This window comes from Rosa rugosa, chromosome 7 (assembly GCF_958449725.1).
Source record: "Rosa rugosa chromosome 7, drRosRugo1.1, whole genome shotgun sequence".
NCBI classification, from domain to species: domain Eukaryota; kingdom Viridiplantae; phylum Streptophyta; class Magnoliopsida; order Rosales; family Rosaceae; genus Rosa; species Rosa rugosa.
Window position 1 is genome coordinate 696,153 of NC_084826.1, and position 133,687 is coordinate 829,839.

Genomic DNA, 133,687 nt, shown 5'->3' on the forward strand with positions numbered 1-133,687 from the left:
ACAATGAGAGTAGTTCGATTGACCATAATTCGGTCCAATGCCTCTTGTACAATTAGCTCAGTTTCTGCATCCAGTGCACTTGTAGCTTCATCTAGAAGTAATATTCGTGGGTCTTTAAGAACTGCGCGAGCTATGGCAACCCTCTGCTTCTGTCCACCAGACAGCTGAGTTCCATGCTCCCCAACCATGGTGTCCAGTCCCTGAAGTCAAAGTTCAAAATTCCAAATCAAATCAATAGTGATCATGAAAATTATTATCATCTTGAAGTCTAATCATATGGGAATAAAAAACACACCAAAAGGAAAGGGTTGCTCTAAAAGTACTAATAGAATGCACTAAGTAGGTCTCTCATTAGTACCAACCAATTGCACTAAAAAAATAACATTGAGCTGCAAAGTTAGCATCATAAATGTACTCACTACTCAACAGAGTAGAAAAATGAAATGAAATCCAACAAATTAACACATCTGAGGCTGTAATCAATAGAACAAGAAATTATCCAAAAGAAATGAGACTAAGAGTCCAAGGTTTAGAACCTGAGGCAATTTGTCAATAAACTTAGCAGCATTTGCAAGTACTAATGCTGCTCTTATCTCTTCAGAAGTTGCACCATCCTTTCCATATAAAATATTGTCCCGGATGCTCGATGCAAACAACACTGGTTCCTGGCTGACTAGACCAATTTTTCCTCTGATCCATTTAAGCTGAAAGTCTTTGAGGTTGATACCATCTACGAGAACCTCACCAGCCCATGGATCATAGAATCTCTCTATCAGGCAGATCACTGTCGACTTTCCGCTTCCACTTTGCCCAACCAAAGCTGTAGTTGTGCCACTAGGGATACTCAGAGCCAATCCTTGGAATATTTGTTCGTTCGGTCTGGTTGGATAACAGAAGTAAATATCCCTCAGCTCTATGTCACCATGAATGTCATCCAATACCATTCCTTTTGTATCACAAGCATCTATCTCTGGTTTCCTCTTTATAGTCTCAAACATCTTAAAGGCTGCAGCCTGACCAGCAGCAAATGCACTCATACAGGGAGATACCTGGCCTAGAGACCTGAGACAGTCATACAACACCAGAAAAAAAAAAAAATTCATTGTGCATTTGGGACAAAATCAGTTCAAGTTTTAATGAAAAGCCAAGATGAAAGCTTACATGGAACCAGCCAGCACAGCAACAATCACATTGACCACAGCTCCTCCTTTATATCCTCGTTCCAATACCATTTTTGCACCAAACCATGTAGCCAAACCATAACTGGATAACATAACCAACATAAACATGCCAAAACCCAATCCGGCTGCCAAGCCTTCATGAACACCAGACTTGTAAGCATCTACAAGGTATTTCTTATAGTTGGTTATAGCTTGTGTCTCTCCGGTAAATGATGCAACCTGAGCAGGAAGAAGTTAAGAGGTGTTATTTTCCCAATATTTATATATGCTTCCACTATTTCACAAGCATGTATTCAACTTGTGACTGCATGACATACAGTTCTGATTGAGCTGATTGTTTGTTCAACTACAATTGCAGCTTTCGCATAGGCATTTTGTCCTCGGGAAGCCATTTTGACTATGATAATGGACATTATTGCTCCGGCTGCCACAAGAAATGGAATAGTGGACATCAGGACGAGGGTTAGAAGCCACCCTCTGATGAATGCTATGACAATGCCTCCAATGAATGTCGATATTAGTTGTAAAAACTTTCCAACCTGCACAAATTAACCTTTTCAAATCCAGCATTATGTGAACCAAGATGACAAGTACTCCAATTCTTGTGCAGCAGTTCAGTACCTTCTCGCCCATTGCATCTTGTATCAAGACAGTATCACCAGACATCCTCCCAACAACCTCTCCAGTGTTTGTTTCCATATCGAAGAAAGCTACTTCTTGCCTCAATATGGTTTTCAGGTACAAACTCCTTATGCGTGCAGCCTGTCGCTCCCCTGTGGCCATCCAGCAAGCTACCTCTGACAGACAAACACACATGCACATCAGTATGTTTAATTGCTTACGTAGTCTTTAGTAATCTTGAGTACATGATATACTTACGGAGGAATGCTGCAACACCAGCCCCCAAAGCCAGGTAGACATATCTTAGAGAGACCTAAAATCGATCATACCAAAAAATAATGAATCAATCTTCAAAGAACAATTTAAGATGGCAAAATAAATATACAAGTCAGGTACCTTGGAAACAACATGAACTATGTCTTTGCTATTGTAGTTATATCCAAAAGAATCAGTCAATTGGCCAAAGAGTATAGTCATAATGGGCATACACAAACCATTCCCAATGGCACCAACTGTGCCGATGGTCATCAATAAGATATCAGTTGAATCTGCAAATGAAAACAGCTTGAGAAATGGAACGGTCTCATTTCCTTTGGTCTTCTTCTTTGAGTCTTCCTTTATCTCAGTGATGCTACAGCTTCTGTTTGTTTTTTCCGCTTTGCTTTCTGATGGTGGTGCTTCATCTTCATCCATATGTGTATTGCCACCCAAGCCATGTTTCTCTGCCATATTACAAACTCCAAGATATCAACAAATGTTGAGATACTTCAACTAGTTACCAGAATATGAAGAAAAGTTGTACTAGGACCTGCTCTCAATTTATAAGCAAATTAACCTGGAGAGGTTGAAACAGTGGACATTGGTAAACTGCTAGCCTTATAGACCACAAATAAACAAATTTATATTTAATCGTGAATATTGGAGGCATTCTAAGTCCATGAGCAGAACCCAGAGAAAATGATCATTTAAGAATTAAGATTAGCCTAGCTTAGGCACTAAGCTAACAAAGGAAAACGAAAGAAAATTCAAGCAGTTCTGCGTGCATAATCTATGAAATTATTCATGCATATGAAGTTATGAACAATCAGAAACCATGTTTAATACATCCACAAGTTGAGCATCCTTCAAACTTTCAAAGAATACATCATGTAATATATCATATATGTATATGTAAAACAGAGGCAGAGCCGGGTGTTTCAAATTTAAAAGGAGTCCTCAATCTAATTACAAGAAAGTCAACTGATAAAAATATCAACACTATAAGACGTAAAAACAAAGGGCCTCAAGCCATCAGAGAAAGTAGAAACATTGTTCTCCTTCATCTAAAGTCTAAACTAATTTAGAATTAGAGACTATTGGCTACAAATAAGGGAAGTAGAACATCGTCTTTTCTTTCTTATTTTTTTGGTGGAGTGTTCTTCTTTTAAGAAGACATGATTGGCTGGTGGTATGGTGATGGGGCTGTTGTTTTTGGCGGAGGCCGTAGTAGTTCGGCCGCGTGGGCTAACTATACAGGTGGCCTGGGTTTTTTTAGGATCATGGGCTGGAGTTATATACATTTGCAACTTTGATTGGGCTTCGGCTATAATTTTTATATAAAATATATATTTTTTTGAAATGTATCTTATTTTTATTTTGTGAGAATTCATTCTCTTTGGGAAGGAGTTCATAGTTTCTTAAGTTTGAAATATGTCGCCAAGGGTACCCCCACTTTATGTGCCATTTGATTTTCCCATGGGTTGTGTAAGGTAGTTTTGGATGTGCTTCATTATCTTTAAAAATGTTGAATTGCTCAGGTAATGGCTTTCCTGACAGCCCTACTGGGGTGGATCGTTATGCGTAATTTCGTAGATCAATAAAAGAGTTGACATTTTTCAAAAAAAAAAAAAACTTTGATATTCAAACTTGGAACTTCTCTAATATTGATAATCGAAATCCTACTAAATCAATGACTAACTAGTTACATATATCCTTACTCCATGATCATCTCATTGATAAGAAAACCATGAAATGAAAATGATACTCACATATTTGGCAAGAGGAGTGTAACAAATATTGAATTGGTGAGCTGCTTATGATTAAAGAGGTTCTGTTCAGTTGGTCGTGGATTTTCTCTTTGCTTGGACTAATTTATTATGTAAAGAAGTTTTATATCCATTGATCTGAACTGCTTCATCAGTATGCATCTTGTCTAATAATTGTGTTTACGATATGTTTGAGATTGATAGACCTAAAAGACTAATGGACACATATGATTAGGTCTTATCAATAATTTGCTAGTATTTTGTTTGGTTCGAACTCAATCGGAATTTAGTTTACGTTATCATTACCTAGATAATTTTTTGTCATCAAATTGGCAAATACCATGACTATCAATCAAATAAATATACACTGTCATAAAAAAAAAAAAAAAAAACGCGAAAACGAGAAATGTGAAAGTGTTGTTGTGTTCTTTAGGTCCACATATATGTAGCTGAATAATTGGACACAGTTGGGAACTTGGGATACAATTAACATGATGGGTATCAGATCTGTATAGGTTTACTTCAAATGCACCAAGAGCATGTTCACCGGAGTTCAAAGTGCCATGGCTCCAGGCTCCAGCAAGGATCTGACCCAGATCTGACAAGAACATGCAAAATCCAATTTCACTCCAAACCAACCAGTCATGGGAATACAATCTCCACATGAGTGCCAATTGGACTAACCAACCAGTTTTGTCTTTTGAGCACTTCCATTTTATCTATACAGTAATTAAACTAATTATGTTAGAGAAAAGAAGTCTACACATGCAAGAGTACCAATTAAAACAAACAAAAAAATCATTATCTCAACACTAAGTAGAGAATGAAAATCCACATTAGCAATACACAAGAGCTACAAGGAGTACGAGAAAACTTATTTCTTATAAAGTGCACAAGTCAACGTATATAAAACAACTAAAAGCGACCTATTAAATCAAAAGTATCTTAGGTTTTTTTTTTGTTTCAAGATCGACCATGTCTTTGCAATAGATGATCCTTATTCACATACTCTATCATCATTCAAAAACACGGCACCACTACGTCTGTCCTAAACCTCTCATTTCCATATATTGTAGATCCCAACTACATCATTTAGAGTGGTGAATAGAAATTAATCAAATTATAGAATCAGATGTCCACTAGCTCATTTTTTATATTTTCAGAGTAAACAACTAAACAATCAGGATGGAACTATGGAAGGGTGGCGCATATAGAAGAGCTCCTTTATCACCCTTTATAGAACCACATTGGACATGAAAGTCTTATAAAGTCAGTTTTGCATTGAAGCATGGCAAACAGAAAAATTCCAATCAAGGTCGATCAATTTTAAGGACTTTTTACTACTGCTACTAATTAAACCGGGAATCCGGGCAGTTATAATCATTTATAGGGGAACCCATGCATTGCCGATTAATGCACCAACTCTCTTGAGATTAGGATGATAAGGATAATTAGATTACAAGTTTTGGCAACTACAAAGACTAAATTAAATTAGTCCCACCAATAGTTTCATACCAAAATAGAAACAAAGAAAAAAATGTAAAACAAGAGATCGAGGACCGGCAATTTCTTTTCTCTATCTCTCGATCCATTGATTGAAACAGCCATGCCAGAGAAGATGGTCAATCGATCAATGCACAAATTCTAAAACTGCATAGTAGGCGATCAACACCGGAAGGGACACCATCATTCCAAATATTACTCTGCACGTACGCCATCAATAAGCAAAAGTGAGTACTACAATTAACTTGGAAAAATAAAACAGAATGAAAAAAGTTGATGAAACTTAAATAGATTCCAATTAATTTCAGATCGAGATCACATACGCGGTGCTCAAAACTTCTGCATGGAGTCCATATTCTTTGGCATATATGAAGGAGGTAATCGATTGTGGCAATGCTGCCTGAAAAATAAATTAATCAGCAAACTATATAAAAGTGATGTACGTACGTAACATAAGTACATAACATGTATAGTAGCTTATCAACTTGGGAAGACTAATGTGCATTTCATCATGTATAACATTAGTGATTAAGCACGAAAGTTTAGTGGGGTTGATTTCAATTAATTTTGTTGTTGTTTGGCCAACAAGAAAGTTACCACCATTTTAAAAACTCTGTGCTGCATGTTGAGAGCTAGTCAGATCCGACCACTATGTATCCAATTAAGAATTTCCCTAAATTGAAAACCACAATGGGTTACTAATAAATTAGCTTAATTTTCTATAGTGTCTAATCTGTTCTCGAAATATTCCAGGCTAAGCATGTATCCACTGTTCACAAAATGACGATGATATGATATTAGGGATCGAATATATGTTGGTGGTATTAGTGGAGAAGGAAATATTTACTATATACTACCATATATATAGCTCAGCTTAGCCACCTAATTTGCTTGGCAGCTCACGGAATGGAATGGAACCACCACCACCTTTTTTAGGTCATGGAACGGAATGGAATGACATATATTCCATGAAAAGTGATGAGATATATGTTGTTATACCTACATACTACGATTCTATGAGGATTGAAAGATATATGAAGTCATCTGATCGATTTCGTTAATTACCTGAATGATAGCAACACGTAAAACATCACCATGCAAGCCAACAGCGATAGAGCCGATAGCCATGGCTGCCGGTCCGGCAATGAACCTCAAAATCATCCCTATTATCGTTAGGCTCGTCCCACAAGCTACGAATTTCTCTTGCAGTGCCATGAAGATACCTACACCCACGATCACACATAAATTATAAGAACATATTAATTGTAATTTGTAAGCAAAAAGTTTATCATGCACTATTTTGTTAATGCTTTAGATAATAAAATATTGACTTCGAAGTGCAAAGTGACTCCATAGAGATCAAAAATCATTTCTGAAAATGTGAATAACTGCTACGTACATATGAAATTAAATGTTCTCTCATGTGATTGAGTTTAGTATTTAGTACTCACCCATGCTAAACATGGCAGTTCCGGTACCAGCCTTCGACATGATTAAAACAGATCCCTCCATAATGCTTGGCAACTCAATATGCCACCTGCAAATATTCACCAGTCAGTTTGTAATCTATTATCTATTAAAACGAAAACCCTAACATTAGCCAAGTAGTATTAGTCCCCTAGTAATCTATTATCTATGATCAGTGCATGTATATTTTTACCTGTTTGCTATAAAAGCCCAAGCAATTCCAATGAAAACTGCATAAGAGTTGGGATTCATCCCAAGTTTGAGCCACACACCCTTCATCAAAGACCAGTAATAATAAGAAGGTGAAGCCAGAGTGCTCTCGTTCATGCCCTCTAAATCTTTCCCACCTTGCTCAACTGATTGAACCCGGGTATCATTACTCGACCCCGAAGAGATGTCTAGCCCCGTCCGTCGAAATTCCAAGACGAACAGAAGCACCGTGAGCCATACGATAGCTTGCACCACGGAAGACTGAACTACCAGATCAACAGCCATCGGGCCGTACATAGCTTTCATTAGGGGCACTCCAACGACAAGTGAATTAGTTAAAGTGCAGAGAGAGAAGCTTGTTATTGACCAACTATAGCTTCCCTTGCTACTACACTTTGCCCAAAACGCGAGCACAACCACGATTATGAGCTTGGAAATGGCATCGGCCGCGATGAAGCGGTAGTTCCACTCGAAAGGATCGACGTGAGCAGTGAATTCGAACGTGAAGAGTGGGAGGGTGAAGAAGCAAACAAAGCGGTTTATGGCGCCGCACTGCTCAGGAGTGAAGATGTGCCACCACCTGACGGAGCCAAACCCTAAAATGAGTGCAAAGTAGAGTGGTGCCATGGCTACCACCACCTTGTAAACATCTTCCCATCCTATCATGATTTTCTTAATAGCTTCAAAGCACTAGCAAGGTATAGCTACTAGTACTGCGAAAGAATTAAACAAGAGCACTATAGCTAATTGACAATGTACATGATCGAAGTTGGGTATTTATATATGTGTGCGTGCTGTACATGCAGGGACAAAGCAAACTTTGTTATTTTCTCTGGTTTATTCTTTTTTTCTTTTAGGAGGGATCGATGTTATTGGAAAGATGATGTAACGTGCAGTATAAGTGATCGAACGAGAAACGTCAAAAAAACATAAATTATTAGTTTTTAACTCAGTCTCTACTTGCATACGGAGGAGGGCCATCGAACTATAAACTTTAGATTTGATTTATTATGTAAACGTGATAGATTACAGCTGCACCGAAATTAAGCGTGCAAAATTTAAATCTCCATTAATTTTTGTAGTCCATAAAGTCGAATTCGAGGGTTAATTATGCAAAAAGAGTTATCATAAAAGGGTCATATTATGTGCTTGAAAACTGTTACAGTGTTACTAGAAAAAAATAAATCTTGCTAGTTAAGTAATGCTTAAAACTATCAAAACCTAGTTGAGATCCAGCTAGCCCCAAAAAAACTTCCATGAATCTTGAAATTTTGGTGACGTCCGTCAAAACCTTTTCTTGAAACAGTTATTGAATTACTTTTTATTAAATATATGTAGATATATATAATTCGGTCAGAAGTTACTCCAGAATTCAAACACATAGGTTATGAGATTAGTGCTCCACTAATTATGTGGATTGCAGCAAGAGATAGAGATTAGAGAGCTGCAGGTAATAGAGGTGGGTGTATATGGTATTCGATATATGCCGTGGATTCTTGACATGCATTTAGTTTTGCAGCTGTGATCGAGTGCTTCAGATTGTAAAGTTGCTTTCACAGAATGAGCTTGTGTTATAAATGGTCGGCATATATTGATCTTTTTATTTATAGAATATAAGGAACGGTCGAGGTCCAGCATTTATTCCACCCACCTTTGCAAATTGGTTTATTTTTTTCTTATTGCCAAATTGGTCACTTATATCTAGTTTTCTGTCTCTTAGAATTCAGAAGCGGATTTATTCAGACATTAAATTAATAAATTGTTTTCAGGTGATGCTGCAATAATGTGACAATTTGCTGCATAATATAAAGCTCAATACTTAGATACCAATTATGTGGTAATATTGGCAAGCACATATCAATTACAATTTCATCATCCAGAACATATATACGCTCTAATGCCAAAAAGAACATATATACGCTCTCCATCGATGAGCATATGGAATATGTTCCACTTATTTTTCCCCAGATAATAAGCCTTGCTTAAATTCAAATCTTTGTTTTTTATGAACTCAATTTGAATCACTCACCCCACAATCTGTATGTGCTCTCCATTGATGGGATGTGAGATATGCTTTTTGTGGCACGCATTGATTTCTCATGATGGAGAAAGTTGGGTAATTAAGTTGTTGGTGTTTCCTCCTTTGGCAATTAATTGGATGGTTTAGGTTTTAGGATGTTTGCTATATTCTCTAGCTAGTCCTTTAATGTAAATAACGTTCCATTTGAATGACCCATTTATATATATGTACTTGAGGCCTCAATGCCACTAAATTAAGTTGAGTGACAACTAGCTAGCTAGACTTGGTGTGTTGCAATATGTGAACCAGATGTGATCCATCATATAGCTAAGGAATAAGGTTTATTTCTGTTTATACGTACGCATATTCACTTTCATGTTCATATAGCTAGCTCGACAATTTTGGTCCGCATATATATGTTGATTAAGCAAAAGGGTTTTTGTCTTCTGTGATCAATTTGCTTTATATTCGATGCATGGTTCTTTAATTCAAGATGGCTCAGTCTAAAAGAACGCCTCAGTTTCTGATTGCCATGCAACACGTACATATATATATGACTAAACATGTATGTTTACCAATTAATAAATCAAAGCGAAACTTAGTTAGATCGAATGAGTGCTAATGAACTGTTATTTTTATATATAATAAAGTTTGATGCTGTGTCTACCTGCCTGCATATAAGTTAGTCGAGTGACATAAGCCATCTTTCGAAAGAAGATGATGTGTATGTGTGTGTCTATATATATATATATATGTGTGTGTGTGTGAGGGTCCTTGGAGATCAAGGCCTGATTTTGGTTGAAGCAGTAAATATAAGACTGCAAGGTGACTGGTATGTACGTACGAGGGTGACTTTTCGATATATATCATTGTTAATTGATTAGTTAGACTCGAATCCTACCTAGCAAACCCTAGCCTGCATACAGATTACAGCTAGCATATATAAATGATGTGAGTTGGTGAAATCTTCAGCTTCTGGCTGAAGCCCTAAACCAAGAGCAAAAAGAGCTGTCTGGCTAAAAGTGGTAATTAACCTTTTCCAGGTACGTAAGACCTACTTACCATGCATTCGAAAATAGAGCTAGAGACCAGTATTCATTTTCTGCACTGTACATGCTTAGCATGAAATCAATTAATAGCCATATTAAAAAGCCTGGGATATTAGCTAGATTTCTGATATTCGTTCTATAGTCTCCAATAAACCCAGCTTCATAGCTAGCTGTATGTATCCACGTACTAATTAATATGCATTTCTGTTTGTTTAATGTGATGGATGAATTGGTTCCCACTACTCTCCGCAACACGAAGATTGTTGGTTCTGTATTATATATATACATGTTTGTATATGTCTGACCGATCATGCATATTAATTTGTTCTAGTTCCCTCCATCTTTATAGGCGTGCTTAATATTAATTTCCATCCATTATCTAATAGCGATCGAGGACAAGATGAATGAAGTGCATGCAATATGGCCAGGAACCACCACCAAATATATTGTTTGCTTGCTAGTCCAAAGAACAAATTCCGGAAATGTGTGTGGTTGCTAACATCACAAATGTCATATGTCTTGGTGACTGAGATGGAAACACTTTTGGACACTACCTATCAAAACATTGGTATTATTCTATATTTCTATTCGAATCCATACATATAATGGTATAAATATTTTATACGGGGAGTCTGTAATTAAAGAGTACTCTCCCCAAATTTGGGGACTAACCCTGATGTTTTAATTTCATAGTGTAATTCGAAATTAGAAATCAATCCTTCCCTGGCTTCCTATGCACGAATGCCTCAAGCAAACAGTTAAATTGGAAATCTTAGTTGATTCTCATTTAGAAATGTATTGACCCTTATTCTCATGAATTGGTACGTAGAAGACGAATAATTCGAATACTAACTAGCTAGAGTTGTTCATGCCACATTGACAAGCATATATATTGAAGCAAAACGTGAGTAGCGAGCCTAGCTAGCTTTGTATTGAAAGGTGGAGATAGAAGATAGCTATACTAAACATGGGTTTGATTTGACAAAGTAATATAAGAATAGATGGATGTTGCTGGTAGAGGAGAGAGATTGGCGGATGCATCAGGAACTGTAGCAATCCGAAGAACCACCTGATGATGAACCAAGTGCGGTAATTGATCGATCGATCTTCATGGCATATATATCTATCGAAATAGGCATCTGATGATGATTTAATATTATTCGATCCATCAAAGAATTTTTGACCATCGATCATCAGCATTTTAATTCACCAACACACCAAGCATATATTATGATATTATCTATCTGAATCTCCCTCCTGATTGGTATATAATAATATGCCACAAAGCATCAACTGGAAGCTCAGAAGCTCAGAAACTCAATGCTTAATTTATGTCCATGCATTTTATGCAACAGTCTAGCTAGCTAGCTCATTAAGCCAGTGGTTCAGTTTTTTAGAGTCGGCATCTTCATTTTGGGTCGTTGAATTTAAGCCCGATATCTTTGGGTTCATGTCTAGATAGGTTCTCTAGGCCCAATGTGAGTTTGGATCAACGTTCCAAATTAGCAAAGTGGGGTTTATGTAACTCATCCTGTGACCAAAAAAAGAAAAGAAAAAGGACACATCTTTTTTTTTTTTTGGTTCAAAACGGGGTTTGGAGTCCAGTCATGCTGGGAGGCTCAGCCCCACACCCATATTATTATATAAGTTAGTTTGCTGCATCCGGGGGGGGGGGGGGGGGGGACGTAATACCTGAACCCTGAGCAAGCATAGCTGCATTACAAATATCCACATATAGAACATCCTGCAAGAAAGTAGGAGTCTCATCTAAACAAATATCTACTACATGACATGATCGAGACTAGCAAAGTGAGCCAACCTATGCGCTACACTATTTACTTCACGAAAAATATGTCGAATTGTAATCCAATCAAAGGATCGTAGGTAATCTTTACAATCATCCACAATTCGACTAACCTCAGAGTTATCTTGTGTCTGTTGAGTGAGGGCTGTCACTAAAATTGCGCAGTCACTTTCGAGGGCGAGCTCCTTCCAACCTTGATGTATTGCGATAAGTAACCCTGCTTTGCAGGCTTCCACTTTAGCATGAAATGTCGAGCTCAGATAAGGAATCTTTCTAGACCACGCACCGCGAAAGTTTCCCGTTATTCCGTATCATCTCGAACAATTACCCCAACTCCACCGCTTCCATTTGAACCGTAGACACCATCTATATTCATCTTGAGTCTGCCACAAGGTGGAAACTGCCATTTCGCCACACACCTATTATTTAAATATTAATATTAATATGGATGAATTCTTGCATCTAGTGTTAAGGCCGGATTTGAGATGAGGGCCTAGTTGGCTAGTTCATAATAATGAGGTCCAAGCTGCATTAGACCCTCATTTTTATGAGTCTCGAAATTCAAGCTGCATTAGGCCTTTGATTTTTTTTTAATGTATTAAAGAGTGTCTCTTTAACCTGTGAAAAGTGGTGGGCGTCCATCCCCGAGTGGCAGTCAAACAGAAGGCATGAATGCAAAATGCTAGCGAAATAATTAGCCAGATGAGTCAACTGAAAAAGAACGAGAACTAAGTCGAGCATAATTATTACTTTTATAAATGAGAGCCGAGAGGTCACAGCAATGTATTAAACTTTTTTTTTTTTAGCAAAGAGCAGTGTATTAAACTTAAACATATCATTCTTAGCAATGCCCTTTTTTTGGTTATATACTCTTACCATTTGTCTAAGAGATAAACTTGATCCAGCAACCTCTGCAGTCCATCAAAAACTGTTTCTTATATAAATATACATATACTTCTTTTAAGTGAATATAGATAGTCTAGCTACAGTAATGGGTCGTGTCGGGTTGGGTTCGTGTTAGGTCAAAGTATTTATCGTGTCACAAGAGACAAACTCAAACCCAACCCATTTAATAATCGTGTCGAAAATTTAAACCTAAACCCAAACCCAACCTATTTATTAAACGGGTTACCCGTTTCCAACCCGCTTAACTAATTTAATAAATAGGTCGTGTCGTGTTGGATCAAATGACTCATTTAAGGATTAACATTGCGACCAATAAACTAAAAAAAAATGCATAAATTGATTAAATTCACTAAAAAATCCACAAGATGAAGAATATAAATTGTTATATATAATTCATAAATAATTAAATCAAATAATGATGAATAAAATATTTCAAATTGTCCAATCGACCTACAAATACTCTCAACGTCCAAAATTTCAAGAAGAAGTATAGCATAATCAGGTTATATGGGTTCACTTCGTGTTGTTGGGTTGACCCGCGGCCAACCCGTTTATTAAATAGGTCATGGCGGGTTGACCTGCGGCCGACCCGCTTTTTAATCGTGCGGGTTCAACCCGCTTTATTTCATGCTGGTTTCGAGTCGTGTCGGAATTGACAGTCCTAAACGGTCATATCCTCCTAACTGCCATACTTTAAATTTAATTTTCATAAAGTCAAAATTCAAAAGAAGGAATAATTGTTTCAGTTTAATAGAATATAATGAATGCTAAGTAGTAATTGATGTTAGAGCTTGAAAGTTCACGCTTTTGCCATTGTTGTTCTGATTCCTTTTGAGCTTCTACATGCACATAAATGTGAATCCCTACACGATATTAAATCCCAAATTCCGATTATACTCTTGTGCTCCATTCCTCCAAAAAAAAAAAAAAAGATTATTAGGAGTCGACCAATCACCGTTACAATCGACTCTTGACCCATAAAAAGTCGACCCATTAAAACCAGAAGCGATCAAGAACTTAACAATGGCTGAATGAAACATACCAAGTCTCCAAAGTCAACACCTTTCATGTTTCAATACCTCTCTGTACACCCAAGAAAGGCATCACCACTGAAGAAGAAGAAGAACCCACATCACATCCCCACCCACCTAATCCAAATAGCCGCCACAACAGTTAAACAACACGTTTCCATTGCGACATTTCAATCCCTTTCATTTCTTCCCTATTGAGCTTTTGGCCAATTCATTCCAAATTCACGTTCATTGCTTCAATAGGCTTGCAAACTGATCTGGGTCTGCTTCAATTTCACAACTTTCCAATACCCAGAACCAGAATTTGCTTATTCAGGACTGGTCTTTGGGCTATTACCTGATCCGGGTCTGGTTCAAGATCACAAATTTCCAATCCCAGCGTGGTTTTGAGCCAAAAATCTTGTTGGGTTTGCTTCAGGAAGCCCAATTGCTATGGGAAGAAGCATGGTTTCTCTGTCGAATTCAGTGTTGTTTCCTGTGACTACATCCAATGGCATTTCTCGGCCGGCTAGGTTTCCAAAGACGATCAATTTGTGTAGTTATAAGCAGAAGAGAGAGCCCAGAAACATTGTTTGTGCTTGTATGGCGCCTCCCCAGAACTATGAATCCTATGCAGCAAAATTCGAGGTTAGCAACATTTTTCCTCTAGTTATTTATTTGATGTTAAAGAAGTCTGCTTTTTCGTACTCTTTGTTTATATATGAGCAACCATTTTCTATTCTTATATGGTATTCATCAACAGTTAAACTTAAATGTGGTTACTGGTGTTTGTCGGTTTGTTTGAATTGGTGTGTTAAACTGGTACTGTGATTGAATCACCTGTTCTTTGTTGCTAGACTTACAATACTGTTATAGTGTTATTCACATTAGCCCATATGTGGGGAATTGTAGTTATAGTTTATGTCCTCTGCAATCAAAAGGTTATGTTATGAGTTAAAATACCAAAAGGTTAATTGTTATTGCATGTAGTTTAACACATTTCTATTCATGTATCTTTTTTTATACCGACTTGTTTGCTAAAGGGGTTTGTGCCTGGTTTGCATTGGTCATGTTAGATGTGCCTGTTTCGATAATTGTAGTAGCAGATAACAATTGGTCATATGATAGCTGTGGCTGACAAGGTTTGTCTCAGCAGGATTCATTGAAATCAGAGGATTTATCCACAGTAAGAGAACCCGAGGATGACTCTGATGTTCTGATTGAGTGCAGAGACGTCCATAAGTCATTTGGTGAGAAGGATATATTGAGAGGTGTGAGCTTCAAGGTGAATCTAATATCAAAATATACTATGTTTATTTGATTATGGCTTTTGAGTTGTTTCAAGAATTTACATGCATTGATTTAGTGTGAATGTGGGATAGGTTTGAACTTTGGCATGTGAAAGGGGTGTTTTTCCCTGGTGATTAAAGTCTTTTAGCTTGGACTTTTTGCTCATAAAAAAATGTCAGTGATGATTTGCTTTGGAGGAGTCAATGAATTGTTTGTTTATGAATGTGATAGGCCTATGTTATGTAGTATATTGTCATGCTTTTGAAGGTAGTTTGGTTTTTGCCTCAATATTTTTACTTTTTCTTTTAGCATAGATCTTCGAGGTTTAAGGAAGATTGGGTGGGGTAAACTTTTATGACAATAATTCTGTGAGAGCTTCAGAATGGGGTTTTATATACAGTAGAACTCTGGAAGAGAAAGAATAAGAGTTTAAACTACTTTGAGGAGAAAGATGTTCTTACGTCATTGACTGCTCCTGAATTAATCTGTTTTTGAGGTAGTAGGGATCTATCAGAAGTTCTTTTTATTAAAGGATGCGAAGAGTGTCAATTAGGTTGATTTTTTTGTATGGTTCTCTTTAGTCTTTTTCAGTAGCACACGATGAACTACTGGTCATCCTTTTGTTACTTTGTGCTTTTCTATAATTTCAACAAAATTCGTGTTCAATTAATGGTCAATCTTTTGGTTCGTGGCCATTCCATTTTGCATCTTGTAAAGGACTAATTTTGGATCCATTTTTAGATTAGACATGGCGAAGCAGTTGGAATAATTGGTCCTTCTGGCACGGGGAAATCTACAGTTTTAAAGATTATGGCAGGTCTTCTTGCGCCTGACAAGGTAAATAGTTAATCTGCCTCTAATAGTATGCTCACCTTTGTTTAATTAATTAATTTTTACACTTTGTTGAGTTTTAATGAGTTATTCAATACTTACTTACATGTTGGGCTCTCTTATATACTGTGTTCCTTGTTGCCATGAGCAGGGAGAGGTATACATTCGAGGTCGAAAGAGGGATGGTTTGATCAGCGATGAGGAGTTATCTGGTCTTCGAATTGGATTGGTAAACTTTTTTATTCACTTGTATGCTATAAATTTTCTGCTGCTAGTCTTTCTGGTGTATTTCTTATACAGAAAAGGTCATTTTTATGCATCTATCTCCTATCTAACAGGTGTTTCAGAGTGCTGCACTTTTTGATTCGTTGACTGTTCGTGAAAATGTTGGTTTCCTTCTGTAAGAAGCTTTAGATTCTTTCAATTTTGGCTTTCTTCTGTGTTGTATTCCACTTAGGCCATAGTTCAGGTATTAATCAATATGCTGCAATAGAACTCATATTGTTATTTGATTAGGTATGAAAATTCAAGCATGCCCGAGGAACAAATTTCAAAGCTCGTGACTGATAGCTTGGCTGCTGTTGGGTTAAAGGTATGCAATATGTCAATTATCAGTCTGCAGGCAAACTACCTTCCCAAACTCAACTGATTTTATCTAGATTCTGTCCATCTATCCACTCTCCACATGAACGCTATCTATTGATCTTGTTAGTAACATGTGAGACTTCATATGCATAATGGCACTGCTCCTTGACCAAAAAAGAAAAAAAAACTGAAGTTTGAATTCTAGATTTATTTGGATCATATTATGTTGTTTTCTTAGGGAGTTGAGGATCGATTACCATCGGAGCTGTCTGGTGGAATGAAGAAAAGAGTTGCATTGGCTCGATCTATAATTTGTGATACCACAAAGGAAGCCATAGAGCCAGAGGTATATTGAATACCTAAAAGCTTGTGTTCTTCTTCTCTTGTTTGATTAGATAATGCTTGCATAACTGTTTTAGTAGACAGTTGACACTATGGCCTTCTAGTAATTGCATTCTGTTTATGTCATAGTCAGAAGTATCATCATCTTAGTTGAGGATGTAGTAATACTGTGTTCACATAGTCAGACTGATGGAGAAAGTAGTACTGCATATGTAATTGTTCTCCATCATATGCTGCTATGAAGGCTGGTAGATAACCTTACTATCAAGGTAAAAGAAAATAGCCTTTTCTTTTCCTGTAAGCCGAAGGGAACTAGGAATACTGTCATCATCTTAGATGAGGATGTAGTAATAGTGTAATACTGTGTTCACATAGTCAGACTGATGGAGAAAGTACACTGCATATGTAATTGTTCTTCATCATATGCTGCTAATGAAGGTTGGTAGATAACCTTACTATCAAGTGAAAAAAAAAAAGCCTTTTCTTTTCCTATAAGCCGAAGGGAACTAGATTTTCCAGGAGGTAAGCCGCTATAAGAGTATTCATAGAATCATGATAATGCCGCTAGAGTTGCCATCTATTATAGGGGATGCAGGGCATGAATTTCTCCCAAATATTTCCCTCTGATTCTCCCCATTGAGGTGTCATATGCTGGGAGAGGGTGGGGTCATGAAAATTAGGTAATAAGTGGAAGTAAGCTTGGTGTAAACATGTATACGCCCACTTGGGATTGTTAGTTCAATTTGCAAGTGTACAGTTTTGGTGGGTAATGCACAACTGAGTTGGCCTGTTTTGTGAGTCCTGACATTCTTCCTATGCACTTCAACAGGTGCTCTTATATGATGAACCAACAGCTGGACTTGATCCGATTGCATCTACTGTTGTAGAAGACCTCATCCGCTCTGTCCATACAGAAGGGCAGGCAGTGTCAGAGAAGTCTGGGCAGATTGCATCTTACGTTGTTGTAACTCACCAACATAGCACCATCAGACGAGCTGTTGACAGGTTGTGTGCTTAGTCAAAGCTGTTGTGCTGATACTGAATACTTTTGTTGATTGTGTCAGATGATAATAGGAATTTATTCAATGTGTAGGTTATTGTTTCTGTATGAGGGCAAGATAGTCTGGCAAGGAATGACTGATGAATTCACAACCTCAACAAATCCAATCGTTCAACAGGTAATCCTAAATTCAGTTCTTTAATGACTTGACCAAAGTGTTTTCACAACCTTCTACAGGGGTTTGATGACTTGATCTGACTCCTTGGAAATGAAGACATATATTTGTTTCTCTTGTCAGATCAATCCCTCTTTCTCAATGAACGGAATGATTATTATTATTATTCTGCAAGTGGAATGCTTTAGCTTTGTGATGATCCTATTTTGTAGTCTCAGCGTTAACTGTTCTTTTCTTCTTCCTTTTTGGGGGTTATTTTCAGTTTGCATCTGGGAGCTTGGATGGCCCAATTAAATATTAGACCTTGATGTTCTATGGTATGGTTGGTGGTATACATTAAACAACACATGATGATTTGCTTGCTGCGTGCCAGTGAAGAGGACATGAATACATGCTAGAATTGGGTCAGCTGGTGCCTGCACATTCAGGCTCTCTCTGCCTCGTATCTTATATATTCCAGCATGGCGGTGCATCAGAGCTGCTATATATATACAAATTTTAATCACTATCAAAAATCGTGCTCATGCATCCTTAGTTGCATCCTCTGAGTTTTTAGAGGGCCATCATCTTCTAAATTAGATGCGAGTTGAGGTCACAATTAACTTCTTTTTACTACTATTAAATTAAGTGTTTCTAGTTTTAGTGTCTAATTTTTGAGATTGGTCCACCTCCCTTGAGAGTTTAGCCCCATTGTTAAAGAATGCAATCAGAACAATATTGCTCAATCTTGTGTTTATGTGAGAAATTAATTCTTCATTCCTTCTAGCATAACTGAAACATTTGACAACCATTGAAATGCAATTTGCTTGTTCAGAGTTCTTTCATTCCACTTGGATAATCCTCTACTTCAGAAAAGTATGATAGAAAGAGAAAGGGTAAAGAAGTATGGGAAGTCTAGGATCTGTAATTCGGGTGCGCTTCATGGCCCTACGCCCCAAATCATTATGTTGGTGAGTTGGTCACCTTTTGTGGATGTGGGATTTAGTTTAGCCGTGTCCTCCATGCTTTACAAAACTAGAAGTCATCGTGAGACAAAGGGACCATTATCTTTTACTTTTTGAAAAGTGGGATCCTTTTGCTGGAGATTATTGGTACAGGTTACGCCGCAGAGTTTATGATCAGGTTACCTGCATGGGATATTCCCCTTCCTCAGAACTCCTTGTATATATGCGTTCAGATTGTTTGCAGTCTGCAGAGGATTTTGTAAACCATCTGAGTTTTCAGTGATAAATTCTGTCATTGCTCTGAAACATGCATGCCCTTAATTTATTAAATTTCTTTGTCTGCAAGTAAATGCTTCTGGAGCAAATCTAAGAAAACCAACCTATGCAAGAACCAACATAGCATTCCATCTTAATTCTCGTGTTGAATGGAAAAATTTCTCCTAACATCTGAGAATGCTAAAGCTTATGCTATGGCATTTGTTGCATTTCGCCATTTCCCATTCCACACTCGGAACATCTAGGTTGTATGATAGCAATGGAATACAAAACATCCATTAGTAAGGGTCAACATGGACCAAACAAGAAATTGAGAATTCAAAATATACAGCCTGTAGTTTTCATCCTCATTCACATGTACGTTGCACTAAGCTTTTGTATGCAGAATGTATTTCCGAGCTCGAGGGGAGCAAAAGAGGGCCAAGCCCCCAAAGTAGAAACTGAGGAATGCACTTACACAAAAGACCCAAACAGAAATACGCCCCTCAACCTCTTCTTCCCCTTCAAATGCCTTCCCGGGCACCACCGGAAGGCTTGCCGGATCACACCCTCCATCAGGGGACTCTAAACACAAATTTGGATTTCCAGCAAATGCTCCCGGAAACCTGTTATATCCTTGCTTCTTGGTCACAAACCCAGAAAAAGAGTTATATGACAAATCCAAACGAGTCAGGTCCGGAAGGCTGGAAATGTTTCCTGGAATGTGACCTGATAAAGCATTATGGGACAAATCTAAGGCCTTTAAACTCCACATCTTTTCTAAATCCGGAACCCCACCATGAAGAAAATTGTGCGAAAGATTCAAGTATTCCAAGCCATGTAATCCAAACAGCCCCACTGGAACCTCCCCAATGAGTACATTGTTAGAGAAATCGATTCCAACCATTGAAGATAGTATATAACTGAAGCTTAATTCAATACTACCAGTGACAACAATCAACACTTTTGTATCCACATTCTGCATTGAAACAAATGGATCTCTCTGCATTCTATCAACCTCTCCATTGTTAAAATTTATGCTCATGTTAAAATTACCCTCTGGTATGAAGCCAGAAAATTTGTTTCCTGAGAAATCCATCATTCTGATCACTTCAAAAGTAAAGAGCCAACTAGGCAGATTTCCAGTAAATTCATTATGAGCAAGGGACAGATACCTGAGGTTTGACCATTTGGTTATTGCATCACTCAAAGTTCCAGAGAGATTGTTGGAGCTGAAATCTACAATCTCGAGTGATTTACAGCCAGCCAAAGTAAGTGGGATTTCCCCAGATATCTTGTTGTTGCTAATATCCAGTATCTTCAAGCTATCCAATGCATCAAGTTCAGGTTGAATTTCACCAGAAAGATTGTTGTTATTGAGTATCAATGCAAGCAGCTGAAAACAACCAACGATGTTTAATGGAATTGAACCTGATAATGAGTTGTGTGAGAGATCAATCACTTGTAGATAGGTTAGGTTGCCAATCCTCGCCGGAATTTCCCCAACAAGAAGATTGTGCGATAGAAACAGTGCCTGCAGGCTCTTCAGTTCTGTAATCTTCAATGGGATTTCACCAGAGAAACGATTGTGAGACAAATCAAGAAGAACAAGCCCGGATTTATCCGTTGTCTCTGCAACCTTGCTCGGAAGAGGACCTGACAACTCATTGTTACTCACGTCCAAGAGAAGAAGCTTCTCCGAAAACACAAGTCTTGGAGACATCTCATAAGTCAATTGATTGGATGAAAGGTTCAGATGTTGCAAAGCTTGAAGTGAAGCAATACATGTAGGTATGCCTCCGACCACAGAATTGTTAGCCAGATTCAAAACTCTAAGAGACTGCTCACAAGTAGAGAAACAAGGTAAAGTACCCGAAAACTGGTTCGATCCAAGATTGAGAAACACCAAAGACTGGTGAAAATCACTAAGACTGCCAGATAAATTATTGTTCCCAAGATCCAAATACTTGAGAGATTTCAAGTACAACAAGCTTCGAGGAATCTCCCCATGAAATGAATTGAAACCCACATCTAGCTTTTCCAACTGTGCTGAGAAATTACCAACCCACCAAGGAATAACACCTCCCAAATCATTATTACCATTCAAAACAAGTTCTTTCAACTGCCCGAGCCTCATGAATGTATCAGGCACCACACCCCGAAACCTATTGTGACCAAGATGTAGAGTCCTGAGAAAGTTCAGAGTGCCTAAACATACTGGTATTGGGCAACTAAAGCTGTTCTGGGACAAAACCAAATCTTGAAGAAATGGAAGCTTGCACAAACTGGGGTCAATTTGGCCTGACAAGTTCATATTGGTCAAGTCAATCGAAACCACTCTACCAGTCTGGTTCTGGCAGGTGATTCCAGTCCAGTTGGCACAACTAGACCCAGCCCAGCTTGACAAGCTCTGGCTGGGGTCTTGAACCCCTGACCTAAATTTCAACATGGAAGCTTTATCTTCCGGATCAAGATCAAGACTTTGAGAAAGATTTGAGCATAGAAGCACTAACAAAACCAGTAGCTGTGCAGCTAACTTAAGATCACTAAAGGGTAAAAACCCTGAAGCCCATTTGTGTCCCATGAGTAATAAATAGAGGGTTTTACAGAGTTGGGTAGATGAAGAAGTAACGGCAAAGCAATCACATGTATGAAAAGATAAAACCCATCTTCACCAAGATGGTCTAGACCCAAAATCTTTAAAACAAGCAGAAGAAAAAGCTCAGGTACAGTAGCTAAAGATTAAACCTAGCGCAGTACTCTGAAGAAGAAGAAGCTAAGATTGTAGACTAGTGTTAAGTCTTCACCCACTAAGAAAAGCAAGAAAGGAACGTAATAATGGTTAAGATAGAGATGGAGAATCAAACTTACAGATGAAAATGAAGCGATTAGTGTGAATGAGAATATGAGAGATAGAGTGAGAGTGAGAGTGTGGGTGTGGGTGGAGGCAAGAAAGGAAAAAGAACATGGAATCTTCTTTTCTTGCTCTGCTGCCTTTTTCTCTTATTAATGAGTGATGGCCATCCAATTTTGGGCTGGGCTTGCTAACTTGTATGGTCCAATTTTTCAAGGTCTTCGCTCTGTCATTTTCCGCTTTTGCACTTTTTATTATTCGGGTAAATGTGTTTTTCATTGCCATGTGATTGTTTTGGCAAGGTATTTATTTTCGATCCAAGTTAGGAGCGCGCTTTTATTTATGCTACATTAGTGCGAAAACACAATTGATATAAAAGAATCAAATTTTAAGAAACATATAACCACTCGTAAGAAATTTACGGTATTTATCTGATTATGTTGATTGATTTTTGAATTTAAATTCAGTGATATGTGAGTAATGTGACTATATAAATTAAGATTTAGAATTATCACTCTGTCCTCTAGTGCTATATTAGGAATTTTCATACACATTACGGGTCAAACTTTTCTCTTTATTTTGAGATGTAGACATTACTAGAGATTAGACTCATTTTAGAGACTAGATTTGATAGATTTTAATCATCATCCCAACCAAAAAAAAAAAAAAAACTTGAGGATGAGTTTGTGTCTTGTGACAAATGAGAATCTGGGCAGAAAGGAAGTTTTTTTTTTTTTTTTTTTCAGATAATAAGAAACTAGAGATAAAGACATAAAGTTTTTTATAGAAATAATAAAGAAACACTTATCAAAATCTTGATTAAATTTCCTATTTAATTTGTTAAAATTGAAATAGAACCTATTTAGTATTCACCGAAACCCAGATTTTCGCTCCCAATTACTCACTCTCACCCACAAGACTTTAAGAAATCACCAAACTTTAAGCTCTTGAAGACACAAAGACACACAAAAACAGAACACTCAGAAGAGAGAGAGAGAGAGAGAGAGAGAGAGAGCTGAACACATTTGATGGGCCTTTACCTTCCTCTTCTTGTGCACCATCATCAATGGCCAAATCTCTCCCCACTTCCTTCTTCACTTTCCTGAACACCCTTCTCAGATTACCCATTACCGGAATCCTCCTCCTCCTCATCTTCCTCCACTCCCTTTTATAACCCTCTCACAATCCCGAATCAAAATCTCCTCTTTTGGATATCTTTGACTTGCCAGAGCCTCATCTTGATCTGGGTTGATTGCGATTTGATCCATTTCTGTTTACTTTAATATATATCCAATCTTAGCCAAAACAAAAGATCAGTCCTTTTACGGTATCTGAAAATCGAAGTAAAGAAAGCTAGTTTGGTTTCGCGGGAAAAAAACAGAGGAGGTAAAGTTTGATTCTTTATATAATGAAAATCTAATGCAAATCAGTTTAGTTTTGTTAAGTTTTTTGAAGTGATGCAATGACAGAATCAGCAATGGCATCGGTGTTTCTGTACCATGTTGTGGCTGATCTAACGGTCGGGAAGCCGGAGCTGGTGGAGTTCTGCGAGACGGAGACGGTGGAGGCGGCGATAAAGGCGATCGGAGACTCGACTGAGTGTGGCATACCGGTGTGGAAGAGGAAAACGCATGCGGGTATTGAGAACACTGAAATGAGGCAGCAGAGGTTTGTGGGGATTCTCAACTCGCTTGACATTGTTGCTTTCTTTGCTAAAAGTGAGTGCTTGGAGGATCATGACAAGGCTCTTAAGACTCCGGTTTCTGAAGTTGTTGCTCATAATAATTCCTTGCTGCGTCAGGTTGATCCTGGGACAAGGTATGCTAGTTCGCAATCTTTTAACACTTTGTATCCAATTATCTATGAACTGTTTTCATGGTGTTTTGTGGTATTTTTGGAATGAATTTGATGATCTTGTACTGCGAAAGGGAACTATTTATAACTAAAAACTGCTTGTTTAAGGCACTCAGTTGACATTAAAGGGAAGAAACTTGTGCTTTTTCTGTGTTTTGTGTTGGAGCTGTTAAAGGTTTGCATTTTGAGACATTTTAGAATTGAATTTGTACTGTTGAGAACTGCTCTTTCTTGTCTCACGCGTGAACTCTGGGGAAGCGAAATAGAGCACATATGGGAGGTATGGAATTTATGTCGTGTGTTGAGAGGGTCATGCTTGAGAAAGTGTATGTGGACATTGCCTCGGGGTATTTACTATTTACAGGAGCGGAGCTAAGTGGAGGCTTACCCAGCTGAAGTAGGCCTCTGGTATATGTGAAAAAATAAGATATTATTAGACTTCCGTTAAATACTTAGATGCATAAAGAATAAAGTTCTAGTAGAAACTCTAGGTTTGAACTTTTACATATTTGCAGTGCCACCATTCAGGTCTTAGATGTGATTTGGAATGTGTCATCTTCTCTTTCCTTCTGTCCATCTATTGATCAAGCACTGGGGTTTGTAGTATCTATTTTATCTAATTTGATGACTAATTAGGATTCAAGGTCTCGTTGTCTTCTGGATTTAGAGTTTACAAAATTGCTTTACATTTTGGATACACATTGATTAGAAAAAGAAACAAGAAATGGCAACTTTTAAGCGATTTCTTAAATCTCTCTGCTAGGTTGATAGATGCACTGGAGATGATGAAGCATGGTGTAAAGCGTCTTCTTGTTCGAAAGAGTGTCGTATGGCAAGGCATGAGCAAGCGCTTCTCAATTCTCTATAATGGTAAGTGGCTCAAGAATATGGATACTAGCAGCAGCAGCAATAACCTTGGTGCCAGTTCCAATCGGCCTTCCTCATCAACCACTACCAGTGCCCGCGACAAATTTTGCTGTCTCTCAAGAGAAGATGTTATACGTTTCCTAATTGGTTGCCTGGGTGCCCTAGCACCTCTTCCTCTCTCCTCTATCTCCTCGGTTGGAGCTATCAACCCAAACTACAACTCGATTGAAGCCACATCTGCAGCCATTGAAGCCACTCAGAAACTTCCTGAAGACCCCAGTGCAATTGCTGTTCTTGAACAGTCTCAGGATGGTCAGTATAAGATTATTGGAGAGATCTCTGCCTCCAAACTATGGAAATGTGATCACTTAGCAGCAGCATGGGCTTTAGCTAATCTCTCCGGTGGACAATTTGTAATGGGAGTTGAGGATAATGTGTCCTCAAGGTCACTGAAAGATTTTTCTGTAAATCAAGCTGCTGGGAATCACAATCTAGCTAATGGTGGTGGGTCAACAAAACCAAAGAAATTCAGTAGCAGGAGTATAGGTTTCAACGCTGCAAACCCGAGCTTGGCAGTGAGTAGAAGCATGTACAGGGGTAGAAGTGCACCGTTGACATGTAAGGTTACAAGTTCATTGGCTGCTGTTATGGCTCAGATGTTGTCTCACAGAGCAACCCATGTATGGGTGACTGAGGATGAAAGTGATGATGTTTTAGTTGGAGTCGTTGGTTATGCGGATATTATGGTTGCTGTCACCAAACAACCATCCTCCGTTGTCCCTCCACCAGGTCGGTCTACTGAGAATTCTGGTATTGTTAATGACGTCCACAATTGAATTATTTCATTTTTTGGCTCTATGAAGTGTTTCTTAAGTTCTGTTTCCTATGCTATCTGTGTTTGGTAGGGGATGTAAAAAGGGGCTTGAGACTGGTATTGTAACATTTTGACCTCTTGTAAAACTTTGTTGCAATAATGAATAACGTGTCAAGTGGAATAATGCATGGTAAATAATTTTGCTCAACTGTGCCTAATTACTTTTGCGTTTTTACTGATAGTTGTGTAATTTGTAGTAGGATGATATCATGATAAAGTTTCAAGTTAGAGTAGAAGTAAGAAGGAATTCCATTCATGTCTATTTGCAGTTTCCATGGGAGTCTCCACCTGTTAAAAACTCCGTCAAAATTTTCATAATTGAGCGACATCCAAGCTATTAGTTTCAAAGATATTACACACCAATATTTGCTGATATTTATGGATATATTAATCGATTCCAGAAATCAAAATCAAAAAATGATAAATATATTAAAGAATGCATGCTTATGCTTCTTAAATAAAATTAATCTGGTAGTCTAATGTTTAGCCTCCTCAGCCAAATTGAGTGAAGCACCATGTGAAACACATCAAATGGCTTAGCAGGCCGGTTCAGCTCAAAATGCCTTCTCACTTGCATCACCCTCTTCTGCAATTTCAAGTATTCTGCATGCGAAACAGCTTTCAATATCGTCTTAATTTCTGGTATTCTCTTTGGTGGAATTTCTACTGTAAACTTGCTCCAATCAAGAACATCGCCAAAGGGTAATGCATAATAATCAGAAATGAGCACCGGAACACATCCTGCATACATTGCTTCAACCACTCTAGGACTAGCAACTTCAGTCCCACTTGGACACAAGCAAAACTTACTTTGTCCCATTATTTGGTGATAATTTTGACCCTTCGGAAGATACTCATGGACTTGGATTTCCTCATCTTTGTCCCTCCAATGCTCAAATAAAAACTTCCTTATGTCACCATGAGCACCGCCCGCAAAGAAGGCCAGGATAGGACGCTCATCAGGGTGTGAGTTAAGGCGTGATGGACCAAGAGTGCCACTGGCCAAGTTATATTCTGGCAACGAGACGTCTCTCCCAGGCTGGAATCCTTCGGATATGTTAGCATTGCAAAGTACTCTTATGAAATTCTTGTAGAACTTAAGATCATCATTTATTATTTCTGGTGCCTGCCAAGATCATAGAAAAAAGTTTAGGTATGCAACAATAGCTGATGGTGAAAACAAATAGAATCAAAATTGTTAAGGTCATGCATGCATACCCAATCATGACAAGAGACCATAAAATGGTCAGCTCCCTCGCTCCTATTCCAGTAGGGATATTTTTGAGCGACCACATTGATATAGTCAGTGACGATACGAACCAAGCGACCGTGAAAAGTGTGAGGTTTAGGCCGATCATACAAGAAATCAGCAATCCTTTTCACACTTACTGGTACGAAGAATGAATGTGCCTCATGAAGATGGCGAGCCAGAAATGGACTTTTCCCACTACTATCCAGCTCATCCATGAACTGCCCTTCTATGGAGTAGATGTATGACATTGGTCCATTATGGAACATGGGTATCTCCCCTTCCTTGTATGCCCATATCTTGAATCTTTTTACCATCTCTATGTGACTCCTGCTAACCCAAATAGCTAGTTAATTTAAGAAAGAGTAATACCTATACTGGTCAAATTGTGCTCACAACATCATATGACAATTTTTCCATTTATTCTAACTGCTTGTTTATCAAGTCGACGCAATTAAACTAAAAAGAAATATCTCCACTCTTGATTACTCAACAGTAGAAGAGTGTGACAAAAGTAGTCACTATTTTAATAATCAAGAAGATGCAATCAACATCAACGTGGACAGAACACTGGACAAACTATTTAAAAAATTCAACCATCAATTTAAAAATCAATCGTCCAATTTCTTGATTGCAGATATCTTGGTTTTGCAATCACAAGATACGGAAGAGACTAATTTGTTTAATTTCTCAAGAAACAATATAGAAGTTTAGAACTTATCCCATCCTAAATTCCTGCAATTCATATTCCATTCAAACCGGAAAAAATGCCTGTACTATATGCCAAAGATAAGGCCAAAACTTCAATTATTGATGGAATATGAGTAGTGAAGTTTGAACCACCGGAAATAAACAAATGGAATGACAAGAATTTGGACCATTCTTAATAAATACACCTCAAATTATCAGAGAAGAATCCACAAAAGGAAGATGAAGTTGGAAAGTGGAAAAGGATTGCGTTCGCAGTAAGAAAAGTACTGACACATCTAGTCAAAAAAGAAATTGCACTAATTTTTATTCCAAAAGTATCCACCACAATTATGCCAGTTAAACCAACCAAGCTTCAAAGGTTAAATCTTTACATTACCCAGAATTGAAAATTGCATTTATATGAATTTGGGATGATTTCAAAGAACTTACTGATGAAATGCATAGGGATTTCTGTACACACTTCCTCTGGGGATGTAAATCTCTTGTCTATCAGATGTATAGTTCTTTGTAAGAACTGCTTTGTGGATAGCTGCTCTTGCTCTGGCCAATTGTTCCTCAATCTTGCTTGTATTGCTTTTTTCCTGCAAGAAAAATCACACACCAAAATGTAAAACCCAAGAAAACAGAGCAATATAAAGAAAAGCATCAGCCCCCAGTAAACCCAGAAACAGAAAAGTTTACAGTTTTACCATATAGAAATTGAAAAGATGCTTACTTTGACATGGTCTGCCACAATGGAAGTAGGAGAAGGAAAGGGCGGCTGTGACCGTGACTGTGACTGTGACTGTGAATGTGACTGTGATGGTGAGGGTGAGACATATTGGTTTGAACTGGTAAGATTACTGTGTAGAGGAACAGATGGGGTTTTAGAAGAAGAAGAAGAAAGATTGATGAGACTGAAACTGCTTTTGTCAAAGGGTGAGAAGGAAAGGACGAGAAGAAGGAGGAGGAGAAAGGTTAGAGAGAGTAAATATGGTGATCGGAATTCAAAGGCTGCCATACCTCAAGTTATAAACTGGCATACCCCCAAGAATTTGTCTCTGTCTTTTTTCCTTTTCGAAGTTCTAGTTTGTGTTTTTGTTTTTACTTGGGGAACGTAGAACACCACCGTTTGATTAACTCACCGGCTGAGTATGGACATGTGCCAAGCTACATACAGCTAGCCTCACTCTCCTCTGGCTTATTTCCATAAGCACACTAAAATTGTTTGCATGTTGCCACGTAATAACACATATATATCATTTAATGTACTACTCTTGCTCATCATCACTGTCGTTGTAGTATAGTGGTAAGTATTCCCGCCTATCACCCCGGTGACCCGGGTTCGATCCCCGGCAACGGCGCTTTATTTTTCGTTCTTCAGCTTTTATTTTAACGTTGCTTTTTATTCGACGTGAGAGTTTAGGCTCACAAGAATTTTATTTTATTTTAACGTTGCTTTTTATTCGACGTGAGAGTTTAGGCTCACAAGAATTTTAATTTCCAATAGCAACGTAAAGACATCTTGTTTTTTATTTAGACTCAAAGGAGGAATGTCACCATACAGCTTCGTGTTTAACAAACTTAGATGTAATCAAAATGCCATATTCTCAATATAACATACTTTTAAACTTCTGTTCACTTTATAAAAGACCACTATGAACCATATTTTTTGAATATTAAAGTTAGTCTTATAAGATGACCATTTAGAAATATAGGCCTAATGGAAGAATCATTACACAAAATAATCTCTAGAGAATGCAAATTCATTGAAAAGAAACAAAGTTAAAGAGAAATTTTATCTACACGAGTTCTTAATACACTACTCAATTGATTTTTCTGTATGCAATAATTCTATATGCACCACCCAAAACTACCCAAACTCTCCTCAACATTTTCTACCATGTTTGTACTCGTAGAAAAGAAAGAACTTCTCTTTTTCATTATCGTTCTCAGAACATCTAAATCAAAGTTTGCCAAGCCATGCTTTGTCTTGATATGAGGTTTAATAAATTACCATGCTTCTCGATCTTCCTTGCTTTATATTCACCATGATGGAATGTGTTTGGCTCCAATTTTGTTGCAGCTGGTCAACAGTCTATTTTCTGCGCGGGCGTGCCAGCACCGTTCGGGTGCGGTCGTCGGGGGTGTCCCTTGACCTGACTTCTATTAAGCGATTGTAGACGAGGAGAGCACCAACCTCGTCGTGGGATTCTTTATGCCTCGTGGCGAGGACTTTTGCTGAGCTTCTTGAAAATCACAATCGATACTCGATGTTGTAGATCGAGCAGAGCGAGAACCACTGGGAAGTAGAGAGAACTTGCTAAAGCGTGACTTTAGCTTGGCTGGGTTGCTAGGGCGTTACCCTTGCTTGGCTGGTTCTGTAACCGTTGTGGTCGCGGCACTACCGTCGGCTCCCGAGGAGACTAGGACCGAAGCACGTTGACAGAGGGTTTGGTGGCACTGAAAGTCGGCTTCCGAGAAGACTAGGACTAGGAGTGTGATCACCGATAAGAGAAAGAGAATGAGAGGAGTTGCTCTTAGAGAGGTTTGCTCTAGAGAGAACTTAGATCATCTTAGAGATGTTTTGATGTATGAATTGGTCTTTTGTGGTGTTTTTGGTCGTGGTACTACAATCGGCTCCCAAGGAGACTAGGACCGAAGTACGTTGACAGAGGGTTTGGTGGCACTAATAGTCGGCTCCAAAGGAGACTAGGACTTAGAGTGTGATCACCGATAAGAGAAGGAGAAAGAGAGGAGTTGCTCTTAGAGAGGTTTGCTCTAGAGAGAACTTAGATCATCTTAGAGATGTTTGTTGAATTGTGTTGTTGTTTTTTGGTCGCGGCACTACCGTCGGCTCCCGAGGAGACTAGGACCGAAGTACGTTGATAGAGGGTTTGGTGGCACTGAAAGTCGGCTTCTGAGAAGACTAGGACTAGGAGTGTGATCACCGGTAAGAGAAAGAGATGAAGAGGAGTTACTCTTAGAGAGGTTTGCTCTAGAGAGAACTTAGATCATCTTAGAGATGTTTGTAGAGTGAATTGTGTTACCGGTGTTAGTAAACAAAACATTGGACTGTTTGTTTGAAGGTTTTCCACTCCGAACGAGCTTTGGCACTCTTCATAAGAAATGATCAATGGGATGTCTAGAATTAATCTGGAAAGTTTCAACTCATTTGGAGTTCGGATGGTTAGTCCACCATCCCTCATTTCTTGTCTAGCTCGCTTTCTCCTAGCCGAAGTAGGAAAATGTGCTAAAGTTGATTTTTCATTTCCATGTTTGGTAGGCCTTATTTAGCCTCTTAATAATATATTTTTGAACTTATCGAAAATATATATGTGAGCCACTGATATTGGCTCAATTTCTCCAAGACACGCTTTGTCAAACCAAAATGCTCATTTTGGGTCCAAACAGAATGATTTTCTTGGATATTTGGTTGTTCAATATGTATACAAATGATTGACCATTGTAGTTGGTGATTGATCAATTTGTGTTTTGTATATGCATGTTAGACTAATGCCTAATATTGGTAACCTATTAGTCTAATCAAGTAATCATTAAGTTTGGGATTAGAATTATATTTAGACTTATTCAAGAACGAAGAAGCAAATCGATATCGTGCGGAGGTATGTAGAGAATCAGATTTACATTTGAATAGAAGACTTGTTGGTATTGTTTGAATTATTGTCTGCCCTTAATTTCAAATAAGTATTTTATATCATTTTTTGAGTTCAACATAGGTTCCAACACACCCACATACCCATTTCAGAAAAGTTTGAATCCAGATTATATCCAAAGCCACAATAGGGACAATCTAAGGCTTTTGTTAAAGGGCTTATGGTATTTTTAAGGTTTTAAGTCGAAAATTTACGAGTATAACAAAGAGCATAAGAGTGAATAAGAGTTGGGGTTGATGGACTGTGAAGAAAGAAAAGATTTGTTGTAGGGTTGTTCAAAGAAGAGGCCTGTAATAAACAAAGAACATGTTCAAATCTTTCTATTTTGTTGTCCTTTTTTATCATTTTATCTACTCTAGTATGGTGAAAATTACGGATGTGTATATATATAGTATATAAGAATGTGTAGATAAAATATCTCCAAAGTTAAAGAGTTTGGGAAAGAAAACAAAAAAAAGCTGGATACCAAATCCAAACATTGGGTTATTGACTTATTGGTGCTTTTCACAGGACAAGTTACATGGTTTGGGACTCTGGGTCCATATAACAAGAACCGGGTGGTGCTCTACCATGGCCTTGTATGTTACCATGCCTACAGTACTAATATTAGTGACAGGTCTTTGAAACTCTTTAACCACCGGAAATAAAGTTCGATCGTATAAGCAAATAAATAATGGGTAATTGAGATTCGTAGATTGGTTGGAGCAATCGTAACTTGGTAAGTGCTTGATCTAGTAAGAATGGATAATTGCTTCTTATCCGGATACATGATCGAGCACAACAGATTGGTATAGTCTAGGCTTGTTACATCATATATCAAACCTGGATCAAGTGCTCGATTTGGATCAATGAAACCTGCTCCCATTACTATACGTGAATCAAAGCGAAGTTTATTACCAACATCAAGGATTGGCTTTCGCTCTTTGTGTAACGGAGTTGCGCGCGGTGGTCATGATAGCAGACGTAATAGCGGCAGGACTCCAACCTGGGCGCTTTGGAGCTGCAACACCACTAACATGAGGACAATGTAAGAAGTAATTTGGACAAACCAATTAATTACCTCAAGCATTGACAGTAATTATGACTAAGCAGAATAAGTTACTAAGAGATCAATATGTAATTTTGACCCTTGACTAAGTCTTGTGTTATCTGGAACAGATGCAAGATAAGGTAACTTGAATTAGCCTTTATATTAGGGCCTGTTATGAGTAATGTGGTATTGTGGTTTAGTGGCAGAGTTGGCGTACGTAGGACTGAAAGCACCTATAATGGGATCGTGGTTGAGATACTCTGATCAATGTATAAGGGGGTCCCTGCTAATGCTATTGCACCTCAAATCAAGCATTCTCCCCAATAAGAGTTCACTAGAGCATTCAGCAGAAGGCTTCCATTCCATAGCATCAGTTCACATCCAGTTTCCTCACTGCAAGAGAATGGATCCTCAAGGTTTGTTTCATTCACCTTAACCTTGAGCTTAAGTACTTTATGTCATTGTTACATTGATTGTGATGCTGATGTGTCTGTGTTTTGTGGCATAGCATTATTACTTCAGTGTAATATCAGGTTTAACAGACAAGCTATCGATGCCCCGGAGACTATGTTGTAGTCGTTAAACAATGAAATATTATTCTCAACCTGACCTGCTAATGTGTTTGGGGGCCAAGCACCTAAAATATATGAACCTGCAGGTGCCATAACATCAGGCTTCAAGATGTCTTGAAAGCTCTTTGAAGGACCTCTCGAACTGTACCAAGCTGCTAGTGGTGCAAGTATAGATCTCATAATGGTTGTTGGAACTCGATCTATAGTAGCTGAGGGAGTAGTATCACCATTACGATCAATCACATACGTACCTAGTCAGTTCTTGAGCATCATTAGAGTTAATTACAACACAGGAACAACGAAAATATTGGAAGTCCAATGATCTAAGATTGTCGAAGCTCCCGTCACGTTTGCACTTGCAAGTATAGGCAACTGAAGACGAGAATACCTATAATCACATATAATGATGCTGTCGAGGAATTGCATCTTTGACAGGGTCTTGTTGTAAACTAGTGGCAAGTTTCGTAACAAAGACCATCCATCAATCCTCATCCCATTACCGAGAGTCACAGTTCCAGCAAACAAAAGGTCAGTTGTTCCGGCGGCAACAGTAAATAGCCATGGAAAATCATTGTGCACAGTCCACTTAGCCGGGCCTTTATTTTCCTCGGCACATACAACCACTATTCCTTCTCCATAGTTGAAAATGTAGCAATGGCCACAGAATTGTTATACAAAGGCGTCGGACCATGCAAGGAGATGGAAATCACATCAACACCATAGCTTAGTCTATACCAGCAAGAAAATCCGAGGGATCAATGCCCTCATTCCACACAACCTTGTAAACTGCTACCGAGCATGTACTGCCATGACTCGCGCGGTTACTTTTGCATATCCAAACTAAGACACTCCCTCTACTTGATTTTCAGCAGCTATATATAGAGGCAACGATAGTACCATGTCCAAGAGACCAAGACTGTCCCTAACAGAGTCCTTACTTTTCATTGGGCCGGGTTTTGCTTCTTTTATACCTTCATTGAAGTACGTACCTAGCTCCTATAAGGTTGAAGTTGCACATGGAGGAATTAGAATCTTTGCTTCCTTCACACAAGCCATTCCACTTCTTAGCTAGGAATTGCAGCAGTCATATCATGATCTCTAAAACTCAAGCTCTCCGGTTACATGTACACCACTATCAATATATAACACCGATTATGATGTCACTGCCATAATTTGAGTAGGATAATAAGTCGGCAGAAGGGGACTGAGCTTGAGGAATTCAGGTGTATAGGTGGTATCAGATGTGAGAGGTGCACCATCATGAACTGTGATGAATCCTGGACTCCTATCTAAAACCTCTAATTCCTTAAAACTGCACTAAAAGCAATTAAGAAGGGGTTTGGTGTATGTACAAGGAATGGAGATGAAAGATTATCATTTACTGAGCTAGGGTTATCAAACTTATAAGCATCAACAACAAAATAATACCAGTTACGGTGGGTAGAAAAGGGTTTGGGCATATGGAGCAAATCCATGTGGAGAGTGGACTATATATATAATGACCTCTCAGTCACTTTTGCATTAATATATATTGAAAAGAAACAATGCAAGAAAAAACAAATATAGGGCAGAAAATCCATTGAGAAAACTCATTTCATCATCTACTTAGACAGTTAAAAAGATTGGAGTCCTGATCTGATATAATAGTTTATCTAGCTCAGCTGTTAACCAAAATACCTGTTAATTGGTAAGTTGCATGTTCTGCTTTTCCATAGATATCGATAGAGGAGCTACACTCATGTAAGCAACCTGTAGTATGCAGATAAACTTAAAAGTGAAAATTTGATGTACCTAATTTACATATCATATCCATACTCGAAGGGTAGAAATGTTAATTACACGAAAGGTCTTTAGTTGGCTTTTAATATAAGAAGAAAGGAAACAAAGAATATTCTAATAATATAATTATTCTATTTTCGTCTTGGAAAATATTCTATCTGAACTCCAAATATGATATATGTAAAAAAAAAAATTGGAAAAAAGACTAACAAATCATTAAAATTAAACTCCTGCGTCAGATGAATTAAGCAATAACATTGCATGTGAAAATATTGAGGAACCTACAGTGAACAATGAACATTTTGGAAAGTAGAGAGAATAAAACAAGAATCATATATAAACCTGTGATGGGGCCTTGGTCTATACAACAATGCATGGAACTGTTAAGCAGTCTGTTCCAACCTAAAAACAGCTCTTCTGAACAGAAACTTAACTCAAACTCCACAGGAAAAGGAATCACAGACAGAATCATCTCACGGTTAGAAAAGTGATCGGTGATTAAATCTTTACAAGCTAATGAAGCGATGCCTTCTAATCCTCAAAATTTATCAGGTAATCGAATGTTGAGCCTTTTAAGCCACACTGAGTGAAGCACCATATGGAATACATCAAATGGCTTAGCTGGTCGGTTGAGCTCAAAATGCCTTCTCACTTGCATCACCCTCTTCTGCAATGTCAAGTACCTTTTGTGTGGAACAGCCTTCAATATTGTCTTGATTTCTGATATTCTCTTGGGCGGAATTTGTATAGAAAACTTGTTCCAGTTAAGAACATCAGCAAAAGGTATTGCATAGGAATCGGAAATTAGCACCGGGACACACCCTGCATTCATTGCCTCCACTACTCTAGGACTTGCCACTTCAGAACCACTCGGGCACAAGCAAAACTTGGTTTGTCCCATGATCTTGTGGTAGTTTATAGTCTGAGGAAGTTTTTCATAGACCCGAACTTCATCATCTTTTTCCTTCCAATGCTCAAACAAAATGCTCCTTATGTCTCCATGGGCTGCACCAGCAAAGAAAGCAAGGACAGTACGGTTATGAGGGGGTAGCCCAAAACGGGGAGGGCCAAGCTCGTAGCGTTTTAAGTTGTATTCTGGTATTGAGACATCTCTAGTAGGCTTAAACCCTTCAGAGATGTTTGCATTGCATAACACCTTCATCAGATTCTTGTACGGCTTGGGGTCATCACGTTGGATAAGTGATGCCTGGAATACCAAACACAGACAGGTTATGAACAGAATTACATTAATCAGTTAACTTTTCACCAGTTCGGTAATTTCAACCCAAATTTCATCATCATTTCTTCAAATATGAAGATTCCAAGCCAATCAACAAAATAAAAACACCAAGAAATAGTGACAACTAGACTTAAATTAAGTGACAGTTGTTAGAACTCTTAATTCCAAAGTTTGAACATCTCAAAAGCAAGCATGAAAAAGTTTTCTTTCTCATTTTCATTATTGGCCTGGTACCATCTAATATTTGTCTATTTTGATACAAAATTTCAATGTTTGGGCTAGTAGGAAAAGGTCATTGATAATTTAAACCCTAATCTCAAATGATTGTTTAATGTATTCATGGCTTAATATTCACAGTCGGATAATATAACATGTCCATCTATAACAAGAGAATATAAATGTTAACATGCAAGGTTTATCCACATCAAAGCCTTAGAAATAAACTCATTGCAAAATGAACAATATAGAAACAGAAGCTTACTAACCCAATCATGACATGAGACCATAAAATGGTCTGCTCCACCACTCCTATTCCAGTAAGGATACTTTTCTTGTACAACATGAATGTAGTCGGTGAAGACGCGACCCAGTCGATGAAAAAATGTCTCATGGTGAGGTCTGAACAGGAAGTCAGTAATCTTGGACACACTCAATGGTAAGAAGAATGTATGAGCCTCATCAGGATTCTTGGCCATGAAAGGGCTTGGCCGACTTTCCATCTCAAAAATGAACTGGCCCTCTATGGAGTAGAGGTACGTAGTTGGCCCATCATGGACCATTGGTACTTCTCCTTCCCTATAGGCCCAGACCTTGAATGTCTTGACCATTTCTATATGACTCCTATCAACCATAACAATGTAAGAGAAATTAGACCTAAATTTAAAACTAAATAAGCATAACCTTCTGTTTTGCACTTTTGCTAAAGGCAAACACAAAGACAAAAGAGAGACAATACAATATGAATTAAAAATTAATTGATTGTGAACGTTTTGTTTTTGGCAACTGATCATGACCCCTATTCTGTATTGCATCAAAACAAAATGGTAAAGAAGAAAACAAAAGAATTTTTAAAACGAAAAGATAGCATGGTTGGATATATTCATGATATGGCCAAAACTAGAAACATTGTGGACAAAATGTTGATTAGCACTTACCACCCACCCAAAATACTGAAATAGGCAGCCAGATGTTGATAAGTATTAGGACCGCTCATGAAAACACTGTGTTTGGTTGTAACTTGCCACTTAAAACAACCCAGAAATCAAAGGAAGTTCCCAAGAAACTAAAAGCTGAACTTTGATGGGAAACATTAATGGCATTTGTAAAATTGATGCATTTTCAAAAATATCCAATGTCCAAATTTTGCAGTGTAAGTAAGGAAAAGTCTTCGGTAATTACAACATTAGACTTTCGTAGCGGTATATCGACCTCTTGTAGTGGTAGACCAACTCTTCATAATTTATCACTACAAGAAGTTGGTCTACCATTACATCGAGTAATCTACCACTAATGTATCGTTAGTAAAAGAGATGCCCACTAAGTAATGAAAAGTAACTAGAATTCATGATTATCAAAGAAATACAACATAATATTTCGAATCGAACAAGAAAATTTTAACTAAAAAATAGACTTAACTGATGAAATGCATAGGGATTTCTGTAAACACTTCCTCTTGGGATGTAAATCTCATTCCTGTCAGAGGTGTAATTCTTCGTCAGAATAGCTTTGCGAATAATGGCTCTTGCTCTGGCCAACTCTTCTTCAATCCTTTGCGTTTTGCTCTTGTTCTGTACATGAAATTTTTCCCATTTGAGTTTTCATCAAAAACTGAGAACATTAGACAAATCCCAAAATCTCAAAAATGAAAATATCTCAGAATTAGGTTGACTACTGACTTTGACACTGTGACTGAGTACTTGAGGCAAAGTGAGAGTGGAGGGAGGCCCATGTTGGTGAAACGGCGGAAGCGACGGCGCCGGTGCCGGTGCTGAAACGACATGCACGGCTTTGTCGTTGTCGGTGGTTTGTTGGTTATGATGAGTAGAAGAAGAGTTAGATAGGGAGGAGGAAGGAGATAAAAGATTGAGCGAAAGATATTGGTTTCGGTTTAATGGAGAGAAGAAGAGGACTGTAACGAAGAGGAGGAGAAGAGTTACAGAGAGTACTATTGGAGAACGATAATCTGAGTCTGCCATGGCTAAAGAGCAAAACCTTAGTGCACTAACTCAGAGAGAAAGAAGAAGAAGAAGAAGAAGAAGAAGAATGGAGCATTTATGTCCCTCGCGACAATATCGGTTCAAAAAGTCTAAAGACTACGAAACGTGAAATAAGGAGATGGGCCGGGAAGAAGAAGAAGAATCAAAGCTAGAATATGTGCTGTTGTTATTTCATTCGATTTGGAATATAAAATCTCTGGATATAAAACCTTTTGAGTTACTCTTTCGTTTTCTTTTATGGTAGGTGAAATCTTGTGCATGATCAATATATTTAATGCATGGCCTTTTGGTGAATTTGGTCCTTTTCATTCGGCTAAAAATTTCTTATTTTTCGCTATTGTAAATTTTGTGGGATTTTACTTGGGTTAGATTCCAAAATAGTCGAATTGAAGCATTACATAGACATTCCAAATCCTTATGCCTTGATCCAATTTGGGAATAGAGCATATTTTTCCCTTTTGATTCTTCTGTTTTTGGTAGGGAGGCATACCATTATATCTAATCAATTATGGTTATATGTGCTACTTTAAAATAAGAAAATAATAGAAATTAAAATTTTCGTTTGCAGTATGATTGTATTGAAATTAAGTTTTATTATTAATGGGACAGACAAATCACGTGGATATGATAACCTCATTAAGAATTTTATTATGTTTAAAATAAAAGAATAACATAAGCCGACCCTGCTGGTAAAGTCGAGTTTAGATCTTCCGATTGAATAGTCTACCCGCTACACAATGGACATCCCCACATATATGTTAGTAAGAGTCTTACTTAAGTAAAGAACAGTCCATGAAACTAGAGATAACCCTTTATACAATATTCGTAGAATAAGAAAACGAAAACTCTAATGAAACAAGATTAAGCATTCCAAATCTGTTCCGTAAATAAAAAATTGTAAAAACTTCAATTGCAAGTTTGTAAAGGACTTTACTTATTATATACACAACACATCCAAACGAAGCACATCACCAGAAAACGAAAATATATTGGAATATTACATTGTAGATCCCATAGGGATAACATGATTCATTTAAAGCATATATTGGAGGATGTTTAAGCAACCACAAGGCAGAAAAGAAGAAGATTAAACTATTTAAAGACTTAAACAATTGCTTGCGTGATCCAAGATGCTTAATCAGGAATTCCGATACATAATACGATGGTAAGAATATGAAGGCAAGCTCGATCAGTACTGCTTCTAAAGGTGGTATATGTCGAGTTAATTATATAAATATGGTTTTGGCACTATATTTCGACAAGGGTCAAATATAGAATGCAAAGATAAAAAGAAGCGCTAAAATCACGTCATCTGGATACAAACTCATCCATCTAACAAAAAGTGGAACTAAATATTTTCCCTGGCGTAAGAAATTGATTTGCCATTTGACGGATTATCGCTACATTACACAGATTATTTACAAATTACAATCTTTTTCTTTTCTTATCCTCATCATCCCACCCCTTCATAATGCCTAGCTATGAGATTTAAACTTTTGATCGATCTCCACTAAATAACTAAGACTACAATTATGGCGGTATTTAAAATTACATCCGAAATCTCCCAAAAGATTGAGAACATGATAGGCTGGTCATGCATGTACTTACATAACACGTACAATAAATTCCAACCACCTCATTGCGTTCAAAACCCTTATATACAACAATAGCCCTTACCTAATTTCAGCTTACCAAATATACACTAATTAATCTCATGAATGTAACACGTTCAGTGTACCATACATATATGAATTCGTGAAAACGTAATGTGTCAAATTAATTGATATCCTCCAAGTGACCACAATTAATTACAGGTCAAACATAATTATGAGTCCCAAATATGATGAACTTAGCTTATTTTGCTATAAGAAAGCAGTCAAAGAACACACAGACTGTATTATGTATATATTGCTATGTTGAGTGTTGGAAAAATGATGATGGGAGAATTAGCAATGCTGTGGAAGTCGTACTATTTTCAGTATTTTGTGCTCTTCCTTCTTGCCTTTGCCTTTTTGATCCCCATTATCTCGAGAGACCTCGACCTATATATTCAAGCAAAGTTGGGAGTACGGCCGTTTGGTTATCAGTAACAAACTCAACCAGGATCGACTCAATGACTCAACCTTCATTGTCAATCCGAACTTGAAGATATTGGTCCAGTGGTCCTGCTCCAGATGAAGAATATGAATTTACATTTGGCGAGGGGTTGACGAGACCTATTTTTGAAGGGTGTGGTATGTGGATCGTTATGTTCCTAAATTCATTGCATTTGGAGAGACATGTGATGAGGAAGATTATGAATATTGCACCAATAATTGGGTGGCACAAGAGGATGGAGTCTACTTATACTCTTGACTTTCATTTGGAGAAGAAGTATGTCTGGATCAAAGGAAATTGATCGAATCTTCGACTTCATTCAAGAGGAACTAAATATTTTGCATTGGTAATTTTAATTTACAATTTTGCTATAGAAGATGTGATCTTGGCACTAGTTTACTATTGATATAGTGAAAAACTTGTGAAACCTTCTCTCAACTCCAATGAGAGAAGGTTTTACAAGCTAGTTTGGGGCTTTTGGACAAGGGATTCCAACATCTTCTCTCAACTCCGATGAGAACCAATTCTGACGTCAACATTCGGAGCACAGCATTTGCCTTCTCCTCCTTTGTCTCTCTTCTCAAAAAAAAAAAAAAAAAAAAAAAAGAGAGAGAAAAGAATGACCTGTTTCTTATTTTTGGGCAAATTCATTGTTTTTCCAAAGGAAGAAATGTTCGAGACCAAAAAAAGAGAGGAAGAAATGTTGTATAACAAAACACAGCGTTGAGTTTAGAATTCACTAACTAATTGAGGAATGAAAAAACCTCATTTTGCTTTTTCGATGAAATTGTCAATGTTTTGTTGGCATGCTCAAAATATGGACTACCTTTTTTTTTTTACAAAATTGAGAAATTCTACAATATGTTAACATATGACACATGTCATATTACTACTTTTAGGTTAAAAGAATCTATTACAATTACCACTTTTAAGTAATTAAATCTACTTTACTCTAACGAGGACCTTATTTACCTTAATAAAGACTTTTTTGTAGTTATAACATGAGTTTTTAAAGTGATAAATATTACATGAAATATAACATGTATGAAAAATGTTAACATAACTAAAACTTTACCCCAAATTAATTTACCAAAATAACTCAAGGCGTCAACAATGTAAAACAAAACTACCATTCAAGCTGTTCTATTACTAGACTGTGAATGTTGGTTAATGTTTTTGTAACTGGAGTTGAATTCCGCTCCCTCCTTAACCCCCGATGAATAGTTGCCTGTCTTGTCAAGATTACTTGTTTAATTCATTTTAATTACACCAAAAGGCTTACTTTTTTTTTTTTCCGTAAAAATCAAATCAACCAAAAACCCAAATTCCAATTTCCACACACCTTTTTCTTCTTCTTCTTCTTCTTCTTGTTATGCACATTTGCCTAAACACACAGAAATTGCAACAAGAAAGAAGAAGGTGCGGTGTGATTGGATTGGGATTGCTGTGATCCCAGCCCTCGTGTTCAGACCCAAATCTGGAGCCTGAGGGGAAGCAGATCCGTTACAGATCGCCTTCGTCGGCCGAACTCCTCGAATCTCAGGCCAATTCTCCCCCCTCCGATCACTCCCAAATGCTGAAACGTCCTCCCAGAGGGAGCTCCGACTCCCTCTCCGACAAGCTCTACAAGTACCGGAGCCTCCTCCTCCTCGTCTCCGTCCCTCTTCTCCTCCTGACCACGCTCCTCTACCTCACCCCCTCCTCTCGCATTCTCGTTCAGACTCCCGCTTCCACCTCCTACGCCGTCATCTTCGACGCCGGAAGCTCCGGCAGCCGCGTCCACGTCTTCTCTTTCGACCGCAACCTCAACCTCCTCCCCATCGGCAAAGATCTCGAGCTCTTCCTTCAGAAAAAGCCCGGCCTCAGCTCCTACGCCGCCGATCCCCGCAGCGCCGCCAACTCACTCACCGATCTCCTCCAGAAGGCGGAGGCCGCCGTTCCCCAAGACCTCCGTCCCTTCACCCCCGTCCGCGTTGGCGCAACCGCCGGCCTGAGAGCGTTGGGGGCTGATGCTTCCAATCGCATTCTTCAGGCCGTTAGGGATTTGTTGAAACAAACGAGCTCCCTCAACTCCCGCCCTGATTCTGTTACCGTCATTGATGGAACTCAGGAGGGTTCATTCCAGTGGGTGCGTTCAATTTCGATTTCGATTTCGATTTCTTCACTTGTCATTATCTGCTTACTGCCTTATTGACTTGGTTGCTGTGCATTTTTCAGGTGACTATCAACTATCTTCTAGGCAATTTGGGGAAGCAATATTCGGATACGGTTGGGGTAGTTGATCTCGGGGGTGGATCTGTTCAAATGGCTTATGCCATCTCAGACGCAGATGCTGCAAAGGCACCTAAGACTGAGGACGGCGAGGATTCGTATGTAAGGAAAATGTCTCTTAAAGGAACTAATTATAACCTCTATGTTCACAGGTACATTATCTTTCCTCCATACTGATATGAACAATAACTTTGTGATACAGTGTAGCTTGCCTAGGCTAATGCTTTTGTATTGTTTATTACAGTTATCTGCGTTACGGGTTACTAGCAGCTCGAGCAGAGATTTTAAAGGTTTCTGAAGACTCTGGCAACCCCTGTATTTTAGATGGATATAATGGTATGTTAAGTTGCCAAATGTTCTTTCATCTCTGGAATGGATTATATATTATACAGGCAGCTATATATCGTTTAGTAAGGAACCACATGTTAGCGGATTAGTGTTTAATAGGCTGTTATGTGTGAAATTTTGCTTAGGTTCTTACAAATATGGAGGAGAATCTTTTAAAGCATCAGCTTCCTCATCTGGATCAAGCCTAGATGGGTGCAGGAGTGTTGCTCTGAAGGCACTAAAAGCAAACGAAGAGACATGTACACACATGAAATGCACATTTGGCGGGGTATGGAATGGTGGAGGAGGGGATGGACTAAAGAACCTTTTTGTTGCCTCGTTTTTCTTTGACAGAGCTGCTGAGGTACTTCATCAACATTGATCTTCATATTTTTGCTTCAAGTGAGAAAAAGCTTTTGACTTATTTGAGAGACAACTGGAATATAATAGTATATAACACATATGTAGGCTGGTTTTGTTAACCCAAACGAACCTGTTGCCAAAGTTCGCCCTGGAAAGTTTGACGAGGAAGCTAAGCGTGCTTGCCAAACTAAACTTGAGGATGCCAAATCCACGTATCCAAATGTTGAAGAGGACAACCTGCCTTACTTGTGCATGGATCTTGTTTACCAGTTTACATTGCTTGTAGATGGATTTGGTAGGTTTCAATCATGTTTTAGTCAGTTAGAACATTCCCTATAGCATTTCATCATTCCAATTCACTATAGGTTTCAATTATGTTTACCAGTTTACATTGCTTGTGTTCTAATGCTAATGCATGCAAACTGCTTCCTCTCCTATATTGGACAGGTCTAGATCCATGGCAAGAGATTACATTGGTGAAGAAAGTTAAATATAATAACGCCTTGGTTGAAGCGGCATGGCCACTAGGCAGTGCCATAGAAGCGGTTTCCTCATTAAATTGATTGCATCCGGATCACACTGGGTTGGAAAATACAGTGGTCTTTGATTATTTTGGCATCCGCGGTCTTGGAGCTCCATTCCATTTTTGGTAGTGCTCAGAAGCCAACCTCGGAAATTGATACTGGGTTGAATTGGGAATTGGATTTGGTCTCTATTTTGGGAATAACGAGAGTATAGTTTAATTTATCTTCATTTTGTAATCAGTCTGACTTGCAATTCTTGAGGTTATAGTATGATTCAATTAGTTCTGTAAGTTTTGGCGGCTGAGTAAACATAATAGTCATTCATGTTGCTGTGCTCGGAGAGACGATGCCCAGTTATTCTCTTATTTCCGTTTGTTTTGAGTGTCCAGTTTAAATCAAATTTCCTGGAATTACCCGCACAAAGGAGTGATGCGTACTTGGTGGGGTTGTGTATGTTATGTTGATCTGTTGGAACAAATACATACTTATCCAGGGCTTATCATCTGTTTTCTATGGGTAATACAACAATAGGGTAAAATTCTTGTATGGTACTTGAATTATCACGAAATGCATTTTTTAGTACCTACTAATTTTTAAAGAGTTTACTAGTACATGTACTATCTTTCTGTTAGCCCCTTTAGTACTTCCATCCATTATTTGATATGAGAATTAGTCGACTGTATGAGCTTACTGTTCACATGCGCTGCTATTGTAGCTAATGTTCGGTTAGTTTTAGAATAGAGAAAGGAAAATCGTGCAAACAGTAATTGATCTTTGTGATATCTTAAGTTTCAAAAATATCACAATGGTACTTAAGGTTTTGACTCCGATCCAATATAAGTACCTGGAGCCGTTAACTTCGTTACGACAGATGCCAACTGGCAAATTTTGGACTAAAGTAACTAAAGTACATTTCAAAATATGTCAGCAGACAGACGCTGTAATGGAGTTGACAGCTGCAGGTACTCGACCCAACAGAGTCAAAACCTTAAATACCATTGTGATACTTTTGTAACTTAAATTACCAAAGTTTATAGTGGCCAAATATCAGGTACTGTTTGAACGATTTTCCCAATATAGAATGACTAATTCAGAGAAATAAAAATGAGGAATAAAAATAAAAATATAAATATAAAGACAAGTCAAAACTCAAAAGGATGGTGAGCTAGGCAGATGGATATGGCTGTGTTTTTGAGACTACCCGCGATCCCTTTCCCTCTAAGAAACTCGTCACTTCATTCCTCAAGAGGAATTAAAATGGCTCTAAAAACCACCCAGAAGAACACCAACGTCTCTTTCTCTACTGCTACTACTCGAAAGCTGCCCATACTGCTCTTTGACATCATGGACACCATTGTTCGTGACCCTTTTTACCATGACATCCCTGCTTTCTTCAGGTACCCAAATCTCTTTTCTTTTTTACTGAATTGAATTGGGTTGTGTCTGTTTCTTTGGTTCATAGAAGTAAAGGAAAGAAAAAAAAAAAGAGATTGATCAATTTTCACTGCCTTCAAGGTTCAAACTTTTTATCATGTTGTGTTGTTCATTGGGTAGCTGCATAAGAATTCTCAATCATGGATTAGGAAAGTGGGTCAATTGGATGATTTGGGTGTAAGTAAGGCTTAAAAATCAATTCTTTAATATTGTCGTCATCTGTTCTGTGCTGGCTAGATTTTTTGAACTTTCTAAAAATTTGTCATGTTCTTTTTTAACACTGCGAATTTTTATGTCCAGAATGCCATTCGAAGAACTAATAGAATCGAAGCACCCAACTGCATGGATTGAGTTTGAAAAGGGGTTGATTGATGAGGTATTCATGAAGTTATGTGTGAGGAGCATTGTTAACCAACTGTTCTGTGTATCAGCGTGTATTGAACTTTTTCAGTATTGAAAATTGGAATGTATAATGTTCAGATCAATTTCGTAATGCCGCTTTTGAGAGCTGCCAAGAACTTGTACAAAATGTTGACTCAATTGTAAACATGAATTTTTTGCTATAGCATGTCAAAGATCTGTTTCAAAATTACTTTTTCTTTTCACAGGTGGAACTAGCAAGAAAATTCTTTAAGGATGGAAGGCCTTTTGATTTGGAAGGTAGTTTCTTAATCTTTTTTGGTTTTGATGTTAGCTTTAGTGGACATTTCCCCACTGATGTCTGCAGCTGTTATGTACTTCAAATACTGCTCTTTTATTAGTGTTTGACTCGATGCTTAAAACTTTGAGATTAGATCCAGTGAGCGTACTTCATGTAACTAGAAAACGACTATTTTTTTATACTGCTTCATTTTGCCTCTGATAATGTTTGTATCGATGGTTCTTTTATTGCTTTTTGAAGTTCGGTACTGATAGTGAAAAAAAAACAATGGTAACTGAACTGTGGGATTATGTATGTCTGTGAAAGTCTTCTGCGGCACATATTGGTTGCCATTAACTAAAAATACAATTGTGTTTTCATGACTTTTAGGTATATGTTGTTATCTTTGACATTTTGCTCACATTACTTTAGTGAACCTTCTTGGTTCTTATATTTGTATGTTTTGTTGAACTGGGGAGATTGATGAATAGAAGTGTCTACTTTGGCATCATATTGGAGTGGTCAACTGAGGTCTCATCTAATATGTTTTTAAGCTATGAGTTCTTCTTTCCTGATCTTACAGAAAAGTACTTCATTTATGTTTGCAGGCCTGAAAAATTGCATGAGAGAAGGATATTCCTATATTGAAGGTGTTGAAGAATTGCTTCATGTATTAAAACATAACAACTATGAGATGCATGCTTTCACAAACTATCCCATCTGGTTAGATGAACATTTCATGTCATGCTTTCTTCGCTAGTGAGCAGCTTATCATAGTTTCAGCAAATTTTACTCTGTAGGTACGAGATGATTGAGGACAAATTAAACATCTCCAAGTATTTATCTTGGACATTTTGTTCCTGTATAAATGGTATGTTAAGCAGTTTTTGCATTTTACTTTTGGGATTCTCCTCCATCTATTGGCTGCACAAGCATGTAGATGAATGGCTCACTCTTATTCGTATTTGTTCTTCAGGGAAGAGGAAGCCTGATCCTGAATTCTTTTTGGAAGTTGTGAGACATCTCAAAGTTGATCCAGCAAGCTGTCTATTCGTCGATGATAGGTTTGCATCTTTTGTGTATGAACATAGGATTCCCATTTTATCATGCCATTTATTTAGGACTGAGAATCTATATCATATCCTCTTATACAGACCAAGATCATGATTCCATTTGTTTCGACAAAATCAGTACCACAAGGCACCGAGCATGAATATTTGGAAACTGAATAACTTGTAATTTACAGTTGACTAAACTGATCTTGCTTACTAAAGAAACCACGTAATAATGTTGCTTCATGTTGTATCCCAGGAAGAGGAATGTAGAGGCTGCAAAGGAAGTTGGCATAATTGGTCTACATTTCAAAAACGTAGATGTGCTTCGTCAAGATCTTTCCTTGATGGGGATTGACATTTCAACAGATGAAACCAACCTTGCACAAGAATAGTTGTCTACATCATTTCCTTTCTTATGATTCTTTTGATTTACATCAATTGTTTCTCTAGACTGGTAATGGGGAAAAGAATTACACCATAACCAACTATAGGAAAAACTTCCATGAAGAAATTCAGTTTTATACCTCCAAGCTGTATGTATCGTTGTGGCAAATGTTCACAAAATTCTTAACAAAAACTTGTCCTTCTCCTTTCTTTCTTGTTTTCTTGATAATGTTCCTTCACCATCTATGACCCAGTTTGACATAGCTAATGTTTTACAAGAAGCTGCTTAACTCCTGAGTTTAGTAGCAAAAGGTTGACATAGCTTATGTTTTACAAGAAGCTGCTTAACTTATGAGTTTAGTAGCAAAAGGTGTTTGGTAAAATTAAATAAAACAGCTTATTTGAAAAGTTAGACCATTAAGCTGTTGTTTATAGAAAAAAAAACAGCTTTTATAAGTTAAAAACTACAACTGCTTATGATTTAAAGTAAGCGTTCAATTACTATGGTACCCGACCAAATGGTCATGTTAACCTCTCTTATGTTTACTTTGTATTCGAAGAAAGAACATCATTCTTATTGAGACTTCAAGAATCAAAAATAAGAACAAAATGGCATATTTTTCTCAAGCCAAAGAACAAAAAACCTCTTTATATAATACTCAAAAGAGTAATCTTATGAGTTACACCAGTAATCTTTTATGAGAATCTCAAAAACCAACAAAACCGTTTAAAAGAAAGAAAAACATTAAAATTAGTAGGCGCTCTCCTTTTTCTATTTTATTCTTTCATTTAGGAATAACCTATTTTCTTACTCAAAAAAAAAAAAAAAAAAAAAAAACTATTTTGACACTCCCATTTCCTTTTTCTATTTTATTTTTGAACATTATTTTCTTTTTCTATTTAGCTTTTTATATAATAATTAAAGTTTTGGCAACCATAAAATCCTAGAACACATCGAAACAGAGAGTTCAGAAACACAGAGCAGAGATACAAAGACTTGTTTGAAGATGTGGAGTGTTGGGGCCTTGGACTCAATCACTATAACAACCCCATCTCCTTCGTCCAATCGGTTCAGAGCTCTGGCCAAACCACCCACTTGTTCACTCCACGTTCACTACCCCTCTAGGCCTCTCCGAGCTCTTCCCACCTTCACTCTTTCAAATCAATCCTCCTCTTTCCGACCCAAGAGAGCTCTCTCTTTCCGATGCTCTGCCGGTACATCACTCACTCTTCTCTCAGTACTTATTTTTTGTTTGCTTTGCTCTTATTGCTAAGTTTGATACGTATTCAATGAATTTCGGCTGATTTTACTGAAAATTGTTAAGTTTTCTTATGTGGGTTGTGTTTGGTTTGTCTGAATTTGGTATAATTCAATGGTGATTGCAAAGAATGAGTTCATTTCTGGTTAAAGATGACATTTTTCTAGTAAAGTTCCGGCCTTTTGTTCGTAAATGATTGGATGGGGAAGATTGAAGTTGAAAGAAAACTTCTTTTTTAATGAAGAGGGTGGAGTTAAAAGGAAGTAAGCAGAAATTGAAACTTTAATAATGGTGTCCTTTCGGATTTTGGTTGGTGCTAGATGATCAGATAGCAAAAATCTAAACTATAGTATATAAATTTAGAGTAAGGTCATAGAAACATCTGTAGTTTCCTGTTATAATTTATCTGAATATAACAGCTTTTGAACTCTCTCTATCTTCCTCACTGCTAATGCGCTTGTGTCTGCAGCATTAACTCCAGAGCTGAAGAGTACGCTGGACAAAGTTGTTACTTCACACAAAGTGGTTCTGTTTATGAAGGGAACAAAGGACTTCCCACAGTGTGGATTTTCAAACACTGTCGTACAAATATTGAGGTCGTTGAATGTACCTTTCGAGACAATAAACATCCTAGAAAATGAGTTCTTGCGTCAGGGATTGAAGGAGTATTCCAGCTGGCCAACATTTCCTCAGCTTTATGTTGAAGGAGAGTTCTTTGGTGGTTGTGACATCACTGTTGGTGAGTTAATTTCAGTTCTTATATCAGTTTAATTTTTGCATATTGTTTTCATGCACGTAAAAGATTAGCTACTAACAAAATTGGCAAAGTTTTATGCATGATAGCATATCAGCTGTGGACCTAGTTTACCTCTACATCTTAATCTTCAGTTGTGGAATCAACTAAATTAAGTACAACAAAGTATAGAACCCGGACTAAAAGAATCTGAGAATTAAAATGATCAATAGATCTGTTCTGTTGATTTACAGTTTTAGTCAGATATGCCAATGAAATTTAAGCAGCAAAGCACGTGTCAACTCAATTACAAAAAATACTATCTAGATGGCAGTTCTCGCATTTGTCAATCTTTTACCTTCTATCTTGAAAGAAAAGTTGGCATGTGAATGCTACTCTTAAGGTAGCTGTTTTTGCTCAGTTGCTAGTCTGGATAGGTTTTGACAACGGAGAATTTCATCAAGGCAGAAAAAGTTCTTGCTGATTGATGTTACATTTGCAAATATGGAGTTGAGAGTTTTTCGCATCATCCTTTTGGATTATGTTACAATAAGTATATTTGTCTCTATTGGGGTGTATGTGATTCTCCCTGAATACTAGTAAACAGCAATTGATCAAAACTTTGTGTGCCTCTTTCAATGATCCTTACACTTAATGTTTTACTTTTCGATTGGTTGCTGTTAATGACACATTAGCACATTAACATGTGTAAAGTCACCTGATGATTAATATAGAGAGCATATGGCACTGGAGGGTCAAAGACTAAGAGAGTGTCAAAGACTGAAACATTGTGGCCTATGGCTTATGACAGTATTATAGGACTAGGGTTGCTCTATCAATCAATCAAACTCTTCATAGTTTTATCAAGTACCATGTTCTCATTGCATGTAGTCAATTATGTTTGCTTATTGAATGGTTTGTGTACAATAGTTTGAGTTTACATAGATATGTGATATATATATCTATATGCAATTCTTGAGGAAGCTATTTTCTTTGCAGATGCATACAAAAGCGGGGAGTTGCAGGAAGTACTGGAGAAGGCAATGTGCTCCTGAGGCTTTGCAGGCTGTGATTTATCAGTGTGGACTCTGATGATAATGCTTTGATGTAATTCATTCTCTCCAAGGCTGTGCACTTTGATTACAAGGAAAACTGTATACTGTATTCTTTCAGTACTAAAGAATCTGCAATGGGGATTAATAGTTCGTATAAGAATGTGTGATTTTTCTTGATATAATTTGGATGAAAGTTTCCATGGTGAAAGGCTATATCATGGTGCGCCTATACAGATATCCAAGATTGCTACTATCAAGTAAAATACAGAGAATGGCATGATTGCTATCCCGTCATACTATAAATTTGTATCATCTAGCCAAAAGGTGCTTCTCACAATCTTGCATTAGACATTTAAGAAAGTAAAGTTTCCAACACATGCGCAGATATTAAACAATAATACTAGGCTAAATATCTTTTAAACTTAGTTTTGAACATATATGCGCACATATTAAAACGGTTTTTAAGTGAACTATCTTTTTAAATATCATTATTTGGTCACGTACGTGTTACTGTATAGTGTGTCCAATGCTGCAATGGGTATATATATATCTCATGCTCGAGTTCTCCTCTTTGTTTTTGTTTTTTTGTTGTACACTTGTTATTTCCGAGTAATTTACATAATTTGGTTAATTAATAAACAGTAAAATATATATAGATTACGTGGGAGATTATTATTGGTCTGTTATGTTGGCCGACTCTAGAACGGGTAAGACTATGGCTATTGTCGTCCGACAGACTCAAGTAGTTGAATAGGACGAGGATAGATAGATTGACGAGAGAGAAAGGGAGGAACCCGTTGAAATTGAACACCAAATCTGAGAGATCATAATATCTCACTCAGGATTCCTCTGCAATTTCATTCTCACAGAAACATGAGTATGACCCAGTTCGCTATGGTACCCTTTCTCTTTAATTGTATTCTCTCTCAATTCAATTCAATTCAATTCAGCTAATTTGCTACTTTTCAAAGATGGGCTTTCAATTATGTTGATATAGGAATTAATCATTAGAAATTTTGCAAGTTTATTAAATTTCTGTTCTTTACTCATAATTATGAAGCTTGAAGCTTTTCATGGATGCCCATATTCGTTTATATGTATACACTTAATTTTGCTTGGGTAGTTTACAAGTAAAGAAACCTCCCTTCGGTTCAGATAACAGGTGCAGTTTCTGTTATTTGTAAACTCGTGTTCCATGTTGAATGGATTTGAATAACATCCATTGAAAAACTAATAACAGGAGATACCATTGGGAATAGTCAGTTGAATGCAGATAGATAGATAGATAGAGAGAGAGAGAGAGATCGAAACCGAAATCAAGTGCAAAGCTATTTATCTCCTACATTGCATACCTCTCACAAATTTTAGTGCTTTAGTAGAACCATGTGTCGTCACAAGATTTGATCAATATTTTTCAATTATTGAAGCTCTACAATTCATAACAAGACTACCTAAATGCAGGTTGAGGAATTGGCTTCTCTTGTCAAGGACAATCTTTCGTGCAAGCATCTTATTCTCTCAGTGGAAGAGGCTTTGGTGGATTTCCTTCAGAGTGATACCAGGCATGTAAGACAACTGCTGAATGTTATTGCCACTGTCTTTTCTAGTTAGCCGTTAGTTTAGACAGAAAGCTATACAATTCTTAACACTATATCACTTACAAAGTTAGGAGCGTGCCGCGACAGTCAAGTGTCGACATCTGAGATTGGTTTGACGTGTCATTAACTGTAGAGCTCTCTACTATATGAGAGTTTTATTTCAGATTGGAAAGTCTTACAGTGTATCTCTTATAGAAATACTCTTGCAGTGATTCTTTATATGTTGTCTTCGAAACCTATTTCATCTGACTTGTTTTAATTGAGCATGTTCTATAGGTGAATGGTTATCTTGCTTCTGTCTTTTCCATGTCTAATGTCCAATTTCAGCCACACAACATTATTGACTAACAAAACATTAAGATTAAGTAGCCAAAAGTAATATGTTTATTGATAACTAAATTTCTCGAAATCTGAGTTAAGGTCTATTGAAAAATCTTGTATCTCTCCCTCAGTTCCTCAATGTTATGTGAAGGGTAAACTTTAGAAATCCTCGCTTTCTTGCTCTGCTGCAGCTACTTCAGCTTGTGGGTGTTAATGTTATCATATTTGCTTCTGCTGCTTGCAGTGATTTTGTTATCTGATGCGGCGGGAGTCTAAACTTTGTTATTGAGAATCTCTTGAAACTTTTTTTTTTTAATCATTGTCTGTGCTGGGAGTATTAATAAGAAAAATTGTGCTGCACTGCTGCAGTTCCAGTGGAGTCTTGCAGTTGGAACCAATGAACTCATACAACCGTCTTCTCTTGCATCGTCTTGCAGATATATTTGGGTATTTTTCTTTTTCCCATCATCTCATTCTTGATTTGCCGAATGTTTTGGATCAATTTCCCCTTTGGTTGCTGGATAAATAATTTTTTGGTTTGGTGAAGAATGTGTTAGCTCACATATTCCTGACTTTTATTGATGATATTGTGCATCTGCTAGATTTTCCCATGAATCTGTTGGTGAAGGAGAGGAGCGGCATTTAGTTTTGGAGCGATGCCCGGAGACATCAATGTATGTTAAGACTACCATAACCCACTTATTCTTGAATTAGCTTTTACTTGCTACATTTATTCTTTACATATGATGAAATCTTATGCCCCAAGTATAATTACTGAGGCTTTAACACAGATCTTGTATCATGCCATGCATGCACACCTCTTGAGTAAGAAAATATCTTGTGTCATATACATGTCCATGAATTAGTGTAGATATGAGAAGATTCATGAGTTGGTGAAAGTGTGGCAAGAAAAGTAGAACTATTAAATCAATGTTATATTTAGAAGTTAGAGTGGCATTAGTTGGCTGGGTGCCTGGGTTGAAAGTAATTTTAAAGACTGCATCTTAGCAATACTATCAATCTGGTTAAGTATTAGTTGCTGGAGTGACTAGGTAGGGTAGAAGAGCTTGACATGAAGTGGTGAATAATTAATCATGGTCTTTCATATTTGGCATATAGAAAAAACTTGTCTTACGACTTACAACAACTTGATGCATATACAATAGGTATTAGATATCCACACGAACTAATAAACATGAGTGGTTGAAGTCATGACAGTGGTTTAGCTGGATTGTTATAGTTAACCTCAGACATTGTCCAATGTCTCCTGTTCTTTTTGCTTTTGATAATCTGTGCTTTTCGGTTGCAGACCGTCCATCCTTGTCAGTGATATTTTGTGGCAGTATGATGAGCCTGAATCTCCAATGACTTCACACTTATTATTAAAGAGGTCAGAAGCCCCTCCAGGTAAAGAATTTGGCCCTGCCCATTTTGTTTCTTAAAGTTTTACTGGAATATGAGGTCTTAAGCCCTCCTTGTTGTTATTCTGTATCTTGTATAATTGCACTTGATAGTAGCAGCCTTCTCAACAGGATCATGTTGAACAAAGAAACTTTATGATTGTTTCAATATGAAAGCTGTATCATTGTCAAATGATGATATGTTGAGATAAACCTTCTGTTACATTTTAGTGTTGAGGAAAAAATCTCCTCCGCTTCAACATTCACTAGAGGAGAGAGAAGCAGCATATTTGGCAGCTCGTGAGCGAATATTTTCGAGGGATTTGGGAGAAGTAAAGGAATCTGTCACTCAGAGGCAACGCAATGTTCCTGTGGTTGCCCGTCGGATGATAGCACATGCCCTAGGCAAAAGAATCAACCCATCCAGTCAGGATGCCACTCATGAGGATTGCAACGCATCTAGAGGGCTGAGTGATAAGTTGAATTGTCAAGGCAAGGTTGAAGTTGAGACCAATTTGATTGTGGAAGCTTGTCATCAGACCCTCACCCCTTTGGACCAAAATGTGAACTCCTGTGGTGAAGTGAAAAAGAACAACCGTAGTTTGAATGCATCACCCCCAAGTCTAAGTGAAAGGAAGACATCCCAAAAACAAGATGACAAGATTTCTGGTGCTGTCAGCAGCATATCTCAAAACGGAAGAAAAGGACATGGTGCAGATGAGGAAGACATCAAAAGGGAACATTTGGGTGCAGCAAAGAGGATGTTTGCTCATGCCCTAGGAATGCGCTCAGGGAAGAATGGTGTTTCATCAACAGGCAGCGAGATAAAGCATGTTAACATGGAGTGAAGTTATGAAAAGCATGTTGGTTGTTGGATTCGTTTCTCTTGGTACTCAGCACGCGTCAACTGGAGTGTTGGGGGAGTCTTCAGTCACAGCCAAAGGATTGTTTATGGGCAGGTAATGATGGCTCGGATGATATCAATGGAGATGCATGGCAAAAGAAGTGATCCGTTTGGTACATGTTGGCTGCTCACTTATATGGACGCACATGCACAATGATAATCCTCATAGCCAACTGATATCTGCAGATACTTGAGCAGCTCTTCGTGTAAAAACGAAGTCGATTCATGTAGCTGAAATATTTTGGATGATGGGGTTGTGGGCTGTACTTGATATTGTTTTGAGGAAAATAGAGGCATGCATACAGCTTATCGAGTGTCATTTTGGTGTGATCAAGTACATTCTTTTTGTGTCAACTGTCAAAGTTTGTGGTTGTAATTGGTGGTGTTACCGCTCAATATTATGGGTTTTGTTTTTGTGTCTTCATAATTCTGTATAAGATATTTTAAGAGTGTTCTGCTTCATGGGCTATAATACTATGATTGCATTTCTTCATGCCTTGGTTTAGGCATTGTCAAGGATGATGGTCATGTTGACAAACTGTGTGCATGTTGAATCTGGTATTTCGTGACAAGAAATATATGAAGGTCCAGTAGCTGGGGCGTTTTTCAAGTACTATGAACCTTAATGTACAACAAGTATAGGTTTTGGCTTGAGTTTTTACTTGGATTTGCGTCAAAATGCCAAGCAAAGGCTAGTTGTTGCTTGAGTTTGAAATTACGATCTCCCACTTACTTACTTTTGTGGGAGTTCAAACTCACGATCTCTCACTTACTTACGAATGAGAGACTTGTGTTATTAGATCAAATAATACTGGATAAAAACTTATATCACTAGAGTTTGAACTCACGATCTTTCACTTACTTATGCTCACGCCATTAGATCAAATAATATTGGACAAAAACTTGTGTCACCAGATCAACTGGTATCGGGTAAAGTTTCACGGTTCTAATCAAGGGTAAAATGGGATTGGGGAAAAAAAAAAAAAAAAAAGCGGAAAAGTTGTTAAGAGTATTTAGTTCGTTAAACCGGCGGGAAAAGGTTGATAAGCTTCTCTAGCTCTGTAATTACAAAGCTATCGAAGAAGAAACTTGGCGGTAAATATATATAAGGGCCCTATATATAATTAAACTCAGGTTTACCCAAAAACAGAAACAAACAAAATAGGAGTTAGCTCCCTAAGCATAAGTGTTAGCCATTTCTGCATGCATGGACCGATAGCCTAGCCTATATATATATAGCACCACTACGACGCCACACACAGACGGTTACGGTGACGGAGCCACGGCGGAGACTGAGATTCGCATTTTCTATCATGGCATCGTCATCCTACTACCTCCGTCGCCGCTCCGCCTCCCTCGTCCTCCGCGCTCTCTCTCATCCTCCGGCGCGTCAATTCCACCTCCTCGAGAACCCTAACCTTCTCTCTCCTCACGTCCCTCTCACTAGGAGCAGGAGCAGCAGTGCCTACTCGTTTGCTCCGACTCGCACTCTCACTCTCACTCTCACTCTCACTCACTCTCTGTGTTTGGATTTGGATCGACTCGCCGGAGTTGACTCGGCGGCGACTCTGTCGGCGGTTTTGAATTCCGGCGGTGCTGAAGGGTCGCTGCAGCACCTGCGTCCCATTCAGGACTTGATTTCAGTGCTCGATTGGTTCCATCAGCTCACTGGTTTACCATGGTAAATTACCTAGTTTTACTGCTCCGATCCACTGTGTTTTGTTCACTAAATTTTATGGCCGCATGGGTTCTGTTTTGGTCGGAAATTAAGTAAAAGTAAAGCTTCATTAATTGTTGGTTGAGAACTTGAACACCAGATCATGGAAATATAAAATCTGTTTCATTTTATTTCTTTTGCTTTATTAATTAATTATGAATCTGTTTTTCAATTTTACAAATTAAACTATATACAAGTACAGTATGAAAATTTGAATATGATTTTTTTGTGTTTTTTGGCATTTGAATTATTCACAGGTGGCTAGTTATAGTTTCCTCCAGTTTGGCAATGAGAATTGCATTGCTCCCCATACTCATTGTGCAACTCAAAAGGTTGAAAAGGATTGAACCATTTCTTCCCAGATGTGAGTTTTGGATTTTGCACTTCAGTTCATTTGAGTCAGCTGTACGTTTTGCTTTGAATAATTAATGTTAGTTTCATATGCATTTCGTAACAGTGCCTCCTCCCGGGTCATCTTGCTACTCAGCAAAAAGTTACTTTCGTCGAATTTCTCTGTTTGAAAAGAGGAGGAGGGAAATAGGATGTCCCTCATTTCTATGGCTAATTGCAATCCCCATTGTTCGGGTAATTCTCTTATCTGATTTAGTTCTATATCATATGAGGTCTCCAAATTAACATATATGTCATCCATTAATTCTCATTTGATCTACTATGTGTTGTACAAGTGCGTGGTTTATTTAATCAAGTTTTGAATGTGAATTGGATTTTGAATCAATGATAAGACAAGAAGGGGTAAAGTTTGACCTCAGTGATTAATCATTAATCTTAGTTGATTTGAAGGGTCTTCTGTTTCTGTGATTCTAGGAATGCCAAGTTTCTCAAGAAAGTTTAGATTATGGTTGTAAGAGAAACATGTATTGGTCTTTCTACGACTTGGAATATTGTGCTCTTTCTAATTCCCTCCCTTCCACTTCATCTGTAGGCTCTGTGCTTTTCCCTCTGGTTCAGAAGTATTCGAGAGATGTCACTGAGTAACCATCCAGGGTTTGATTGTGTGAGGCACTGAATGCTTATGACGATACACACATGCGTGCACTCAAATTTAAGAAACTTATTGCTATCTGTGTCACGTATTCATAGTTGAGGAGCTAGCTAGTATGAGATTGTCTTGCAGACTTGTTTGCTTTCTGGAAGCTACTCTGACACTTTCATCTAACTTAGTCATCTGTGAAAGAGAAGAATGTTGATAACTTCATAGTTCATGCTTATGGCACAGTATCTAAAGTTTAGATACTTTTTACATGAAGTTTAAAAATCCAGGACCAATGACGTCGAGTATATTTTCTTTTTTATCTTTACTTGTGTCTTGTAATGTAACTTTCTCAAGTTTTATGCGATGTCTCTCTATATAGCTCAACAAAACTGCTGACAATATGGTGCTGCTTATTCATTGGCTTTACTTGATCCAGCTTTACTTTACTGTTGAAGGAAGATGAACATTGAATGTATTGGATTCATTTCAGGGTGGCACTTTATGGTTCCAAAATTTGACCGAATTGCCTCGTGATGTTTTAAGCTGCATCTTCCCTTTAATGATTGCTGGTTTGCATTATAGCTATATTCAGGTAATTAACTATGATCTGGTCTCTGTTAATGGTTTTGATTTTTTTTTCCTTACCATCTCATCTATCTTTGCTGATTTCAACCTTCAGGGTGATTATATAGTATCACAGTTCTTAAACTGTAGATATAATGTTCTTATCTTCTCCAAGTTGATTTCATTCCTTCATCAAAATTTCTCTCGTATCAGTCCTAAACCAATGCCTTCTGTTTGATTCTAATAGTGGACTTGAGTTATATTTGTCAATTATAAGAGTACATCTGACATTTGATCTCCTTTGACTTACCAGATTTGCTTTAAGCCATCTTCAGGAAGGAAGTTCATGTTTGGCTTATTATCTGAAGAAGTGAGTAGATTCACACACGCAGAACATATACCAACAGAAATGACATCTCTTGATGCTTTCTACCTCCCTTTTTCCATGTATCGGTTTTTATAAGATGCACTCTTTTTTGCTTGCCAGTTGAAATTGCATTTTATATTCTTTGGTGGAAAAAAGTGTATTCATTTTCACACAATTGATTGGAGTTCTGTATCTTATAATTTTTATTGCAGGAATTTAAGTTCCAATTGAAAGCTTTGACTCTGCCTATCTACTTGTTTTGCTATTTTGTTCCTCAGGTAATTTGTTAATTTATTTGTGTGAAATTAGGCTTTATTATATTGGATCACATGAGTTTTCTCTATGCTGGCCCTTAGAAAAGTTCTACTTGCTCACATTGTTTTGCAGGGATGTCTAGTCTATTGGGTCACAAGTAATTCACTCAATATTATTCAGGTAGGTCACTGTACTTTTTTTCCTTAGATAGCCCTCTACATACTGTTGAAGAACTTTGTTTAAAACCTTGGCAACTTTAACCTCAAGTTCAATATGTCAGGCTGCAAAAGGCTACTCTAAACAGTATGAAAACACTTCTTGGCCACCTTATCTTGTATTTCATCCTTTGTTTCCTCTTGTACTAGTTCTCTTGTTGTTCCCTTTTGTTGGTAAGAAACTAGGTTTTCCCAATTACATCTGGCTGCACTCAACTTTTCAGGCATTAGCTCTGGCTGATCCTCGTGTATGTGCAAAGTTGGGGTTGCCAGACAAGAATCATAGTAAAGAGACTTCGAGTTGTGAGGAGTTGGATAATTCTAGACTATCACCCTTGGTCTCTCCTATGGAATCAAAAAAGATATCTCCGCAGATCCCATCCCCTAGAGATCTGAGTAATGTGAGTATTTATGAAGTAAAATTTTGTGCAATCTGTGCTTTTTCAAATGTTTCTGTAGGTATTTGCACAGTCGTAACTTCATAGTTGGGACTGTTGACAGCTTTCAATCAAACTCTTATCAGAAGGACATAAAGAAAGAGCACTACATTTGCTAAAGTAATTGATCTCTGCTCTTCAAATACGTATATCTTTATTTTATCCCATCATTAATTACCTATTGTCCTACTTCTATGTAGGCTTAGCCAGCTCTTTTTTATGGTTGTAATAATATTCTGTTTGAACAGAATTGCTCTTGAAAAGGATCCTGAATATATAAGAGCATTAATTCTAATGGGTCAGACTCTATTGCAAAAGAAATTGAATGCAGAAGCAACCGAGTACTTTGAGCGTGCTATAACAAAGGTCTATATTCATGTCTACTTTATATCCTCTCTACCTTTTTTTCTCTGGTACCATCATGGATAGTTTCCATTGCAATTTTATGAGCTGTGATTATAATATATAGTCAATGGGAAGCTACTCTCTTATTTCTCATCAGATCTTTATTGCTGGTCATCCGACAAAAGTAGAGGACATTGATAATCTAATTGTTGCATCTCAGTGGGCTGGTAGCGCCTACATACGACAGGTAAGGCTCAGTAATGTTCTACTGACTGTCAAGCTTTCCTTGGAAAATTTTGCGGCTTTGAAATTCCATTTATAGTTGAATATATATCCAAGAAAATGTTGCTGTTGGGGTTTTCATTAGTCATAGCCATGGAACTACCAACTATAGTGAAGTCGGTCCATAGCTCAAAATCTTTTATATTTTCAATCTTTTCCCACATGTTTGAATAGGGAAAAATGGAGGAAGGGATTGTACACCTTGAAAGAATTGCACAGTTGGAAGAGCCAGATGAACCAAAGAGCAAAGCTCATTATTTTGATGGGTTGTTAATGCTGGCAAGGTATTCTTATTGTAGTAAATGGTGAAGAAAACTTGCACCTATCTATATAAACTACTTGAGTATTAATCCTAGCTTGGCATTACAGTGCTCTATCAAATGTGGGTCGCAAGGATGAAGCTTTAAAGCATCTGCGCTTGGCTGCTGCTTATAATCCTGCTTACAAGGAATACTTGGAACAATGTAAAAATATGGACGACAGTGTTGTCAGCGGTAATAGGAAAGTCCAGCAAGACAGAAGAAAATTGGGCAACAAGAAGAAAGACAAGAAAACGAAGAATTGCTAGCGTGGTTGTTGCTTGATGATCGAGTGCAATTGATTAATATTGTAAGGTGCCTGTATGAGCTTCCTCTTGCTCAAGAGTTTGGCTCTGAAACTTTTGCATGAACTTCTGTTAAAAGTAAGGTACACTTGGTCCATGGAAGTATATTAAATGCTGGATTTGCTACTTTTTTTTTTTTTTTTTCAATGTACCAAGACTCAGCTTTATTCAATTGCACATTTCTTTATACAAAAATAATCATTGAATTCATTGAATAATTACACTGTACAAATTGCAGTACATACAACAAATAGAACAGCGGAGAAATACTAAAATGGAATAATGTATGGGAATACCCATATCCCAGTCTCAGGCAACCACTGTGATTCTGTTGGCAACAAGGTCTGGCTTGAACAACTGGACACCTCAATGCTAGCTTTATATCTTTTAGTCCCATCTCTGGTTTTCCCTCGCTGATCTGTGTACTTCCTCAGGTCCATGCAACGCGGTACAATGCAATTTGATTTTCTACATTCTTTCGAATGCAAAATCAATCCAAGCCATGCCTTTTTACATAGTTCACAACCTCCAGCAGCTCGAACAGTGCACTTCTTTACATGGACAAATAGCTTTTTAATTTTGAGGCAGTTTGTGTTAGGGTAAGAGCAAGGCCGGTTCTTGATAGGGTAACACACAGCAGCATGTTCCAACACATGGAGCAGTTCCTTTATCGATGCTGGACTCAATCCTTCAGTCAGTTGTGTCTCTCTACTGATCTTTGTCACATGACCAACCGTGGGTGAACTGCCTTTGTCTTGATCAATCTCACATATCCAGCTCTGATCAGCAACTTTATGGCCAATGCTGCTGCATGTCTTGTTCTTCTCAGCACTAGTCAGTGCAGTAAGATCACTGAGGTGATGGAGAATCATCAGTGAGGAATACTTGGCCTGGCGAAGCGTGTCAAATTGATAATGATTCTTCACACAGAAGTTCAAGAAAGAAGTCCTTTCCTCGAATAAACCATTGTTCAAAATAACCTCTCTATCCTTTGTATCAGGAAGCTCATAATCCTCCAGTAGTACTATTACCTGAGAGAGCACATGTTGTTCCATGTCGACTGTCATGTGCGTGTCCTTCCCACCACAAAGGCTATGGCATTTTTCACAAAGGTGAAAGTTTTTGCACTGACTACAAGACCAGTGTTCCCCAGATAATATCGCTTCGTTGCAGCGAATGCAAACATACTGAAAATTGACGACCATGAAATTCTCCCTGTTGGTTAAGATAGCATCCCCCAGTTTCTGCATCAGAAGAATATCTTTGGTGGAACCATCAGAAGCATTTGTATGTCCCATCGCTTCTAAAGTTCTCTTTCTAATTTTTGTCTCCTCCTCCTTGCCAATCTCCTTGATCAAATCTTCAGCAGCATTAGACCAATAGTCACCATCAAAATGTGGCAAACGAGCTGCTGTGACCTTGGAGTGGCATTCCCCAGTACTACTAGGAATAAAATACCGATCATATAAGTTAGTGGTGCCGACCACAATCCCTTCATTACTTGCTTTCTTTATCATCGACTGATACCATTTACGCAGCTTAACTGGCAAGGGTGTCTTCTGCATTGGTGGATGGCAGTACAGAATATAATCTTCTTCCTTTGAAGGGGGGCAGGCCCATATGTAGGCTGTCACGAAGCCTTGTTTCTTGCAAAACTCAAGGTATCCTATCAATACTTCATGGTAAACAAATGTCCGAAGAGCTTCTCCTGTCACAGCTCTTGCTTCTGCAGGTCTAAAGTACTTGACTGAATCAAGATATGATATATAAACACAACCCTTATTTGGATAGCTACATTCTGAGCCGAACTCTTGCACATACATTCCGAAAATACACACATCTACACCATCAATCTTCTGAAACATAAGAATGACCTTGGATTTGTATGGGAATTCAGCAGGGTAACTCTGTTCAGGAAACAGATCCAAATACTGCTGCTTCACTTTAACTGTTTTCTCAACCGATAAAACCTCTCTTACAACAAGACCTTCCACTCCTAGAACCTCAGAAGATTCATTTCCTTTATCCTTTGACCTTCTCTTTCGTCTCTCTTGCTCGAGGCACCTAATGAGTCTTTTCTCGATGTGGTCACTAAGCATACTAGTTGGCAGATCTTTAGCACAAAAACCAACATTTTTCGGCTTGTGCTCTCCGAATTCCATCTCTTTCAACAGACATTTGAAACATACATACTCGTCCGAATCACACTTATCATTATAGAGAGCACATATCTGATGTTGCCATCCCTCACACCTACCACACCGCACCCATGGCTCCTCTATCTCCTCATCATTTTTCTTCTTTGCGAGTGTCGCCTTTGAAACTTTGGTATCCCCCAATGAGATATCTCCACTTCTTGTATTGTTATAGCACCGCGAACAGAAACAATACTTTGCACCATGCTCAGTTGGTGTGCTGTAGTAGTTTGCTCTCTCCTTGATACGGCCACCACAGTTTGAACAGTACAATGGAGTCGCCGCAAACAATAGCCTACCGGATGCACAAAACTGACACACTCGATCATAGTTTGAACAATGCATTGGCGCTGCGGTAGACAATAGACTCAGCAAATGAGCATTGATGTGCTCTGCTGTTAACACTCCATCCTTTGTTACTTCATCGACAAGTACTTCTGGTTTCGGCTCCTCTTGTATGGAGTTCTCAGCCTCTCCCATCTTCACTTGCATCACTTCAGAATCAAACGACACAGGAGACTCACACTGCGAGTGTGCAAGTCCTTCTTTAGTTTCAACCTTCAACCTTTTCGAACAAGGAGCCGTATCTTCACTGCTTCCCGAACTAAGTTCATCTGAATCAGCAGGCTGTTGTGACTCTTCTGAAGAAACTGCAAGGCTTCTCTTTCGGTTTCGTTTGTACATCTTTGTCACTGGTGGCGGCTGCACATTCTGCCCATCAAGATTTGAGACTTGTTGGACTTGCATAACGTCGACATTATTAATATCCGAAGTCATCGTGAACCCGTTAACATCTTGTTGCTTAGTATCGAAAGCAATCCCTCCTATGAAATCATCAAAAAGGCTCGAAATCGAAGACAGTTCCGGGTAGCCCTGAATCTCCGACGAACTAGTGAATCTCTTCATCACATCCATCTCGTTGAGTCCATTCAGGAATTGCGATCTCGAAACCTGCGGCAGACTAGAACCCTAGAAACACTGGCACGAAGACGACCTGAAGCGAAAAACCCTAGTAGGAAAGTAAAGCGAGATTTACGAGCAGATTTGATGTCAATCACACAAGGAAAGGCCAGCGGGGTTTATAACTAAAAGAGAGACCCACAATCCCGTTAGAAGAAGGAAAGACGCGAGTTTTTTAGAAATTCTTTATCTTTCAGAATTTTATTAATTATTCATTACCTAATAGGAAAAGGAAAGCGAAACAAAAGAAATGTTTTGTTGCCGATTTTGATGGCGATAGTTACCCGTTTCTAAGTTGAAGAAATTGTAAAAATTACCCTGCAATCTAAATAATTTTCCTGTAATAATTTTTCTAGAGTTAAGAATATCCTTAAATTTATCTAAATACATTTAGTTATCATATTGTGACTATATGGTAACCCGAAATGCTTTTATCTATGAGAGGTGATAGTCACACTCTCTTTTGCTCTAAAAATGCTAATCACACAATGAGTAGAGTTTTAAACCACAAAAGGAAAACAGTGTGATTTTCAACTCCCTTATCCATTTTAGCATTCACCGATTGTATTCATTTGTTCAAATTCATCTCCAACGAGACCTATATTGGTTAACTAGCCAACAACTAATACTGTGAATTGTGAAAGACACATGTTCAACTCTCCCTGCCATAAAAAAGGAGTCTGAGTGGAGTGGGATAAAAAATAATAATAAAATTAATTAATTAAAAATCGTAAAACTCCGCAAACAAGTTTAAAAAAGAAAGAAAACAGTAGGCTACTCATTAACAAAAACTAAAAAACAGACTGGCCAATATCCGTGAAAAGGAATGACCACACTATAAACGTATATATATCCTTGTCTGAAAGGCTATGTTTGGACTTCTGTTGAAGAGTTTGTAGCTAAAGAATGGAACAAAGACTGAGCCTCTACTAGTTTTTCCCTAAGCATCACATTGTACTCGTACAAACTTTTAAGATTCTTCTGAACATCAGACATATCCATTTCAGCAGGGTCCTTTAGTTCTGCAGTGAACAAATATAAAAGTAGCATAAGGACGAAAGAAAAGCCAAAATGAACTTGAGGCGGAAAAAAAATGGTCACTGTTCTGAATGAGTTGATTCTTACCCAGTGAAGGGGGTGGAGGAATCATATCATCATTTGTGAGAGATGATGCTTTAGGCAGGGACGAATCTTGCTCGCATGAAGCAACACCTTGCTGTTTTCCATTCCTTGTAGAGGCAAGTAATTCACTTTGCAGATGCTGCGAGACGAGTATAAGTGAGGTATACCGATTCAACATGTCATGTCCACATTTTTCTCAATCAATAAAGTAAAGTACAAAATGACACTTCCATAATTAACAGATAAGTTAGCTACACCTTAAGTTTATCCTTGAAATGACAACATTCAAACCATGATCAACACACATTACATCATTTTAGAAGCCCTTGCACAATGTTCTTGTGGTTATAATGTAAAGCCATGTAAAAATAAATATGTAAATTTGGCCTATGCATTTGTAAAAGTTATAATATGAGGAATTGGACTTCTCATACATGATGATTTGCACTAAGAGATACCCATGCTTTTGAGAAAGAAACAAAATTAATCATGACTCACAGGTCCAACTCCAGCTCCAGAATTTGATGAACTTTCCGGAGGGTTCACTCTAGTTCCCGATGTATAAAATTCCACATCCCCAACAGTGTCCAAGCACTCTTGAACGACAGTCTGCACAACATAAAATTTAGGAAAATAAGTCATTTTTTTTCTGAGAAGTACCATAACATTATGAAATAAAATTTTGAAAATGGGTCTTTCAAGGACTAAACAGGTATATAATTATAAAACATTACCTTCTTGTTATTTAAGCTGAGTTTCCTGTTAAAACTAATGGTATCTGCTTCTCGGTGCATTCGCTTCTGTGATGTCCCATTTCGGAGTACTGGTTGTGTACTGAAAACAGTGCAACATGATCTGTTGTTTGTGCTCTCATAACAATCATCCAATGCTTTGCAGTTCCATGTGTACATCACATATTTTCTCAACTAGTGAAAAGCACATGTGTCGGTGAGTTTAACATATCAAATCAGACCAATATCTTATCCAAAAGCAGTAAAAACAACAATGAGACTCAGACAAATATGAACAAAAATAAAAGGAAAACAGAAAAGAAATTACTTTATCCCAATGGTCTTGAGCTTTCCGCCGATTTCTGATCGTGCGCAGCACACTATCTTCATTCCGGAGTTTTTTAATCCTAAACTCACACTTCCAAAGTTAAAAAGGACAAATCCATTAGAAACATATAGCATACGAATGACCAGTAGGAAAAACTTCAACTTTCAGTCAAACTAAATTATCACTGGAAAATATACATAAAGATGCTGAGAGGCTGCTAGTTTTACACATAAATTTGAGACTCAGGAACTGGAGAAGTACATTTGTGCCTGCTTTAGACCATAACAAGCCAATTTCATGCCTAGGGCATAGCTGGAAGATGGTAGGCCTGTAAGAACAAGCATATGCCAGTAAAGGGAAACCACAGAGGTTTCTGATGGAGATACAAACCAAGCACTACTTAAAGCCACAGATCTGTGTACTTGTCTATTATCATTTCATTTTCATAACTAATCATGAAAATAGACTTCGAAGATGAGGAAGCTGGACAGGGCCAGTGGCATACATAATTAATTACCACATTGCCCAAAGAAAGTTTGGCTGCTTTCGGCTGTTGAAAACAGCATTGCATATGCTGTGATTTCTAGCAAACAGAAATAGGAGACCCCTAAAGGGACTGCCATTGCAATTTAATATGGAGAACTTTCCTAAGCCTAGTGCAAAGTGCAAACACTCACTAGTAATGGTCTGCCCTATTGACATTATCTTGATTTTGGTTGCAACCTAAGATTTTTCCATTATGTGTCCTTTGAAACTTTTCATAAGCATGAAACTAGTGATGAAGAACGAAGCAAAACTTTGAGGGTCAAGTATCATACTTGCACCAGAAGGTAGAAAAATATGCCAATGGAGATGCAATACAAGCCGCCAAGATCCGCAAGGAAGCTCACTGCATTTTAAGGTAGAAGAAAAAATTAGATCATAACATACAAATAAAGATAATCAATACGTTACAGGAATTAAAAACTGAATACTTCAACTGAGACATGTGGCAACAAGAAAATCATCTGTTGGTAAATTGGGATTAAGGAAAGATTGCAACAGCAGAAAAGGAGAAGTAAAGATCAAATTAATGCAAACAGAACCACAAAAGTTGCAGGTTACTATGGGTAGAATTAACATAGAACATACTGAAAGGATGGATCTTGTTTACTTAAGGGAAGCACATGTTACTTACCAGGACCCATAATATTTTGCTTATCTATCTCCACAATGTAGTCAGAGAGGAAGTTGATGTACAATGTAGTGTTAAGTTTTCCATCCTTAGGACTTTGAAGGGATGCTTGGAGCTGACTTGTGTCATTAAAGAATGAACCCGGTACAAACGCATGAAACAGAGGTTGGATGAGCCTTAGATCATGTAGATTATGGTATATCCGCGGAAATAAGCTGAATTTCAATATATTTGTATTACTCCCTCTGAATGTAACTGGTCTATCATCCAAAGTACTTGCATTCTTCAGGGTTCCACTAACAAAACTCAGATGTCTTTTATTAGCATGACTCCTTGTAGTAAGATTGAATTGAAATCCAACAGCAGCAGCAGGATTATCAGGAAGATCAGTGAACTGCCAGGAAATGTACATATTGTCTTGAATTGGTTGACAATTATTGCACCTAAGAGTTATCCTTGGTCCTCCACTTGTATTTTGACATGAGTAGTTCCCAAATTTTGACAGAGGAACCACTCTGTAGTCAATGAAGCCAGGATTTCCAGTGACCAAAGTACCCAGATCACGTAAGTTTGAACAGCTCATACTAGAAATAGTGGTTATGTTAAATTCCAGGTCATTGTTGAACAAGGCCAAATCGGGTGCATTTGATGCTCTGACATTATGTACCTCAATACTTCTCTTTGTTATGATTTGGTAGAGCAACCTGTAAAAAAACTGAAAAGCCAAGTAAATATAAACTAATATGATGAATAGTACTCACAAAAAGAAATCCATGCAGCTAAGAAACAGCATGAACAGAGAAAGTTTTCACAAAATACTCACGCAGCAAACAAACCAATAAAGAGTATCCAGCTTGCTGTTGAAAACATTCCACCAAGTTCTGTTTTCCGTTTCTTAACCATCTTTTGATCATCCTATACCACAAATGAAGCTAGTTAAATCCATTGTCATAATATGATATCAGAATGAACAAGAAAGCTACTGATAAAACTGCCTCTTAAAAGGAACATCTAATTGAATGTTGGAAAGTATCTTCAATAAGTAGCATAGACAAAGCTCACTACAGATGAGTTATCTACGAAAGAAAAAAAAAAAAAAAAGCAAATGAGAGAGCAACCTGACAGAAAAGCTAAACTGTACGAACAGTTCCTCAAAAAGATTAAAGGTATAACAAAAGGTCTCCGAATACAAATTTGTGTGTATTTTACACCACAGAATTACATCTCTTTTTCAACAAACATGAATCCACTCACATGATAACCTTACCATTCAGTTACAAAGCTCGTTTTATGCTGCACCAATCTTTTCTTTGCCTAATATTTTTCTTCCTTCAAATGGATACATTCAAGCAAGCCAAGAGCAAAGCAATGAAAGAAGTTGGAGTTATACAAAGTACATCAGCGTTACTGCACAGTGAATGCAAAACCCAGAAGTGGTGCAAACTGCAAAACATCTCAAATCTAACACTCTTAAGTTCCAAATCTGCAACATTTTGCGCATATATACTAACTAGCTAGTGAATCAATCACAATTTACATCATAATGATTAGGTTCCACAAACTTGCCCCAATCCGACAATTACACTAACCACAAAAAAGCTCACAAATTGTTCATCAAAGCTATTAATTAACACCAGAGATTAATTAATCTAGCATAAAAATGAGCCATGAAACTAACTAACCAGCCAATGCCTAGTGGCAAAGCAAACATCCAATCTGCTAACCCACCATCTCAGCCTGAACCAGATGCTCCTCCCATCATTACCAACCTTGGTACACCTCAGAAACAAGCAGAACACAAACCAAGAAAGCAGCAACACAAGCGTGGCCTCCAAGAACACGGCTTGGGATTGCGTGAACTTCTTGATGGAGTCAAAAGAGAAGATGCTCTGCGGTATGCCAAAGGCGAAAGAGTCGTCGGAGACGCCGCCGTCGGTGGAGATGGTGGAGTTAGCCGTGAAGAGGACGCAAGCGTGGCTGGTCCGGTTCTGAAGATATCCAACTGCACAAGCACAGTGGCTTCCATTGTAGCTGAAGCTGTTTGCTGGGCAGCTCATTCTTCTTCACGAAATGGTTTTGTGGGTTTCGTGAGAAACGAAGAAAGATGGAATCTTTGGTTTGAATTGTGGGGGTTTGGACAAAATGGCTTGTGGGTTTTGTTGGAAACAAAGAAAGATGAAATCTTTGCTTGGATTTGTGGGTTTTGGGACAAAATGGTCTGTGGGTTTTGTTAGGAACACAACAAAGATGGAATCTTTGCTTTGGATTGTGGTTTTGGACAAAATGTTTTGTGGGTATTGCAAATCATGAAATGTGCGAGTGTTTTTTTGCTGAAGGTGCTGCTGAGAAAACTGGAGGGTGTTTGTAAGAAGACACAAACAAGCGACCAATCTTTGATTTTGGCGCTTTTTGGGGGGTCAAAGCTGTGCTAGAAGTTGTGAGTTCTAGGGAGGGATCACACAGTAGTAGTAGATACGTTACTTTTAGACTTCCGGAGGTTTCTTGTGTGTTTGGGAAGAACTGTAGGGGAAGCAAAGAATGTGAAAGCAGCTCCTTGTCGTGGCCAGTAGATTAGAAAAGACTAGCATTCTAATTAGAAACTTGTATATTCTGATTCTTTTTCTTTTCTCTTTTTTTTCCCATGTGGTGTTCTTCTGGTCTCCTTGTAACAAAAAAAAGATTTTGTGGCGTATGGGATCCTCAACATCCATAAACAGTTCAATGGAGTCCACATGGGGTTGCAAGGAAGCAAATAAAGGAGATGGCCATGGTTGCTAGGCCAGTTGGCTATCTGTATCAATCAGCCAGCTTTTTATTTTTTATTTTTTTTTATTTTTAATAAAATTCTATCAATCTTTGACATCTGTTTCTTTATACCAAGGAAAAAGAAGTTCTTAATCTCTTATCATTGAAATTCATAATTTTTTAAGTTTACTAGTAGCATCACTCATCTTCATAATGGTAGTACTTTCAGCCAAAAAATTGTAACACCATTGACGTTATCTGACGTTTTAGAGGTGGACAGGTAGTACGGGTACATGCAGCATACTCTAACATGTCGAAATCAACCCTTTCTTTTATAAATTATCTCTGTCTTATAATTTTACTATTATAGTTTGCTAATTTTATTATTGGTAACACATGAATTTTAGGAGCTCCTTTAAGTGAAGGAATTCAAAACTTTTAAACTCTTTTTAATAAATTTTCCAGCTTTTTTTTACTTTGAAAATCGTAAAAGAAAATAGTATTAAGATAGTCTGGATATATCAGTTTTAAAATTATTTAAAAATTATAATTTAGATGTGTGAATATGTGATTTTTGAAAGAAAAAAAGATTGTATGCTATAATTAATATTTTAGACAAAGAATTTTTTTTTTCTTCGTGGCTAAACCGTGATTACAAACCCTCAAATATTAGTCTTTGCTCCCCTTTGTGACTCTGCAAATGCTTGCAAGATATGTTTTCATGCTCCAATCAAATGTGAAGAATCATTAGTTGTTGTAGTTTGTATAGTAGTATGATCAAAACCACTCAACTACACCAAAGTATAGATCGAATTTCTGAACCATGTATAAACCGATTTCGAAATTCGATTAGAGTAAAATGTCACAGACAGTATGCTAATTGAGTAGTTCACTTGAGCGCACAAGCTTGCTTCTCAAACCAAACTAAACCAAACCAACCTATCACTGAAATAACGGTTCAGGCCCGAATCCAAGAAATAAAAGGGTCGGGTCGAGACGGAGAAAACACAGTCAGAAATCTCGAAAAACCAAGTAAACAAAGGTATCTGCTTCATTCCTTTTGTAACCAAAAAAAAAAGGTATCTGCTGCTCTTTCTCACACGTTGGACTTCTTCTCCTACCTTGTTAGTTGGTTTTCTTAGAGAGAGAGAGAATGATGTATATTTGTACTCCAGAAGTAGTTATATGAATGAGTGCATGAGAACTCCACCTTCTCTGCTATCTCTCTCTATTGACTCAGCTCTGCGATCTCTTCTTGGTACTATTATCTCTATTTGCTTCATTGATTTCAGTAACTTTTTCATTGAGCGTTTTTGGTTTGAGGTGTGAAATATGGATTGCTTTATGGTTTTGGGGGAAATGGGCAGGCTTAATCTGGTAAGTTATGAACTGGGTTTGTGTAAAGTTTGAATCTTTCATGGTAATTGATGCTGGTTAAGTGTGTGCTATTCATAGTTTGCTTGCTTCATTAATTCATTAAGTGCTTTGGTTTGACTTTGAGGTGTGAAACAATGGATTTCTTTCTGTTTTTGGGTAATGTGCAAGTTTAATCTGGTGAGATATGAACTGGGTTTGCTTAAAGTTTGAATCTTTCATAGTAATCGATGCTGGTTAAGTGTGTGCTAGTGGCAGTTGTTTGGCATGCTGATTCTATTGATTAGGGCCTTTGTGTTTTCAGACAATATGTAAATGTTCTGTTTAGTAACAAACTCAAACTACTGAGCTCAGTGCTACTTGTAATTTTTGAATGATGATCAATTTTAAAGCAAAAAATAATGGGGATTGTGATGATCAATTTTAAGATGTTGTTTGACCAGGAAAACTACAAAGACGACTAGTTTGTCTCTTCGCCTAACTCAGACAGTCGGACCCTATGCTTGGGCGCCTTCTGAATTACATATGGACTCCACCAAACTATTATCCCTCTTAAGAACATGCATCACTTCGAAGTCGCTGAGACCAGGCAAGCTCGTCCACCAAAAGATACTCACTCAAGGCTTCCAATACAACACCCTCTTGTGCAAAAACCTCATAGACTTCTACATCTCTTGCCATTTATGCCCTTCTGCAAAGCTTGTTTTCCAATCCATTGAAAACCCATCCAACATTTCCTTGTGGAATTCTCTCATGACGGCTTACACCAAGAACCTCATGTTCATTGACGCTCTTGAGCTCTATGAAAGGTTACTGTGTTACCCCTATATGGGTCCTGATAGTTACACCTACCCAAGTGTTCTCAAGGCCTGCGGTGCATTGGGTAGGGTAGGTCTTGGAAAGATGATCCATAACCATTTGATAAAGACTGGTTTCATATCAGATATCGTCGTGGCAAGTTCCCTTGTGGGAATGTATGCGAAATGCAATGTGTTTGGTCCTGCAATTCAGCTGTTTGATGAAATGCCTGAAAGAGATGTGGCATGTTGGAATACTGCGATTTCTTGTTATTATCAAAATGGGCAAGCTCAGAAGGCAATGGACTTGTATGAGAAGATGAGGAGTTCTGGCTTTGAGCCTAATGTAGTAACGATCACTACTGTTATTTCATCATGTGCAAGACTTTTGGATTTGGAGAGAGGTAGGGAGATTCACAAGGAGTTGATACAAAATCGATTCGTTTTGGATTCCTTTGTTAGTTCTGCTTTGGTAGACATGTATGGGAAATGTGGATGTATAGATATGGCAAAAGAGATTTTTGAACAAGTCCCAAGAAAGAATGTCATCGCTTGGAATTCCATGATTGCAGCCTATAGTGTAACAGGTGACAGTAAATCTTGTATCGATCTTTTTAGAAGGATGACTGATGAAGGAACTAGTCCCTCTTTGATTACTTTTAGCAGCATTTTGTTGGCTAGTTCAAGATCGGTCCAATTTCAACATGGAAAATTCGTGCACGGATATATGATAAGAAACTATGTAGAGGCTGATATCTATGTTTACAGTTCGCTTATTGATCTCTACTTTGTGTGTGGAAGTATCTCGTCTGCTAAAAATGTCTTTGAAAAGATGTCCAAGACAAATGTAGTTTCTTGGAATGTTATGATTTCTGGATACGTGAAAGTGGGAAATTATTTCAGGGCTCTAGGGTTATATGATGAGATGAAAGAAGCTGGTGTAAGGCCAAACGCCATCACGGTAACTAGTATCCTATCGGCTTGTTCACAACAAACAGCACTGGAAAAGGGTAAGGAGATTCACAGAACTGTTGTTGATAGTGAGTTGGAAACCAATGAAATAGTCATGGGGGCTCTCCTTGACATGTATGCTAAATGTGGTGCGGTGGATGAAGCACGTAATGTTTTCAATAGATTACCAGGTAGAGATCTTGTGTCATGGACATCCATGATCACGGCTTATGGGTCTCATGGTCAGACTAAAGAAGCTTTAAAGCTTTTTGATGAAATGCAACAATCCAATGAAAAACCAGATGGAGTTACTCTTCTTGCAGTGCTATCTGCTTGTAGCCATGTTGGATTAGTTGATGAAGGTTGTTGCTATTTCAATAAAATGATCGGTGAATATGGGATTGAACCGAGAATAGAACATTACTCTTGCTTAATAGATCTTCTTGGCCGTGCTGGTAGGTTGAATGAAGCTTACCAAATCATCCAAAGAACTCCACAAATTAGGGAGGATGTTGACTTGTTAAGTACACTATTTTCTGCATGTCATTTGCACGGAGATCAAGACTTGGGTGTAAAAATTGCAAGATTGCTAATTGAGAAGAATCCTGATGATCCTTCAACATATATTATGTTATCACATAGTCTTGCTTCTGGAAACAAATGGAATGAGGTGCGGAAGGTGAGACTAAAGATGAAAGAATTGGGATTAAGGAAAAATCCTGGGTGTAGCTGGATTGAGATTAACGAGAGGATTCAGCCTTTCTTTGTTCAAGACCAGTCCCACCCAGAATCCGAAATGGTATATCAGTGTCTCAAACTTCTCAAGAGTCACATGGAGGGAGATGAGTTATTTCCACACTGGGGATCAGCAATATTTCATACTATATAGAAGCATTTACTTGAATTTGAGCTCAAGGTAGGATTAGGAGATTAAGAATTGGTACATGACAGTGTTTGGTTATGAGAACTAATACGAATTGGGGTGTAGCAGTGAGATGCATTTTGTTTTGTGAGGAGAAGAAGAAATGTCTTAAACGGATAGGTTTTGCCATGGTTTGTGAGATTATTTTGTAATGGTTTAGAATCTTGAGTACGACTATGCCTTCCTGAATCTTTGTTTAGCACAGTGGAATTACGCATGCACAAAAAAGTCCTAGAACTTATGCACAGAGAAGTTCTCCTTTGAGTTCTCTATTTGGGAGTAATCATAGATTTTACTTAAAATTTTCAATAGGCAATAAGCATCACAGGTTTAACTTCCATAACACTGTCTACTTTGCCAAAACACCAGAGGTTGAGAGAGAGTTGAAACGAAAGATCATTTCCTGCTGTTCTTTTAGCCCCCCAGAGTTGCTTGGAAAATAGTACGTACAAAACCTGGCAGACTGCCATAAATCATAATATCAAGTACAAAAGATTACACAGAGGGGAAGAACAAGACATTTCAACAACTGATTTTCATTAATGATTTGCCTGGTAAGTTATTTAATCCAGGACAGGACATTGTAGAATTTTATTGTAAAGATACAAATCAATGATCGGTAACTATAAAACTGAAAAATTAATGTACTATCAAGTATCAAATCAGATACAAACCAGTATAAATAAAGGGGAATGCTATTGGCACTCCCGGTTGTATTTCTAAAATCCTGTATCAGATGAGTGCAAATGGCACTGCCCTAGCAAAATTTGCATTTGAGAATCAATAATCGGATCGTCTACTGCTGGCAAGATCACTGACTAAACCATCGTCCTCATTTTCACACTGCTCCACATATTCATTGTAAGCAGGATTATAAGCAGCAGCCAAGCGCAGGTGCTTTAAAGCTTCATCCTTGCGACCCACATTGGATAGAGCACTGAAACACCAAACTATGATTAATACACAAGTAGTTTATATAGATATGTGCAAGTTTCAGACACAATTTTACTACTCTAATAAACATACCTTGCCAGCATTAACAACCCATCAAAATAATGAGCCTTGCTCTTTGGATCATCTGGCTCTTTCAATTGAGCAATTCTATCCAGGTGTACAATCCCTTCTGTGAATTTTCCCTATTCAAACACATGGGAAACCAAAGTTTAAAATTAAGGCTTGTGTTTTGAACCTGCTGAACCAAGCACAGTCACATGGCTCAGTCAAGCGCTGAGAACCTAAATACCAAGGAATTGAAGATAGATAATGATGACATGATGCTAGTCATCTGTTCAGCACTAGCTTGAAAAATATGTATTACTTTCGAATAAAATAGAAGATGAAAGATATCAGTAAAGCAATGCTGTGCTCACCTGCCGTATGTAGGCAACACCCGTCCACTGAGACGCAAGAATTAGATTATCAATATCCTCCACTCTTGTGGGAACCCCGGTACTAAAGAGCTGATGAGAATTTAAAGAAGGGTCAGGTTGGTAAATTTGCTTACATCAGCTTCTGATTAATGAATGAATAAGCAAAGAATACTGAGATAGAACATAGCACAGCAATTGACAAGCATGAGCGACTGATAAGTAACATGCCTCTGAAGTATCATATTCATTAACTTTTTGTGATGCAGGAAGACATGTTTACAGTGAACTCTAAAAATCTAATAATCACAAATGGTGGTGCAAGGTAATTATAACACCAAAGAATAACCTGATCATGAATGCTGGTATGAAAGCAGAAAAGGCAGAATGTGGACCTTGGTTATAGCACGTTCCAAGTATTTAGTAGCCTCCGCATGCAATTCTTTCTGCAATAGAGTCTGACCCATTACAATCAATGCTCGTACATACTCGGGATCTTTCTCAAGAGCAAGTCTGTTTTAAAGAATTGTTTATCAGTGCATCTATCATGGATGTTGCTAAATATAACAATTTATAATCAAGCAATATAAGTAAGTTGATGAGAAGAGAGCAATTACCCTAGCAAAGGAAGTGCTCTTTCTTTATCTCCTTCTGATAAGACTTGAATTGAAAGCTGTCAATAATGACAGCCATCAAATAACGAAAAATACAAAATAAAACTTAATGCCTGAACTGACACCTGACAGACACAAATCAGAAGGGTCTAGTTCATAATACTCACATTAACAAGTTCTTTAGGTGACAGGTTCTGTAAAGATATTTTCTTCATTTTAGTAGGAGAAGCTAAGGGTGATATTTCAGGAATACCCAACTTCTCAGAATTCTCAGTTTCTGTAGGCCTGTCATTGTCTGGCAACCCCAACTTTGCACGTACAGCAGGATCCTTCAGAGCTAATTGCTGAAAAGATAGCGAGATATTATAACAAAAAACAAAAAACAAAAAAAAAAGGGTTTAGCATACTTATCTACATTGTTGTTAGTGCAGTGACTCACCTGAATGACACTTATTGAGCTATTTGTAACCCAATAGACTAGACTTCCCTACAAAACAATGTAGAAGAGTAAATGGAAATTTCTAACACCAGCATAGTGAGAACTCACAGAATTCATTATAACATAGTCTAATTTCACATAACTTGATGAAAAAGCTGACAGATTACCTGAGGAATATTGTAGCCGATAAAAAATAAAGGCAATGTTATGAAATTCAAATAATACTTGTAGCACTGCAATAAGATAGAAAGACTTGTCAATTATGTGAAAAGAAAATACTTGAATCAATCAAATCTTGTAATTTCAATTAACGAAATAGAACACCCCAAAGAATCAATAAATCTATCTGCAAACTCACTTTAGCTAATGTGCCAAACACCCCCTTCATTGTCTTGAGAGAAGATGCCTTGAAAGAAATCTGCAAGTCAAAGAGACAAACACCAGCTGCATATTTAGCACCCAGATGTGGGGAAATGGATCATTATCTCTACAGTTTTGAACATTCTTTGCACATATTTGACAGTATAATCATCCAGAAGGTTGAACCGGCTAAAAACAGAGAAAATGTAAACAGCTTAATCAGAAGTCAACAGAGACCAGGTACATGATTAAGATACCTGAACATTGGCATAGTGCAAACCAGCAATCAGGAGAGGAAAAATGGGGCCTGAAACACCATGAGGTAATTCAGACAAATTCTGGAACCACAAAGTGCCACCCTGAAATGAAATCACCGAAATCCATGTTCACTTGCTTTTAATACTAAATCATAAATTGCATAAATGATAGCAATGATTCAGAACTTCACAATATGACTAAAAACCTTGAAAGCAGTATATAATAGACAAGCATTGGAGAAAACTGAAATAAACTAAACTATTTCAATAGCCGAAAAATAAACTGTATGTATTCTTACACAATCAAATCCAGGATGATTATCCAGTGACATTCTGCGAATGGTAGTCAACCACAGGAAAAAGCATGGAATCTGCAGATGAATTAGAAGACAGGTCAACATCATAATTCCAAAAACTTTTTGTTTTCATCTATAGTCACATATTGTTTAAGCAGACACATTATAATCCATTCTGTCGGTAGAAAGACAAAGACATCTTTTTCTCACAACCATTACCCAGTCTTCGTAAGTAACTTGAAATTGACAGTTTAACAGAGCCTTACAACCAATCTACATTAGTCATCAAAGTGGCTGACTCTTAACGAACTTGCAAATTCATTCATTGAACTTTGTTGTTTATTTTCTTACGGTCTTACCGCTCAATAAAAATATTAAATTAAATAAATTGAAGATATCTAGACAAGACATAAGATGTACAGAAAGATCTGTAATCAATTATTAACAATTTTTAATCACTGAGGCTACTCATGGCCGTCGAATAAATATTTTCCAGGTTCACATCAATCATTCAACGACCAAAAATCTCTAACCCAATCTATCAATCCCTAAATCTCCAACACCATCATTACAAATCTATGTCCATGCCTTTATATTGGCTCGTACAGTAACTAACTTGCCTACACACCTGCTTTATTAAACTCACAGCTTACACATGGGAACAGAAAACAAATACATCACTCCAAAAGATAACACTACCCCGAATAATCACAGTGGATTACCTGGACAGAGAAGTACGCAAGGAACCACAAGAACGAGGGACATCCAATTTCCCTTCTTTCCTTTCGAAATACAGAAATGTGATCAGTATAACTCTTTCCTGAGAACATTGGTGGCAGTGGAGGAGGCACTATGAGAAATGCATATGAGTTAAACAAAATTTAACAAACAGATGGCTACTTCGAAAAAGATACACTAGTAACAATGCATATAATTGATCAACAACTGCAGAAAATTAACAAAGTAGAGCCACTTTTGGCTTGAAATGAAAGTCGAAAACTCACATTTCGGAGACAACTCTCCGATCCTCTTCAGCTTCTTAAGCTGCACAATAAGCAACGGAAGCAATGCGACTCTCATAGCCACAGTAGAGGACGCAATCACTATCCACCTGCATTCAATTCGAAATCTTCACCATTCGAAAATCACATATCCGCATACAAATTCCAACACCTTGAAACAAAACGGTGTTTCTTCACGAAACGCTCACCATGGCAAACCAGTGAGCTCGTGGAAGTGATCGAGCACCGAAATGAGGCCCTGAACCGGAAGCAGCGACTCTTCACCACTAGCAGTAGCACCAAAATCCAAAACCTCAAACTGAGTAGCAGAGTCGTCGGCGACTCCGCCGAAATCCGATTCATCTGGAGAGGCAGAGGCGGAGGAGAAAAATCGAGAGTGGGAGGAAGCGAGAGTTTGATTAAACGCGAAGGCGTTCCGAAGGTGAGTGTTGGAGTTAGATTTAGGGATAGGGATAGGGTTTGAGAGGAGGTGGAATTGGCGGGAGTGAGAAAGAGCGGGAAGGAAGTTGAAGGAGGGGCGGAGACGACGGAAGAGCTTGGAGGAGGTTGCCATTTGTGGCGGGTGCGGAAACGAGTCTAGGGTTTTAGGCTGTTTTTGCCGTTAAATTCACACTAAAAATAGGCTTTTACCGTTAACTCGCGATGTAAGCGCGTCGATTACCTTTTTTTTTTTTTTTTTTTTTTTTCTTCTCTTGGTTACAAGAGGTCGAAAACTAGATCCAAATTGGCCAAAAATGTAGAAAAAATTTGTGGAAGATTTCTGGTATATTGCTTCACAATGAAAACGATTTACAATCTACATGCATTTATATAGAAGATGATGGAGTAAAGAAACAAACTTCAATCATTCATTTATATCTCTCAACAGTTTTTATTTAATTTAAGAAACGAACTATAAACTTAAATTAACTTACTTTATCACAACATATGCACAAAATTAATAAGGCGCACAGTAAGGTAAGTAAAGAATGAACAATACGGTATGGGAGTGTAACTTCCAATAAAAAGTTAAGATGCGCAGGAGTGAGTTAGCAGTTTAAACTTTGCTTGGCTAGGATATCAGTTTGCAACTGTATTCCTCTCCTTGTGTATGTCTTGGATCGGAGAGTACAAGAATCAAAGAGCTGCATCATGGACTTGCAATTAGATAGAAGAGTCCCAACTCCCGAGTGAGTTTGCAATACGAGATATATGTTATGTTTTCATAATTTTACGTACGTTTCACTATTTTTGTGATTTGAGGGGACAAGTCCCTTTATGTTCAGTTTTTCTTCTTAAGGAGTCCCACATGGTTGAAAATTTGAAATAGCATATGAGTTTGTTTCTCCTCTTTGTTATTCTCGTTGCAAGCTTTCATACCGTACGTATATTTTAGGCTCTGAACTGAATGTCTATGGAAAAAACAATTAAGATTAGTAAAACAATTAATTCTTGTTTAAAAACATCATTAAAAGATCATCTCCGGAGATGTTATTCATGTTAGCTAGGATTAAATTATGGATTCATTTCCACTGGTTGAAAATTTAGAGATCTTGTCTATCACGCTATGAACTCTTAGTCATGATCTCAAGAAAATCTCATTTTCAAACCAAAGAATCTCACTCTCAATTGCTCTGTTTGATTTGAAATTAAGATGCGCGCAGGAAAACATTAGTCAAACAAATAAACTGTCAAAATCAATATATGAACTATAGAACTCTGATTAATTCCTAGCAAGAGAAAATGTACAGCCTAATAATTAGAGTAGTCTACATGGAGATTCCGAAATGCGTTACGGTCAGGAAGAGCATCGTCGGGGATATACTTCCCCCAGAACCAATGCTCCTTCCACACTGAGTTCATATCTTCAATTGGGACGTGCTTGGTCTCCGGCAGGAAGAAGTATATAAAGACGGTCATGATCACGCAGAAGCCGGCAAAGAGATAGAAGAGGCCAAACTTGAGGTGGCAAAACATAAGAAAGGAAGATTGAGCAATCACAAAGGTGAAAAGCATGTTCACAGAGACATTGAGAGCATTAGCTGCCGATCTGATCTCTAATGGGCAGATCTCACTTGGTACTAACCAACCCAAAGGACCCCAAGACCATGCAAATGCTGCTACATAGAAGCAAATGAGCGCTACCATCAAATCCGTTTCGCTTTTTGTTAAAGCCCCCAGACCCGAGACTCCAAACTTGGCGGCGATAAAGGTTGCTATTGCTGCCTGCAACATGCCGAAATGCATTTAATTAGTTAACGTTTCAGACTGAAAATCTGTCTTACACCGGTGGTATGTAAGATATGTTCAGAGTGCGTGTTAAATTTAGACAATAAGAACAAAAATTGTTGGTACAATGCATGTTGGTCTTTGTGTTTGGGTTACTTTAAGATCTTTTTTTTTTTTTCCAATGTTCCAATTATGTATATCCATCAATCTCGATCACGTCTCACAATTGCATGCTAGTCCACTTTGAATCATAAGATGGGATGAACTTTGAACCTTGCGAGTGAGAAGCATGTTATCGTTTTGACATCAAGATGAAGAAATGTAAATTTTGGTAAACAGAATTGCCAGAGTTGCAATCTAAACCATAACACAAGATGGAAAATGTAATGGTCAAAAATGTACTGTTGTACGTATACCTGACAAATAGACATTTGAATACCACCTACAATGAGCAAAGGCCTCCTCCCACTACTGTCAACCAAGGCAATAGAAACACAAGTGGAAACGGCATTAACAACTCCAGTGATGGCCGAAGACAGCATCAAAGCCTTCTCACCGAAGCCTAGAGCCCTGAAGAGAAGAGGTGCATAGAACATGATGGCATTAATGCCAGAGAACTGCTGGAAAAATGGAATAAGAATGCACATGACAAGGTAAGGCCTATATCTTGGCTTCATTATGTCCTTCCACGGATTGTCTACCTTTTTCGCAACCTCGGATGCAAAAACTAGGTCCTGAAATTCCTGATCCACATCACTATCGCCGCGTAGTTTTTGTAACAACTCTTTGGCCTTGTCAGATTGGCCTCTTTCAAGCATAGAATTGGGAGAGTTAGGTAGGAAGAGAGACCCAACACCAAGCATTAGTGCTGGGATAATTGCGATACTCAAAGCAATTCTCCATCCCCATCCACCCTTTATATCAGCAGTCAAATAGTTCGCATAATTCGCCACTACTATCCCAACTGTTACGTTCAGTTGGAAAATTTGGTTAATAGCTCCTCTAATATTTGGTGGAGCCATTTCTGAAAGATAGATTAGAATTGATTGAATGCCAAAACCTACTCCTACACCGATAAACATTCGACCTATGACAAGCATTGTGAAGTTGATTGCACCTGTGCTTATGCTAACGCCGACCAAGTAGATAAGTCCAGCAAGGCACATGGAGACGTTTCGGCCACAGTACCTGGTTACAGATGAAGCAATCAAGGAAGCTACCAATGCCGCTATGTAGATAGAAGAAGTGAACAAATTTATGTACTGTTTTCTGTGTTCTTTGCAGTATAGGTTGGCGTGATTCTTTTCATTACTGTCTATCGGGAATAAGGCTGGAAAAAACTTCTTCAGGAAGAATTCCCTTGAAGCCACCCCTCCTGCAAGTTACAACAATCCCATTAGTGTCATCAACTGAATTACTATATAGCCCTCGTTTGGTTCGCGGAATAGAATTTCTTTTCAAAGTATCCCCATGGGAAGCCACCTTGTGTTTACTTTCCATTTTGCAAACCAAATGAAGCCATATTATGTGCCCATATATCATTTGCCAAGAAATTAGAGTCCAACCTGAGTCATAACCGAAAATGAGACCACCCATGGCAGCAACCATACATGCCACCAACATATAGTTGGTGATGGTGCCCTCATCTTGCCTCACCCCATCTATAATAACAACTTTTCTTTTGAATCTTGCCATCTCCTTACAAACAATTTTTTTACTTTCTTCTGATCAAAGAAGGCTACGAGTCAAAACCGGATTCTTGCCATGGATGTAGGGGTAAATGCTCATAGTACTGGAGCTTACGGCCCCAGAACCAGAAGGATTCACGAAAGCTAAAGAATCAAGCAATGGGGGCAAATGCTCCCAACACTGGAGCTAGAAAACCCCCACAACAATTATTTTTTGGTCAATCGCCCATAACAATTTAAGTGAGTAAAATAGCAGTTTCTTTGGCATGGATCTTTCAAAAGAAATTTTCCACTATGATCTGCCAAAGTGAATCTTCTTCGAATCTTTGTTTAACCCTAAACAAACCAAAGAAAAGAAAGAGGCCTGTGAATTCAATTTGGTCGCTCATCTTGTGTAATACTGATCACACAAACAGTCTCTCTTAAAATAGCCCTCAAGTTACACAAGAATGGTCATCTGAACAACTTTTGATATTAACCACATTTGTCGCCAAAATTTATGAGGTTGAATCTCATAATTTAAGGACAACGATCAAGAACCTGGGGTATCAGTCAACATTTAGGAGACAAAATCTTCTCACAATTGTGAATAATGGGATTCCCTAAACTCGGATAAGACTATAATAGAATGCTAGAAAGTTGGCTTCAATCTCACATAGGCGGAAATAGAGGATACAGTCATCAAGAACAATAGAACAGTTAGTTGACCAAATAATCGCAGTAAAAAAAAAAAATAGTTTCGTGTCCATCCACAAAAGGTTTAACTTTTCCTTAGACTCTTTCGATTTTACTTGAATAAAGGTACAGGTTTTCTATGAAGAACTATAGTAACTTCATCAAAACAAACAAGCACATGGGTTACATGGTGTCATTTCATGAATATCAGCTGTTGTGTGTACAAAGCATTGGCCAAAATAGATAGTGCACAACATTGGCGGCCAACTATAAGCCTATAACCTAAAATTCATGTGTGTTTTCCAACAGGACCACATGCTCTATTACATCTCTATATCATCCAGGTCTGGTAGAGGGAAACGAAGAATTGCAGCAATGCCAGTTATTTGTGCCAGTTCTGTTGATTTGAGAAGATAATTAGAAAGTTGTTTCAGAAAAAAGAAAAAAAAACATTTAAACTGGTGTCAGATACCTAAAGCAACGTTCATATGAAAAATGCAAATACTCACGTTCTCCTGAAACGTGCATAGAAGAAAATATATGAACATTGCCGCCTGAATTCTTCACTGAGTTCACCAAATTGACATATTTTTGCCTCGTTACTACATCAGCATTCCTGTCCATCAAGAAATTCTTAAACGTTAAAATTACATACATGACTCTGGCAATAACAAGAGCTTTCTGGACCAGTCCCCAGTTGGTCGATGATGAAATATGGTAAAGGAGGTAAAGAGGGCAGGCCATTAACTTATGCATAGCATTTACCAATATGAATGTGCAGGTGTGTCCATGTATGAGTTAACTAATCAATTAAACTGCAAGTATGCATGAACATTTCTAAAACACTTTCTCCTCGGTGGGCCCATGTTTCACAATCCTAAACCTATTACTGAAGACTTGAAAGACAACCGAAAAAGTAGAATAGCATTTCATCAAAAAAAGCAAAGAAAAAAATATATGTATATGTATATGTAGGTATAAGTTCTTCAAAAGGTTTTAATCTGTTGGGTGCTTTCTCAGCTCCTAATTCCTAGTGGCTTGTTCAAACACAATGTGGTTCTATGGGATTTACAGTTCAAAGCCACTAGGTATGTTAAGTTTCAGTTTCAGGAGCCTCCTCAAAGAGAGACAAATTACCCTCTTCCCCACCAAAACAACAGCCATCAAGAACGTAGTATATCTTTGAATCTAAAGGCTGTTGGCATTCTTGAAATTACAATGCACAAGGATCTTGCAGATCAAGAGATAAATTTCAAAAGAAGTTAAGAAAATGCAACATGTTATAGCTATATTCATATCTACAAACAGGGTCTAGTCAGCCATGTTATAAAGAACTTAAAACACTAAAATCATAAAGCACAGCTTCGCAATGAGCCAGCAGAAAAGGCTAGACCCTAACCTGAACAGCTCATCTGTTATCAAAAGGGTTTGCACGGCCATTTGTTCATGAGCAACCTCAACATGCTTTGGCCCATAGCATGCACGATGTGGCTCCTGCGCAGAAACAACGATGATTTAGCTGCATGTAGAATACATAAAAATGATAGACTATACTAAGTACGCAAAAATCTCACAATATATGTCTCTTTCAATATTGTATCTTGATTAAAGATCATATATCATTTAAGTCCTAACTCCCTCCAGTAAAGTGTTTGAGAATGTTAAAACAGACGAGCTAAATGAACGTAACATGAAGAATACTTCCAAGCCCTAAAAGCCTACAATTTAAAAAATACACTACACAAACTAACAAAGACATAATGTTGGACTTTTGACATGGAGGGAGTAACTACTGAACTGCATCTTCTTGCCCCTTAATGGCTATTATTCTTCATCCTCAAGCCGTCTTCGTAATTATAAACATGTTCATAGGTTTTCCTGTATCTACCTACCTACATACATACATAAAATCCCTTTGCAAAGACCACGTATAAAACAATGTCTGTCAGTCAAAAGATAGCATGACACTGGGTTGAATCAAATATCAGTCCTTTTTAGAAGGAAATACCCACAGGCGACAACTAGTCACTATTCACTGAATATGACTACCTCAACATGCTTATCAGAATTATTAATTGTTCCATAATATGTCTTGTCAGTTGGCATCCAATTATAACCTCAAATAAAGCAACAAAATAGTATTTCAGATTTAGAACCTGACATTTGAAAGCATACTGAAGAAATCTTGGAGAGCCCGGACCTGAAGAAGAAAAGGACCAATAAATGATGTTATTGCAAGGTCTTGTTCTATTATTACTTAATGTAGGATAACGCAAGATGCACTGCTGTAGTTAAGTTTTTATCTTTTTCAAAATAAAATAAAAAATAAAAAAAGGAGAAGAATTTACTTTTACTTTCTTTGTGTTACTAATGAACTGGAAACAAGTTGCATACATTGACCAAGTAGGGCAGTGTTGTACCTCTTGTGCTGCTTTAGTATCTTTTATCATATTCATAACATTTGGAGCATCCAGAACCTCCCTCAAACTATGCCTGTGGTTGCAAGAAGATAATGCATACACATTAAAAAGATTGAAAATAATAGAAGAACTTTGGAAAGCAACAGAGCATTCTTTTTCTTTTACTGAGCAAATAAGTATCATCTGCACTGGGAGAATGAATTGAACAAGCACCATTTACAGATCAAAAGAAAAAGTAAAATACATGATGTGGCCCAGCTCATCACTGAGGACCAATGTCTATTAGACCATTAGAAAGTAAAAACAATTGCAAATTTAAAAATGAAAGATGAAACCAGTAACTAGCTAGTCAGATTGTCAATAGCTACAAAGTTAGGATCCCGTATTGTTGGTGTTAGTTGTACAAAGGGAATAGTTGTACAATCAGAAACATCTACTTGTTATCTATAGTTTAATACTATATTAGCTGGTTACTGTTTTAAAAACTGTCACCATCCAAAGGATAAAAGAGATGACCCTACTTGTAACCCGAGGTTGTATGCACAAGAAGAATCCGTGACTTGTTCTCAATGATAGGCCTCAGCTGTTTTCTCTCTGCTTCCAACAATAAGTGACGATGAAACTGATCCTGAAGCACATAAACACAACATTAACATGACATAAGATTACTTAAAACCATTTAAATTCTTCTACAAGTAGCTTTCCAAGAAAGCTTTAAACATAGCGCTAACATTAGTCCACTTGTAAAAATGAGGCTTTAATGAGTAATCACAATTTGCACTAAGAATGAGTGAGCTTATGGAGACTCATATCATACCTTTGTGAAACCTGGACTTGCAATCACAGCACAGCGAACAACACTGAAATCAACATTCTTCAAGAAAGCCTATAACATATAGACACGTGTTAGATTAGATACAAACTATCTTTGAAATCTCCGAGAGCTTCAGTAACAGACTCAAACTAAAGTCACCTGTAACACATTTTCAAAGAACTTGCTCAAAGCCTGTTAAAAGTAAAAAAGATATTAGTAATGCAATATTAGTCTTATGGCTTGCCAGATAACTTAAAATCAAGAAAATTAAATTCTGAAAGGAGAAGGATACATACTTTCTCATAACCTGCAACTGAAGGTCCATGCTTGCGAGGGATTGAAGTTTCTATTCGTGACCGAGTTATTGTCATACTGACATAATTAGTTTCAAGAATATCAGTCTCACGGCCCTACCGCATAATCAATATTTTGAAAGTCTTTTTTGTTTTCTAACTCATGATGGAGACTTTCAAAGAGCAGACTTTCATAAAATAAAAAAGTTAAAAAAAATGCACATAAATCAGTAGTAGCTTTAGCACGCATTTTAGTAACATAATCAAGTTCCTAATGAAAATAGCCTCCAAAAGAAGAGGGGGAACTAGTAACTAGAGTGAGTGAGAAATGTGGCCTTGAAATAGTTTTTTATAGCTTCAAAGTTCAACATTTTCGTGAAATATCAACTGATATCATACACAAAGTTCAAAAAGGAGTCGTGCCCCCAATGAAATCAGACGCACCTTCTTCCAACAAGGAGAATATGTGCTAATCCTTCTTGCATTATTACCACAGCTAGGTCAGCACTCGCCGTAGGATCTGAAAATTATAGAGAGAAGACCATCAGATAAATGGTTGGTGTTAAGTTCTTCAACCTTCATACTTGGTGCTCTAGATGATATTAGTAAGCTTAAGCTGTTAAGCACATATCTCAAATGGCAATAAATCCAAATTTTAAGAACCCAGTTAGTTTGTCTTATAAGTTATACAATGTTATACAATACTTAATCTTTGGAGCAGGAGGTGCCACTAGGCATAATATCTTGGCTATTTATTGTGTCAATGTAAATCACATGGGTCTCAAGAATTTTAATACTTTAAAGATGGTAGAATATCTGTCTCACTGGATGGCCTCAGCCCAGGAAGATCTAATAACATACCATAGGCTAAACTCATTTGTGTAGAGCACGCATTAGAAATAAATCTTAAGGATAATTGGTCAACATAACATATTCTGTAGTATCCAAATAAAAAAATAAAGAAAAAGGCAAGAAAGATAAAATCTCAACCATTACTTAAAGGAGATAAAATGTGGAAAAAAGAGGACATACCACAGGCTTGCTTGAGTTCGTGCAAGGCCAGTGAGTCCCACACATCCTAAAACATATAACACACAGCATGCCAAGAGTCAGTAGGAAAAAGTGGTTCATCTTTTGAAACGATATCTGATCAAAACATTATTTTACATGATATCTTACTTCCATACAAATGCAAGTGCACATTGCCAAAAAGAGCACTAATATACACACACATAGATGAATACATGCCTGAACAGACAGACAGCCTACATACATACATACATACATATGTGTATTTATATAAAGTATGAACACAGATGAGAAGTTTCTCAATCCCAGCAGTTTGTGTGTGAGACCGATGCCATGATCAAAGGCAGACAATTTCAGTTTATGGTTAAATATGTTAGTAATTTGAGTTAATGGTGCTAAAGTGAAAGGCTAATTATTGTACATGGTGCAAGATTATAATCCCTGACAAATCTTCTTAAAACAGTTGATTAGTGTTTAAGAGGTATTTAATAATGAAAATGGGTGAAGATATTTCTGGTAGTTTCTGAAAGTCTTACAAGTTCTTATTTGGTTTCCAGCCACTCTTCGGTAGATTCAAATTAATGGTCCAAAAGCTAGTGTATGACATAGAGATAAACAAAATATTGAAAACTCCTAGAACCTATTCAACGCAGGCACACATTCTCATATCATCTTTGCTTCTCCAAGACAGTTCTAACATCTGGAAGGCAAGATTATCTTCATCACGGTTTATATCAAAGTTTGACAAGACAGTATTACTCTAACAAGTAATAATTTATAGACTTCTAGCATGAATGACTTGATAACATGAGCTTCATATGTAACTCAGCTCCATCTCTCAACCCCTATCACGTAACACGATAAACTTGAGCACAGAAAGATAGACCTTGATTAACTTATGTCAGAGACTTTCGTAAATGGAAATTAAATATGCAAAACGAGATTGAATGAAAGGTTTTATACTTTTATTCTGCATGTAGTAAAAAAAATGCATGTAGAAGTTAATGAAAAGAAAGACATACCTTTTTTAAAACAAAAGGTCGGTGAGGCTCAAGTTCCAGAGTATGATATGCTCCTATCTGCAATAAGAAAATGAGAAACTTAACGCTGCTCTTTAATCTAATTTGAAATGTAATTTAATGCCACAATTACCTTTACATGTTCATTCTCAAGAATATTCTTTCCACGTATACGCAAGACATTGCCTACTTTATCATAATCGGCAACCTAAAAAAATACGAGAAATAAGAACATAACATCAAACCAAAAAGCATCATGAGAAAAGAAACACAGAAAGAAAAACCAAAATGACATTAATCCAGCTTGTCTCCATACCTCCTCAACTTTTATTTCTAACTTGAGCTTCACACGCTCTGCATCTCTTCCACCGCTAGCCCCTTCTCTTAGAACTTTCCTATTCCAAGACACACACGACACCATGAAAACTGCTACTCACCTTTCCTACTAGAAAATGTGCATGATGATATGACCACCATAAGAATACAATGCAGCTTTATCACAATAACCCTTTCCGCGTGCAACCAAATACACCGAGACTTACAGAAACACACTAATTGCAAAGTAAAAAAAAAAAAAACTCCCGAGTAAACATCAAGCATTCAAAAACTTCCAGCAGAAACAACCAAACTCAAATGCATCGCAGACATTAAAACTCCAACATTCCAAATAAAATCAAAAGAACTCAGCTAGTGAGGTAACAATAAACACCGAAATTTCGATACAATTAAAACCAAAGACCATGACTTTACCTCACAGTGACAGCAATAACACTATCTCCAGGAGCTATCAAATTGTACACATACCACAGATCATCGGAATCAGCCGGCACCATCTGCCACACCGGAAAATTTCAAAGTTAGCCGGAAAATATTATTAAAAAAAACACAGAGCGACCCTATTTTTGCTTCGACGGAGAATTCATCGAAAACCAAGAGAGAAAAGAGTACCTTAACTTTGCCGGGTCCGCCTGGAACGTAATCCTTGTGAACAATCTTCATGGTGTCTCTGGTTCTTCAATTGAAATCGAAAGAGGGAAAAGGCAGAGTCTTTATGGGGTCTGAAGACAACGGAGGTGGAAGAAGAAGAACTTCGGTTGGGTTGGGTGGCGGGTAAAAGAGTCTTTCAGATAGTGATAGCTAATCGGGGTCGTTTGATTAGGATCAACTCGTCATTATGTGGTTAAGTTAATTAGTAACTAGTCTGCAATCACATGCTCTGCATGTGTAAGAAAAATTTTAATTGTAAAAAAAAAAAAAAAGTTATCTACAAAAGAAAATAGATCTGTTATTGCAGAGAGAAAATAGTGGGAGAGAAAAGTGGAGGTTGTGGGATAATTTCTTTTCAATTTTCTTAATAAAATCTATTTTATAATTGTCCTATTTACCCTTATGATTTAATTTATTGTCAAAGTTTTTTAATCTTTCAGGGTTAAATTTGTCAAAATTTTCAATTTTGGCTAACAAAACCTCTTCTCTTAATAATAGTATAGATTACTAATTGCACAGCACCCTAAGGTCTATGAACATCTCTAGAGCAACTAAATTTACAACAAGCTAAACTAGCATCGGCCTGGAGTTCCGGTTATTGCAACTTGCCAAGTTGTGTAGAAGTGAAAATATTAGGATGACGTTTTCTGGGTATCAGGAATTAATAGCAAGGTTATCATCGTTTTGTTTACCCAATGAAAACCTCAAATTAAGGTTAAAAACATTGCGGTGATCTAACTCCCCAAATGAAAAGCAATCCACTAATAGTGAAGAAAAAATTTCATACAAACATACAATAGCACTAACCACGGCTACAATCACTAGACCATCCGATTATATGGAGCATAAAGTTCAGTAACAACTAGAGTCACATTTTCATTTAGGCCTTTGTACTCGTACTTACCAGTTACCACGTCATTAAACATTCCACTATCCCCAAAAAAAAAAAAAAAAAAAAAAACATGCAATTAACGCAGTAGAACAAAACAGGACAATCACAACTGAACATCAAAATTAGGGGTACATTCAAATTCCCAAAAAACTCTGCTGCCAAAGAAAGATAGTACAAAGTCGGTTCAAATGTCTAAGGATGTAAACTAATCATATTGTGGACGAGATATCTCCAAATTATATCTTCAAATGAAGACTCACTCTGAAAGAACCTCCTCTTGAGTACTCACCACTTCCTCTACTTCAACCTCTCTAGCTTCGTACTCCTCCTCTTCATCACTGGCTTCTCCATCCCTGAGCCTCTGCCTATCCATTTTTTCTTCTTCGTACAACCGCTTCCACTCAGCGACCCACTTCTCCCATTCTTCCTTCAACTCTCTCCTCTTTGCACGCTCCTGCTCGCTCAATTGCTTTTCCACATCATTATCCTCGAGCTCATATCTTTTGCTATACTTTTTCAAGTTCTTTGCAATCTCCTCCTCTTGCTCAGGAGTCAGGAAAGATGCTGGCCTTGGACGCCACAAAAACTGCCAAAAGCAACAAGGAAACAATTAGAATAGGATTTATTTATTGTCATTTTCTTTCTTGGTTAAAAAAGTAAGAACATATACTTGATAGTGTCCAGAAGTAAAACATAGTGTAAAAACGTACAGATATCAAACTGAAGATGAAAAGCTACTACTATTTAGTCACCAAAAGAAGATAGGAATTCAATCAAAATTTATACATTTTCTAGCTTCAACTAGCTTTTATATATCTTCATAGAAGGGCAGTCACAATCAATGCAATTAACATTTCTTGATTATATACCACAAATCACAATCAGAAATAACGCATGAAAAAAAAAATAAAGTTCATCCAAAACATCAATTATATTAACATTTTCTTTCATCATGTTATAAATATATGTTGATTTAAATGGGACATGGTTCAGATTTTGACAGATGATAGAGTCAAACACAGATTGCTCCAAATCTTCTAAATGGCATTACCTGGAAGAAATGATCCTTTAATACCCGATAAAGTAGCTTGCCATTGAAGGTCCATATAATATAACCATTCTCCATCTCATGAACTGAAGTAACTGCAGTAGCAACATATCTGAGGATGCAGAAAGTAACACATCAGAACCAAGATATATAAGAGCACTTCCGTAGGAGCACTCAAAACAAAATAAATAAACCCCATGTTGCAGAAGACTGTCTTAATATTACCTTCCAGTAGGATCCCATTCAATATCTGTCGCCATAAAATGCTCAGTTGTCGCCATCGTTTCTTGCTCATCCACATTGTAAAATTCCAACTGCCCGTTCAAACCCTTCAATCCTGCAAGAATTATAAAGCGCCCTGAAGGTGACCAAGAAAGAGCATTCGCCTGCTTGCCTTTAAGAGTAATAAGCTTTGACACACGGCCTGTATTGTGAGCAGTACGCATTGAGTAGAAGCTTATATCAGGCCTTGGAGTGTCACCATGAATAATTGCAAATCTATGTCCCTTAGGCTCCCAAGCAAATGCAATGATCTTGTCATTCTTATTCTCAAGCTCTAAAACTTCAATAGGGATATCTCGCTCCTTGATTCGGAAAAGTTCAAATCCAGTATATGTACTTTTTTTCGTTTTCGTATAACGATCAACTTTAACAGCAAGATACTCCCCATTGCTTTGCCAGTACATCTTGCAATCACTAACACTGAAAAGATTCTTCTGCCTTAACTCCTCTTTACTGGGGATTTGAATAAGACTCACCTATTTGTACCATGCGAAGCATTAGGTCAACTAAGCTATAAGTAAAACAGGGAAGATTGAAAAAGAAAAAAAAACTGAAACATAACCAGTTAACTACTCACCCTAGCAGGTTGGTTCCCACCGCCCAATTCAGGAACAAAAAGAGCAAGAATTGAATCAGTTGGTGACCAACTGAAGTCCATAACATTCTCAACTTTGATAGATTTTTTGTCCACAAGTGAAAACGTTTCTGTCTCATAAACAGATATAGCACTCTTTCCCATTCTGGCAAAGTACTTGTCATCTTTTCCACCACCCCATCTGCAATGATAACAAAAAAGAAAATCCATTAGAATATTGACGTCAATCAACATCATACTGTATGCTACTAAGCACAGAAACATTACTTGAACACAGGCCAAGACACGCCCGAAACACCTCCAGTTCCTCCAATTGCAAAATCATCAGGAGTTCCCTTAAAATCTCTCATAACTTTTCCAGTTCTCACATCAAAAATGTCTATGACAACCCTCTGTATGATAAATACATGTTAGAAATAGAAACAGGGCAAAATCAAATCACAACAAAGTGATGAATCACACATCCAAAAAACTCACATTTGTGTCGCGGGGATTGCTTGCTTCATGGCTGCTGTAGGTCACCAAATATTTCTCACCAGGGGAAAAATCAATCAGTCTAACCTGCAGTTGGCAATTGCAGCTAAACACTTAGAACTAAAAAATTATGAAGTACTAGAAATTGTTGAAACCAGAAACCAAAAACAACCTGTGGATGAGCATAACGCATCAATCGTTTGAACTCGCTGGTGGCACCTCCCCAAACTGCAGCACCCTGTCTGTGTACAGTGGCCAAATATGTCCCCAGGGGCGACCATTGCACAAAGCTTTCAGTCCAGTACTGTAAGCAAATACAATCATTCAGTGTCAAAATGTTGATATAAGATAGATGGGTCACATATTACAGGGATGCAAAGAAAGAGAATAATGGGTCGTTGAGATATAGCATCTACTCACTTGACGCTTGTAAACAAAATCAGCCTTCAATTGTCGTGCATCATTCCAATAAACTTCAGTATCATTACCAGCACGGATGACAAATTGATCCCGGCCTTTTAAATCAGTGAGCCAATTTTGAAGATTTTCCTGTAAAGATTTCCAAGTAGGCAGAATAAATACTATAACTTAAACATATGTTATAAATGAGTAAAATTTCAAACATTGTCACTTCTTTCTCCCTCATAGCCAAAAAATGAATGGAGCAATTGTGGGTAAACAGGAAGTATAAAAGAAGCATCTACAAAATATACAACGCCGCACTTCTTCATCCAGATAATTACAGAGGACTAAAAGGAGTGAGTCTACTTGACATTTCATGTATGTCCAGAAACCAAAAAAAAAAAAACATCTTGACTATACGCAAGCAATAAGTGAATAAACCAGTAATAAGGTTTCATCACTTTCATGTATCATCAGAATTAATCACGCAGGTGACGAGAAAAAGATACGCTAGTCGAGTTCCACACAAGAAATTATTCAAACCACGATCGAGTTGGAGTTACATGTAAGATAATATTGAACCACATTAACATAACAGCGCAATAATTACTTCTATAATCTGATAACCATACATTGTCTGGAACCAAAACAGTAACAATAACACAAAAACACATGAGATTAGAGTATAATTATAATTACCCCTGGAGTATATGGCTTAGTTTCGGGCGGAGCCCACTGATCAGGAACTTTCATGAAACGATCAAAGTCATCAAACATGCTGACAGCGAAAATGTGTGATCTGTCCAGCTTGTATCCATGAGTCTTCTCCCTGGCAAGCTCAGCTTCCTACAATTTCAACAAGCCAAGCTTCAATATCAACCTAATGTGCTATTTAAAATCGATAATGTACATCACTTCTACTACTGCAAACAGTTGTAATACCTGAGGAGTATTGAACTCGATGAAGCAATAGCCCATGGTCTTCTGCGTTTCGGGGTCGAGAGGCATCCAGAATCCATCTTCCTTGATCACACCAAGCTGACTGTAAATTTTCCGAATCACGTTTTCAAGTTTCTCGAACTTCTCAATCGGCACCGCCGGCAGGTTATCGACAACGATGATGTTCCCGAACCCGGACTCCATCTCCGAATTCACATCGTGACCGACATCTTCATCGTCACTGCACCAGTTCATCCAAAACGATTCAATGAATGCAATTCGAAACAGTTAGTACTGTAAATTATTTCCGGCAGAAACAAATAAAAGATTTGGATGTCGCCGGCGTTAGGGTTAGAGTTTTATACCTTGGAATACCGAAGGTTTCGCCGTGAGGCAGACGGATTGAGCCTAGGTCTAAGTGGGAGAGGTCAATTCCGAGACTAGCCGCCGTCGCCTCTATATCGTTCATCAACATCACGTCCGCCATGATTCTCTTTCTTCAAGAGAGAGAGAGGGGCCTCCACTTTTTGCAGTTGCAGAGAGAGAGAGAGAGAGAGAGTGTGTGTGCTGCGGTTTTAGGGTTTCAGAGTGCGGCTAATGTTCCAGCTCATTCCGGGTCGGTTTATTTCAGAGTGAGGCTAATATCCCTGTGTGAGTTGGAAATAACACAAAATAGCCCACAGATCTCATTGCAGACCAAAAAAGGCCCACAAGTCTCTCCATTGGTGAATAACTACCGAATACATCCAAATCAGCCCAAACTAGACCCGGCCTAGAGAAAAATATGGCAGCAGGTGCCAGGTGTGATGAATCTAACGGTCCTTTGATTACATATCTATCCATTATGGGTTATAAAGACAAATAAATTTTGCGACTGGTTTTATTTCTTCAGGTAATGAATTATATCCAAACCCTAGCTAGAAGGAGGTGATCGATGAACTGGTTTGTTGATAGCTCCCAAGATTTTACCATGAGATCGACTCAAGCTAAGTAGCTAGCTAGCTGTCCAAATTCAGGCAAATTTGAGATGCACTGTTTATTTGATCATTGGTCGTAGGATTAATCAATTTGTTGGTTTGTTCCATTTAGATCATTTATTTTTGGTTTTATGGACGTTACACCTCTTTATTGACTCTCACTCTAAGATTAGACGGAAAAGAAATTGAATCAATCTTGAAACTTCTAGGAACACTTTGTCAATGTACTCTTAAGTTGCGATCTTAATCTTTTAACTATGGAAGATTGGTCATTTGGTCTATATGATAGTGAAGGCTTGAAGACAAGCAAGAAAACCCAAGTCAAGCCAAACCAGACCTCTAGAGAAAAATAGGGTAGCACTACCGTAAAATATAACATTAGCCAAGGCAAGGCCCAATAAAATCCAAGCCAAGCAAGAGCACTACCCCAGGAGATAAAGAAGTCCTTACCCATTAGCCAAGTCCAGCATAGGCCCATCCAAGCCACCACCAAAGCGCTGCCACCTTTGCCGCACCACCAACGCTGTCGAACAGCTGCAATTAACCTGTCGTCATCCCCGTCGCACCAGACCGCGGCAAAAGCTAATACCACCAACCCACCTAACCCAAGAACTGGATTACTGGATTACAACCATATCGAAGCCAAAGCAGGTAACCCAAATCACCTATAAGATTACACGATCCCAACATTGTCGCAGTCAACTATCCCTGACCAGGTAATCGTCGGAAAAGCTTCTAAAGGCACGCCGCAGGACGGAGGACAAGTTCTTTGCCGCAAAACACTCGAGTGCAGCTTGTTCTAAAACTTAGAGAGAAAAGTTTAGTCCTGTTTAGACCTTCCTAAATTTCCTCTTAAGACTTCTAGTAATACTTGGTTCGAGTATAATGTCGTGGACTACCACGTGATATTGTCATGTGGTGGTCGGGGCTAATAATATCACTCGAATTTTGCAGGAATCATTGTAGGGGTGAAAACAATAGTTCTCTTAATTTATCAGGAATAACTTTACGTGATAATTGGTCTACCATTTATAAAAATATTATGTTCTCCTTATTTTTTTTTAGTAAATGAAGATTTCATTGATAATCGCATGCCATAACGGCACTTACAAATTTCCAGAAAAATGGGAATCATGCACCATTTGCTTAAGACATTGAAGCTCACTGAATCAAGGAGCCTAGCAAACTACAACATTATCCTACAAAGAGATAATTTTGTGTGACAACTTCATTTGCCAATGCGCTCAATTGAGGTGCGCCAGAAGCTTCCATTATCAAAATGTAAAGAGACAACATCATAATCTGCAGGCTAAAAAAGTCAACCATAGACGTAGTTTGTTGGATGAAGTCACCCGGATCCCAAATACGAAACCCTAGGGAACTAGAGCCCAAGATCTTGGTCCACAAAAGGACCCAAATCCAATCAACATCTGCAAAGACTTTGGACATCCAAAATTCCTTGGGCCTTAGCCTCGGCTTGAGCCGCCCAAATGATCTGGGCACCCGGCTCCTAAGCAGCCGTTCTCCTGTAGCCATCTTGGTCACGGCCACCGCCACCGCCGCAACACCTTTCACACCTGCAGATCGATGCGTCGTCGACTGCTGCCTTGGACCAACCTCCGATTTCGCCGCCACGAGCCACCATGATCGCCCTGCCGGCTTCCTTATTTAGGACAGTATCTATGGTGATTTAATAAATTCTTGGTTGAAATATTGGAATTATCCAACCAAGCTAGTTTTCATTTATTGATAATGGAAATAAGATGATAAAGAAAATAGAAGCTTTATTTGAATTACCTAAATGACAGATTGTTTTTTTTTTTTTGAATAAATTACAGATTGCTTTGGTTAAAATGTAAAAAGAGAAAATAACAAAACTAAGCATAAGTAGAAAAAAATGATTTTATTAAGTTGACAATCGATGAAATTTATTAAAAACATTGTGATCATCATCAACGATTGAGTTTTTTTTTTTCCTTTGAATAAAGAGCTGGTGTCGCTACTCTCAAGTTTTGATTAATGAAACTATCGAATACAAGGGGGGACATAGAGTCGAAACCCCTAATTACAATAAGCATCATCGATTGAGCTTCTTATTGTTCACGGATATACATATAATCAATTTTTTTTCCCAAAGATATGTCAATATATTTTCGTTATTACAGTTGTGAAACAGATATACTCCATCCTCTTTGCCTGTCCATATGCAGTGATCTCCGCCACAATCTTCTTGAAAATCTAGATTAGATTTAAATGCAACGAATTCAGCATGCTTGTCTAAATACCACAAACGGCAGAAAAAAAGTGTGCGACCCCAAAAGTTGACTTTAAAGTGAAATTCGAATTGCTCATTAACTGCAAGGCTGTGAACACCAAGATCATCGTTTTTAGATTGGCAACGGAAATTTAGTCTCTCTCCGTTGTTCAGATTATTGACGATGCGTACAAATTTCTTTGTTCCAGGCTGGTTTATCCACCATGCATTAGTTGAACCGGAGGCCAGAGCAATGAGCAAGACAACAAGGGAAGTTTGTCCTAGTTTCATTTTCAATTTTCTAATTGAAATGACTATTGAGTTCGACTTCCATCGTTCGAGTTCGATTGATGGTTTTTTTTATGTATTTATACAACTAGATAAGATTGCTTTGTAGTAATTCATTTGTTACCATTCATTACAAAGTAATTCATTTATTACCACTTTAGTACTCTTTCTATTTGGATAATATTTGGTTAGGTTTATGTAGAATCATATTCAATTTTTATGGAGTTATGTCGTTGACTCTATACGGTTTGTATATAAATATTTTAGTTTTATCGACAATTCGACACATGCGATGCCTGAGTGTAACAGTTTTTGATTGTATTTATATTTATATGTTTGGAGAAAAAATGAAAATTCAATAGTTACAAGGTTTAGAACTCGCCCCACGCGCGGGAGGAAAAAAGAAAGAAAAGGGGTGTTTTCTCTCCCGGCCGAACGCTGCCGGCTATCTCGCCGCCGCGTTTCTGGCCCGGGAGAGGATGTTGTTTCTGAATAAGGGTGGGCCTTCTGAGCAGTGGAGCGATCCAGGGATGGAGGATGGGGTGTTGTTTCCGGGTTGGGCAGATCGTTCTGTCCCTCTCGGATCAGGGGCGACGGAGGTAGCGATGCAGCGACGTGCTGGTTCTTTCAGGCGGTGGGATCTGGCATTTCCGACTCGACGATCTGAGCTGTAGCGGTGGAGATCGGAACTCGGCAGGGTCAATCCCTTTTGGGATCTGTTTTGTTCTTGGGTTTGGATCTGGTTGAGGCTGTTAACAGGGTGCCGGGTCTATTGATAGGAGCATTTTAAAGTGGTATTTTAATAGTTAATTCCTCACATTTTGCTTAGTTAATTCCTTAACGAATCGATTTTTAACTCAATTTCTATTTTCTTAGGTACATTGGAGTAAATGATGGTGAAATGAGCATTAGGTCCACACTTACCTATAAATGGTGGAGAAAAATGGAAATGTACTAAAATGTCAATTTTACACATTTTCCTACTCCGGCTAGGAAAAACCAAGCCAAGCAAGGAAGAAGGAGCGGCCGCCGGACCAAATGAACTTCAAATGAGCTGAAACTTTCCAGATCCATTCTAGACATCCTAAGGATCGTTTCTTATGAAGAGTGCCAGAGCTAGAATTGAGCGGAAGGCCTTCAAACAGTCAGCCCAATTTCCTGCAGAAGCAAAACTGGAAAACTGGACCTGTAAGAGGTCCAGCAGCATTTTCGGCCCAACCACATGGAATAAAAATATGAAATTTTACCAGGGTGATCTACACTCATAATGGAACATTTTTTATGAAGAGGTCATAGTGAAATTGGGAATGCTTGTTGGAGAAATAATTGAAGGAATAAAGGGGCAGAAACTGATCTAAAAACAGCTCAACACCACATGTTCATGTTTCCTACCCACATGAAGAAAGCTAGATGCTTTTCTCTTTTTCCTTGGATATATTTTTCTGCTCCAATAGATCATCATCACTTCCATACTTCTACACCTTCATGCCTTGCTTTCATTTCATCATTACTCCATCTTTTCCATATTTTACAAACCACTTTCATTATTTTTCTTCCATTTATCATTTCACTCTTCTTTTTCTTCCCTATATAAACACCTTCTCCTCTCACTCTAAATACATTCCTTCATCCATTCCATCTTCTTTGTCTCTCCATTTCCTTTCCATTTTTCTCTCCATTCTCTAGTTGCAAAATTCTGCGTTTTCAAGTAAGAAGAAGAAGAAGAAGAAGAAGGAGCCGGGAATATCATATCCTCCATCGTCCACCTTGAAGGCTTGCTTCCAAGATTCAAGATTTCAACGTTTCAAGCACTCCATCTCCATCTCCAACTCACGGTGTAATTCATTCTTTTTCCTTATTTAATTTCGTAGGAATTTGTTTCTAGTTAACAATAACATTAAGGGCAAAGTTTAAGCCCAATTTCTATGATTGAATAAAAATTGTGATTTCTTTATGTTGATTTTTATGTTGCTTATGTGAGATTGCTTAATTGATTTTGGATTATGGAAAACTTTTATATGTATGTGTTCTTTGATGGCCAACTTGGGATATATGCATGTAATTGGTGCTAGATTTAAGTAGTAAAGGCTTTGGACAAAAGTCGAAATCAATTAAGGAGGATTGCAAATAGATGGACTTTTTCATACTAGGTTGTGCACTTTGGTTGACATCCTTTCTTTGTTCTTCATGCATTGAATGTGTTCTTGATTAGCTAGTTTTCTAGACTATGATTGCATGTTCAATAGGTTTAATTTAGGTGCTTTCACTTAGATTAAATATTCAAGGAAAGTAAAATATGGGAAATCATTTGCTTCGAATGTTTCACATGGTCAACTTATTTCTCATGACATAGATAATCAACTATAGGAATTGTAATTGGATTTCATTCATATGATTGTAGTTTTGATCTTTGTTTCTTGTGTTCCACCCTTGTATATGTGTTTTTACACTTTCTTTATTTCATTTAATTTTAATTCCAATTCTATAATCTCAAAACCCCCCTTTTTATATTAACTTGTATATATTTTTATTCTTTATTTTACTTTTGTACATAATACTTTTTACTTTATTATTTTAATTCTTTATTTGTTTTTGACAATGACAGGTGTACCCTCAATCCCCGGAATAGAACGATCCCTATTTGCTTATACTACTAACGATGTTTTCAGGGTTAAATTATGCGCTTGCTTTGAGCGTATCATCTATTTGCAATTTGGCGAGGCAGAGTGGCGACGTAGGGATGCAGTGAGGCGGCGAGGTTGAGGAGTTGGGACGATGGAGTTTGCCGGTGGCAGGAATGGTTGTCGACTGCACACTCTCTCTGTTGGGGGAAAAGGTGGTTGGGCCTGGCCTTTGCTTTTGGGTCGTGCTGGTGTTGTTTTGTTTCCAATTTTTCAGGATTTATTTGTTTATTTTCAGTTGTGTTGTTGGTTGGTTTTGTATTAATAAGTCCCTACTTCTCGGAGCTAGGGTTGGGTTCCTACTCCTTTGAGCTAGGATTAGGTCTAGGTGGTATGCCATGTATATGATGTCATTCTCGTGGACGATTTGGTTCTATTTTGGTTTACCTTTGTTGTCGAGTTGCTGACATGCGATCCTTTACACGTGGTCTGGTACTTTTGGACACGGTGTTGAAGAGGACACTGTCGTTTTTGCGGTTGATTACGAGGTTTTACTGGAACTTTCGGGTCATATGTCTCAAGGTAGCCCTGGACACGGGTGTTTGGCGGTTAGAGTTTGGGCCCTTTGGCTTGATGGTTTATGTAACTGTGGTTTGGGGTTGTGGTCATGTCCTCCCCAATGTATTGCTTTCTGGTTGAATGAATGAATGATTTTCGGTTTGTCAAAAAAAAAAATGTTTGGAGAAAAAATGAAAAAGAAATTTTATCTTGAGATGAGGGAAGTTTTTCTTTTTGAAATGGGTGAGATGAGGGAAGTTATATTCATAGAATGTGGGATGCGAAGTTATCAAACATGCTTTTATTTTTAAAATTTTATTATTATTTTACTATTTACCGTAGTATCCTTCATGTATTAAAAACTATTTTAAATTGACGTATGATCTAAGGATCAAAGTGGGTTCTCCTAGTAATATTATAGATTAAAGGAAAACATACAATACGCACGGTAGATAAGATTCATTTTGATATAAATGGTAAGAGAGCTAGTATATACGAAATTTTGAAGATCATTCGTACATGTATTATATATTTTTTTTATTACCAATTTCATATAGATCAGATAATTATTTGAATATGTGGTTTACGTGACGTGATAAAGATATAGAAGTAAATTAGTGTCATTCTTCACCAAATTAATACTCGTGGTTGTAAACATTGGAGGCTTCAATCTATAGACTCATTTAAGATCTTTTATAAGGGTTGACTTTTCCATTTAGAGTCATTCTATGAAATTATTCTGCCGTTTACATAAATTATTTTTGGTTTTATAAACATTACACCCCATTATTGATTCTTATCCCAAGATTAGAAAGAAAATAATAGCTTAATTTGATCGAAACTTTTATTTTATTTTATTGATTAACGGAAAAAAAATGAATCGATCTTGAAACTTCTAAGAACACTTAAATGTACTCGCGATCTTTAGTCTTTCAACTTTGGAAGACTGGTGATTCGGTCTGTAACTCTGTATGACGGTGAGGTCATTCGGTCTGTCTGACAGTGAAGGCCCGAAGACACACTACCACAAAGTTGGGCTTTACACACTTTTGTTATTGGTGTGTGTTGGGCTTCAGACCACCAATGAATGGTGTGTAAAGGCAATACACACCAGCCCAGTCACCATTGGTTTAGGGGTTGCTAAAGATGCCGTGACAAACACCCATGGGTCACTATCATTTTTGTTGGTGCCAGCACTGTTTAGTACTGTTCACTGATTGGTGAGTATGGATCAAGACATCAATGTTGTAATTGGTGGAATATATGGTTGAATAGTCAGCTCAAGCATATCAATATAATTAGCACCACACCAATTCTATTGGTGACTCTATATTTCTTTTTTTAATAAAAAAAAAATTATCATGGAAAACTTAATTATTTTGAATATTATAACATCTAAATACAAATTTTCCTAGACTAGAAGATTCCAAAGGTGACTACTGTCTTCTTTCATATGATCGAAACCAGATATTGCTCTCGTCTCTCTCTCATTCCATCACTGAACTGCAAGTAGTGTACAAAGTCCATATCTTTCTCCTACAAGCAGAAAAATACACAAGTTAGCCAGAAATTATCCACCTGCAATGACATTTCTTTTAGGGAAGAAAGTTAAAACAAACAATAGAAGTTCTCTTATTCGGTCTGTTATTTAACATGTAAATACATTAATTAAGATTGTGGATGGCAGTAAGCACATTTTGTGTTCATATATATGATGCAGAGGAGAAAATACAATAGAAATGCGTTTTAAAATGAAGTTGGCTTTACCTTACAGAGGCATATTCCCATAACTCTTGTCGGTACGATTCAGAAACTGAAGTCCAAAACCATGTTGGTGGCTTTCATATCTCGGTGGAATGGAGATAAATAAGTCTTTTGGCTGAACAACAGCAATACGTAAACTCATACTGAAGTCCAGGCTTCCCTTGATTTTATCTGTGACTTATATCAAAGTAAGCAAACAGGATTAGCTAGATGAAACTCCAGCCAGAAAGGCATCGTATAAACTTCAAATGTTGTAAAGTCCATATTCTCCCCATCTCCGTTAGGTACCATTACCATTAGGCATGAACTCATAAACAAACATCTGCAGAAGTAGCAATAACACAATTCGATTAATGATATATCATGTGGTCATAATACATTGAACCATTCAACGATACCAGCATGCCACACACATTTATGTTACATAGAAACAACTATGTTTAAGTGAAGAGACACTAAGCGAAACAGCGAAGTGGATCCATTTATGAGTTCAACTTCCAATTGATAAAGTTCAGACTAAACTGACCTTGTGCAGAATGAGAAGGAAGAAAGATATGTATCTGAAAATCAGCCGACTCACACCAATAAGAGCCATCACCAACTGCAAACCTGCAAATCCCAAATAGCCAAGAAACCAAATCAGAACACTATGCCATCAAAACATATAAGAAAATCAGATTTTAAGCTCAAAAAACATGAAAACTAACAAAACCAAATTTTACTAGACAAAAATGAAGAACTATAACTCCGCACAAAACCACAAATAATAACCAATGTTAACATGAAGTGATAATAACTTTTGAAATACAAAAACATAAGCTTGGTGCATATCCAATTTCACAAAGAAGAAAAAATACATACCCTGTTATTCATGTCATTTGTAGATCAATGTTGACCATGGATTCCTGAAAGTAACAGAGCCAATAATGAAACAACAGAACAGAAACAAAATTGCAGTTTGAGGCCAATAATGAAATAACAGAATTGGAGACATTAGTTAGCAGGCTATTTTGTAGGATTGGTGCTCCATGTTTTCTGATTAATCAAGCACAATCACCACTTTAACCAACACCACCACAGTTACTTTTTGCCACACTGCACCTACTAAAGATTGGCTTTCATCGCAGTTTGAAGTTAATTTCCAAAAGCATTAGGAAACAATAAGAATGAGATGAGACATAATGATGCAAGTACTAGCTCAACAAATGGAATATTGCCGCTTCCTAATCAAAAAGTTTTAAGGAGGATATTACAGTCCTTTGATGTTAATGAAAGACGGTCTTACCATCAGAGTTCTGTTGCATGTTTTATTTCCCGAGGTCTGGATGTATATGACCTTAACACTTCCAGAGGACGCTGGTATGCAATCAGTTTCATATCGATCAACAATTTCAACAACCTGCTAAAAAGATGTTCCTGATTAAGGACATGTAGAGCTAGAAAAGAATAGACAGTTATGCATCAAATTGGGTTTCACTTGAACATACATATCGGGAAGCAAATAGGGTAGCAACTCTAATGTTTATCAAAACGATTGCAATGAGCATGAATGCTGTGATTACCTACAAGCACAAGTGTATAAAAAGTACAGTTGGAATTCTAAAAGGTAAATGGATACCAGGCAGACATATGATTCATTGCTAGAAAGCCTACCCATTTTGGCGTGAGAATTGGCTTGCATGCTGGAAGTTCCTGCTGAGTAAATCTTGAATCTGAAAGGATTAAATTTTCAAGATACCTGTCAGTTTATGATTAATCATAAGGCTACTAAGAACCTAAGTACCTAACTATTTAGCAAGGCACTAAACTGGGGCTTTTTGCAATTGGTAATTATGTTGCATCAACTAGTCTTTCATATAGGTAAACTGGAATCACATAAAGATTTCCAAAACCAGTTACCACATCTTCCATGAATTGATTATAGTAATAGTGCATTATTTATGTTAGGCTGCCAGATGTTATATGCCTCAAACTTAATGTTTAGCATTGTAAGACCACCAGTGCTTGTTTCTTGAATATGTACAAGTTGAGTCGTATTAAATCAGTATAAATAACATGAAACTATCTCAAAAACTCACTTTCACAAATTTGGATCAGACATAATCAACTTCAAGAAAACTCCTAAACCTAACAAATACAAACATCTAGCTAATCGAAACCCGAAACACGAAGGCAGAAACACACAAAATCTCCATCTGGGAATTTCCCATATGAACTCAAATCCCCAAAAGAAGCAAAAATCCAAATTCTTGGAGAAGAAAAATTTACATTTGGGCCACTTGGACCTCCTGGGAACAGCTGAATCGGCAGATACGGCGCCGTATTGGAACTCATCAGATACAAACCCTAGCTTTTCGGCAGGAAAGACTCAACCTTTTCCGATAATTAAAGAAACCCAGAAGATCAATTTGATGGGTTAAAGAAACCCACATGCTCACAATACCATGTAACTGTAAGTATCAGATGAGGAAGGTGTTGTAAGATTCAACGAAAAAAGCCGGCTTTTTACCCAATTGAAAGAAAATAATACCTGTTTGGGGCGGAGGATGATGCCAAATGATGAGTAGAGATCAGGCCGATGATCTCGAATCGAGACTTGAGGTGGGAGACCCATTATGATTCGAATCCATAAGAACCAGATAGGAGCTTCTCACTTGCTGTTGAGGAGAGGAGTGATGCTGACATCTTCGAGGTCGTCGTAGAGGTGGGTGTTGTTGCCAATACAATTGAAGGAAATTGGGAGAGAAATAGGTCCACAGATCTCATTAGAACCAGCAGAATTAGGCAGATCTACAAGCGTGAACAGAAATAGGGTTTGGAGAAAAAAATGTTTTTTTGGTCTGGTTGGGGAAGAAAATGTTAAGAGCATATGAGGAAGAAAAGAGGAGTTCGATCAATATGCTGGGATATAAAATTGGACCAAACCCCCATTATAATAATAGAAAATGCATCGGCACCAATATAAGTAAACGTGAGGCTACCATTTACTAATAAACAAATGCATACACACTATTATAAGTAATAGTGAGACCATGCAAGTACACATTTGGGTTGGATTTCTCCCACAGACACCATTAGCCGATTCGTGCCCAGACAATGGTGTGCTTAGCCCACTTTTGTGGTAGTGACAAGCAAGAAAGCCCAGGCCAGCCCAAACCAGACCCGGCCCAGAGGGTAGGTCAGGTGTTGAAGTTAGGGACAGCCACGTTATCCATCATCTATCTGATGAAAACTGCATGTAAAAATGCGGTTGCATGCAAATTGCAAGAGCCTGCTGCAACTGTGTCAGTGCTATCCTCACAACGCGTGTCATATATTCAAATGGTCCTTTGATAATAATCTATCCATTATGCGTTTTATTTGTTTTTATATACTGCGACTGTCTTCAGGTAATGATGAATTAAATCCAACCCTAGCTAGAAGAACATGTCCCGTCAAGCTTGAACCATAAAACCATAGAAGGAGGTGACGAACCAAGATTTTACCATGAGATCGACTCAAGCTAGCTAATTAAGTAGCTAGCTGTCCAAATTCAGGTAAAATTTGCGGAAGCACTGTATTTTGATCATCGGTTGTAGGATTAATCAATTTCTTGGTTGTTTCTTAGAAATTTACCTTAATTTTTAGAACTCTGATATTTGATCCTTTGTTTTCATTTATTCTGTTTCAATTTTGTTGTTCTTGGATAGTTTTATTTGGCAGCTTGCTAGATGATAGTAACCTTGAACATTTTTTTTGTTTTCGTTTTTCTAAGGTTGATAATAAAGTTTTGAAAAAACTTAGCAATGAATTTGTTTGCTATTTGTGTATAGAATGGGAGATCCAAGTGGGGAGTATGAGATTGAAGAAGATACTTACTGCTGTGAGTACTCTCCCCAAGTAGATAATAATACTGGCAAGGTGAGTTGGATATTGAACAAGGGATGGGGGATTGGGAAGAAACTTTTGGTGACTGGTGCCGTCATTTCTTCTGCACCGTTTGTTCTCCCACCACTTGTGGTTACATCGGCGATAGTGTTTGCCTGTTGGGTTCCTTCCGGGGTCGTGTTGGCAAGTTATGCTTGTTCTGAGAAGATTATGAGTAAGTTGCTCCCTTATAATAGTAGAAGTAGTACCACAGGAAGAGTATTAATGTCAAATAATGAGGATGAAGAAGAGTTTGAGGATGCTGAAGAAGGTGTAAAGGTGGATGTGGGTGAGTATTTGGATGTGGAGGAGAAGCCGATGTTGGATGGGATTAATAGGGTGATAATGGAAGGGTCAAGATATGAGTACAATGAGGATGTCCTGCTAGATGAGAATGCAATCAGTGATGGGGTGGATGTCTTGGTGTTCAATGTAAATGAGGGAGAGGAGGAGTTTGGAGTGACGCCAATTGAAGTGATCATGACAAGTGTAGTACCGGAAGGAAGCGAAGGTCAAGAAAAAGTAAGTGACTTTGTGGGAGAGGGGGAAATGGTGAAAGAGATGAGGGGATTGCTAGAGAAAATTAGGGATGAAGGCAATGCTGATGATGGAATGGAAATGGACAATCAGGATGTAGATGGAACTGCAGGATCAAGGAGGGATTCCATGTATATATTGCTAGATAACAATATAGTCAGTGATGAGGTGGACGTATTTGTGTCGAATGTAATTGAGGGGGAGGAGGAGATATTAATTGAAGAAATTGAGGAAAAAGAAATAGTAAATGACTTCATGGAGGATGAAGAAGTGATGAAAGAAACAAGAGGATTGCTAGAAAACATCAGGGATGCAGCTGGCAGTGCTGATAATGCAGTGGCAATGGCAGCGCTGTATGCAGGAGAAATTGAAAGAGGTGAGGAGGAGACAGATGAGATAACTAGAAGTAATTTTGAAGAGACAGAGAGGGCAGTTGACAACAGAGTCACTGATGCTGATGTTGGCTTGGAGAAACCTACTCATACCATGGAAGCTGGGTTGCCAAAAGAAAGTGAAAAAATTGAAGAAAAGAAGCATGTGACAGGTGATGTGGGTGGAGAAGGTGCAGACTTTGCAGAGCTTCCAATTTCAAGCAGGGTCGATGTTACTACTGATGCTAAGATATCTTCTCGGAAGAGCGACATCCATTCCAATGGGGTTAGAGATTTGCTTTATGTTCTTCTGATATAAATTTCACATATATGGTTTGATACTTCCTTAAATATCTTGGTGAAAAGTGATTTAATGTGTTGCTATTGCACTGTCAGAACAAATGCCTTGGGAAGGATTAATATTTAAAGTCTTTCTTGCAAGTTCTCTTTCAGAACAATTATGCCTTTCCACCTGATCACAAGCTGAAGACAGAACTTATGTTAGTGTCCTAATACTACTACCATGTACATGTGAGACTGGGAGTAAAATTCTTCTAGTGCTCAATATGCTGGTTTTTGAGTTGTTCACCTCCATTAGAAATGTGATCAATTGCTGTGCTGAAGTTGTGTCGGTCAAATTGTATTGCATATTATTCACTGCTAGATTATAATATGGAGAGAAACAAGAAAAAGCGTGACAAAACAGTATACTAGTCATAATGGAAGAATTGTCGGAATGTTTCAGTAAGAATATAACAGTGCACTGTGCAAGTATTCAGCATGTTGTATGTGTACACTGTTTTCTGAGTGCATTTTATCTTATCTTAGCAGGCTTATAGGTGAAGCATTAATGTGCTTGTTTTCTTTCAATCAAATTTAATTTCTGTCTGCATAATGTTTCTGTAAATTAATGTAACTAGTGTAACTGAATTGACTTGTTGCTTCTTCAGGTACTTAACAAAGAGGACAAGATATGGAAACAGATTGATGCTATACGAAATATCGTCGGATATAAAGTCACACCCCATGCAAGTTATATGGAGGAACTACAGGCTCTTTACATCTTCACCGGAGTAGAGCCACCTACATCGTTCATCGACCCTCCTGATCTTGCACAAGTCGACAACAAACTCCGTTTTCTCATGTCCATAATTGGACTGAAGTAGCCTGTAGTAGTGCTAGTTCGTAGACCATCCGCTGTCCGATTTCGAGTTTACATATCATAGGGCCATACCAAGACATATGAATATCATCTTGTGTATTTGGATTAGTCTATTCTAATTAGGTTTCAGAGTGTTATGTTTCGTGCAATAGTGGTGGGACTTTCTAGCAGTTGTGAACGTACTCTTCCTGTTACATAAATTTGGTTGTGGTTACATCCATGTTACCACTATGTGTAGTTGTGAAACGTGGATAGACTGTGATTACAAACTCTCGAATATTAGTCCTTGCTCCCCTTTGTGAATTTTCAAATGCTTGCAAAATATGCTTTCGTGCTTCAATCAAGTGTCAAGACTCAAGAAATGATCACAAACACTAAAACTCCACCAAAGTATAGATCGAATTTTTGAACCGAATCAAACCAAACCATCACTAACACTAAAATAACGGTTCAGGCCTAAAAGGGTCGGGTCAGGTCGGGCCACACACGTGACACGTGGGGGCGGCAAAGAGGCGTGCAAACCCAAAAACAGGTGGCCAATGAGTTCTTGACCTCAGAGACGGAGAAAACACAGTCAGAAATCTCGAAAACCAAGTGACAGCGGATCTGCTTCTGTTTCTCACACGTTGGACGAATTCTTCTCCTACAGGCTTGTTAGTTGGTTTTGTTAAGAGAGAGGAGAGAGAGAGAGAGAGAGAGAGAGAGAGAATGATTTATATTTATGCTTTTGGAGAAGTATTTATATGAATGAGTGTATGAGAACTCCGCCTTCTCTGCTATCTCTATCTATTGACTCAGCTCTCCTCAACATCTCCAGTATCTCCGATCTCTCTCCTCTCCCTGACCACATAATCTGCGATCTCTTCTTGGTACTGTTCTCTCTTTTTGCTTCACTGATCCAGTCACTTTTTCATTCAGTGTTTTTGGTTTGAGGTGTGAAATATGGATTGCTTTATGGTTTTGGGTCAATGGGCAGGCTTGATCCGGTGAGATATGAACTGGGTTTGTGTAAAGTTTGAATCTTTCATGGTGATTGATGTTGGTTAAGTGTCTGCTATTCATAGTTTGCTTGCTTCATTCATTCATTAAGTGCTTTTGGTTTGAGTATTTGAGGTGTGATATAATGGATTTCTTTCCGTTTTTACTTTTTAGGTAATGTGCGAGTTTAATCTGGTGAGATATGAGCTGGGTTTGCTTAAAGTTTGAATCTTTCATCTTAATCAATGCTGGTTAAGTGTGTGCTGTTCATTAGATTGCTTCATTCATTCGTCAAGTACTTTTTGAGGTGTGAAGTAATGGATTTCTTTCTGTATTTGGGGAATTGGGCAAGCTTAATCTGGTGACATATGAACTGGGTTTGCTTAAAGTTTAAAACTTTCATGATAATGTCTGCTAGTGGCAGTTGTTTGACATGCTGATTAGGGCCCTTTTGTTTTTCGAAACCTGATTTTGTTGAAAACTTTAATGGATGCTGAAAACTTTAATGGATGCTGGTTAAGTGTATCCTAGTGGTAGTTGTTTGACATGCTGATTCTATTGATTAATTTTGTTTGAAGATTTCAGCCTTTTGGATGATTTCCTTTGTGTGGTGAAAAAATGGTGAAGATTATTTGTAATGGTTTATAATCTCAAGTACAATTATGCTTTCTGAATCTTTGAAGGCTAGCCCTGCATTGTTGATGAGTTTGCCATGGCTATATTGGATTGAGCTAATCTTCTGGGGCCACATGGCTCACTTATGGGACCTAAATTTCGTTTCTTGATGAGCTAATGAAGTTCCTGAATGTGTTCCAAAGATGTGACATTCAAACCCTATTTACTAGAGATGGAGAGTGTTTGTTTAGCACAGTGGAATTAGGCATGCACACGCACCTTTAAAAAGATCATCATGATGTTATTCTGTGTTTGTTTCTTTTTCTTATAGACCTAATGGTTTGTGTGAAGAACATTCAAATAACAGTGAAATTTCTCAAGAAACTGAAATGCAATCCTTTCATAATTTGGTGCTGTAGTTTGATTCTACTTGTGGCTTCTGTGCTATTTTGCGTTTTGGAACATCTGTTGAATTTTGCTATACCTTGTTTGTTGTAGTAACACTTTTTTTCTTGACAGAAAACTTTGAGTGCTGGAAAGCTGAATGAGAAAGTCTTGAAGCTATTCATAGCAACTGGCAAGGATGAAGTCCTTTCACTAATTGAGGCACTTAATATTCGGCAGATCCATAGTCCTGTCCTTCCTACCAGTAAGTTAAATTTGTAAATTCCATTGTCCTCAGCCATCTATTTAGGTGCACTCTTCTTCTGACCTCCTAGTGTCTCGTGCAGGATGTTCTGAAAAGTTCTGAGATCGTGTGTAATTGTGTACGCACTGTATACATTTTGAAGCGAAAGATCAAATAACTACAAAACGCTAAGCAGTACTGATCTCTCAAAGTCTGTTTCAAGATGTCTAACGCAACCATCAACGATAGTGAGGTTGACATTGTGATTGCAGCAATCAACCCGGACCTGAAATCATTCTTGAATGAATGGAGACCAATTATCTCGCAGTTTCATCTGATTATTGTCAAAGACCCTGATATGAAACAGGAACTCCAAATTCCAGAAGGATTTAATGCAGATGTCTTTACCAAAGCTGACATAACCCGCAAGGTGGGGTCTTCCACCTCTATTGTCTTCTCAGGTTACTCGTGCAGGTACTTCGGTTATCTGGTATCACGGAAAAAATATATCATCTCAATTGATGATGACTGCACCCCGGCTAGGGACAGCAATGGTGATTTAGTAGATGTTGTTGCTCAGCATATTGCCAACCTTAAAACTCCAGCAACCCCTTTCTTTTTTAACACACTTTATGATCCTTTCCGTAAGGGAGCAGATTTTGTTCGCGGTTACCCATTCAGCCTGCGGAGTGGGGTTACATGCGGGCTATCCTGTGGACTGTGGCTCAATTTGGCTGACCTTGATGCACCAACTCAGGCCCTCAAGCCAGAGCAGAGGAATTCTCGATATGTGGATGCTGTAATGACCGTTCCAGTGAGAGCCTTGCTGCCTGTAAGTGGAATCAACATTGCTTTTGATCGTGAGGTGGTTGGGCCAGCTTTGCTCCCGGCTTTGAGGTTGGCAGGTGAAGGAAAGTTTAGGTGGGAGACGATGGAAGATATATGGTGTGGAATGTGTGTAAAGGTTGTATGCGATCACCTGGGGCTTGGGGTCAAAAGTGGGATGCCTTATGTATGGAGAAAAGAACGAGGTGATGCCGTTCAAAGCTTGAAGAAAGAGTGGGAGGGGGTGAAGCTGATGGAGGAAGTGGTCCCTTTCTTTCAGTCGGTTAGGTTGCCTCGATCAGCAGTTACAGCAGAAGATTGTGTTGTCAGTATGGCAAAGACAGTGAAGGAGGAGCTGGGAAAGGTGGATCCTATGTTTGCTCGTGCATCGGATGCCATGGCGGAGTGGGTGAAGCTCTGGAAGTCAGTTGGATCCAGCTCATCTGGAGCTTAGTGGTTAAGCTCTGCAATTTTATGTTTTAGCTTTTCTTTAACAGTAATTTACAACTATAGAATTTCCTGATGTTGATCTATCCCTTATGACTAACTATAATGATGAATTTGATATCAAGTATGGGGTTGGAAATAAAAAGGTTTGTTGTTTTCAGAATATGGATATTTCTGGATACGTTACGAGGAAGCACGTACTGCAACTTAAATATGATGGTAGTTTCCAAAGTGATTTTTTATGCCTGCGGAAAAATCCACTGGGAGCTCAGTCCTCTTACTGAGGCATTCTGCAGATTCTGTTCTCTCTGAATTTTGAGGAATCATTTTAAAACATTAAGGGAAAAATGAAATTTAACTAAAGGATCTTTGAGAATCATTTTCGCTTTCCAAAAGTACCAACGTCTACTCAAAAAGGCCACAAAGAAGTGAAATGCGAAACAAATCAAAATCTTCAGAAATACAAAATGTTATGACTTGCTTGTCGGTAACTTTATATTCAACTTTATAAAAAATAACTTTACTCAATGCAATTTTTTTTTTTTAATAGGATTTGATGTTATTAGATATCAAAGCCATGAAAACAGGCCAGAGTCTAACATGCACTTACATAAGAATCCGGTAAATCGGATAAAACCTATCTAAGCCAATACTAAACTCATTAAAGTCTAAGGGACGCTCGCCAGAAAGCAAGCCTAAGACGAGCAAGAACAAACTCGCTATTCTAAGGAAACATCATTCATCTAGTCTAATTTGCCAGCACGCCATTGTGGTACAAATAACAACTAGAAACATCTTAGAACAACTCATAGAGATTACTCCAACTCTAGAAGGCTTGTAAACCGGATGTCTAATAGCAGAGACTTAAGAAAATACTGGCTCCGCCCCCTTAGGGTTGGAGCCAGCACCCTCCTTAGCCTCATCAAGAGCCAACAACCTCGGCAACAGGTTGGTCTTGCTCTGCTTGTCCAACGCCATTGTAGCAAACTCAACCAGCCCAAACTTGAGCTCAAGACTAGGCCTGAAGGCCCAAACATCCGTCAGACCAAGTTTGAGCCCAGGCCCACTGGCCCAAGCCCAAACCCGATCCAGAGGGAACGAGAACCTGATCCTCTGCCTCCAGCCAGCCTTTGTCGCTGCCAGGCCATCCGGCAGCCGGCTGTTCCACCCATTCATCAAGCGTTGACCACCCTGGCCAAGTCGTCCGGCAGAAGACCCACATCTGCCCTCAACTTCAACCAATATGCGATCGATCCATGCGTTGAAGATCAGACTGTCATACACCTAGCCACGACGTTGCACGCCAAAGGTCGTTCGCATCTGCATCTTCGGTATCGTTCCGGGCCACCACAAGACTCGCAGCCAGTCCTTGCCGTAGATCACCAGAGTAAATCCAACCCCGATGAAAATCCACCAGATCGAACCCAACCCCGACTCAGGCGTTTCCTGCATCAATGCCATCCACCAGTGCAAACACCAACACCTGCTCTGCAGGAGAGCAACTAATAGGCCAGTTCCACCATCGAAGACCCAATTATGCCGCCCAGTCAGATGCCAGAGCAGCCACATCAACACTGTCCTCCAAAGGCTGCCTCGCCATCCCTCACACCAAGGATGAAGGCGGTCAGTGGTGAAGCATGTTCGTCAAGGCGAACACAGATGCGGAGATGACGGAGATCTCCATAGAAGCAGCTCATTGAAGGCGGCGGCGCTAGGGTTCCGAGTGAACTCGCTCTCCCTCTCGACTCTCATCTCTAAACAAAAACCCACTTTACTCAATGCAAATTTGTCAACAAAGACTTTGTCGGTTTTTTCAATCTTTTAAAAATCAATTTTATCCTCGAAATTCTATCGGCACAAAGTGGGTTTTCAATTTTTCAAAAAACTAATGCCAGCAAAGTGTGTGCTCAAGTGAGTATTGAATTTTTTTCAGGAACAACCTTTTTTCTTTTTGTTTCAAAAAAACTACTTATGCCAACAAAAAATTTTGTGCTAAAGTGAGTATTTCATTTTTTTCAAGAACAACCTTTGCCAACATACTATTCATGAGTAAAAGTGAGTATTCAAAATTTTCAAAATCAATTTTTGCCGTTGTCGTTAAAAAGAAAGAACTACTAATTGTGTATAAATTAATTCACTAGTTGATGTTAGAAATGGGTCATCTATTTCCTCTCCGATTCATTTAGTTCTAAAATAAGTGACAATAAATCTCAATTCTTTTAGAATATCTTTAGCCAAATTAGCTAAAAAGTCATTTTGGCTAGCCACTTTAGAAATACATATGTAATAGTGCTCTCTATTTTAGCTAATTTTGAATTTATATTATGTTTAAATAAAGATTAAATAGTTTAGATATATTTATAAATTACATAAAATAACTCGAAAATAATGTTTTAAATTATAGAGAGTCTCATCTCGCTCTCTATATTTAAGAGCGAGATAACTAAAAATTATAATGGAGAGTCACTTAGAGAGTCTGGTGCAGCTGTTAAAATAAATAAAAAGCTATATATGCTATCTAAAATAGCTAATGAGCCAAAATAGAGAGTCTACTAAAGATGCTCTTAGGGGCCTTTCAAAAAAAAAAAAAAGATGCTCGTAGGGGAGTGAAATCCACACTCCTCATTTTACAATCCATACTCAGTGTTTCCTTTTTTAATATTTTAACATCACATGCTTACAATCCACACTATAAAATAACAAAACTTAAGATATTAAAAAAGGAAACATAGAGTGTAGATTATAAAATGGAGAGTGTGAATTTCACTCCCTTAATAATATCATAGAATGGCTTTAAATGGATAGTCACCAATGAGTCACATGGATTGAAATCTTCAATATTACAACCTCGAGTATTAAGGGTAAAAACTTCAAATTGTACCCAAACTATTGCGAAAGGTATTATTTAGTACCTACAAATTTTTAATTTATTTTACCCCAAAATGGTACCTTATAGTACATCTGTTAGTTTTCTCGTTAAAGTCGCCTACATGATATTGCTATATTTGGTAACAGTGCAATACTCGAGGTACCATTTAGGGTAAAAGAAAATTTGTAGGTACCAAACTCGATAGTTTAGGTATTGTTTGGAGTTATTGCCCAAGTATTAATTTGGATAAGAATGAGATTGCTTTGGTTGGATACTTCCAATACTCCAAGAATTTAACCAAGGAGAAAATCTTCTTCTATATCTTTATCACGTAAACCACATATCCAAATAATTATCTCCGCTATATAGAATTGGTAAAAAAAAAATATAATACATGTACAAATGAATCTTCAAAATTTCGTTTACACTAACTATCTTACCATTCTTATCAAAATGATCAATCTTATGTACTCTGCATACTGTGCATATTGTATGTTTTCCTTTAATCTTATGTACTGTGCATATTGTATGTTCCTATTCCGGCTACCGAAAGTTCTATTGGAGGACAATAGATATCTATTGGGGGGCAATAGAGGTTTATTTCCTCTCTATTGGGGGCCAATAGACGTCTATTGGGGGGAAATAGATGTCTATTAGGGGGCAATAGACGTCTATTGGGGGACAATAGAGGTCTATTGCCCCTCTATTGCGGGGCAATAAACCTTTCCGGTGAGATTTTCAGAAAATTCCGGTGGGCGGCAGCCGATGATGACCGAATTCCGGCAGCATGTGACCGGAATCCGGCGGCAGGTGACCGGAATCCGATGAAGTCTCTATGGTTTCTCTCTCTTCCATTTTCTCTTTCTCTCTCTCTCTCTCTCTCTAAGTAATAAAGGGGTGAGGGTAAAATGGTATTAAAAAAAATTAAAAAACAAAAAAAAATCCTTAATGGGGTATTAGGGAAGACCTCCTTAAAGTGTTTTGGGTAAGAGGGAATTAAAAAAACTTAATGGGGTAAGTGGGAAAAAAATCTCTAAAAATGGGGTAAATGGACAAAAACCCTATATACATAGCATGTAGACTCAACAATATAACGCCATAAAAGTTTAATATGATTCTATATACACCTAACCAAATATTATCCAAATAGAAAGAGTATTAAAGGGGTAATAAATGAATTACTATAAAGTAATCTTATCTTGTTGTATAAATACAAAAAAAGAGCATCAATCAAACTCGAACTCATTAGTCATTTCAATTAGAAAATTGAAAATGAAGCTGGGACAAATTTACTGTGTTGTCTTGCTCATTGCTCTAGCCTTCGGTTCAAGCAATGCATTGATAAACTTTCCTGGGACAAAGAAATTTGTTCGCATCGTCAACAATCTGAACAACGGAGAAAGACTTAATCTTCGTTGTCAATCTAAAGATGATGATCTTGGTGTTCACAGTCTTGTTGTCAATGAGCAATACGAATTTAGCTTTCGGATCAACATCTGGAGAAACACACTTTTCTTTTGCCGTTTATGGTATTCGGACAAGCATACAGAATTTGTTGCATTTAAAGTTAGTCTTGGTTTTTATACAGATTGTGGCAATCAAGATCATTGCATATGGACAGCCAAAGAGGATGGAGTATACTTGAAAGATAAATTGCAATATTTTTGGGTAAAAAATTGAATATATGTATGTACATGAATAATATGAAGCTCGATCCATGATGATGATCACAATGTTTTTAATAAATTTCATCGATTGTCAAATTAATAAATTGTAACCATGCTATTCGCCCACTGACAGCAGCAACCTGATTTTTTCCCCTCTATCTCGCTCTCTTCCCCCTCCGGTGTACGCATTAAGACGATATAGAAAGAAGAAGAAAAAAAAGTAATCAAATGATCTTCTTTTGGTCAGAGTAGTCAATATCAAACACAACAATATTTTCAAAAAATAAAACAAGGAGCCAAGTTTTAAACAAACATTTCTCTTTATACTGTGAGTTTGGCCCAAAAAAAAAAAAAATCTTCATCTATATGTGTAGTGCATGGTGGATAAACCAGCCTGGAATAAAATTTATACGCATCGTCAACAATTTGAACAACAGAGAAAGGCTTAATTTCCGCTATCAATCTAAAACCGATGATGTTGGTGTTCACAGTCTTTTTGTCAATGAGGAGTTCGAATTCCACTTTCGTATAAACTTTTGGGGCCGCATACTTTTTTTTTTTTCTTTTTTTTTTTCTTCTGCCATTTGTGATATTCAAACTAGCATGCAAAATTTATTGCAATTAAATCTAATATAGATAAGTGGCGGAGATCACTGCATATGGACAACCCAAGAGGATGAAGTATATTTAATGAAAAAATTAGATATATTTGGAAAGAGAAATTGGTTAAATAAGTAAATTTAATAATTAAAATTAAAATGTAGGGTGTAATGAGCAAGTAGGGTGAACAAAGAAAATGGTAGGGTGACAATAGCCGCACCCTTATTTATTTTTTGTTTGTTTTTTTAACTCGGGGTGTTAATCCATTAATAATAAATGAAGATTACATTACAAAATAATTCACCCGAACAACAGGGTTACGACAAAAATGAGCCAGGAAAGAAAGCCTTAAAGTAAGATGAGTGAAATTCACACTCCGCATTTTACAATTCACGCTATAATATTCTTTTAGTATCTTAACTTCACATGTTTACGATCCACACTACAAAATGACAAAACTTAAGATACTAAAAAAGAAGACATAGAGTGTGGATTGTAAAAATGAGAGTGTGGATTTCACGAGAGTGTATTCCATGCACTGACAGTGCATGGGTACTTGCAATATGAATGGATGTAATTTTTTTGATATTAAAATATATAAAGGGTGGGATTAGATGAGTGGTTATTATTTTTTTTGAGATTAAAATAACTGACAGTGCACTTGCACTGTCGGTGCATACAATCCTCTCCAGGATTTCACTCCCCTTCTTTTATTACCAATAACAATCTCCCCCAAAGGCCAAAGTCTTAGCCAGTCTAAATAAGTGAGATTAATCCCTCTGCTAAAATAAGATTAGGTGTCCTAGAATACTGGGTCATATTGGCCATAGTTAAACACAGTTTTCTGACCAATCATCTGCGGAAAATACTCTCCATGCACAAAAAGGCTATTTGGGTTTCTCTGGTTTCGTTATATATTCAGCTTCTTGCAAAAACCACTTTCACTACAAAACCATACAAGTTAAAAAGACCCGAAGACAAAGTAGCTCTAGAACAATGGCAAGCCTCACCACCAAACTTGGAGCAATTGCAAGGACTCCAACTTCTAGGATTTTTTCGAGACGGATTCAAGTAAAATTTATGCTCTTGGTTGTATTTGTTCGATTTGATCTGAATCCTATTACTAAAGAGGATATAATGTTTGGTTTTTAAAATGTATAAATCACAGGTGGGTTCGCAGCAAGGAAGAGACGCACTACAACAAGGAGCAAATGAAGCTAGGAATACTGCTGAACAGGTAATCCTCGAACCATAGACAATATCGATATTTTCTTTTTTGGTTACGCTTGATATTAGTCCTATCTCAATTCCCTACACTAACTGTTTCATATCGATGTTATTATCGCTTGTATTTTTGTGTATAATGAGTTATGTGAATGAATGCAGGTGGCAAATCAGAGCAATGATATGGCTGGGAAGGTGTCTGCAACAGCACAAGATGTGACAGAGAAAGCAAAGCAGACAGTGCAGGATGCATGGGGCTCAGCTAAGGACACTGCCCAGAAGGCGGCCGACAACGTCATGGGAAAGGCACAAGAATCAAAGGAGTTCGTCAAAGAAAATGCAGAGCAGGTCAAGAAAAGCATGAACACCAAGGGTCCTATCAATTAACGACCATCACCATCATTTCTCCTCTTGTCCATTGATCTACCCCTGTATATCTATAACTATTATCTATATATATCCATTGTTGGGATATTAAAATATGGTTCCTTTCTCTACGAGAAAGTGATTAGTTCATTTTCATGTTTATGATGTATCAGATGTAAAAGGCTAGGAACCTAAGTGTGAATAAATCCTTGCTTAAGATCTGTTATAAAAGTTATAATTTAGCTGCTGAAAAGTATATTTTAGTTGTTTATTTTGTGATCACATGCCTTAATCCATGGGTTAATTTCATGAGAAGCCAAAAAAGAATACGAGACTCTGCACGGTTTAAGTAAAAGAGCAAGCCAAGAAATCAAAGAGAAATCAAAGAAATCAAAGAGAAACAAGAAAGTAATCATCAGTAGCATTACACCAGAAAGCATCACAGAGAACCCTGATCCAGCAATTTCAAGCAACTAGACTGGTGTATAATCGATCATATAACACAGCATCATATACAGATCTGATGAAGATTGATTTCACAACTCATGATCATAAATCACATTTTTTAAGCAAAGCATGTAAGGCATTTATATATGAATGGAATTGCATCACCACAAATTGCAAATATTCACACATCAAGAAACACAACTTTTCATGAAAAATCATGAGCATTTCATCATTAGTACGAACCTAAGAATCATAATGTTTCTCACAACCATTTGATCATAGCAAATATTCACAAAAGTCAAAAAAGTTTTCATCCTCTGATTTCAGTGTCTTCACCTTCTTCATCAGGGCTTGCTGGTTCTTTAACATCGACAGTGAAGTTATGTTCCTCATCACACCCCAAATATGAATCACACATGAAATACAGTGTATATATATATATCTTCTTTCCAGCTTCTGCAGGAGCCGAAAATCTAAGCTGGATCTTCGACTTCTTTAGCAGGGGAACTTTCTTGATTGCAAGCAGTGAGTTAGTCTTGGTATCCCCGACTCCTAGCCACCACCCCTCTTCTTTGGTCCTCGGATATCTCGGCGCAACAACAGGGCCAACATGTTCATGGTCCACATCAACTTGCAAACTGATTTTCTCCCCAGCTCTTACATTCTCATTCTCCAGCACCTTAAATGTCATTTCAATGCTGGGAAATCGTTTGCAAAATTGTTCAATATCCTCCAAACTGTACATCTGACATCTGAAGTAGTTCACGCCTCTCATCATACTCCATGTCAACCAAATCAGATACCCTCTCTATATTCTTTCCAGGAAATTCTTGGCATCTCTTCGCCAGCTCCCTTGTGAAGTGAGGAAGCTGTAGAAGCATCGAGTCACGATCCCACATCCCCTGACTGACCATCTGGCTGACTTCCATTGCTAGGAGAGAGGTTTAGCCATCCACCGGTGGAAGCAACATCAACCATTGCGTGAAGCAACCTACTTGCAGAAAGGAGAACCTCACGCTGGTCCAATGATAGGTTCCCAACCACATGATGCCTTGCAAAATGAGCCTGGAGAAGAGCATATGTTTTGACGTGACACTACTAGAATTATGGGCAATAGCCGCATACACTATTGGTGACATATTTGGGCCAAAGGCCACACATGTACGTGCCTATTACCCATTGCCACGACACAGCCACTATCTTTTAGGTCAGTGCGCTGTGGAGGGGTTGCTTTCTCCTTAATTGTCTCAGTTTTGTTGTGTGTGGCTTCTTCTGACATGGTGGGGACCATGGGTAGGAATCAGAGTTTCGATTGCTTCTATTTTGTTTTTTTTTGTTTTTGGTCAATAATTGCTTCTATTCATGGTCCAGTACTGAGTCCTCAGTCCTCTTGCTTCTTTGTAGTTCCGAAATTGAAATTGACTAGATTCTTGATATTATTCATTTTATCACATCTTTTTGGGGATGGATGGCTTAATCAAGTTGGTGAGTACATGGGAAAGCAAGAAGAGCAGCTTCAGTTTGCAATTGATTTGGCCGAAATCTGAAAGCAGAGGCAATCCATGTTTAAAGCTTGAATCTTTTGAGTGTCCAAGTCCATAATTGAAGTTAGTGTTGAAGAAACAAACAAGGAACAGAACTCACCTATACCAGGATCTCAATGATGATCTTCTTGGGTTTAATCGCTGCCATGGTTTCAGCCTCCTACTCAGTGCTGAAATTGGGGATCTTGGATTAGAGATGATAGGCACAGACCCATACAAAATTCAGTCAAAAAGCCATAATCGAAAAACCATAGACAACAAAAATCATCCAATTTTTCTCCCACATCTATCGAATGAGCCTTCAAAGAAAATTAAAATAATAAAAACCAAAATGGTACCTGTTTGTGTTATCCACTGGAGCTTCTCCATGGTCTTAGGTTCAAGCACGACGAACGAGTTGTAATGGCTGATGGCTTTTTCATCCCAGGTGATTCGCAACCTCGCTCTCCACGAACACAGTCTGAAATCTCTTCAATCTCTGCAATCCCTTAATGCAAAGAAAAACCACAATCGCATCAGAAATCACAACCCCTACTTCGAAAATAGAAATTAGGTGAAATTGATAGACCAGAGTTGAATAGATTGGGGATCTAGTCCCTACAATTCAGACTGTCCAGGGTAATCGATCATGGTGAATTTGGAGCAGTAAGACCAGATAGAGAGAGGTAGAGAGAGACCAGAGAAAGAGATAAGTTTTTTTTTTTTTTTTTTTTTTTTTTCTGAGAAGAAGATGAAAGAGAGAGAGAGTCTGAGATTCAATTAAGGGGGGTGTACTGTATTTGGATTTGTGCAGACTTTTTTTAAATGACAGACTTTTTGAAAAGTCCATAGACTCTTTAAAAAGTTGATAGACTGTTATGGATTTCTTAAAACCATTGATTTTAGCAACAGACTTTTATTGATTCATGAAAATTTATATACTTTATTATGAATTACTTCTACAGATTTCCTAGGATGTACAAAATATAAAAAAAAAACAAAAAAATAAAAAAAATAAAACAAATGCAGCCCAAACACAACAAAATAATAACTTGTTGTCTCTTCAATGCTCCAGTATATTCTAATAGAAATTGACTCAAATAAATGATTGTTCGTCTGTCTAGCGAGTTTGTTCTCATTCTTAATCTCCCAACAACATAAATATACAATATAGATCACTTGATGTTTATGGTTAATTATTCTCATCAATTTTGTTTTCGCCGATTAACATATATTGTAGCAATATTGGTCAATGTCTTGATCTATAATCAATCAATTGAAATTCAATTGTTCAACCTTTTTTTGAACCATAATATAAATTCAAATTAATGAGAATAATTAATTAATAAGATAAAATTTAGTATGGTTCAAGGTCTTAGGGTTAGACCACAATATTTGAGTTTTAGGGTTTCATAAATCATTTTTATTGCTATTAGGGTTCGAAGTATCACAAATGAAAAAAAAAAAAAACAAACAAACAAAAAGCAAAAATCACATTCACCAACTACAATGAACATGTTGGGTATCAAAAAAGGTTGATATCATAAAAGATTAGAGAAAAGACAAAAAATTAAGAAAGAGAGATGATGAAGGACAAACTTCTTCGTGCGTAGAGAAAAGAACTTTGATAGATTTTTTTTTTTTTTGAAGAGGAAACTTTGATAGACTTTTTGAAATCTTTGGTCTGGAGGCTGGAAAATTATTGGAGTTTGGTATGTATAGTTAACACTACAAAGTCCATGATTTTCTAATTCCATAAGTATGAATGATATTTTGAATACCTCTGTACTTTTATTCATTTTTAAAAGTCTTAATTGAATACCCCTAGATTTTGGTGGAATTCATGAAGTCTTTAAAAATCCTAATTGAATACCTCAAGACTTTCATGGACTGTTAAAAGTCTATATTGAATACACCCAGACTTTTAAATTCCATAGATTTCTTTAAAAGTTCCACTAATTCCATATACAATACACCCCCCTAAAGGTGTGGAGCACAATTTATGATGTGATCGAAGAGGAAAAGGAAAGGATTAAATATTCAATAAAATTAGTTTTCACAGAAAAGAAAACCTAAACAAGTATTAAATATTGGTTTGAATATAAATAAATAAATAAAAAATATTTATTTAATCAGCCTCCCACGCTTTGTGCTTATAGGTGGAGCCGTGGAGGATATAGACACCAACATTGTATATAACAGTGGGTATGAGCTCCATATCCTCGGTTTTACAAATTTGTGGCAATACATGTGTGGCCTTTGCCCACATTTGTAGTGGTGTGAGGATCTGTGCAGTCGGGATTCTCAAAGGAAAATCTCTGGTGGTTAATCAACCTTCGAATCACCTCTTCCTCTCCAGGTCGCATGGAAAGTTGTGAGTACTCTGAAGCATGAGCTAGAATCTCAAGAAGACCTTCATCTTTGTTTTGCGGAGTGAACAGTATAAGCTGTAGAAACAAAAATTATGAATCTGAAAAGAAAAAATTACCATGATATGAATATAAAACTTGTTGTTGGACTTAGTAGGGTTGTCAAGGGGTAGGGCGGGCTGAAATTGACATCTTTGGGAACATCATCATCTTCTTCACAGCTGGTGATGGAAGTCTTTCCTTCAGTCCCGAGGTCTCGTTCCTGAATTTCCTAGTCCTAACTTGTTTAGGAAAAAAAAGTTTAGGAAATTTTAAACCGATTTGATGAAGTTTTCTAATCCCAACTTTTATGACTCCCAAATCTACAATGGATAGGAAAAAGAGGTCGGCAAAACTTTATAAATATAATCTCTCTCGTGCTTTTTACCAATAAAATTTCAGAACTCGATCTCACGCAATGGCAAAGGAGCTTGAACACACATCCAATGTAGGGCTTGAAGGAGCTTTGAGCAGTCCCTCTCCCTCATGGGCTGGTGGTTTTGACGATGAACTAATTGCTCATGAGATACTGTCGAGGCTTCCGGTCAAATCTTTAGTACGGTTTCGTTGTGTATGCAAGTCGTGGCTTGCTCTAACCTCTGATCCCAAATTTGCTAGGGAGCACGCCAGCAGGGCCGGCAGCAGGTTGAAGCTGCTTGAGACAGTCAATCCCACCAGATCCATAGACTTCAGAGCAATATTAGACGATGATGATCGGGTGGATTATGCTGTTCTACCAGAAGTGCCAAGTTTATGTGTCCTGGGTTCCTGCAATGGCTTGATATGCCGGGAAGAAGTCGGCTTGATTTGCCAAGAAGAAGTTGACGACGGGTTGATATTGCAACAAGACGAGGAAGAAGTGGAGAGAGAGGAAGAGAAAGAGGAAAAGGAAGACGAAGAGGAAGACGAGGAGAAAGAGGAAAAGGAAAACGAAGAAGAGGAAGACGAGGAGGAGAACGACGTTGATCGTGATCTTATCATATGGAATCCTTCTACTCAAGATACATACAAGTTACCCAAAATCAAAATAATTTGTCGCCGCGACCGCGACTTTTATGGATTTGGTTATGATTCCACCAATGAAGATTACAAGGTTATAATAGGCCTTAACAACAGTGAAAGTGGAAGTGACTGGGAAAGTGGAAGTGACTGGGAAACTGAAAGTGACTGGGAAACTGAAATTAGGGCTTCCAATCTCCCAACAGCCACACTTGCAGTCTTTACATCAAAAACAGGTTCATGGAAGATAGTTCAAAATCTCAACAACGTTGGAGAGTGCTATGGGCCGGGGCGCTTATTGAACGGAGCTCTACATTGGCTAGAGCACAGCTTTTCAAGATTCACAATCATCTCTTTTGATCTAGCCGAGGAGAAATTTCAACGTTTATTGTCACCACCCGATATTTGCACGACAGAAAGAACCATTGACGTTGGGATTGGGACGACTATTGGGAATTCACTCTTCCTATATGTTTACGATTGGGGGCGTCATGAATTGCAAACAGGTATTGCGATAACAATATGGGTGATGAAAGAATATGGGGTTAATGAATCCTGGACTAGAACTGTTCAGATTCCTTCTTTAAGTTTATCTCCGCATCTTGAGTTCCGTTACAGACCGATTTTGATTTTAGAGAATGGTAAAGTTTTGATGAAGCGGATCAGCCATAGCACCCTGACTTGGATTTTAGAGAATGGTAAAAAAGTTTCGAAGATGAGCAGCGAGAGGAGGCAGCTGGTGTTGTATGATCCTGAGGAAAACAGTCAAAAGGAATATAGACGTCTTCTTCATGACTATGACTATCGCAACTCGCCCGTATTATACCTGGAGACTTTAGTGTCACCAAATATCGGTAGCTAGTGGAACTTGAACAAAACAACCATGGATAGTCTTTTTCTATTATGCAATTTTTTGGGCTTTCTGTTTTTTCTGTTTTGACTTAATTTAATAATTATCTGAACTTTGGAACTATTTATTTTTATAATTGGTGTTTGAATGGTATATAGCTAACTTGTTTAGCTGGGTGATTTCTTATCCTTATTCAAAAAGATGTCTTCACGTCTTCAGGTAATTTCGTCCTTTTAAAATTAGTGGTCGTATTACACTATTACGTACGAAACACAAAGTCAATAAATCTTGGATTTGTCTACCTTAGCTAGCACTCTCAAAAGGCCAGCTAAGAGCATCGACTATGGCAATGGGGAGTTGGGGACTGGTTCTTTTCGTTTGTATTGTTTAGCATCCCTGCTGATGCACTCCTAGCTTATCAGAAGCAAGAAGAATTCACAGCCTTAAATGGCATGCCGTTCCAGATGTGTAACCACCGGTAAGAATGGTTGCGAATAAAACCTAGCTTCCTGGAACCCCAACTGTCTCCACCACTTGTGCAACCACCGGTAAGAATGCTAATATTGACTTCAGGTCCTCCCTCTCTTCATTCTCTTTCTCTCTACTGCTGCAGTTACGTACGCAATACATCTCCACTTAAATAGTCCATCGAGGTCCAGGAGTGGCTTTGCCCAAAAAATTAGAAATAAATAAACCAAAAAGGGGATCCGGGGTTCTTTTCGTTATCTTGTGGCTTCCACGTATAATGATATCTGCATTCAAGTTTGGGGTTTTTAGATATTTTGGTCACTCACATGCAGTTGTTGATAAAGCCTAGTTTTGCTTTGGAAAATTATACATAGGCTAATAAGTAGCCTAACATGAGGCTGTTGCACGACATGAAGAAGTTTAGCCGCAAGGGGTAGCAACTATCATTCGCGAGCAACTGCAACGACTCCTTTTCCAGCATTGCGACCACTGAAAAAGCGTACTAGAGAAGCAGGACCATTCTCAAGTTCAACTATGTCCTCCACGTACATAGGCGATCTTCCCTTCCTTGATGTAAGGTACCACCAGGTCCAGGAACTAGGGATAGAGGTGGTAGAAATCGAGCACGAAGAAGCCTTCCATGCGAATGCGATTGTAAATCAGATGCATCAAGTTGGTGATCACCCCATCCAGTATATATTTTGCCTCCAACATTTTCAAAGTAAATGTCTATGCCCACTGTAATTTTAATTTTTTTTTTTATATATTTAATATGTCTATGGTTCAATGCACAAAAACACACACACAACACACAAATTCATTATATAAACCTCAAACTTATATTGTACATGTAACTCAGTAAGAGTTGAAATGCTTGTTAAAAAAAAAGAAAAAAAAAGTAAGAGTTGAAATGTGCAGGCCTGTAAATCATTACGTGTTAAAAGATTCGACCACCTGAAGTAAAAGGTTGAAAGTATTAGTTTTGAACACCTTTGCTAAGAGGTCTACTCGCCTTCATTGAGAGCTTTGCACGTACAATTCAAGCTAGCTGATGTTTTTCCTTTTCTTTTTTCTTTCCTTATTTTTTACTGGCAAAACATCTTATTGTATTCAATGACTCCGATTAGAGTTAGAATAGTACAAACCAAAATATAGGTTTACGAAACGAAAACTCTTTACTATTGACTACCCTCATCTAGGCGCTAAATTGTGATACAAGAGTTATACTCTAGTATAGGTAACCCATATTTGCTTTTCCTAGTATAGACTAGAAAAAACAAAAATTTATGCAACAACCAAATCTTTCCGGAAAGGGAGATTATATATTCTCCTTAGCGTGCTTTCCCTTTTTTGATTATTAGATCTTTCGTACAATTCTGGGTTAAGATATTTACTTGCCTAAAGACTTATTGATCTAGGGTTCATCATCTTCGTTAATAATTAAGGAATATATATTTCCTAGTTTACGTTTTCAGTCCTATTAGATCAAGGGATGCTGCACTATAAATACTACCCTCTGGTTTGTATTTTTTTTCGTTCAATCACATTGACTTTGTTTATCAAGTAGGTGACGGTCAATAACTCTTCAAAATTTTAACAGCATGGGTTGCACGTCTTCAAAATACTCCATAGAGGTATCTAATGAAGATGAAGAAAAACAGGACTCGAATGTCAGAGGGACTATAATTGTCGCCTTCTTTTGGAAGCAATTCATTCTGTTTGGTGTCGATTCTAGGGCATCGAATGAATCGCGTCAAGATATTGAAGGAGAGCATGAATGGAAGCTTAGAAGTAAATGAATTATAAGCACACGTACTTTTCTGTATTTGGATAATTATTGTGTGATTACTGCTTAATAATTTTTTTTCTCTGTATTTCAAATTTTCAGTCGACGACAATCATACAAAGTTGTTTGCAATATCTTCCAACATAATCGCCATAATGGTGGGAGACGCTCGTGATAGCAAAGCCATGTGCCAACATGCACTACGTTACTTACATAAACGGAAGAAGGCCCCGTTCCAAGTTGAAGATGTATTGGAAACAATGTCTTCGTACTTAACAGAGGAGCGTGACAGGGGCGAGAGCAAACGCTTTGGGGCCATGATTGTTGGATGGGATCCGATAAAGGTAATGGAGAATTCTTAATTTTTTTTTAAGCCAAAAACATGGAAAAATATATTGATTTGAAGCGAAGTTTCAAAAATGACTCACCGATAAACAACATTAGCTATTCTACTAGTTAGGGAAGCGTACAAGTGTATAACAAACTTAGGGCTTTGAAGTCTTAACTTGTTTATACGTACTAATTTAATTCTAACTTCTAATTTATATTGGTTGCAGAAATTTCAAATTTGTAGTGTTAATATACGTGGCGACAGGATTGTGAAAAAAAGACACGAATATCTCGCAGCACTAGGAAGTGGAACACACTATAGTATGAAGTTCTTGGGACGTTGGTATGTATTACAATTTTTCTTTACTGTCTTTACATAAGAATAGCAATTACGTTCTACTAACTTCTGCTGCTTATGCCAGTTATAACTCTTCCATGTCAGAAAAAGACGCTATTGAGTTGGTCCTAAAGTCTTTATTTTATGCAACCTTGAGTGATAAGCATTGCGGTGGAATTCTGCATGGTAAGATCTATCTGTTTTCCTCTAGATCCAAATTACTCCCAACGCTTTCTTTTTCATTGTTACTTGTATAATTTATATAGATATATATCATGTATCAGATATACGTATATTTTGTTTTCAGTTTATCGCCTGGATGAGAGCAGAATCCATGACGAAAAGAGTCAGAATGCTATGGAGGTATATTTAGAATATTACGAGTCTTGCAATGAACGAAATACACTTTTTATCGTTTATTCTTCGAAGTACCAACCTTTTTCTGCAGATGACCTCATAACCCACTTAAGGTACATCAACATTTCTCTCTCTTCATATATATATATATATATATATATATATATATATAAACGAAGATATATATGTATGTAATCAGGAGACTTGGTTCTTATATATCGGTCTTGCTTTTAATTTTAACAGGCAATATGGAGCAATGAAAGTCGAAGCAGCTCATCTTGTTGCCCATTGTGAATCACAGAATGAAGGCATCGCGTTCTACTTCCACAGACTCATACTCGAGACAGAAAAAGAAGCTACAAAAGTTTTTAGAAACGTGGTGAAAAATGCTCTTGGATTTCCTAGTGATGGTCAATTTGTTGATGATGCCCTAGTTTTTAGAGCAATGCGATATCGAGTGCTCTTGAATACTAAAGAGATGGATGTGCCAGTTTATGTGAACAAGAGCTCGAAGCAGTTGTTGGAAGTCATAACATCAAATGCGGAAGTAATATATCGATGATTGACAAGGATCAACACGGCCACCAGTATACCAGAAAAAAATGCGCACTTGGCGGCTTGCGATTTCTAATATTTCTCTTCTAGCTAGGAGCCAACTATATATTTTCTTATATTTTGTAGTTTGAATTTTTTCGGATATCCCGAAGGGACTTATATTTTGTAGTTTCAACACACATCACTTCTATGCTTAAATTCTTTGAATTTTAAAGAGAGTTTTCTTTGTTCTTCTCTTCAATTCCCACCCTTGAAATTGCATTGTTTACCATTTACCTATATATTGGTATCAATTAATTAACGCTTCCCTTTTTTGAATCACTGCCGATTTCATAATTTTTCCCTTAAAGTCAAATATGAGTTTGGGAATATTTAACTTGTAAAAACCAATTTCCTGGCCCTATGTCGATTCCTCATAGCTGTAGTAGTAGCTGAATTGATTTACAATCCAAAACAGACAAGGGTCTCTGATATTTATTGAATTCTAATAGCTTCTAGTCTTTAAACTTACCTTTATGTGACTCACATAAAACTATTCCCTAGGAAAAGAATCCCCTAGGAAAAAAAAACTCTCTCTCTCTCTCTCTCTCTCTCTCTCTCTCTCTCTCTCTAAGACGCCGTCGGCAGTCCTGGTGCCTGTCCAGCTGCGCCCAAGCGTTGGTGACGGCCTCTGGCCTAGCCGGCACATGAGGTGTGCGGCCGGACGGGTAGATCGTTTGGTAGACGTGCCTACAGCTCGGAGGATGGGATCGGGTGGTATACTGCCCTTTCTCTCTTGGTGGATGGGATTGGCTTAGTTGTCGCTGGAGGCTGGGACAGGAGGAGGACTGGGACTTTGCTTAAATTCTATGAATTTGAAAGAGAATTTTCTTTGTTCTTCTCATCCCACCCTTCAAATTGCATTGGTTATCATTTACTTATATATTCATACTAATTAATTAATGCTTCCCTTTCTAGAATCACTGCCGATTTCATAATTTATTCATGAGTTTGGGAATAATGGTTGGAAGATTGAGTAATAACTATTTCATAATATTCAAAGAATTTAGTTTAAAGAAATTTCAAATCAAATTGTTTTGAATTTATTTTTGTATTAAATGATGGGCCATGTATAGAAATTATTATTTTTACTTAATTATTTTAGGTAAACTATAACCACTGTATGGTAATATAAGGAAATTTCGGAAGAAATAAAAAAATAATTTAATTGAATGTTATATTTAGCGAGGTAAGAAGAGTTATTTTTTTCATTTTTTTCTCTTTGTCCTTATTTGTCTTTTCATATGACTTGACATAGTCTATTAATAATTGAAAAAAGTTGGAGGTCCAAATATTAAAATTGGTGGTCCAACTAGAACCACCCATCTAGACAAAAAAAAAGTATTTAGAAACTGTGACATATTCTTTCTTGTGGCATACCGTCGGAAGAGCAGCCGCAGCTATGGCCGTTAGAACAAGGATTAGCTTGGCAAATCCGACCCATAACCATCAGCGTGGGGGTCTTCACGTCTTCAGGTAATTTCGTCCTTTTAAAATTAGTGGTCGTATTACACTATTACGTACGAAACACAAAATCAATAAATCTTGGATTTGTCTACCTTAGCACTCTCAAAAGGCCAGCTAAGAGCATCGACTATGGCAATGGGGAGTTGGGGACGGGTTCTTTTCGTTTGTATTGTTTAGCATCCCTGCTGATGCACTCCTAGCTTATCAGAAGCAAGAAGAATTCACAGCCTTAAATGGCATGCCGTTCCAGATGTGTAAACTTTACTTGCTTGATGGGATTTCAAAAAGCTACATCATTTATCAGTTACATGCTAATAGATAGAGCAGATACCTGAAGTTCATATATATTCTGAAAGATACATTAACAATGAAAAATCCATACACAAGAGACGAGTAGCTTATGTCTTGCATAGTCCCTCAAACATTGGTAGAACCAAAACTCCACGCTTACTATTATATTCCGGGTAGTGAGTGTCTGAGTGATGGCTCCTAATTGGTACAAGTCTGCCCTTTTTCAGCCCAGCGCTTTCAATTGACATTCTATCACCACTTTATATAAATTTTATATATACGCGAGCGCACTTGCAGTAGTATTAACTAAAATATATATACCGGAGGAGTAACTCCTGTTTATACTGTTTCATCTGGGCTGCAAAAGCATCTATTGCAATAATCCTGGTTTTACATCTTCCAAAAGAGTCTGCATACCTTCCATCCACATAGTGACTTAAAATATAGATTTTTGTGGGCTTACATATACTGAAATGCCTAAATCGAGTTTGCACATGCATCGCGTGTGTGCCTGTTGCTAGTATATATATATCAGAGTCAGAATTCAGGGGATTTCAACAGTAACCAAGTTAAATGGATGAAATTTATATATCAGGAATCAGGAATCAGGAATCAGGACATGCCCTGGAATCTCGGAAACCATGCATACATTTTCAAAAAGAAGAGTCAAGTTTGATTCATTAAATGCACCTGCAAATATTTTTGAAGAACGTAACATTTCTAGCACATGTGCGCGCGCGCTTACAGTACACACCCTGTATAATTTGAAATTGGGAAATTCTTTCGACTCCAACAATTTCTATAACCTCATTATCTGCCATAGAAGGCATGAATAGCATGCTGGCAATTAACTCGGGTTGATCATGAAACGGATCTCTTCCAACGGGATGATAATAACAAATAATTCTAGGTGCTTCTGCAATTAGATCATGGCCAGCTGGGTGAGTCTAGAGAAGGTATAAAATAAAAATATAGCTTGAAAATTGCAGGCATATACTTGGGTGAAAATATATGAGGAAGAAAAAGATATATATCAGACCTGTAAGCAGCCCCTATGAAGAGCACCACCTCCTATATACTTGTTTGCAAAATAAACTTCGAGAGCTCCACTTGATTGATCTTCTACCAAGCCTGACCTGTGAGCTTAGAATGACATGCAACGAGAAATTAATTAACAAGTTGGTTGTGATTGCCTGAACTGAATTACAAGAAGATTTGGTTAACAGAATTTAGAACAATTCATCTGTGTACAACTTGTGGCTTAGTATTAACTATTAACCATCTGTCATATTTTCCCTCAAAACGGCAGAGTGGAATGACTGAATTGCTCCAACACTGAGCCTTGGTATAGGAAATTCTTAGGTAAGTTTGTTCCAGAGGAAGTACTTTCCGCTCGAATGAGACAAAACCCATAGGCAGGCGTGAAGTTATCTTTTTGAAGTAGTGTATAATGCACCATATCTTACTCTCCTGCTTTTGATTATAACTGTCATATAGAGCGATGAAAATATATATGAGGTAGTGAGTATATATCAGCAAATAACATGAGAATGTATCTATTCATAGTCTCAAACAAGTACAGAAAAATGGGTGACAAGATATCTTTTGAAATAGCATGGGAACATATCTAGTAGAATAACTGAAAATGCCCTAACTCCTTATCTGTACCACTAAATGTGGAAATAGAAAGTTAAAAAAAAAAAAAAAAAAAAAGATTAAAGAAAGAGATTCCAAGGAAAGAAAGTGTCGCATACTCAAACAAATGATCAAAGTGGATTGTTGGGAGAATGGGAACAAACAAAGTAGAGAGCACCCAAGAAGAGCACTAATTAGTTCCAGAAATGCAACGTACACAAAAATCAGCAAAACTATACCACAATATAGGAAGTCCTTTCGAAGTAAAGAAGGAATGTCATTGTTCAAAAACTAGTGTCGAATTTATGAAAGGGTAGAACTGCCATACATGTAATCTACCAAACGACAAGACAATTAAAGTAGCACCTTGACTAAGAATATATTAAAAAAAAAAAAAAATTTAAAAACAAAAAAAGATAAATCTTTTGTATGGGAGAGATTTGTCAGATAATCACTAGCATCACAATGGATGTTCCAGATTCTCAGAAGTCAGGTTTCACTTTTTTTTTTTCCTTTTACAAAATGAAAATGATACTCGTTTTTAGCACTCAACATATTCACTTTTCAGAGAGATACCATTAATTGTATGATAAGAAAATACAAATGATATAAGAACCACTCAACCTTCTTAGTATAAGTTTTCATGCAAAGCATAAGCAGCGAGTGATTTTGGCTTTTGAGACGTGGAAGCAAAAGATGAGAAAGAAAAAAAGCCGGAGTTCATGAAGAACCAAAGAGAAAAAAGGGCATAGACCTGGCTGAGGAACACTATTCCTGGTTGTTGTGAATCAAGTAGACGTAGTGTACTTGTAACAAAGAGGGCAACCGCAAAAGCAAATTTGCTAATGCGGGGACTACTTCTCCGAACCATTTCCCAGATTCCTCCCTGGGCATGATCTACAAGAAACCAATTTCAGTTGAGATATCATATATGGATCATTACTCAAACACTCAACAGATATATGATTGGTATCAACATATTGTGTAATGCAATTGAATTAGTGGGGTTGCATGTCTGGAAGTGTATACGAGTGAGTGCCTACCTAATCGAAGAAGAGGGCGTATCCGTCAGCGGCACAAGGACTGAGAATTTGAGAGGAGGAGAGAGACAGAGAGGTCGGAGATGGCTGCGAATAGAACCTAGCTCCCTGGAACCCCAACTGTCTCCACCACTTGTGCAACCACCGGTAAGAATGCTAATATTGACTTCAGGTCCTCCCTCTCTTCATTCTCTTTCTCTCTACTGCTGCAGTTACGTACGCAATACATCTCCACTTAAATAGTCCATCGAGGTCCAGGAGTGGCTTTGCCCAAAAAATTAGAAATAAATAAACCAAAAAGGGGATCCGGGGTTCTTTTCGTTATCTTGTGGCTTCCACGTATAATGATATCTGCATTCAAGTTTGGGGTTTTTAGATATTTTGGTCACTCACATGCAGTTGTTGATAAAGCCTAGTTTTGCTTTGGAAAATTATACATAGGCTAATAAGTAGCCTAACATGAGGCTGTTGCACGACATGAAGAAGTTTAGCCGCAAGGGGTAGCAACTATCATTCGCGAGCAACTGCAACGACTCCTTTTCCAGCATTGCGACCACTGAAAAAGCGTACTAGAGAAGCAGGACCATTCTCAAGTTCAACTATGTCCTCCACGTACATAGGCGATCTTCCCTTCCTTGATGTAAGGTACCACCAGGTCCAGGAACTAGGGATAGAGGTGGTAGAAATCGAGCACGAAGAAGCCTTCCATGCGAATGCGATTGTAAATCAGATGCATCAAGTTGGTGATCACCCCATCCAGTATATATTTTGCCTCCAACATTTTCAAAGTAAATGTCTATGCCCACTGTAATTTT

At 37.8% G+C, this 133,687-nt stretch overlaps 23 protein-coding genes, 2 long non-coding RNA genes and 1 pseudogene across 39 annotated transcripts in view; 12 read left to right on the plus strand and 14 right to left on the minus strand.

The window, feature by feature from the left end:
- The window catches only part of LOC133721498 (ABC transporter B family member 4-like), a 5,790-nt gene extending 2,698 nt beyond the window's left edge, over positions 1-3,092 (minus strand). The window contains exons 1-7 of the mRNA XM_062148123.1: positions 2,199-3,092; positions 2,061-2,115; positions 1,803-1,978; positions 1,499-1,720; positions 1,162-1,400; positions 537-1,062; positions 1-200 (exon numbers count right to left, since the gene is read on the minus strand). The exon at positions 1-200 is cut by the window's left edge and continues 74 nt beyond it. Of these exons, the coding sequence (XP_062004107.1) occupies positions 1-200; positions 537-1,062; positions 1,162-1,400; positions 1,499-1,720; positions 1,803-1,978; positions 2,061-2,115; positions 2,199-2,531 (1,751 nt within the window). The 5' untranslated portion in view covers positions 2,532-3,092. The remainder of the gene's footprint in view (positions 201-536; positions 1,063-1,161; positions 1,401-1,498; positions 1,721-1,802; positions 1,979-2,060; positions 2,116-2,198) is intronic.
- Positions 3,093-5,229: 2,137 nt separating this feature from the next.
- On the minus strand, positions 5,230-7,765 carry LOC133721459 (auxin efflux carrier component 5). The gene is made up of 5 exons (XM_062148082.1): positions 6,990-7,765; positions 6,781-6,866; positions 6,395-6,552; positions 5,653-5,729; positions 5,230-5,529 (listed from the first exon to the last, which is right to left on the minus strand). Exons 1-5 carry the CDS (start codon positions 7,670-7,672, stop codon positions 5,457-5,459), a joined length of 1,077 nt encoding a protein of 358 aa, XP_062004066.1. The 5' UTR covers positions 7,673-7,765; the 3' UTR covers positions 5,230-5,456.
- Positions 7,766-13,719: 5,954 nt separating this feature from the next.
- On the plus strand, positions 13,720-18,842 carry LOC133720005 (protein TRIGALACTOSYLDIACYLGLYCEROL 3, chloroplastic). 2 transcript variants are annotated; one of them, XM_062146201.1, is made up of 10 exons: positions 13,720-14,443; positions 14,949-15,080; positions 15,827-15,922; positions 16,068-16,145; positions 16,255-16,316; positions 16,433-16,508; positions 16,740-16,847; positions 17,673-17,848; positions 17,937-18,021; positions 18,281-18,842. In XM_062146201.1, the coding sequence occupies exons 1-10, from the start codon at positions 14,249-14,251 to the stop codon at positions 18,317-18,319; spliced, it is 1,047 nt and encodes a 348-aa protein (XP_062002185.1). In that variant the 5' UTR covers positions 13,720-14,248; the 3' UTR covers positions 18,320-18,842. The 2 variants fall into 2 exon arrangements, with proteins under 2 accessions (XP_062002185.1, XP_062002186.1); XM_062146202.1 differs by having other exon boundaries at positions 13,726-14,443; positions 14,952-15,080.
- Positions 18,843-19,484: 642 nt separating this feature from the next.
- On the minus strand, positions 19,485-22,170 carry LOC133720004 (receptor-like protein CLAVATA2). Its single transcript, XM_062146200.1, has one exon. The coding sequence runs from the start codon at positions 21,799-21,801 to the stop codon at positions 19,606-19,608; it is 2,196 nt and encodes a 731-aa protein (XP_062002184.1). The 5' UTR covers positions 21,802-22,170; the 3' UTR covers positions 19,485-19,605.
- A 765-nt stretch (positions 22,171-22,935) lies between these two features.
- Positions 22,936-25,804, plus strand: LOC133720697 (CBS domain-containing protein CBSX6). The gene is made up of 3 exons (XM_062147124.1): positions 22,936-23,457; positions 23,541-23,889; positions 24,689-25,804. The coding sequence occupies exons 2-3, from the start codon at positions 23,549-23,551 to the stop codon at positions 25,626-25,628; spliced, it is 1,281 nt and encodes a 426-aa protein (XP_062003108.1). The 5' UTR covers positions 22,936-23,457; positions 23,541-23,548; the 3' UTR covers positions 25,629-25,804.
- Positions 25,805-26,070: 266 nt separating this feature from the next.
- Positions 26,071-28,817, minus strand: LOC133720696 (probable glycosyltransferase At5g20260). Its single transcript, XM_062147122.1, has 4 exons — positions 28,342-28,817; positions 28,056-28,207; positions 26,885-27,245; positions 26,071-26,792 (listed from the first exon to the last, which is right to left on the minus strand). The coding sequence occupies exons 1-4, from the start codon at positions 28,624-28,626 to the stop codon at positions 26,130-26,132; spliced, it is 1,461 nt and encodes a 486-aa protein (XP_062003106.1). The 5' UTR covers positions 28,627-28,817; the 3' UTR covers positions 26,071-26,129.
- Positions 28,818-34,435: 5,618 nt separating this feature from the next.
- On the minus strand, positions 34,436-38,304 carry LOC133720449 (probable glycosyltransferase At5g20260). Of its 2 annotated transcripts, XR_009851870.1 has the most exons (5): positions 37,799-38,304; positions 37,539-37,690; positions 36,389-36,743; positions 35,006-35,870; positions 34,436-34,633 (listed from the first exon to the last, which is right to left on the minus strand). XR_009851870.1 is itself a non-coding variant. In XM_062146750.1 (4 exons), the coding sequence occupies exons 1-4, from the start codon at positions 38,096-38,098 to the stop codon at positions 35,202-35,204; spliced, it is 1,476 nt and encodes a 491-aa protein (XP_062002734.1). In that variant the 5' UTR covers positions 38,099-38,304; the 3' UTR covers positions 34,974-35,201. The 2 variants fall into 2 exon arrangements, 1 of the variants encoding a protein (XP_062002734.1); XM_062146750.1 differs by lacking the exon at positions 34,436-34,633 and having other exon boundaries at positions 34,974-35,870.
- A 3,201-nt stretch (positions 38,305-41,505) lies between these two features.
- LOC133720451 (apyrase 2-like) lies at positions 41,506-44,212 on the plus strand. Its single transcript, XM_062146751.1, has 6 exons — positions 41,506-42,344; positions 42,434-42,639; positions 42,732-42,823; positions 42,961-43,178; positions 43,283-43,472; positions 43,625-44,212. The coding sequence occupies exons 1-6, from the start codon at positions 41,790-41,792 to the stop codon at positions 43,738-43,740; spliced, it is 1,377 nt and encodes a 458-aa protein (XP_062002735.1). The 5' UTR covers positions 41,506-41,789; the 3' UTR covers positions 43,741-44,212.
- A 640-nt stretch (positions 44,213-44,852) lies between these two features.
- LOC133721555 (flavin mononucleotide hydrolase 1, chloroplatic) lies at positions 44,853-47,424 on the plus strand. Its single transcript, XM_062148203.1, has 7 exons — positions 44,853-45,098; positions 45,436-45,511; positions 45,744-45,795; positions 46,384-46,498; positions 46,576-46,646; positions 46,752-46,839; positions 47,087-47,424. Exons 1-7 carry the CDS (start codon positions 44,875-44,877, stop codon positions 47,220-47,222), a joined length of 762 nt encoding a protein of 253 aa, XP_062004187.1. The 5' UTR covers positions 44,853-44,874; the 3' UTR covers positions 47,223-47,424.
- Positions 47,425-48,146: 722 nt separating this feature from the next.
- On the plus strand, positions 48,147-50,443 carry LOC133721230 (uncharacterized). Its single transcript, XM_062147783.1, has 3 exons — positions 48,147-48,429; positions 48,943-49,212; positions 50,206-50,443. Exons 1-3 carry the CDS (start codon positions 48,222-48,224, stop codon positions 50,259-50,261), a joined length of 534 nt encoding a protein of 177 aa, XP_062003767.1. The 5' UTR covers positions 48,147-48,221; the 3' UTR covers positions 50,262-50,443.
- Positions 50,444-51,001: 558 nt separating this feature from the next.
- On the plus strand, positions 51,002-55,000 carry LOC133721869 (uncharacterized). Of its 2 annotated transcripts, none has more exons than XM_062148611.1 (6): positions 51,002-51,158; positions 51,723-51,823; positions 52,550-52,627; positions 52,783-52,854; positions 53,490-53,587; positions 53,812-55,000. In XM_062148611.1, the coding sequence occupies exons 1-6, from the start codon at positions 51,135-51,137 to the stop codon at positions 54,426-54,428; spliced, it is 990 nt and encodes a 329-aa protein (XP_062004595.1). In that variant the 5' UTR covers positions 51,002-51,134; the 3' UTR covers positions 54,429-55,000. The 2 variants fall into 2 exon arrangements, with proteins under 2 accessions (XP_062004595.1, XP_062004596.1); XM_062148612.1 differs by having other exon boundaries at positions 51,123-51,158; positions 51,723-51,827.
- Positions 55,001-55,743: 743 nt separating this feature from the next.
- Positions 55,744-60,421, plus strand: LOC133722624 (ALBINO3-like protein 2, chloroplastic). 2 transcript variants are annotated; one of them, XM_062149496.1, is made up of 14 exons: positions 55,744-56,165; positions 56,459-56,565; positions 56,659-56,786; positions 57,145-57,216; positions 57,686-57,787; positions 58,073-58,129; positions 58,339-58,404; positions 58,514-58,561; positions 58,821-58,997; positions 59,098-59,153; positions 59,282-59,399; positions 59,536-59,625; positions 59,835-59,944; positions 60,030-60,421. In XM_062149496.1, exons 1-14 carry the CDS (start codon positions 55,798-55,800, stop codon positions 60,226-60,228), a joined length of 1,698 nt encoding a protein of 565 aa, XP_062005480.1. In that variant the 5' UTR covers positions 55,744-55,797; the 3' UTR covers positions 60,229-60,421. The 2 variants fall into 2 exon arrangements, with proteins under 2 accessions (XP_062005480.1, XP_062005481.1); XM_062149497.1 differs by having other exon boundaries at positions 59,599-59,625.
- A 112-nt stretch (positions 60,422-60,533) lies between these two features.
- On the minus strand, positions 60,534-63,490 carry LOC133720810 (probable histone acetyltransferase HAC-like 1). Its single transcript, XM_062147283.1, has one exon. It carries the CDS (start codon positions 63,372-63,374, stop codon positions 60,534-60,536), a length of 2,841 nt encoding a protein of 946 aa, XP_062003267.1. The 5' UTR covers positions 63,375-63,490.
- Positions 63,491-64,106: 616 nt separating this feature from the next.
- Positions 64,107-69,421, minus strand: LOC133721579 (uncharacterized). Its single transcript, XM_062148234.1, has 9 exons — positions 68,457-69,421; positions 67,598-67,689; positions 66,778-67,478; positions 66,419-66,489; positions 65,601-65,690; positions 65,276-65,467; positions 65,040-65,150; positions 64,545-64,680; positions 64,107-64,441 (listed from the first exon to the last, which is right to left on the minus strand). Exons 1-9 carry the CDS (start codon positions 68,829-68,831, stop codon positions 64,287-64,289), a joined length of 1,923 nt encoding a protein of 640 aa, XP_062004218.1. The 5' UTR covers positions 68,832-69,421; the 3' UTR covers positions 64,107-64,286.
- Positions 69,422-70,566: 1,145 nt separating this feature from the next.
- Positions 70,567-73,947, plus strand: LOC133721108 (pentatricopeptide repeat-containing protein At5g27110). Of its 2 annotated transcripts, none has more exons than XM_062147634.1 (2): positions 70,567-70,777; positions 71,337-73,947. In XM_062147634.1, the coding sequence occupies exon 2, from the start codon at positions 71,419-71,421 to the stop codon at positions 73,528-73,530; it is 2,112 nt and encodes a 703-aa protein (XP_062003618.1). In that variant the 5' UTR covers positions 70,567-70,777; positions 71,337-71,418; the 3' UTR covers positions 73,531-73,947. The 2 variants fall into 2 exon arrangements, with proteins under 2 accessions (XP_062003618.1, XP_062003619.1); XM_062147635.1 differs by having other exon boundaries at positions 70,770-70,896.
- Positions 73,948-74,073: 126 nt separating this feature from the next.
- On the minus strand, positions 74,074-78,512 carry LOC133721109 (ALBINO3-like protein 2, chloroplastic). Of its 2 annotated transcripts, XM_062147636.1 has the most exons (14): positions 78,107-78,508; positions 77,901-78,007; positions 77,619-77,746; positions 76,900-76,971; positions 76,601-76,702; positions 76,342-76,401; positions 76,151-76,216; positions 75,984-76,031; positions 75,712-75,888; positions 75,548-75,603; positions 75,326-75,443; positions 74,934-75,023; positions 74,590-74,699; positions 74,074-74,500 (listed from the first exon to the last, which is right to left on the minus strand). In XM_062147636.1, exons 1-14 carry the CDS (start codon positions 78,469-78,471, stop codon positions 74,344-74,346), a joined length of 1,656 nt encoding a protein of 551 aa, XP_062003620.1. In that variant the 5' UTR covers positions 78,472-78,508; the 3' UTR covers positions 74,074-74,343. The 2 variants fall into 2 exon arrangements, 1 of the variants encoding a protein (XP_062003620.1); XR_009852064.1 differs by lacking the exon at positions 74,074-74,500 and having other exon boundaries at positions 74,654-74,699; positions 75,280-75,443; positions 78,107-78,512.
- Positions 78,513-79,572: 1,060 nt separating this feature from the next.
- Positions 79,573-82,197, minus strand: LOC133721110 (sugar transport protein 10-like). 4 transcript variants are annotated; one of them, XM_062147640.1, is made up of 5 exons: positions 81,692-82,197; positions 81,390-81,501; positions 81,244-81,314; positions 80,543-81,090; positions 79,573-80,123 (listed from the first exon to the last, which is right to left on the minus strand). In XM_062147640.1, exons 1-5 carry the CDS (start codon positions 81,819-81,821, stop codon positions 79,650-79,652), a joined length of 1,335 nt encoding a protein of 444 aa, XP_062003624.1. In that variant the 5' UTR covers positions 81,822-82,197; the 3' UTR covers positions 79,573-79,649. The 4 variants fall into 4 exon arrangements, with proteins under 4 accessions (XP_062003624.1, XP_062003622.1, XP_062003623.1 ...); XM_062147638.1 differs by having other exon boundaries at positions 80,543-81,314; XM_062147639.1 differs by having other exon boundaries at positions 81,244-81,501.
- Positions 82,198-82,568: 371 nt separating this feature from the next.
- On the minus strand, positions 82,569-89,221 carry LOC133723912 (protein PELOTA 1). 2 transcript variants are annotated; one of them, XM_062150785.1, is made up of 16 exons: positions 89,013-89,211; positions 88,815-88,897; positions 88,381-88,459; positions 88,198-88,272; positions 88,068-88,124; positions 87,049-87,094; positions 86,461-86,536; positions 86,020-86,095; positions 85,883-85,915; positions 85,727-85,795; positions 85,431-85,537; positions 84,910-84,982; positions 84,651-84,689; positions 83,889-83,983; positions 82,999-83,105; positions 82,569-82,886 (listed from the first exon to the last, which is right to left on the minus strand). In XM_062150785.1, the coding sequence occupies exons 1-16, from the start codon at positions 89,061-89,063 to the stop codon at positions 82,813-82,815; spliced, it is 1,140 nt and encodes a 379-aa protein (XP_062006769.1). In that variant the 5' UTR covers positions 89,064-89,211; the 3' UTR covers positions 82,569-82,812. The 2 variants fall into 2 exon arrangements, 1 of the variants encoding a protein (XP_062006769.1); XR_009853335.1 differs by having other exon boundaries at positions 82,856-82,886; positions 84,646-84,689; positions 89,013-89,221.
- Positions 89,222-90,028: 807 nt separating this feature from the next.
- Positions 90,029-94,292, minus strand: LOC133723910 (eukaryotic translation initiation factor 3 subunit B-like). The gene is made up of 11 exons (XM_062150784.1): positions 94,049-94,292; positions 93,687-93,924; positions 93,444-93,590; positions 92,763-92,891; positions 92,515-92,646; positions 92,346-92,429; positions 92,136-92,260; positions 91,851-92,049; positions 91,217-91,749; positions 90,995-91,103; positions 90,029-90,529 (listed from the first exon to the last, which is right to left on the minus strand). Exons 1-11 carry the CDS (start codon positions 94,168-94,170, stop codon positions 90,200-90,202), a joined length of 2,148 nt encoding a protein of 715 aa, XP_062006768.1. The 5' UTR covers positions 94,171-94,292; the 3' UTR covers positions 90,029-90,199.
- A 7,378-nt stretch (positions 94,293-101,670) lies between these two features.
- LOC133722237 (uncharacterized) lies at positions 101,671-105,048 on the minus strand. 4 transcript variants are annotated; one of them, XR_009852571.1, is made up of 9 exons: positions 104,676-105,048; positions 104,414-104,595; positions 103,799-103,857; positions 103,633-103,707; positions 103,431-103,544; positions 103,007-103,050; positions 102,672-102,754; positions 102,149-102,467; positions 101,671-101,917 (listed from the first exon to the last, which is right to left on the minus strand). It is a non-coding gene; the product is annotated as an uncharacterized LOC133722237 (long non-coding RNA). The 4 variants fall into 4 exon arrangements; XR_009852572.1 differs by lacking the exon at positions 103,633-103,707 and having other exon boundaries at positions 104,676-105,047; XR_009852573.1 differs by lacking the exon at positions 104,414-104,595 and having other exon boundaries at positions 104,676-105,046.
- A 477-nt stretch (positions 105,049-105,525) lies between these two features.
- LOC133720815 (uncharacterized) lies at positions 105,526-108,263 on the plus strand. Its single transcript, XM_062147287.1, has 3 exons — positions 105,526-105,681; positions 105,958-107,245; positions 107,910-108,263. Exons 2-3 carry the CDS (start codon positions 105,959-105,961, stop codon positions 108,123-108,125), a joined length of 1,503 nt encoding a protein of 500 aa, XP_062003271.1. The 5' UTR covers positions 105,526-105,681; position 105,958; the 3' UTR covers positions 108,126-108,263.
- A 402-nt stretch (positions 108,264-108,665) lies between these two features.
- LOC133720816 (probable UDP-arabinopyranose mutase 5) lies at positions 108,666-111,777 on the plus strand. 2 transcript variants are annotated; one of them, XM_062147290.1, is made up of 3 exons: positions 108,666-108,990; positions 110,234-110,363; positions 110,555-111,777. In XM_062147290.1, the coding sequence occupies exons 1-3, from the start codon at positions 108,865-108,867 to the stop codon at positions 111,619-111,621; spliced, it is 1,323 nt and encodes a 440-aa protein (XP_062003274.1). In that variant the 5' UTR covers positions 108,666-108,864; the 3' UTR covers positions 111,622-111,777. The 2 variants fall into 2 exon arrangements, with proteins under 2 accessions (XP_062003274.1, XP_062003273.1); XM_062147289.1 differs by lacking the exon at positions 108,666-108,990 and adding an exon at positions 109,089-109,107 and having other exon boundaries at positions 110,446-111,777.
- Positions 111,778-117,688: 5,911 nt separating this feature from the next.
- Positions 117,689-118,571, plus strand: LOC133723329 (uncharacterized protein At4g13230). Its single transcript, XM_062150141.1, has 3 exons — positions 117,689-117,821; positions 117,919-117,987; positions 118,137-118,571. Exons 1-3 carry the CDS (start codon positions 117,747-117,749, stop codon positions 118,359-118,361), a joined length of 369 nt encoding a protein of 122 aa, XP_062006125.1. The 5' UTR covers positions 117,689-117,746; the 3' UTR covers positions 118,362-118,571.
- A 299-nt stretch (positions 118,572-118,870) lies between these two features.
- On the minus strand, positions 118,871-119,967 carry LOC133720811 (DExH-box ATP-dependent RNA helicase DExH12-like; annotated as a pseudogene).
- Positions 119,968-120,032: 65 nt separating this feature from the next.
- LOC133722550 (uncharacterized) lies at positions 120,033-121,044 on the minus strand. The gene is made up of 4 exons (XR_009852816.1): positions 120,933-121,044; positions 120,670-120,818; positions 120,432-120,501; positions 120,033-120,330 (listed from the first exon to the last, which is right to left on the minus strand). It is a non-coding gene; the product is annotated as an uncharacterized LOC133722550 (long non-coding RNA).
- Positions 121,045-123,136: 2,092 nt separating this feature from the next.
- Positions 123,137-124,579, plus strand: LOC133720814 (F-box/kelch-repeat protein At3g23880-like). Its single transcript, XM_062147286.1, has one exon. It carries the CDS (start codon positions 123,137-123,139, stop codon positions 124,577-124,579), a length of 1,443 nt encoding a protein of 480 aa, XP_062003270.1.
- The last annotated feature ends 9,108 nt before the right edge of the window (positions 124,580-133,687 follow it).

What these genes read in the sequence shown, in the direction of transcription:
- LOC133721459 (XM_062148082.1), bottom strand. Translation starts at nt 7,672, where the DNA reads ATGATAGGATGGGAAGATGTTTACAAGGTGGTGGTAGCCATGGCACCA. An exon ending in TACGTGTTGCTATCATTCAG is followed by an intron (nt 5,730 to 6,394) that starts GTAATTAACGAA and finishes TTTATTTTTCAG; the next exon opens with GCAGCATTGCCACAATCGAT. An exon ending in GCAGAAGTTTTGAGCACCGC is followed by an intron (nt 5,530 to 5,652) that starts GTATGTGATCTC and finishes GCGTACGTGCAG; the next exon opens with AGTAATATTTGGAATGATGG.
- LOC133720005 (XM_062146201.1), top strand. Translation starts at nt 14,249, where the DNA reads ATGGGAAGAAGCATGGTTTCTCTGTCGAATTCAGTGTTGTTTCCTGTG. An exon ending in GAAAATGTTGGTTTCCTTCT is followed by an intron (nt 16,317 to 16,432) that starts GTAAGAAGCTTT and finishes TTATTTGATTAG; the next exon opens with GTATGAAAATTCAAGCATGC. An exon ending in TGGCTGCTGTTGGGTTAAAG is followed by an intron (nt 16,509 to 16,739) that starts GTATGCAATATG and finishes TTGTTTTCTTAG; the next exon opens with GGAGTTGAGGATCGATTACC.
- LOC133720004 (XM_062146200.1), bottom strand. Translation starts at nt 21,801, where the DNA reads ATGGGACACAAATGGGCTTCAGGGTTTTTACCCTTTAGTGATCTTAAG.
- LOC133720697 (XM_062147124.1), top strand. Translation starts at nt 23,549, where the DNA reads ATGGCATCGGTGTTTCTGTACCATGTTGTGGCTGATCTAACGGTCGGG. An exon ending in CAGGTTGATCCTGGGACAAG is followed by an intron (nt 23,890 to 24,688) that starts GTATGCTAGTTC and finishes TCTCTCTGCTAG; the next exon opens with GTTGATAGATGCACTGGAGA.
- LOC133720696 (XM_062147122.1), bottom strand. Translation starts at nt 28,626, where the DNA reads ATGGCAGCCTTTGAATTCCGATCACCATATTTACTCTCTCTAACCTTT. An exon ending in AATCCCTATGCATTTCATCA is followed by an intron (nt 27,246 to 28,055) that starts GTAAGTTCTTTG and finishes TTGGGTTAGCAG; the next exon opens with GAGTCACATAGAGATGGTAA. An exon ending in TGGTCTCTTGTCATGATTGG is followed by an intron (nt 26,793 to 26,884) that starts GTATGCATGCAT and finishes TGATCTTGGCAG; the next exon opens with GCACCAGAAATAATAAATGA.
- LOC133720449 (XM_062146750.1), bottom strand. Translation starts at nt 38,098, where the DNA reads ATGGCAGACTCAGATTATCGTTCTCCAATAGTACTCTCTGTAACTCTT. An exon ending in TACTCAGTCACAGTGTCAAA is followed by an intron (nt 37,691 to 37,798) that starts GTCAGTAGTCAA and finishes TTTCATGTACAG; the next exon opens with AACAAGAGCAAAACGCAAAG. An exon ending in AATCCCTATGCATTTCATCA is followed by an intron (nt 36,744 to 37,538) that starts GTTAAGTCTATT and finishes TATGGTTGATAG; the next exon opens with GAGTCATATAGAAATGGTCA.
- LOC133720451 (XM_062146751.1), top strand. Translation starts at nt 41,790, where the DNA reads ATGCTGAAACGTCCTCCCAGAGGGAGCTCCGACTCCCTCTCCGACAAG. An exon ending in AGGAGGGTTCATTCCAGTGG is followed by an intron (nt 42,345 to 42,433) that starts GTGCGTTCAATT and finishes TGCATTTTTCAG; the next exon opens with GTGACTATCAACTATCTTCT. An exon ending in ATTGCTTGTAGATGGATTTG is followed by an intron (nt 43,473 to 43,624) that starts GTAGGTTTCAAT and finishes TATATTGGACAG; the next exon opens with GTCTAGATCCATGGCAAGAG.
- LOC133721555 (XM_062148203.1), top strand. Translation starts at nt 44,875, where the DNA reads ATGGATATGGCTGTGTTTTTGAGACTACCCGCGATCCCTTTCCCTCTA. An exon ending in AAAAGGGGTTGATTGATGAG is followed by an intron (nt 45,512 to 45,743) that starts GTATTCATGAAG and finishes TTCTTTTCACAG; the next exon opens with GTGGAACTAGCAAGAAAATT. An exon ending in TTCACAAACTATCCCATCTG is followed by an intron (nt 46,499 to 46,575) that starts GTTAGATGAACA and finishes TTTACTCTGTAG; the next exon opens with GTACGAGATGATTGAGGACA.
- LOC133721230 (XM_062147783.1), top strand. Translation starts at nt 48,222, where the DNA reads ATGTGGAGTGTTGGGGCCTTGGACTCAATCACTATAACAACCCCATCT. An exon ending in CTCTTTCCGATGCTCTGCCG is followed by an intron (nt 48,430 to 48,942) that starts GTACATCACTCA and finishes TTGTGTCTGCAG; the next exon opens with CATTAACTCCAGAGCTGAAG. An exon ending in TGGTTGTGACATCACTGTTG is followed by an intron (nt 49,213 to 50,205) that starts GTGAGTTAATTT and finishes TTTTCTTTGCAG; the next exon opens with ATGCATACAAAAGCGGGGAG.
- LOC133721869 (XM_062148611.1), top strand. Translation starts at nt 51,135, where the DNA reads ATGAGTATGACCCAGTTCGCTATG. An exon ending in CGATGCCCGGAGACATCAAT is followed by an intron (nt 52,855 to 53,489) that starts GTATGTTAAGAC and finishes TTTCGGTTGCAG; the next exon opens with ACCGTCCATCCTTGTCAGTG. An exon ending in GAGGTCAGAAGCCCCTCCAG is followed by an intron (nt 53,588 to 53,811) that starts GTAAAGAATTTG and finishes GTTACATTTTAG; the next exon opens with TGTTGAGGAAAAAATCTCCT.
- LOC133722624 (XM_062149496.1), top strand. Translation starts at nt 55,798, where the DNA reads ATGGCATCGTCATCCTACTACCTCCGTCGCCGCTCCGCCTCCCTCGTC. An exon ending in ACCATCCAGGGTTTGATTGT is followed by an intron (nt 57,217 to 57,685) that starts GTGAGGCACTGA and finishes GATTCATTTCAG; the next exon opens with GGTGGCACTTTATGGTTCCA. An exon ending in TGCATTATAGCTATATTCAG is followed by an intron (nt 57,788 to 58,072) that starts GTAATTAACTAT and finishes TTGACTTACCAG; the next exon opens with ATTTGCTTTAAGCCATCTTC.
- LOC133720810 (XM_062147283.1), bottom strand. Translation starts at nt 63,374, where the DNA reads ATGGATGTGATGAAGAGATTCACTAGTTCGTCGGAGATTCAGGGCTAC.
- LOC133721579 (XM_062148234.1), bottom strand. Translation starts at nt 68,831, where the DNA reads ATGAGCTGCCCAGCAAACAGCTTCAGCTACAATGGAAGCCACTGTGCT. An exon ending in GCAAAATATTATGGGTCCTG is followed by an intron (nt 66,490 to 66,777) that starts GTAAGTAACATG and finishes CTTAAAATGCAG; the next exon opens with TGAGCTTCCTTGCGGATCTT. An exon ending in TCAGCTTAAATAACAAGAAG is followed by an intron (nt 65,151 to 65,275) that starts GTAATGTTTTAT and finishes TATGTTGTGCAG; the next exon opens with ACTGTCGTTCAAGAGTGCTT.
- LOC133721108 (XM_062147634.1), top strand. Translation starts at nt 71,419, where the DNA reads ATGGACTCCACCAAACTATTATCCCTCTTAAGAACATGCATCACTTCG.
- LOC133721109 (XM_062147636.1), bottom strand. Translation starts at nt 78,471, where the DNA reads ATGGCAACCTCCTCCAAGCTCTTCCGTCGTCTCCGCCCCTCCTTCAAC. An exon ending in TCGGCTACAATATTCCTCAG is followed by an intron (nt 76,032 to 76,150) that starts GTAATCTGTCAG and finishes ATTGTTTTGTAG; the next exon opens with GGAAGTCTAGTCTATTGGGT. An exon ending in TGGAACGTGCTATAACCAAG is followed by an intron (nt 75,024 to 75,325) that starts GTCCACATTCTG and finishes AATTCTCATCAG; the next exon opens with CTCTTTAGTACCGGGGTTCC.
- LOC133721110 (XM_062147637.1), bottom strand. Translation starts at nt 81,821, where the DNA reads ATGGCAAGATTCAAAAGAAAAGTTGTTATTATAGATGGGGTGAGGCAA. An exon ending in CATTTTCGGTTATGACTCAG is followed by an intron (nt 81,502 to 81,691) that starts GTTGGACTCTAA and finishes TGTAACTTGCAG; the next exon opens with GAGGGGTGGCTTCAAGGGAA. An exon ending in TTCAAATGTCTATTTGTCAG is followed by an intron (nt 80,124 to 80,542) that starts GTATACGTACAA and finishes GGCATGTTGCAG; the next exon opens with GCAGCAATAGCAACCTTTAT.
- LOC133723912 (XM_062150785.1), bottom strand. Translation starts at nt 89,063, where the DNA reads ATGAAGATTGTTCACAAGGATTACGTTCCAGGCGGACCCGGCAAAGTT. An exon ending in ATACTAAAGCAGCACAAGAG is followed by an intron (nt 84,690 to 84,909) that starts GTACAACACTGC and finishes TTTCTTCTTCAG; the next exon opens with GTCCGGGCTCTCCAAGATTT. An exon ending in TATGCACGTTTCAGGAGAAC is followed by an intron (nt 82,887 to 82,998) that starts GTGAGTATTTGC and finishes TCAAATCAACAG; the next exon opens with AACTGGCACAAATAACTGGC.
- LOC133723910 (XM_062150784.1), bottom strand. Translation starts at nt 94,170, where the DNA reads ATGGCGGACGTGATGTTGATGAACGATATAGAGGCGACGGCGGCTAGT. An exon ending in GAAACCTTCGGTATTCCAAG is followed by an intron (nt 93,925 to 94,048) that starts GTATAAAACTCT and finishes GAACTGGTGCAG; the next exon opens with TGACGATGAAGATGTCGGTC. An exon ending in ATTTTGTTTACAAGCGTCAA is followed by an intron (nt 92,647 to 92,762) that starts GTGAGTAGATGC and finishes ATTTGCTTACAG; the next exon opens with TACTGGACTGAAAGCTTTGT.
- LOC133720815 (XM_062147287.1), top strand. Translation starts at nt 105,959, where the DNA reads ATGGGAGATCCAAGTGGGGAGTATGAGATTGAAGAAGATACTTACTGC. An exon ending in GCGACATCCATTCCAATGGG is followed by an intron (nt 107,246 to 107,909) that starts GTTAGAGATTTG and finishes TTGCTTCTTCAG; the next exon opens with GTACTTAACAAAGAGGACAA.
- LOC133720816 (XM_062147290.1), top strand. Translation starts at nt 108,865, where the DNA reads ATGAATGAGTGTATGAGAACTCCGCCTTCTCTGCTATCTCTATCTATT. An exon ending in TAATCTGCGATCTCTTCTTG is followed by an intron (nt 108,991 to 110,233) that starts GTACTGTTCTCT and finishes TTTTCTTGACAG; the next exon opens with AAAACTTTGAGTGCTGGAAA. An exon ending in TAGTCCTGTCCTTCCTACCA is followed by an intron (nt 110,364 to 110,554) that starts GTAAGTTAAATT and finishes GATCTCTCAAAG; the next exon opens with TCTGTTTCAAGATGTCTAAC.
- LOC133723329 (XM_062150141.1), top strand. Translation starts at nt 117,747, where the DNA reads ATGGCAAGCCTCACCACCAAACTTGGAGCAATTGCAAGGACTCCAACT. An exon ending in TTTTTTCGAGACGGATTCAA is followed by an intron (nt 117,822 to 117,918) that starts GTAAAATTTATG and finishes TATAAATCACAG; the next exon opens with GTGGGTTCGCAGCAAGGAAG. An exon ending in CTAGGAATACTGCTGAACAG is followed by an intron (nt 117,988 to 118,136) that starts GTAATCCTCGAA and finishes GAATGAATGCAG; the next exon opens with GTGGCAAATCAGAGCAATGA.
- LOC133720814 (XM_062147286.1), top strand. Translation starts at nt 123,137, where the DNA reads ATGGCAAAGGAGCTTGAACACACATCCAATGTAGGGCTTGAAGGAGCT.